We start from the raw sequence: 122514 nt of genomic DNA on the forward strand, positions 1-122514 counted from the left end.
GGAGAGACATATGGAGGTTCAATGAAGTGGAGCCCTACAATGAGTGACTGCAAGGAATGTTTGCAACATGCAGAGCTAGAAGATCTCAAATACAAGGGTATTCTCTACTCTTGGTGCAATAAAAGCTTGGGTACTGCATGTATTGCAAAAAAATTGGACAGAGCCCTTGTCAACCAAATGTGGACCAATTATTTCTCACTCTCTGAATGCACTTTCCTCACACCTGGTATCTCAAACCATAGTCCAATCTTGGTAAACATTGATTTTCAGATTCCAAAAAGACGCATCCCATTTAGGTTCTTTAATGCTTGGGCCTCTCACCACAATTTCACACCATCAGTCCATAGTGTGTGGAACACATACATCAAAGGGACTGTAATGTTTCAGGTGGTCCAAAAATTAAAGCTTCTCAAGGCAATCCTTAAAGAGAATTACAAAAAGGACTTCAGTGGAGTGGAATCAAAGCTTCAGGCAGTAAAACTAGAATTGGAGGCTTGTCAGATGGATCTTGATTGTTCCCCCAGTGATGTCTTCCTTAGATAAATGGAAAGGTCTCTTACTTCAGAATTCTTGAAACTTACAAAACACCAAGAGAACATGCTAAGACAAAAGTCTAGAATGACTTGGCTTAAGCTTGGTGACAGCAATTCAGCATACTTCCATAAGTCATTATCCTCTAGAAACAATAAGAAGAAGATTGTCTCCATCACCACAGATTCTGGACAGGTTGGGATACCCCTCGATTCAAGAGCCACTGGTGATCAAGTCCAAGTACAGAATACAAGGGATATCAAACAATTAATATTTAAAAAAGCATTTGAATACAAAAAGAATATTAAAGAAATAAATAAATAATAAGCTGAAGGGAACTAAATAATAAATCCTTATTTAAAAATTCTCAAATAAATAATAATTAAAAATCACATACTAAAATCCTCCAATCCTCTGGTACCAGTAATTAATTAAACTACAATTCGGGAATCCATACTGTGGACCCCTAATAATATCATAATTGAATTGAAATAAAACTAATAAGTAAAACATAAAGAAAAGTCCTACGTAGAGTCGGAAGAGTGAATGATTGTCTCTATTCGGCACGAACAATCTCTAAGATTGGAACTGACGAACACCTAAAAAATAATGGTGGGTCAGGCTCACAAACAAGTTCTAATCTATTACATCCCAAACAGAGACCCGATACACGTACACATCCTAATTAATTCAACAATAACTAAATAGTCCATATATAGATATACACACACTAAAGGAACCTCGCTAGACTATAGAGTTGTCTCAACCTGAATAGTAAGCAACATGTAAAACGCACATATAGTGGGCATAAATACCTAGACCTACCAGGGTACACAACTACACTATATCTAGCTACACATCCCTGACAATATACGCACCCTAACCACTGATCCTGAGACTCAAGCTCATATTATGGTGTATAATTATATATATATAATCCGTCATATCCAACCATCAAAATAAACTATCCAAATATTATTTTAATAATATGTCATCCAACTATTCTATTGACCTGACACGAATAAATAGGACTTAACACTATGGTTAATCTGTTCCTTTATTAAAAATAGGTAGGACTTAACTCTTAAGTTAATCTGTTCCTAATATGCCCTCATCCCATAATGGTGCATTAATCCATATCATAACCAAATAAAAGTTTTCATATGCATATAAAAATGCATTATTATTATTATTATTATTTTCCATCAAATAGTCCAAGTAAACATGATATCAATCATATAAACATCACTTGCATTTAATTGAATAACAAACAGAAAAAATAATAATTTTAAATATAGGCATTTAATTTACACCATAAACTAATAATTTTGATTATTATTTTTTTTCTATAACAGATGCATTCCTATCACATATAGCATATCAATTTGCAGTTTTTTTTCCCCTCCTCGTGTAGCGTGTAGGTCTTATGAAACAAATAATAAAATAAATGCAATTTCAATTACCAAATACAATCAACAAACTGATGCACTAAGTTGTGTGGCGGGCATGTCTTTTTCCCTTCCTTGTTCGGTGTGCATGAAAAACAAATTATAACTACTACTTTGTAACAAACTGATTATTCCTAAGGCAATACAATTAACCTTCTCGTTCGGCGTGCTGAAAAATAACAAGAAATTTTATTTCATGGATACATCACTGATTCTGGATTTCATGCATATCTACAATGACTAATTCTTTTGGAGCATTAATTTCATACATACACAAACTGATTCTTTTAGAGCATACCTCGTTCGGGGCGCACATTATACATTAACAAACTTGATTTAATTTAATTTAGATACAAACCTTTATGCTAAAAGCATAATATGTTACAACACATTATTGAAACACATAATATGTTATAACACATGAAAATTTAATTTATCAAAATATTAAAATTTATCACAAAACTATTATTAATTTCCAAATAAATCTATTTAATTAAATCCAATTAATTTATTTAATGAACTTAGAATTAATCTAGCATGCATAGGGCATGAATCAAATGAGAAGAGAAGAATTAAAACTTGTCTTTAGGGATTTGATAAAAACCATAACCTCCTTCTTCCTTTTTCTCTTTCTTCTGCTTCTTTCTTTTTCTCTCTAAAATATATTACGTGATTATTTTCTAGCCCCTTCTACTAACCTATAGTTATATATTTAAAGGCTAAATAAAATAACCTAATCATTTTCCCAATCCAAGTCAACTTAACAGAGAAAATAATAAATATTAAAATATGAATAAGGTAACTGAAATATATGTTACGTATAATCTATATATATTCCTTTTTATATATAATATATAAATATATATCAGATTATTACTAAAGATCTTTCGTTATATATATATATATATATATATATATATATATATATATATATATTTATTATATATACATATACAACTATCTATGAGTAATTATCCGTACCCATTAAATCCCTTATCCAAGTAGTCTATATGACCCAATTGGTTGGTCAATTACTACTATCCATATCCAATTCCTTAAAAATATAAAAATAAAAATAAAATAATTAAATTCCTAAACAAATACACATCATCACACACAATTTAATTTAAACAAAGATACTCGAAAAAACGTTTCAGCACACAATTTAATTTAAACAAATAATTCAATTAACATATAAATAATTAAATCAGTTAAACAAGTAAATAATTAGCCAAGAAATCAAATAAATAATTAAAATGCAATTAAAATAATTAAAATAATACCGAGACTATCCTTTTGAAATTAGGGGTATTACATAGGTCATTTACAGCAAAGAAGAAATAGCAACTGAAATTGTGGGACACTTTCAAAGCCTGTTAGGTACATCCCCTCCATCAACTCATTTTCCTTCTGAGCTACAGGTTTTTATCACTGTGCAGGTTCCACCACATCTACAGCATTTCTTAAATGAGATCCCTTCTCATTTGGATATTCAAACCTGTATGTTCAAGCTCAACAAGGATAAAGCTCCAGGTCTTGATAGCTACAATGCTGCTTTCTTTCAAAAAAGTTTGGGAATTATAGGCAGAACAGTAACAAGAGCAATCACTGAATTCTTCACAAATGGAAAACTACTTTCAGAAGCAAACAACACCTACATCTCATTTGTCCACAAATGCCAAAATCCATCCACTATACATGATTACAGACCAATTTCTTGCTGTAATACAGTGTATAAGTGCATTGCAAAGCTGCTTGCAACCAAGCTTCAATCCACCCTACCACACATCATTGACAACTCCCAATCAGCTTTCATCCAAAGGAGAAAGATCACTGATCCAATCCTCTTGGCTCATGAATTACTTAGGGGCTATCATAGAGACAAGGGACTTACTAAATGTGCCATTAAGGTTAACCTTATGAAAGCATTTGACTCTATCAAATGGGATTTCATTTTAAGCTGCTTTTCACTTCATCAATTCCTAAACAAATTCATATCTCTCATACAAGTCTGTATTTCCTCCCCCTATTTCACTATTGCAATTAATGGTGAATTCAAAGGTTATTTCAAAGGAAAAAGAGGGTTGAGACAAGGAGACCCTCTATCCCCCTTTTTTTTTTGTCATTGTGATGAATGCACTGTCCTCCATCATCAACAATTTTGTAAGTAGAGTTGGGACTTTCAGATACCATTGGACATGTGGAGATTTAAAAATCACCCACCTTTCATATGCAGATGACCTTCTCCTCTTTTGCCATAGAGATATTACTTCAGTGTCAGTGATCAAATCAGCATTGGATTACTTCAGCACAATGTCTGGCTTAGACATTAAAACCTCCAAAAATACAATCTTCCTCTTTGAAGTCGATCACTACACTCAAAATGCAATCACTTCTCTACTTGGAATTGAAGCAAGCTCACTTCCAGTTAAATACTTAGGAGTACCTTTGATTTCCACTAATCTCAAATCATCTCACTACAGCCTCTTGATTGAGAAGATCACCAAAAGGATATCACATTGGTCCTCTAGGGCACTCTCTTATGCAGACAGGTTACAGCTGTCATAGTCTCAACACAAATTTATTGGTCAAGCATCTTCATCCTCCCAAAAGCAGTGATCAATTAGATTAACAAGATTTTCAAATCTTTCCTTTGGTCTGGTCCAGAATTGAAATCCACAGGAGCTAAAGTGACTTGGGGCAAGGTTTGCAGACCAAAAGAAGCTGGGGGACTGGGGATTCCAAACTTGGAAGTGTCAAACAAGGCTGGGATTATGAGGTTCATTTGGGATCTACAAACAGACCCCAATTACAGACAATGGATTAAATGGTGTAACACATATCTTATCAAGTCAAGGAACTTGTGGGAGCTCAACATCCGCCACTCTTGCTCTTGGAGTTGGAGGAAGCTGCTATAACTAAGACATCCAGCAAGACTTCTATTTAAACACTATATTGGCAATAGCACAGACACATCATTTTGGCTGGATGATTAGGCTCTTGGAGGACCACTATGCACCAGATTCCTTTCATCAATTCTCATACAGGCTTGCTTCAACAATGCTACTACAGTGGACACCTTCATTGTTAACTCCTCTTGGTCATTCCCAGCAGCCATCACAAGCTCTATCCCTGAGCTTCTACAACTTCAACCTCCAGTTCCAAGTAGAAGAGATAAGAAGAGATGGACTGCATCCTCAACAGGAATATTTTCTCTTAGCCACACAGCAGCCTCCTTTCTAGAAGGACACACTACCTTCAAGCACATTGGCACAACTTGGTGTGGTGCTCTCCAATTATCCCTAGAATGAAGCTTAACCTTTGGCCGGCAGTTCAATCAAGATTGCCAACTTTGGATAGCAAATTAATGAGAAAGCATGCTAATATTTGTGCCCTCTGTCTAACCCACCCTGAATCACATGAACACCTATTCTTCAAATGCTGCTTTACCTTTCCGATTTGGCGATTTATCAAAGACAAATGCCAATTTTGCACAACTATAACAAATTGGGAGGAACTCATACAATGTATTAGACAAAGATGGAAGGCAAAATCAGTACCGAACCTGCTAAGGAAGGTTTGCTTCTCTACCATTGTGTACCACACTCGGGAAGAAAGAAACGAAATGATCTTCAAGAAGAAAAAAGCTTCTCAGAGGGTTGTGCTTGCTCGAATCTGCTCCACCATCACTGTAATCTTTAAGATTGGTTTTCTTCAAGATTGTTCCACAACAAGAAGGATTCTCTCGTAATGGAATATCTCCCCCTCATGCTGTCACCCCCCACCACGTCCACTAGATTGAAGGAATCGCCGGCTCACTTGCCGGATTGCTTGCCCTAGTTCACTGGATTGTTCGGCAGATAACCACCATTAACAGAAGTTTAATTCCACTAATTGTGGTTATTTGCTTGCTTAATGTAACAATACACTAGTCATGGGTATGGGCCTATTTTTTGGTATTCCTTTTGGGTCCTAAATGGGCTGTCTGGCCTTCTGGCCCAATCATGTAATTATCTCTTATATTTATAATATTTGCTTAAAATTCCCAAAAAAAACTATAAAGATGGGGTAGGCTTTAAAAACCAAATTCCTCTGAACAAAGTAATGGACATGGAGAATGGATCACGTGGCGAACTACTATTAGAGAGGGCGATGTCCACGTGAATTTGTTTCAACTTTTTCATATATGCCAACGAACAAAGGCTACAACTCAACTGGGTTTCAGAGATTGAGACCTTGCAATCGCGTGATAACCACGTGCCAATACTGGGTTTCAGAGAGATTCAGACCTTGCAATCACGTGATAACCACGTGCCACTTACCTTTTTGATTGCCGACAGGCCCGACACCACCACCACTTCAATCAAAATGATATATACTGTACTAGCCTTTGGTTTTTTCCTTTTTCTCTCCCCTTGTTTGGGAAATGTTAACAGAGACCATTAAAGAAGATATCAATCAGACATGACAACTTCTTCTTTTTTTTTTTTTTTTGTTAAAAACAACTTCTTCTTTTCCTAGAAAGAGTTCGATCAATATACGCTAAAACAAGTCATAATAATAATAATAATAACAATGTACAAAAATAGTTCCATATATGACTCCTACAAGTATGACTCCTGCAAATCGTGTCTCCTCTCAACTCAACTATACCATCCATCAAGACCTAGGTATATAAGAGACTCCTTACAACCTTTTTTTTTTTTTTTTTCAAAAAATAATAATAATAATAACGTAAGAATATTAAAAATCTTAAAAGGAATATAATAAAAATCCTCCCAAAAATCTTTGAAACATTAATTAAAGCCACCGTACATGATTAAGAAACACAGAAAAGACTCTGACAGCCACCCACTACAGTGATCTTGTTGGGATTTATATGCCCTGGCATAGCAAATTCCTATCTGAATTATAGTGACATATGTTCCTGACATATCTGAAATATTTATGATTTATATAATTGGTGAATTCAATGTATTATGTTTCGATTCACTATGAAATTGATAGTGTCCATGTAATTATAAGAAATATTTATATATATGTATGTGATGGCAATCAATGCATGATATATAAATAGTAATTATAAATTGTTCATAGTCGGTAATTATGGATGGACTCATAATTAATTAAGACTTGAACTGGATTCGCGTTAGGTTGAGATATATTGCGAGAGCCGTCGTATGCAATTACTCCCTATCACCGTCATGGCATTTGACTCTTAAGCATGAGAAAAGTATAGACTCTTTTATTAATTAATAATTACTTTGATTTGTTCGGCGGATTCTTCGGGATCCTTAGACCGACACTTTGGGTAGTTATGTAATTAATAGTTAGAGGGTTATATTTTCAATATTTGCATCATTGCTACTTGTATTTATTTTGTATTGATTATGGTTGATCACAAAGTAAATTCGAAGGCCTTCGTGTGTTTTTAGACAAAATGATTTATTATATATTTATTTATTTAAATTATTATTTTTGTCAAACAAATGTTTTATTGTGATCGAGTCAGAAATAATCAGAGGTACCAAAATAGATATATTAATTAAGTAGTCGGATTGATGGCTTTATTTATCCGATAACTAATTATGCATAGAGGGGTCAAAGTGCAATATTGACTTAGAGGTTATTTATTATTTAATTGGAGTTCAATTAATTTCTTTTAGTGGAGTAGAAATTAATTTATGAATTAATTGAATTGGGTCCATGGACCGGGCCAATTATTAATTCATTGCAGCCAATAAAATAATAGGCCCAATGGATTCTCACTCATAGCCCAACTTGATATTGGAATCATATTAGATTTGAGACATATGAATTAGAGATGGAGAAGGATTTGTTGTTTCCTTTTCTTTATTTTTATGTTGCCTATAAATATACATGGTCTATGTATATTTTAGGGGGTCATTTTTATGAGAAGGAAAAAGGAATAAATTTTCTCTCTCTAGAAAATTAGGGTTTTTGGTCTCATCTAATAGAGGCTCCCACAAGCCTAGTTTTCCAAGGTAATTCATGGAGGCTTATGAGTGATTCCTAAAGGCAAAATAATTACCAAGAAGATGGAGATCCAAGGAGAAGGCATCTTGCTAAGGGATCTATAATAAGTGAGAACATTCACTTTAGAGGAAAGTTTTAAAGGTTTACTCAGACCTTTGATGTAAGTATTCAATCCATTAATTGAATGATACATCATATTTTTATTTTTGCATAAAACTTGTCTCTATGTGATGAATCAAGATTTATGAATCAAAATCCCTCGAAAAGTTTTTAAAACTTGCACGTTTCCCAACAGATCTCTCATAAACAACAAAGACGAAAGAATTGTCTAGGAAAAGAATCATATATACGTTACCATGAAAAAGCTTGATCATTTAGTGGTTGATGAGATCACATCGTCAATTTTGCATAATCAAACTTTCTCTTGCACCTTTTATTATTATTTATTATTATTATTATCTTTTTCATAAGTTTTCCAAACAAAAAAATAAGTCAAATAAATAAATCAAAGAAAAGTGACTAATAAACATTGATGAAATGACATGGTGAATTCTGTAGAAGAAAACTTTCTCTATTATTGTCCATTATTAATTTGGAAAGTCAGTACTTAAAATTCTATTGGTAAACAATTTAATTTATTCCCAATGTTTATTAATTATCAGGGAGCTAGACGTTTTCTGTCATTTCCGTGAATAAATCAGTGTCTTGTCAGATAATTTCAATTTAAAATAGGTTGAGGATACACTACCGAGAAATATACGAGTATATATTTCTCCTTTTCTTTTACTATCATTTTCCAATCCTAAAATAATAATAATAATAATAATACATCTTTTATTTAACACTAAATTTGCATTACTTAACTCTAAAATCATTGTGGTAAACAATGACAGTTCTTTATAACCCATTTCTTATTCTTCCACAGTCATCTTTGTTCTATTCTCTTTTTGTGTTTTTTCTATTTTATTTTTTATTTTTTTTAGTATATATGGTAAAAACAATGATGGTGTTTTTGTGTCTGTTTTTTTTTATAACACAAGCATGCAAGCATGAACATGAACAGAAAGCAAACAAGCACCTTAGTTCTAGCTACAGTTAAGTAATGATCAATGCGCAACCAAGGGGGCAAAATAAATAAATAAATAAATAAATAATTTTTTTTTCAATAAATAGAAAATTTGAAATCATGCATCTTTTATTTTTCACCTTTTGATTGAACTTTTTTTTCTGCATCATTTGCTCAAGTAATTATTTCCAAAGCTTTCTACAGGCCGGTTTTCCTTCCCATTGGTACAGGTTTTCCTTCCCAAAAATGCTAAAGCCATAACACTTATTAAAAATATTTGATTGACATACCATATGAATTTATGTGAGATAATTAATATAATCATGATAAATTCCATGCATGGGGTCACTAACCATTGTATTAACTATTTTATTATCCTACAACTAGCTAGGGATGGATCGATTTTCTGAATTAATACCATTTTAATCTACTTAGCCTGAAGGCTTAGCACACAAGCATGAATCAATTACTACAGTATATAATTTGAATCCTCTGCAGGGGGAAAAAAAAAAAAACTACTGTATAATTTGAATGATTTCACCGTATTCATTCTTGTTTTCTTTACAAATTCAGTTTTAATTACCACAAACGAAAAATATAAATTTAAATAATTAAATACACTGTACACTATATGTAGAACTTTAAAGAGAAATATCATCAGCAGAAAGACAGTTGCCACTAAATTTTTTTAGTTTTTTTTTCTATAAATAGATGATAGAAAGTACCAACCTACCATTGGTCGTCTCTCTCTCTCTCTCTCACACACACACACACACTCACTCAGCTTTCAAACATGGAATCTGAGCCACCATTTCAAGAAACCTACAAGATCCTTCTTAGGAACTTGATGGAAGAAGAAAGTGCAGAAAGGGTTCATCATGATCATGAGAATTCGAAGAACCATTCTATTTCTGACATCGAATATGAATTACCAGTTATCGATCTTAGCTGTTTAAGTCTGGGGGATTTGTGCCAAGAAAAGTGTAAGAGAGAAATTGCTGATGCTGCAAGCAAGTGGGGGTTCTTCCAGGTTGTAAATCATGGGATTTCTGGTGAGATTACGGCGAGGATGCGACAGCAGCAAGTGATGCTTTTCCGGCAGCCATTCCACAAGAAAGCCAATATTGGGAAGAGTTTGAAGTTATCATCAACAGATTTTTGTTACCGTTGGGGGACTCCTACTGCCACTTCTCTGAAGCAGTTGTCTTGGTCAGAAGCTTTTCGCATACCTCTTTCCCACATTTCCGGATTAAAAGAATTCAACACTAATCTTAGGTATATGTGTGTGACTGTGTGTTCATATATGAAACTTTGGGCACAATTTTCATGCAGTGGTTTTCAACAGCATTTGTTTGAATATATCCTTACATAAATTTAGATATATATATATATTATGACCATATTTGTTAGGGTTTTTCCCCACTTTATCTCATTAAGTGATGATCTTTTTTTTTTTTTTTTCTTTTCTTTGTTTGAGCTTCGAAAAAACTGGCAATGGATCCGAGGTATTTATGCACATCACTCCTATGATCAAATTAATTTGTTTAAGCTACTTCTTCTAATATATACAATTGCTTAACTTTCCGAAAATAAATTTTTATTTTTTAAGTCAACCATTCACTTTTAGAGAAATTGCATATATATATATATAAGCTTTGATTTTGCATCAAGTGCTTCTGAGTTGTTCAGTACTTGTTCCCAGTGCTATGCAACGGATGGTATAAATTGGGATTCTTTTTTAAAAAAAATAGTATAATATTGTTCAATTGCAATTACTTTATTTACAATTGTTGTTTTCTTATTTTTTGAAGGTTTTATTGGATTTAGAAATTGAATTCAAATTTGATTGATTGGAATATTCCATGTTTATTCTTTTTATCATTAATTTGTTTCTTTTTGCCGTTAGGAATTTATTACGTACAACATGGTTATATATGTTCAGGTAGTAGTTAATTTCTTACAAGTCAAATGCGCGCTTTGACGATCTTATGTTAGTTTTTTTTCTTTTTCTTTTTTTCTTTTTCTCAGCACTTTGTAGGGTTTGCTTTGATAAATTTGCTTTTATACTTCTTTCTGTGAATCTAGAGGGATAATCTTGCATACCAAACTCAAAAAAAGCCATTATCCAATACTAGCTAAATAATTAAGACCAGAAAACATACCTAAATAATTTTCTGTTACATTGTTTTTGCACAAGGATTATATATAATTATTTTTATATAAATACATAAACTCATAATATCGGCATTAAACTTGAATTTCTAATTCTCTGACTCTGTTAACTTGTAAAATACTTTAGTTTTTGAAAGTTTCCACATTTGAAGAGGAGAGCTTATACTGTCTGCGCTAAAGTCAGGGGCGGAGCCATGAATGGGCTAACCTGGCCTATAGCCCAGGTCCAGTTAAAAAAAATTATTTAGTACTACTAAGTTCATGTACTAGTATTCATTTTCCTATCAGCCATTCAGCCCAGTCCAATTCATAATAAAATATTTAGCCTAGCCCAATCCAAATACATTATTACCTTGAACTCTCTTTTTCTTAATCCGTAGAAGAACCATGTGAACAATTTGAATATTAAAACTTATACACAATTAAAGCTTGCTCAAATTGTACGACAAAACTCATCTTGATATCAAGTAACTTGGACACTTAAGCTTTACTTTTTTGAACACAATTTTTAAGTGAAAAAGTAGCTTTGTATGTTTTTAATCCAAACCGTTCTTTGCTTGAAATTTTTTTTTCTTCTACTTGAAATTTTTCTTTAGCCCTCCCTACATTCAAATCCTGGCTCCGCCCCGACTAGAGTTATTGCGATACAACTCGTTTAACACAGAATCTCCACTTGTTTTTTAGAAACAGTAATTAATAGCTCTTTACATGGTTGTAGGATTTGGTTGTCATATTATGTTGACAGTCTATTGTTAGAGTTACACTGCACAATCAACCGAATTTGATTCCAGTTGTTGTAGCAGAAATGCAAAATAAACAACACTGTTCAAGGAATAAACAAGCAATTACGAAGAATGAAAAAAAAAAATCACACACAAGAACACAAGATATACATGGTTCACCCAAATCTTAGGGCTACGTCCATGGAGCACACCGAATAAATTCACTATGAAAAAAATGAAGAATTATAAGGAGAATTCTCTTTCAATCTCTCTCAATTGCTCTATCTTGTATTGGCACAAATTTATCTCTAATTTTCACCCCTATTTATTGAGTCTCAAACTTGCCCTACAAGAACTTGTCTTTTGTAGAATCCAAAATAAATAAGGAAATTAAATCAGATCAGGAAACTGAATTTTCCTTAAACCAATAAAGAAGTCAAATCAGATTAGGAAACTAAATTTTTCCTAAAATTCAGTACTCTTGAAGTTTCCATATAATTAAATCTTCCTAAAAATCTTCCACCTAATAAGACTCCACAAAACCATAACAATCTCCCACTTGGAGTCTGGAGCACTTGTAAACCCATTCCATCTTCTTCTCATGCATGTCCTATGCATGTCGGTGCGCTTCTCTCTATCTTCAAGCTAGAAGACCGAACGAAGTTGCGCACAACTTCAGTTTCTCCATGGTCACTGTCTTGGTCAACATGTTAGCCGGATTCTTGGTGCCAAGTATTTTTTCAAGTGTTAACACCCTATCTTCTAACAAAGATCTGATAAAGTGATACCGAAGTCCTATATACTTGGTCCTTGAATGAAATGTTGAATTCTTTGCCAGATGTATCGCACTCTGACTATCACTGTGCAAAACATTCTTCTCCTGTTCGAATCCAAACTCTGTCAACAAACCTTGTAACCAAATTATCTCTATACTAGCCTATGTTATTGCCACATACTCTGCCTCTGTAGTAGATAATGCTACAATCCTCTATATTTGCAAAACCCAACTAACTATAGTTGTACCCACCATGAACACATACCTGGTAGTACTTTTTCTGTGGTCTACCTCGCCAGCAAAGTCTGAATCTACATAGCCATGTAGCTTCACTTCGCCCCTTTTGAAACATAGGCATCTATCTATGGTACCCCGTAGATATCTCAATATCCACTTTACTGCTTCCCAGTGTAGCTTGCTCGGATCCTTCATGAACCTGTTTACTGCTCCCATTGCATATACAATGTCTGATCTTATGCACACCATGGCATACATCAAACTTCCAATGGCTGAGGCATATGGAATTTTAGCAATAAAGTTTTTCTCATCTTCTGTCTTCAGACACTGATCTTGAGATAATCGAAAGTGATTAGCTAAGGGAGTACTCACCGCCTTTGCATTATTCATGTTGAACCTCTTCAGAACCCATTCAACGTACTCAGTCTGAGACAACTGCAAAGTACCTTTCTGTTTGTCTCTGCTAATCCTCATCCCAATAATCTGTTTCGCTGCACCAAGATCCTTCATCTCGAATTCACTAGACAACTGCTTCTTCAATTTGCTGATTTCTTCAAAATTAGAACCTGCCACTAACATGTCATTAACATAAAGTAGAAGGATAATGAAACTTGACTTGAACCTCTTGAAGTAGTAGCAATGGTCAGCATTGCACTTGTTATAGCCATGTCGTTTCATAAAACCATCAAACTTCTTGTACCATTGCCTCGGGGCTTGCTTCAAACCATATAAACTTTTCTTTAACTTGCACACTAGTTTCTCTTTCCCTTTGACTGAGAAACCCTCCGGTTGTTGCATGTAAATCTCCCCCTCTAGGTCACCATAGAGGAAAGCAGTTTTGACATCTAACTGCTCAAGGTACAACCCCTTTGCTGCAACAATGCTAAGAATTAAGCGAATGGTACTCAGTTTCACAACCGGGGAAAAAATGTCTATGTAGTCAATGCCTTGCTTTTGCTGAAAGCCTTTGACCACCATTCTCGCCATGTATCTCTTGGAACCATCGTATTCCTCTTTTACCCTGTACACCCATTTGTTGTGAAGAGTTTTCTTCCCTATGGGCAACTTGGATAGTTCCCATGTTTTGTTGGAGATAAGGGACTTCATCTCACCTTCCATTGCAAGCTCCCACTTGCTAGCATCTTCAACTTGACATGCTTCATCATAGCATTCAGGCTCACCATCATCTGTGAGCAACATATAATCCAAATATTTCCTATTCGGTACATAAGGTCGCATAGACCTTTTGGGTGCAAGCATAGGAGTTGGAATCTGCGGTGAACTATGCTCTGTGAGTTCTGGCCAAGAACCCTCATCTGTCTGCTCCACATTAATGCTTTCTGGATCATCATCCAGCTCAACAAACTCAGGCTTACTCTGTACATGACTAGTTAACTGTGTTGCATCTCTATCCTTGTACATCACCTTCTCGTTGAAAATCACATCTCTACTTCTGATGAATTTCTTGTTCTGATTATCTCAGAATTGATAACCAAACTCATCTCCACCATACCCAACGAAGATGCATTTTAGTGATTTGGGGTCAAGCTTTCCCCTAACATGGTCACTAATATGCGCATATGTAATACAACAAAAAAACTTTCAACCATGAAAGATTTATCTCTTTGTCACTCCATACCTCTTCTGGTATTCGATGCTCCAAAGGCACAGATGGTCCACGATTTATTAGGTAGGATGTTGTATTGACCGCTTCTGCCCAAAACTGTTTGGGTAGACCCGAATGTATGCGCATGTTTCTGGCTCTTTTTGTCAATGTTCGGTTCATCCGTTCTGCCACCCTATTCTACTATGGGGTTCCTTGCACAGTTCTCTCTAATCTGATCCCATTATCAAAACAGAACTTCTTGAACCCAGTGTCTTCATACTCACCACCATTGTCTGATTTCAACCTCTTGATCTTCAAACCTGTCTCATTCTCCACCATGGCCTTCTACTTCTTGAACACATCAAATACCTCAAATTTGTGCTTCAAAAAATAAACCCATACCTTCTTCATGTGATCATCAATAAAAGTTATGATCATCAATGAAAGTTATAAAGTAGGATTTTCAGCCAATGGATGAAACAGTGGTTAGCCCCCAAACGTCTGTGTGAACTAGCTCAAGTTTCTCCTTTCTGAGATCTCTGCCACTCTTCTTAAAACTGACCCTCTTTTGCTTGCCCATCATGCAACTCTCACAGAAGTCAATATCAATTGCCCGTATGCCTGGTAGTTTCCCCTTTTAGTGCATAATCTTGAGCCCCCTTTCACTCATGTGACCTAGTCTTTGGTGCCAAAGGTTGTGATTTTCTCTGTTTTCTGCAACTACTATAGACCCACAAGCACTCGTAGTTGTGTAGAGAGTGCCAGATTTCTTACCATGTGCAATGGTCATAGCGCCTCTGGAAACTTTCCACGAGTCTCTATTGAAGGTTGTAACAAAACCTTTATCTGACAATTGTTCCACCGAAATCAGATTCTTCCTCAAGTCAAGGATGTGTCTCACATCCTTCAACTTCCAAGCTAACCCATTCAACTTGATTTGCACTTCACCCTTGCCAATGACGCTGCAAGGCTGGTCATCACCAAGATACACCTTACCAAGGTTACTCGGTTCATAGCTATGAAATAACTCTTTGTTTAAGGTGCCATGAAACGATGCGCTAGAATCTAAAACCCATGACTCCGCCCTGCTCTCCAAAGAGCATATCAATGTATCATCTGATTCTTCTAAGACAAAGTTTGCTTCAGTTTTTCTTTCGGCTCCCTTTTTTGGAAGTCTGCAATCAACACGGTAATGTCCCTTCTTTCCACAATTCCAACACTCAACGTCATTGAGATCTGTGGAATTCCTGAAATTTTGAGACCGTGTCCTTCCATTCCTTGACTTAGATCTGCCTCTGTTTCTATTATTGTTGCCCTTCTTCTTGTTTGAACCCTTGTCTCTACTTTTAACATTCAATGCAGAACCACTGGTGGAAACCCCTGTTGTTTGCCTTCTGATTTCTTCAGTCAGAATCATGCTCACAACTTCATCAAACTTCAACTTGGTCTTCCCTGCAGAGCTACTGATCGCTGTAACTGTGCCACTCCAACTCTCGGGTAACTACCCTAGAATTAGCAGTGCTCGGACCTCGTCTTTGAAGTCAATATTAACAGACTCTAATTGTTGAACGCATTTAGATGTTCGTTGAACTTACCACCTTCGACCATCTTCACGTCGAATAACTTCTTAATCAAGTGCACCTTGTTCGCTGCAGAAGGCTGTTCATACATACTAGAAAGGGCTGCCATGAGAGACTTCGTCGTTTTCTCGTTCTTGATATTGAAGGCAACTGACTTTGACAACGTCAATCTGACGGTGCCAAGAGCCTTCCTATCAAGTAATTCCCATTCTGCATCCTTTGTATCCTCTGGCTTCTCTCCCAAAGGTTGATACAGATTTTTCTGAAACAAGAGGTCTTTTATTTGCATCTTCCAGAAACCGAAGTTTGTGCCATCGAACTTCTCAATCATGGATGTGGATGTCTTATCTTCTGATGCCATTACTCCCACTCGAATGGACAGATCTGATCGAAAGACTTTCGGAATTTCGTCAAACACCTTCTGTGCCCTAGGTTCTCAACCAAAGGCTCTAATACCAGTTGTTAGAGTTGTACTGCATAATCAACCGAATTTGATTCCAGTTATTGTGGCGGAAACGCAAAATAAACAACACTGCTCAAGGAATAAACAAACAATCACGAAGAATAAAAAAAAAAATCACACACAAGAATACAAGATATACATGGTTCACCCAAATCTTAGGGCTACGTCCATGGAGCACATCGAACAAATTCACTATGAAAAAGATGAAGAATTACAAGGAGAATTCTCTCTCAATCTATCTCAATTGCTCTATCTTGTATTGGTACAAATTTATCCCTAATTTTCACCCCTATTTATAGAGTCCCAAACTTGTCCTAAAAGAACTTGCGTTTTGTAGAATCCAAAATTATAAGAAAATTAAATCAAATCAGAAAACGGAATTTTCCTTAAACCAATAAGGAAGTCAAATTAAATTAGGAAACTGAATTTTCCCTAACAGATTAGGAAACTGAATTTTTCCTACAATTCAGTACTTTTGAAATTTCCATATAATTAAATCTTCCTAAAAATCAACTCCACAAAACCACAATATCTATAATCTATATTGTCCAAATATGTCCCAATAAATTAATAGAGAGCTAGTCTAGAATGCTTCATTCAAATTAGTGCCAAAAAATTGAGGGAGTCAGGAATTGGCTCCTGCAACTTCAAGTTTACTTTATATATATTAGACTTTGAGAGGTACCATAGACATGGTTACAATATAGATAACAGGAGCAATGAGATTTGGGACACGAGTTATGCAGCATTTCAGTTGACATGATGGGCCTAACACATCCCACCCGTGGGATGCAATAAAGAGGGATCCACATGGGTCCCTCTCCATTTCATCTCAGGACGGAATTTATATTATGCTCGACCAAAGCATCATTTTCCTTCGGATAAAAAGGGATCTCTGACAATTAGAGTGCGGCCTGTATTCAAGTGAATCGATGAATGAGGTTTAGTATACGGAATGCTTATTAATTCGTACTAACAGCTGGATTATTATTTTGCAGCTCAACAGTAGAGGATTTTGTGGAAGTTGCTTCCAAGCTTGCTCAAAGAATAGCTGAAATTTTAGCAGAAAATCTGGGATTACAATCCACTTTCTTTGTGGAGAATTGCTTGCCAAGTTCATGCTATCTTCGAATGAACCGATACCCACCATGCCCAATATCATCTTCTAAGGTCCTTGGGCTAACGCCGCATACTGACAGCGACTTCCTCACGATATTAAACCAATATCAGGTTGGAGGATTGCTGCTGGTGAAAGACGGTGAATGGGTTAGAGTTAAACCTAATCCACAAGCTTTGATCATCAACATTGGTGACTTATTTCAGGTAATTAATTATTTAAATTATTGTTAATATATATATTATATATATATATATATATAGACCTATTATTAATTAATTTCTAGTGAATTGATTTTAAATTAATTTCATGCACAAGCTGGTCTAAGATTTGAGCTAATTTGTGTTCGATCTTCAAGTAATGAGTATATTATATCTAAATACAATCATAATATATATAAATCTCTTAGTACAGGCTTGGAGCAATGGAGTTTATAAGAGCATCGAACACAAGGTTGTTACCAATCAAGAAGTTGAACGGTTTTCTATTGCATATTTTTTCTGTCCTTCATATGATGCTGTAATAAAAAGTTGCATGCCACCTTCAATCTACAGAAAATTTAGCTTCAAAGAGTACAGAGACCAAGTTCAAGAGGATGTCAAGTCCACAGGCAGCAAGATAGGGCTTCTGAGGTTTCTCATATGAGCACATGTATTTTGTTCTATACTTCTATATATATATATATATATATATATATATATCTAGCTTTGCTTGGAACATCTTAGGTTACATATGGGTCATAATATATTAGTTTAATTAGCTTATATATATAGGATTGGGGTGTTTAATTGTGAGAGTGTGTCTGTACATGAATAATGATGATATAAGTGGAGTTAGGTTATTGTCCAAAGGAGGTCCTTTATATGTACAACAAACTTAGTAGTGCTAATTTGGGATAATTAAAAATACAATAATACCCTCAAAATTACTGTAATATATATGCACTGTGAAGTTTTCTACCAGAATCCCTAATGATGCATAAGATGAGATTATCATGATAGAACGTGATTCCAATTAATGTTATGATATTTGTGAATTTTGCAATATCTGTAGAACATAGATTTTTCTCATGCTTTTTCTCCCCTTCTTATATTGCACTCTTAAGAACAAAATCATTCTGTATTAAATATTAATAACTCATCAATCGTGACTTAAGAGACTAAGGAATTAAGTGAGACTTATTACACTTGGCCTTCTACCTTAAGGAAAGAAGCATTTCTACGTTTAAAAGCCATTGTTAGCTCTGTGTATGATGCTATACTATTTTTACTATGGTGACTTATGTGGGCGGTGCAAGAGGCATTGATAGGCTATCACATTGGACGAGTTATAGATATACAATCTCACCCTGGTGTAGAAAGGGGAATTGTTATATATGAAGAATTTATATACTCCAATTGGTATGAAGCCATTAGGGGTAAAATCCAAGAGTAAAATTATGTGGGTTCGGGCGCAAAGCGAACAATATCAAACGGGTATTAGAGGCTGAACTAATCGAAAGTGTGACAAATAAATAAACTACAGCGGACAATATCATGGTTGAGTAATTACATAATTTTTTTTTTTTTGGGCCTTTGTTTGTGTCCAATGTTTTTCACTTCTACTTTCAATACTAGGCCCACTATGCAACCAGTTATCGAACCATTGAAACACTTCTGCCCATTTCCAGCGATAGATTTAATATCGGGTCTAACTTTGCTTCTTAAGTTCAGGACTTTCCTCCAAGCCTATGGTTCAGACCCACAAGGCTGATAGGCTGGATGAAGAAGTCCATAACTAAATTGTTTCACCCTCTCTTTCTTACTGGCCCAATTTAGGCCTACTTGGGGAAGCCCGTGAAATTTGAGAAATTATTTGATACTTCTGGATCATAAGTCCACTTGGAGATTCAGCCCAATCAAATTCACATTCATGTTTTTTTTTTTTTTTTTTTTTTTAACTTATAATATCTTATTATACTTTTATAAAATTATTTTTTAGTCAGAGAATTTTGATTGGACTGATCACATGGTTCATGACCATCTAATAGTTCCTCAGTGAAATTTGACATAACCAAAATGTAGACATCGATAGGTTGGATTAGTTGTATGGCAAAAATTGCATTGATTCAGAAAGAAGAAATTTGACATAATGTAGCCATCGACGGTTGGATTAGTTGAGACTGAAGAGTCTGCTGAAGAGTTTGAATAAGCAAATACATAAGCCAGCATCACAAACAGGAGGCTGAGTTTGTGGGTCCTTATGACGATAAGCAAATATATATATAACACTAATTTAAGCCAACAGTAGCCCGCAGTTTACAAGTTATTTTTTCAACTAAAGGTTTGAATGTAGCCCATGACCCTGAACCAAAAGAAGCGAATTCTCTAGTAGTTGGCCCATTGACTGCATTAGTTGGCCCATGAGCTAGTACAAAATCAACTTTCAAAAGTATGCTCCACCAGCACACAACCTTTCCAACTCTTCTTCTATCACAAATGGGGCAGGCCTGTTGTTATTTGTCCCATATTGAATTCGGATGGAAATATGATTCGGTATAAATAAGTAGGTATGCAGTATTACCTAATAGTTTGAGTTTTTAGGTAAATAGATAAGCGTCCACCCGTTACAGTTGGTATTAGAGACATACTAGTCATTGATCCGGTATCACGCCAGGTGTCCGACCCGAAGGGTGTCCGGATTTATAGCTCAGGTAAACATGGTAGCCTGAGTCGCAACGAAAGTATTGCGAGTTTGCGTGGAAGAAATGTAATAAAGGTCATTTGTCCCACATCGGATCCGAATAGGAAAGTGATTGGGTATAAATGGGTGGTTATACAGCACTACCCAACAGCTTGAGTTTTTGAGTAAATGGATAAACGTTCACCCGTTACATATGTGCATTTGTTTTAGGTGGGTCTTGTCTTACCACCTATATGAATGGAAAAGAGATTCGGTATCAGGGGCGGAGCTAGGATTGTAAAGTTAGGTGGGCTAAAAATATGAAAATTTAAAGATGAAAATTTAAAGATGAACACAATAATTCTTAAACCTTAGTTCAGTAGTGCGTTTGCCGGGTGTCTTGGCGTTATACCCTGGTTGAACAGAGGAGATGATGGGTGAAGGCAAAGGCAAAGAATGACTAGTTCCTAAGGGACATGGAACAACAACTGAATCAGCTCTTTGGAACTGATCTTCCTCATCTTCATCTTCTTCAACTGAGGTTAAAAAAAAAAAGAAAAAAGATATTGTGTAAGTAAGGCGATCCGATCATAATAATGATCGTTACAAGTTTGGTGGAAGAGATGTTAGAGGGGTTCTTAAAAAGAGATTTTGTGTGATTTTTGAGTTAAAAAGCAAATGCCGAATCCATTACAACTAGCCTCTAGGTTACCCACAGGATAGCACATCTCAGGCTTTAAGCTCCTTTTAGAGCAAACATAATATTATATAACATGGTGTTAATTACACAAAATCTCCTTAATTTTTATTTATTTTTGCATATAACATTAGTACTAATTTGAACTGCTATATTTTTGCCATCAAGGATTTCATGTCAATGTTGCTTTGAAACTTTTTGAAAATATCAACAATTTTACATTTTATATATGAATTTTTTTAGGTCTAATTCGATATACAGGGATTAAATAAAATGCATATTTCAATCATTCATGAAATTAAAAATTTGAATGGCTATTCAATTAAAATGAAAAATTATTCTAACTTTTGAAAATTGATTTCATTGACCAAAGACGGTTCCAGCCTATAAATTAGAGGACATCCAAGTAAATGTGTTAGTGACCCAAAAGGTTAAACTTCAAACTTTAAGTACTACAAACCCTCAACAATGTCGTCAGAACAAAGGTTGTGTCGCCGGTGTAGGAAGAGGGGGAGAACACATCTATCACTTCAGCAGAAGATGAGGGTTGGATGGAAAAGACGAAACTCTACTATGCAAAGTCTTCCCCAACAGCCGTGAACAAAGGTTCTGTCGCCGGTTGGAAAGTGCCGAGAAATTGGGGCTTTGGATCCCAAGTCGTCTTAAATAAAGCAACTCTCTTTCGTGGGCCAACTACGTACGCGGCTTCGGCACTGTGTATGTGCGCGATGCTTCCCTTTCCCCGTGAAAAGACTAATTCAACATCTCTAACTCTAATTGGCCATCTCAAACCTTAGTTACTGAGGGAAGCATCGCGCGCTAAGAGTCGTTTGTAAATTGGCACCACTAAGAGTCGTTTGTATCACCAATGGCTAGAAGGGAATAGGAGAGGATTCGAGTGTAAGAAAAAAAAAAAAAAAAATTTATAAGTATCCCCCACAAAATGAGTGTTGCCTTACTTGTTAGGATATTTCATTACAATTTTTATCAAAATAAAGTTCTATTCCAAATTAACTATCGTCGTTGAAAAATGCGACTCACAGTTCTTAAAGAGAACACGTAATTTGGGATAGAAGGACTACGACGACATTTAATTTGTTATGAGTCACATTTTTTTCAAAGTCAGACACTTAATTTGAGATAGAGAGAGTATAACACATGATTATCAAATATAAATTTAAACTATACTTACTTCTCAAATAATTAAAATTTAATTAAGGATATTATTTGTGTGGACTCTAAATAACAATATATAAAGAGTTATTTGAACTAAATGCAAGATATAACTATATCAATAAAGTTAGTTATTTAAGTTTTAAATTTAGTTTTTTTTTTTTTTTTTTTTTTCTTCCTAATAAAAAAAAGCTTTCACAATACTCTTAAACTGTGTTAGGCTACATAGAATTGAAGCCTTATAATTGGAATATGTGGAATTAGAGAAAATTTTAGTTCAATTTTTTAAATTACTTTTCTTTAATTACACAAATTCTAATTCATTTGACATAATTTCATGCAACTTAACATAAATTTACTTTCAACTTTTTAGGAGTGAACTAATCCTAATAACCAGGGAGTAAGAAAGTACTACTAAACCATAATTTATTTTTTATTTTTATGATAAATACTTATAATCAATCAATCACGAAAACATACCCTCCCATGGACCAGGATCACCTCTAGTCCCACAATTGCCCATTTCCTCCTTTTTGTGTCCTTTTTGTGTCAATGAACAGTAGTTACTAAGGTGGGTAAAAATATTTATTTATTTAATACACAATTTCCATATATATACATGTATATACTGTTCATAAATACTCTTTTTTCTTCCCTCCCTTATTTTCAGCAACCCATTTCAGCAACCCAAATCCGGCCATTTTCTTCTTTCCCAAAATATTGATTTTGACAAAATCCCTCCATTTCAGCAACCCAGATTTTGATTTCTTTCCAAAATATTGTTTCTTTCCAGAATATTTCAGCAACCCATTGCCGTTTGCGTGGAGATTTGGAACACGAGAAGGACCATTGATTTGTTTCCAAAATATTTCAACAACCCATAAATTTCTCCATTCATTTGTTTCCATAAATTTTTACTTCCTTTTCTTCGTATACGAGGTCATTTTTTTCTAAATTAACATTGCAATATTGGAACAAAGCAACATTTGGACTGGTATGGTTTTTTTGTTTACTTATTTGTGTACTACACAACATCCCAAACAGTTTGTAATTTAAGTCAATATAAGTTGTACACAACATCTCAACATAATCCAAAATAGATTATTTGTACATAATATCCCAACGATTTGTAATTTAAGTGAGTATAAATTGTACATAATATCCCAACATAATCTTACTTAACATCACAAGCAATACGTATTTTGTATCCCAAGCAGTAATAACTATATTTTATGCTTATGTTATACATAAAATCCCAACAAAATTCTACTAAAAAGAGTGTGAACCAGTGATGTTTGTGCTCCTTAATCAGATAAGAAAAAACAAATCAAAAATCAAAATTTATATGAATAAAGCTTAGATCTATGGATGATACTATGGAATTTCTGCATAATACTCGCATAATACTCCAGTGAAATTACATGGATTTTAGGAGTGTATTCGGGTTTTGAATTGAAGTTTTGAAATTCAAAAGTTACTGTGAGTCCTTGGAGAGTCCATTAATGAAAGCTGATGAAGCTTTTGGAGAGAGAAAGGAAGAAGATGACATTTTGAAAACAAGACAAGTGTATTTTAGATACAATATTTAAATGTGTTTATATATATGGAATACAATATTTGCAGCTTATATATATAAAATACAAGGGTGGTGAAAATTTAGTTACCCAAGATTTTTAATTGATGTGGCTAATTTTCCTCTACTTATTTCAAAATGGTGAAAATGGCATACTGTGTGATTGGAGGTGATTTTCACCCCCCTCCCATTCCAAATGTACTGGGCAATAATTGAGAAAATTCCTAGTGAGTCCATGGCCAATTGAGATATGAGCCACTTAAAATCAAGGGTTAATTACAACGACACCTCCTGAGGTTTACCTTATTGACAACCATTTATAAGTTACCTCTTTTTTGGACAATGAGACCCTCCAAGTTTGCAAGCTTAAACAATGACACCCCAAACAGGATGAAAATACATGCTTACCTTTTGACCACGTAAAATGACCAAAATAACCTCAGCCAATATACACACTCACCAATAACCACCACTGTAACCTCGACAACCACCGTCTTCTTCGTTGTTCCACCACCACCACACAAACCTAACAATTCAAAATTATACACATATATCTATATATACATACATACAAAACAATAGGGTAATTACACACATATATCTATATATACATACATACAAAACATATGGTAGAGGTCGTCATTGAACTCGGCTGTATTACCGCCACCGCCGCCACCAATACTACCAACCCCTTCTTTCTCTCTCCACCCACCACTGCAACCTCTACCACCACAACCAAAACCCATCAATTGATCCCATGAAAAACCAACAAAAAATCCAGCCAATTGAACCCATTAAAAACCAAAACCCAGCCAATTGAACCCGAGCTGTCTGCCGTCCCCATCTCTCTACCTTCCGAGCACAGCCATTGAATCCGACCGAGTCCAATTTGGACGAGTCAAAGCCTGTCACCGCCGTTGTCAGTCAGCCGCACCCGTCACTGCCGTTCTGAAGTCAACTAAGCCAACTGTTGCCGATTCCGTCTAGCCAAGCTATCCACCGGCGTTCAGTGCTATCAGCCCGTCACCCACTGCCGAGGCCGTCTTCCCGTTGCCCACAGCCGAGGCCGAGCTCTCCAAAACAGAGGCCGAATTCATCCTCGCAGAACTCACCGCCAACCCGTCCTCGCCGGATCCATCACAACCGCTATTCTCAGCTGTCGATTCATCCCACCAAGTCTCCCTCTTGCTAAAAATAGATGACGGTGAGGGTTCGTGCAGAGGCCATTGCCGAAAAGTATTCGAAGTTTTTGTTGGCCAGAGGCCGTTGCCAGGCAAATCAGAATTCGAGCCGGCAATGAGGAATCAGTCACGATTCCGGCGACGATTTTCTGGTTCGCAGTTCCTGTAACGGCTCGATGGCATCCTCGTCAGTCCTCAATGCAGAGCTCGGAACTCCAGCGGTGGTGGCGCGCCATGGCGCGAAGGTCAGAACTGCAACGGCAGCGGCGGCGACGACACGACACTGGTCATCGAGTTTGGATTTTTTCGGAGTGGAGGGTAGAGAGAAATATGATTTAAGAAGGGTAATTCTGTCATATATATATATTATTATATTTTAGATTAATAATTGATATTTTACTGAAAAGTAATCTCATCTTTTTACAATTTTTAAGGGCTTGTTTGGATTAAATTTTAGGCAGGAAATATGAGTGTTAAAAAAATGACTAATTTATATATGCCTGTCAATATTTCAAATCTCAAAGAGTGTCGTTGTAATTAACCCTAAAAGCAAAGCCAAATTATGTGGTGAAAGCGAATCAAAGCCAAATTATGTGGTGAAAGCGTGTCAAGGCCTAGTCAACCAAGCGTCCACTATGTTAATCCCATTTCTGAATTCACCAGGAAAGTACACTAGCTTCTCTCTCTCTCCATATACAGTTTATAAATGCCAATCGGACATGTCAAATATAACCCCCAATCATACCCCAAAAGCAAAAGACCCAACACCCAACATAAACTATCCTCTTTCTCAAAAGTCACGACGGAGTAAAATAATTCTCTCTCCTCTCTCTAGACATATACTATTAATATTTCTCCTGGGTGGCCGGAAAATTGTTATTTACCATCAGACATGACGGACAGCCGCAACGCCGGGTGTTGCCGGTGCTGTTGCAGCTTCGTATTGACTTCGGGGCTGACTGCTCTGTTCATGTGGCTGAGTCTGCGTACCACACACCCCACCTGCTCTATCCAAGACTTTTACCTTCCTGCCCTCCAAAACACAACACCAAATTACAACAGTACCAACAGCACCAACACCACCATCTACTTCGATCTCAAGCTGGACAACAAGAACAAGGACAAGGGAATTCACTATGATGCCCTCAACCTCACCATCTATTACGGCGAAAACCAGTCCCACCCAGTTGCCAACAAAACTATTCCTGGGTTTTACCAGGGCCACAAGAAGAAAGCTCACCGGAAAGAGTCGGTGAATACTTATGGGGTGCCGTGGGCGGCCATTTCTTCCAACGGCACGGCGTTTTTCAGGGTGGATTTGAGCACCAAGGTCAGGTTCAAGATCATGTTTTGGAATACCAAGAGGGACAAGATCATCGTTTGGGCTCCAGTCGAGGTCAACGCCACCGGTCACAAAGTCTACAAGAAGGGCATTAAACTCAAGTCCGGCGCACCAGATCTTGACTGCTATCGTGCGCGGGTTGTGCTACTGTTGGCTGTTGTTAGTGTCTTATTTTTGACAATTTAATTTCATTTTCTAAATCTATGAATGTGCAATTAATTTTTTTTTGTTTGTTTGTTCTTCCATTTATCATTGAGAATTCTAATTTCCTTTTTAATGATGTTACATATGAAACTTGTAATTTGTATTTTTTTTTTTCCCCTTCTTATGAAGGAATGTAAAAGTAGTAGTATTCTCATTTGATCTGAATTTTATGTTGGAGTGACAATTCTAAATATAATTTGTAAAGTGAAACCAATTGGTTTAAAATGCGAGAACAAATGCAATGCCACAAAATGGTAAGTGATCCAAGAAATTCATTAGTAGTGTTTTGCATCCCAAATTTTTTGATAACATGTGTTGAAACATTATACAATAAACTCAAATTACCCATCCCTGAATTTTTTTAATTAAAAACTATAGTCTAATTTTTTTTTCAATTTTGTATAATTACTCTAACAACCCCAACATTAATCAACTTAAACTAGTAAGTTGATTAATTCACAAGTACCAAAAAATCCACATACATAAAAGCAAAGTGATTTAAATGTCCAAATTAACAAAACGAAATACTCCACCATTTGACCCAATTTGATTGGAAAAATTTAACGAACTTCTAGTTCTTATATTCTATCTATACAATCTAATTAATATATTTATTTTGTAACATTAATATAGTTTTTTTTTTTTTTTTTCAAACAAGTATTTAATCTAATTAATATTTCTAATACTTCTACTATCCAAATTCTACAGTACAATTTACTCTCATATTGCAAAAAAAAAAACATACCAAATGAGCCCGCTTCAGACTTCATCTACTTATACCATCTCCATCTATATTCTTGTGAGAGCAGAAAACCAAAAGAGTTCCCATATCCATATTGTTCAGACAAATCGAAGGTATGCTTATGAATAATATATTCTGTGTATGCAATTAGCCATATACCGTTATGTAAGAGAGAATCCCATAAGTCACATCAGTACTATAATATATATTGATTTTGTATCTAACCATGCATTTTATATTGTCATACCAGAGCTTGATTCAAGGTGTCTTTTGAATTTTACTTCAGCAGATCAAACTCAAGGTCTCTTTTGGGTTTTGTACATAATCGCAAGGAGGCTTCGATTAGGTTCAAGGAGTTCAACAATGGCAGAAGGGAATTTTAGTGGAGGAAGGGGGCTTTCGGGACGGAGCCAATTGGACAGTAAGTTTCATACCCAAGCTTGAGGTACTCTGCTTCTTCAACAAGTTCTTTCATTTTTTTCATTTAGGCTTTACTCGTAAAATAAAAAAATTTATTTTTATGTATGCCAGAAGTTTCGGTCGAAGTTTTGTCGAAAATGGATGAGTAAGTTATTTTTATTAGGTTTAAAATTTTTTTTTTCTTCTTAAAAACCAAACACCCTAAAATAAAAATAATAAATTTTAAAAAATATATTAGATCCAAATTATTATTTGTTTAGATAACCAATGCTATGTAAATTTCAATAAAGGGAAGCACTACAAATCAATTGCTATATAACTGCATAAGTAGTTAAATTTTGGGCTGTTCTTGAATGATAATGTTGTATATCCCATCCAGAATGATACGTCAGTGACAGTTCTAAAATTACAAAGCACTTATGATTAGTAGTTTGTTTTGATTATTTAGAGCTGGTTAAAATGCTGCATATTTAGAAAGAATAATGTTATACTAACTAACTCAGCTTGTGAATCATTTTTTCATTCAGATTCTTAATACATAATTCTTTTTTCTTTTTTGCGTCGCATAATTATAACTGAATAATGAGTTTCACTTCCTCCCAAAATTTGTACATTCTTATATTAAGAGTGATCTCAGCGGTCCAAGCAGAAGCCTTGGCACACAGAACACTTCCTGCCCTGTCATTTGATCCATTATTTCTTGGTAAAAAGATGGCCATTATATTAATAGCTTCTGGCATATACTAATTCATGAATCAGGAGTTATATATAACTTGGGAAATACACAGAGAACCTCGGTGAAATAACACCGCATTTTAACACATCCGCACATATACACAGACTTGCCAACTAAACTGCCAAAGTTTAAATACAAAAACCCATGTCACGGGTTAAACAACTTATACAAAATTATCACCAGGCAGATGAAATTCTTTATATCAAATCCATACAATAATCTATTTACTAGGAAAGACAAGCACACTATATATGATGTAAAGAAAAACATATTATATGTAGTAAGAGACAACATACAATTACTTCTGCTTGCTGCATTTTATCGGTAAGGAGAACCGTTTCCCTGCAGTTTTACAAGAGAATGGTATGCTCCATTGCGTCCCAACGAAAGTAGCTCAGAATGTGACCCCTGCTCCACAACTTTTCCATCCTTGATCACTGCAATGGAATTCGATTTCTGAATTGTGGATAGTCGGTGAGCTACAACAATGCATGTCCGACCATTCATCATCTTCTCAAGTGCTTCTTGAACTAAGTTCTCTGATACACTATCAAGAGCACTCGTTGCCTCGTCCAATAGAAGTATCGATGGGTTCTTCAGTATTGCACGAGCTAGTGCTATTCTCTGTTTCTGACCTCCTGACAGCTGAACCCCTCTTTCTCCGCAGTAAGTACCATAGCCGTCTTTCATTCCACTGAAAATAAAGAAGAAGCAAGTGGTTAGCATAAAGTAGGTACAGTTTATGCTTCAATGCTAAGTCATTTCCTACCACCAAATTTTTGTTTCAGAATTATATCTCATACCTTATAAATTCGTGGGCATTTGCAAGCATTGCAGCATTCCTTATCTCAGATTCCTTGGCATTCTTTTTCCCGTAGGCGATGTTTTCGTGGATGGTTCCTGCAAAGAGGGTTGGCTCCTGACTAACTAATGCAATATGTGTCCTCAGGCTTCTCAAATTATAATCCTTTATGTCCCGTTCATCTATATATACAGATCCCTTCAATGGGTCATAAAATCTCTCAATAAGCCCAATAATGGTAGATTTGCCAGAACCACTCTGCCCTACTAATGCTACTGAACTTCCTGCTGCAATTTTAAGGCTCAGGCCCTTAAAGATTAACTGATTAGGTCTTGATGGATATGCAAAGACAACATTTTTCAGCTCCACGCGGCCTTTAACTGAGCTTTTCTTCGTATCAAACCCCCTTGAGCTATCCGGATTGATTTCAGTATTCCTATCTAGGATTGAAAACACTGACCTGACAGCATTGCTTCCTCTAGATAAATCTTTGGTCATGCTTCCTGCCTCAGCAATGGTATAAGCAGTAAAGAGCAAAACCAAGAATGCTTGAAAGAGGTGCCTAGGAGTTATTTGCCCTTGTGCCAATAATCTCCCTCCATACCAGTATGCTAAAGCTGTAGAAGCTGCTCCCAAGAATTGGGAGCTAAACAGGCCAATTCCCGAAAACCAAGATTGTTTAATACTCTCCTTCCTAGGGCCTTCCAAGGTGCCTCGGAAAAGCCCCAATATTCTCTTCTGAGATGAGAAGGCAGTTATAGTTCTGTGGTTAATGACAGCTTCACTTGCAAGTTGGCTTCCTTCCTTCTGTGCTTTTCGGGTTTTTTCAGACATACTTTTCAACAAGACACTCCTGGCATAAAAACTTCCAATGAGTAAAGGTTGTGCCGCAATCATTACAAGGGCTAGCTTCCATGTGAGTACAAGACCTAGTGCATAAGCAAATGTAGCCCCAAAGAATGCTTGAGCCAGCAATGACATACGGTCCCCAACAAGGGATCGAACCATGTTAGCTTCAGTCGATAACCTTGCACAAATGGCAGCACTTGTGTTCTCATCTTCATCAAACCATCCAACCTCGAAAGTCATTAATTTTTCAAGAAGTTTCTCCCTTACCCTTCTGGTTAACTTTTCTCCCATGATTGAAAAATTGTAATGTTGGAGGAGACTGGTAAAGAAGTTGAAAAGTCCAAGGCCTAAGAAAATGAAAGAATAGGTTCTGGCATCAGATGTAACGGAGGTTTTTTTATCTTTGAAGTAAACTGATATAAGGGCTCCCACACAGTAGGCGTTTATGGGTTGGACAGCTCCAGATCCTATGGCGCCTATACATCCAAGCAAGGCATTACCCAACTCAGGTTTATTCATTTTTAGCAAACGAAACTGCGAAGGAGGAGAATAAAATGGTTGCTTCAGATTATCATCATCACTTTCATAAGAGGCTTCAAATTGGACAGAGTAAGGCGTGCTCATGGAGAAAGCCGGGCTAAATGGATGCATCCTTGGGGTGCTTGGTGCACTTGATCTCACACTTATTGGACTTGGTGGAACACCCATCCTATAATGAATTCTTCCATCAGCTGATCTCCCACTCATTGGGCTCATTGGAATATCCATGCCGTAGTGGCTTCTACTCATTGGACTTGATGGAACACCTATGTTGTGGCTGCTTCTACTCGTTGGACTTGATGGTTCCATGTTGTGGCTTCTACTAATTGGACTTGGAACACCCATGTTGTAGTGGCTTCTACTCATTGGGCTTAGTGGCACACCATTGTTGTAGTGGCTTCTTGCATCTACTTGGTAATCGTAATCAACTGAGACTTCATTTTGCATTGTTGATTGCTGCAACTGCACCATTTGAAAGTACTCTCCACCCAGTCCACCATTCATTTGCATAAGCTCATCATGTGAACCTGATTCAATTACTTTCCCTGATTGAAGAACTACAATCAGATTAGCCATTCTTATTGTGCTGAGGCGGTGGGCAATGACGATTGTTGTTCTTCCCACTGATGCCTGATCAATGGCCTCTTGTACAGTTCTTTCAGATACTGCGTCCAGAGCACTTGTAGCTTCATCAAGCAGCAAGATTTTAGGATCTCTTATTAAAGCCCTCGCTATGGCTATTCTTTGCTTTTGCCCTCCAGACAATTGAACTCCAAATTGCCCAACCTAGAATCCAATTGAAACTCTTATTAGATCTATCATAGGAAGAATTGCTTGATATCGAAAAATCATATTTTACTAAAATTCACATAATTCTAAAATACATTCCAACTTCTTTATCCCATTTTTCTTTTTTTTCACTGAAGTTACTTCTAAAATTTAGCCAACCATAGGAAACAAAAACAAATCTACCGAGTTTAAGAGCAAAGGATAACTTACTTGAGTTTCATATCCATCTGGTAATTTAGAAATGAAGTCATGTGCATTTGCAGCCTTTGCTGCTCCTTCTAAATCTTCCTCTGATGCTCCTTCCTTCCCAAATAGTATATTCTCCTTAATCGATGTTGCAAAGAGGATTGGTTCTTGATTAACCAGTCCCATTTGTGATCTCAACCACTTAAGATGAAGTTTCTTTATCTTGTACCCATCCAACAAAATTTCACCTTCAATAGGATCATAAAATCTTTGAAGCAATGAAATAATGGTGGACTTGCCAGAGCCACTGCCACCGACAAGACCTACAGTTTTGGCAGCCGGAATTCTAAGATTTAAGGCTTGTAGGATTGGTGTATCAGGCCTTGATGGGTAACTAAAATATATGCCTTTGAATTCAAGTTCTCCTCTCACATATGATAGAGCCTTCCCCTTCTTGTCTTCAGAGTCTATGGCTGGAAGCCGATCAATCATCTCTGTAATCCTAGTAGCAGCCACCTTTGCCTCTGTGATGAAGGTGAGATTTGGCAGTGCAGTCAAAATATTCCTGCAAAAATAGTGAAACAGTGAGTTTCAAATTGAAATATGATTATGAAACTTATCAAAATCTTCTTCTGCTGTTTATAATGCATGAAAATTATGAAGATGTAACTCACAATCCTCCCATGAGGACATTGAATCCAGCTACAAAAATGTCACCACCCTTTTCCCCCTTTTTAGTAACCAGAACAGACCCTATCCAAGCTTGAAAGGCCCAACTAACATAGATAACTCCCATGCTTCCCATCATCAATCCCCTTGCTAAACCTTGCTTTATTCCCAAATCCATGGTTTTTTGAAGCGCCTGGCTGAACCTATCGAGTGTTTGACGCTCTCCAACATATGAATATACAGTTCTTATTGAAGAAATTGCTTGTTCTACGATCCCACCAGCAACCCCATAAGATTCAATCATTTTCATCCCCACATTCATCATAAGCGTCCCAAATCCAAGTCCTGGGACAATGAACATGATGGTGAAAGGAATAGCTGCCAACGTAAGCCTCCATGACAGTGTAAAGGAAAATATCATGCAGAAGAAGAAGGACGACATGTAAGCAAGACAATCGGGTATCTGCACACAAGAAACAAGTTACAAAAGGACTAGAGAAGGTAGAAAATAATAAGGAAGAAACTGTTGGTGATCATGATTATGAAATATGTCTGGTAAAGTTTATTGTGTTCACCTGACCACTATTACCAAATTATTCCGCATTCAGCCTCATACATAATGTCATTACTTATCTACAAGGCCAATTCTATCCTTTCCTCTACAACACCATACTAAATACAGGCTAACGGAGAAACAAGGTGAAAACTGGATCGGGAACAACTAAAAACATTTATAATATCTGAGCTGGTTAATTGTTGTTAGGATACATCACCTGTTTATCTTTCTTGACATTCTATACTAGTTAAGTCCATGATAATAAGCTTGTTAGGCAAAGGTCTTCCAACTTCTTACTCTACACATAAAGCTCTCTGTAATCTTTCATTAATTTATACGGTCTTTGAAGTGAAGAGCCAAGCAAAATTTTGTTTTGTATGTGTACCCTTTTTGTGCATGTGATATATATATGATATTGTTTTAATTGTGCTTTCAGATCAGAACTTGGGTTGTTTTATGAAACAGAAATTAAGAAGAGGGTGCCAGCTGAATTAAGACCTTCTCTCCTATGGCGATATGGATTGAATTGGAATCAGAGGAGATGGTTGAAACAACTTGGTAAGTTGTTGAAGATTCAGCTGCTTGGGTGTCGAAGAAACCAACTTCTTGTCTAAGGACCGATTTCAGGTATTCCATTCTCATCCGAGAAGCCTGTCTTTCAGCAGTTCTTGCCCAACAAAGTCCTTCTGCATAAATAAATACCACCAAAATTGCAACATTGAGAATAGCGAAGTTCTAGTATTGAAGGTGTAATCCTTATTTCTTATTGAGTATTGGAAGCTCTAAAGTGGAGGGTTAGGAGACGAACCAACAAAAGCAGATAATCCAACTAGAATTGCAACATAGAGCAGTCTGAGTGAATACTGAAATATCACAAATTCACAGTAGCATATATGTTAATGAAGTGCATGTATTGAAGTCCTTTTTTTTCGATGATACATATATGCTTTTAGATAAGCAGGAAGTGATTATTCACTGTTTAAAATTTTGCCTTGTAAATGCATTTCTTAGTTAAAGTAGAACTTAATTTAACTAGAATTAATCATGAAATGAATTCAAATTCGAAAGAAAAAAAAAAAAAAAAAAAAAAAAATCTTAAATGTTTTTAAAGATGAGCTTTAACAATGAAGTAGGCTGTTTCCATAATGATCATTAGAAATATGCCTACCTTGTTTACAGTATCTGTAGTGACTTTGATATTGATGTCGCCATAGTCATTGATCACGTTGCTAAGAACGAACATCATGAGAGGGGTCTGCAACCCATCTCCAATACTACCCAAAGTCCCCAACAACATCAACAACTTGTCCACCCCATCAGCATATCTGAACATTCCATCTTTTCCACCCATTATCTTATGCTCCCTTCAGGAGGTTTGAACAATGTTCAAAGACAATCAATATCACTGTTTTTATATATGCGTTTGATCAAATTTAGTAGATACCTTACAAGGAGGTTGGTATCATTTAATATTGTCGTCTTCTTCGCATACTTCTAATGCCAAAGCCAAATTGAATTGTTCACCACATTTTAGAATCAGCCGCCCGCATTTTATGTTTGTGTTGGTCAGGCCATGGATTGTTGGTTTCCAAAATTCCAATTAGTCTTGCCAAGTGTTTGTGTTGGTCGGGCCATGGATTGTTGGTTTCCAAAATTCCAATTAGTCTTGCCGAGTCTCTTAGCTGGTACCGTCTAGAATTGATTCCGTTCTGTTCTCTGCTAAACCTAACAAACCATAGATGATGTTGACTCTGCCAACGATCTTAGGATCTTACGCCCATTCCGTTCTCTAATTGATCAAATTTTAAAATTAAAAAACAAGTTTGTAATAATAAGTATTGACATGAAAGCTGTGAATGAAGAAAAATGTGACTAAGAATTGAAATCTTAGAGAAGTGACGAAGTGCCGGACTCGATTGGGAAGCTTGGTGTTAACTGTTAAGGGTTAAAATTCTTTTAACTTCTTAAGTCCACATTTGTGTAAGATCCAAAAAGAGTTAAAAATGAAAAAGAATTTTATGTTCCCATTCAAACAGCTCTTGATCAAGTGTCTTTATTCTTCCTTTTACTTGGTTTTGGGACAAAACACACATAAATTGAGCGAAAAGCTAACTACGGAGACCAAGTTGGTGCTGTGTCTTAAGTAGCACAAAGTGGGAGGAGCCGGGGGAAAGAGCGTGAGAGTAGTACCCGTTTAGAAGAATTGTGCGACTTAGGGCTTAACTAATAGCAAAGCCACTATTGACAGTTGGTGAAGGAAATAACTCCATCCAATTAGATTCCGACAACTTGTGGTGTTGTCAGAGAAATAACAACAATGGGATGCATAGTTTAAACATAAAAGACAACGAGGAATTTTGTTGATGAAATATGATATTCATATTTGAAGCCGGCCTCAACATATGCTCCAAAGCGAATAGTATTAGTTTTGTTTGTGAAATTGTTTAATATATGAACCATTCTTCACCAATTTCCTTTAGTGGCGAAGAAAATGAGGCCTTGTTGCGTATAAATCAGTAAGTTAGTATATACTCAAAGAACATTTGATTATGCCGATAACAGCGATCAGTCCAACTAGATCCAAACAATTATAGAATTATCTGTTCACAAGGCTATGATACTAGATGGAATTGCACAGGAAAGGCCATTCACTTGTCTGTTGTTATTCAGAAAAGCATATGAAGACAAGAGAAAATAAATTGTGTTCTAATGCAATTGGGCTTAGCACTGCCCTGCTAACCTTAACCTATTAGACTGCATGTTTTGCATGTGAAGTTACAGCCCTTTGCAACATCTAACTTGCTCATGTTCATCTTGTTCTTGTTATACATATATGGTGGTACTCACACACACATATACCTCTACCGAGGTTTGAATCTGTGACTTCCCTGGAGCCTGACACTAGCCTGTTGGTATGAGGATGTTTATATTAGTTATACCCATACAAAGTTCTTTTATGTTACCTTTCAAAAAAAAAAAATTGTTCTTTTTATGTTCTTCTCTAACCTGAGTTCTTTCTTGCTCATGGGTGAAGTGATATCTTGATATATAATTAATTTGGTCACATGTTAAGTCTGGTATGGGAAAACTTTTTCAAAGTTATTTATTCAATACACTTCAATTTCACTCTGCTATTATTCTGAATTGAGAGTAGGTGATTCTTTAACATTATGTGGTTCATTAAGATATTCAATGGAGTAGATATTTTGGCTAATTGAGGATACAGAAGCTGCAGATTTTCTTAAAGAGGTCAAGAAAGAGCTATCAGTACAACAGACTTTAGTAGTAGCCATTTAAATTAGGCTTTCACTAGACACAACTTGGGCTGGCAATAACTTTTTTTATAATTTTTTATATTAAGGAGTAATTTAATTTGAAACTAACTCAAGATTATATCAAATTTTTAGTGGGGGTATTAACCATATGAGTAATCCAAATTATCTGACTTTTTAATCCGAAATCTCAATTGAAATTGTAAATCGGAGTTTAAAAATAAAAAAATAGGTTATGCTCAAATTGAGTAGTTAGGGTTGAAGGTCAAGTTAGGATTAAATATTTTATATGTCGAGTTAGACTCGTATTATACCTCTAACCGTCCAAGTTGTGATCCTAGCTTTCACTATGATATGTAAATCTATGATGCGATCGCCATATTTTGCTCGGTTTAATTGAAATATTTCAAATGAATGCTTTAGCATAAATTATTTAAGAAGTATAATTTCAATTTTTTTTTTCCCATAAATAATTATAATTTCAATTTATACTTAAGCTTATATGCGGATCTAACATTGTTGGAGACTAACGAAATTAATTTTAATAGTAAACTCGCTTAATTTCAAATTCATCATTTATTCAATGAATTGTAAAAGTAATTTCTGATTTCCTTCAAAGTTACATACATATAAACAATTAAAATGAATTGGTCACAAGTTATCCACCATAATAAAATGACGAAGGAATTTGCTTTCAGCATATTTTTGTGGTATCACCTCATCAATTTAGATTTTTTAAATTGTATTTTAAAAGTAGTTATCTTTTTGCTAAAAAAAATAAAAAATAAAAAATAAAAATAAAAAACTTTTTCTCTTTTTGCAAAACTTTTTTGGGCCCTCTTTTATAATGTAGTCCATAATGTCCATCAAGATTTTTTTTAACACGTTCGTCAAGATTGATCTTTAAGACACATGGGAAGAAAAAAAAAATACTAACATTTATTTAAAATATGGACAGTACTTGGTCCTCTTTTATCACGACCAACTTCGTCATGATACCGCGGCCAACAACATATTGACACTTTATCCAAAAAAAAAAAAAAAAAAAAAACAACATTTTGACACTATTTTATTAAAAAGAAAAAGTTAAAAAATAAATTATTTCTCTCTCTAACAAACCGCACCGCTTCTTCCCACTACCACCACCGCCGTCCGCCACTCATCACCCTTTCTCATTCTCTCTGTTTCTCTTTCTTTGCCCCTTCACAAAAAAACAATGTCAATCATCAATTCGACCTCAATCCATATAAAGCAAAAAAAAATCCACAATACAAAATAAGAATCTCCACTGAAACCATCAATTTCATCATCCCACTTTGCTTATTCTCTTCTTTATTACACATATTGCTCAAAGACAATGATGAAAAAAAATGCGTGAAAGGACCACATTGGCTTTGCAGATCAAAGCTTTAATTGTGAGTACTTTCTGAATTCTCTTCCACAAACACCATTGTTTCTGCGATGCCAACACGGTGGCAACAACTCTAACTACAAGAACACCACCATGATTCGCAAAGAGATCTTCGTCACCCCGCCGTCAGGTCATTTCTCTCTCTCTCTCTCTCTCTCTCTCTCTCTCTAGGGATCATTCTAGGATTTCTGTATATTTATGTTTCTTTTTGGTGTTTGATCGAAATTTAAGGCCTTTTTTTTAATACGAAATATGGAGATTCAGAAGATAGAGATGGATGGGGGTTGGGTAGAAGAAGAGGGATGAATTTTTGAAGCATTTTCCCAACACACCATACCTATAAAGTTTAGGCATTCATTTCAAATATATATATATAGAACTGCTTCGTTCATTTCTTTAAAAAAATTAGGTGATAATCTTATTTCCAAAACAAATTACATTCATTATGAAACAACAGCAATTAATTCTACTTTAGGTTTTGCCTTATAGTTTTACAAGAGAATAGTATACTTCATTTTGACGTAAAGAAAGTAGATCAGAATGTGAGCCCTGCTCCACAATTTTTCCATCCTTGATCACCACAATGGAATTGGAATTCTGAATTGTTGATAGTCGGTGAGCTACAACAATACATGTCCGACCAGTCATCATCTTCTTGAGTGCTTGTTGAACTAAGTTCTCTTATACACTATCAAGGGCACTTGTTGCCTCATCCAATAGAAGGATTGATGGGTTCTTCAGTATTGCACGAGCTATTGCTATCCTCTGTTTCTGACCTCCTGATAACTGAACCCCTCTTTCTCCGCAGTAAGCATCATATCCATCTTTCATTCCACTGTAAATACAGAAGAAGAAAATGGTTAACATAAAAGTGGCATAGTTTATGCTTCAATGCAAAGTCATTCCTACCACCAAACTTTTATTTCAGTTAGCTACATGATCAGACAAATTAATCCTAAGCTAAGTTAAACAACAACATAAAGTTTGTTCCTTTTCCTTCACAACTTTAAAGGGTTTTACTTTCCAATACGGGCTAGTCCAGTGCACGAGACTCTCGTCATTGCAGGGTCTGGGAAGGGGTTTGATTTACGTAGTTTTACTTCTGCATGCGGAGATGTTTTTTTTGTTTCAGACCCGTGACCTTCTTGTTACAATGGAGCAACCTTAGCGTTGCACCAAAGCTCGTCCTCCTTTGTTTTTCAATAGGATTTTCTTTTAGAAGGAAGGATTTAAAACTAAAAAAAATAAAGTTAAAAGTTGTTTTCAATGCACTAGGAAATTAATTTTTACGAAACAAAATAAGATAAAAAGATTAAAGTTTCACAACATATTTCATACCTTATAAATTCATGCGCATTGGCAAGCATTGCAGCTTCCCTAATCTCAGATTCATTGGCATCATTTTTCCCATAAGCAATGTTTTCGTGGATAGTTCCTGCAAAAAGGGTTGGCTCCTGACTGACTAATGCAATTTGTGTCCTCAGGGATCTCAAATGATAGTCCTTTATGTCCTGTTCATCTATATATACAGATCCCTTCACTGGGTCATAAAATCTCTCAATAAGTCCAATAATGGTAGATTTGCCAGAACCACTCTGCCCCACTAGTGCTACTGAACTTCCTGCTGCAATCTTAAGGCTCAGGCCCTTAAAGACCAACTGATTGGGTCTTGATGGATATGCAAAGACAACATTTTTCAGCTCCACACTGCCTTTAATCTAGATTTTATTAGCATCAAACCCCCTTTACTTTTCTGGATCGATTTCACTGTTCCTATCTAGGATTGAAAATATTGACTTGACAGCATTACTTCCTCTATATAAATCTTTGGTCATGCTTCCTGCTTCGGCAATGGTATAAGCAGTAAATAGCAGTAAAAAGAATGTTTGAAAGAGGTGCTCTGGAGTTATTAATCCTTTTGTCAATAGCCTTCCTCCATACCAGTATGCTAAAGCGGTTGAAGCTGCAGCCAAAAATTGGGAGCTAAATAGGCCAATACCTGAAAACCAGGATTGTTTCACACTTTCCTTCCTAGGGCCCTCCAAGGTGGCTTGGAAGAGCCTTAATATTCTGTTCTGCGAAGAAAAAGCAGTTATAGTTCTGTGGTTAATGACAGTTTCACTTGCTAGTTGGCTTCCTTCCTTTTGTGCTTTTCGGATTTTTTCAGACATACTCTTGAACAAGAAAGTCTTGGAGTAAAAACTCCCAATGAGTAATGGCTGCGTCGTGATCAGTACAATGGCTAGCCTCCACGTGAGTGCAAGCCCTAGTGCGTAAGCAAAGGTAGCCCCGAAGAATGCTTGAGCCAGTAGTGAGATGTGGTCCCCAACAAGGGATCGAACCATGTTAGCTTCAGTTGATAACCTTGCACAAATGGCTGCACTCGTGTTCTCATCTTGATCAAACCTTCCAATCTCAAAAGTCATTAGCTTTTCAAGAAGTTTCTCCCTTACCCTTCTGGTTAACTTTTCTCCCATGATTGCAAAATTGCAGTGTTGGAGGAGACTGGTAATGAAGTTGAAAACTCCAAGGCCTAGGAAAATTAGAGAATAGAATGTGGCCTCAGATTTAATGGAGGATTTTTCATTTTTGAAGTAAACTGATATAGGTGCCCCCACACAGTCGGAATTTTTGGGTTGAACAGCTCCGTATCCTATCGCGCCTATGCATCCAAGCAAGGCTCTTCCCCACTCAGGTGCATTTATTATTATCAAGCGCCACCACAATGGAGGAGAAGTTAGTTGCTCCAAATTTTCATCATCAATTTCGTAATAGGCTTCAAATTCGACAGACTGAGGGGGGCTCATGGGATAAACCCGGCTAAATGGACGTATCACCAGGTTGCTTGGTGCACTTGATCTCACAGTCATTGGGCTTGGGGGAACACTCGTCTTATAGTGAATTCTTCCATCAGTTGATCTCACACTCATTGGGCTCTGTGGATTACCCATGTTGTAGTGGCTTCTGCTATTTAGGCTCAGTGCAGCACCCATGTTGTAGTGGCTAATTCCATCTGCTTGATAATCAGAATCATTTGAGGCTTCATTTAGCATTGTTGATTGCTGCAACTGCACCATTCGAAAGTATTCTCCGCCCTGTTCACTATTCCTTTGCATCAGTTCATCATGTGAATCCGATTCAATTGCTTTCCCCGATTGAAGAACCACAATTAGATTAGCCATTCTTATTGTGCAGAGGCGGTGGGCAATGGCGATTGTTGTCTTTCCCACTGACGCCCGATCAATGGCCTCCCGTACAGCTCTTTCAGATGCTGCATCCAGGGCACTTGTAGCTTCATCAAGCAGCAAGATTTTAGGATCTCTTATTAAAGCCCTTGCTATGGCTATTCGTTGTTTTTGCCCTGCAGACAATTGAATCCCAAATTGCCCAACCTGGGGAATCCAATAAAACATCATATTAGATCTACAATAAAAAGAAATTCTAGATGTCTAAAGATCATATCTTACTTCTAAAAGTACATTAGCCCAGCCCAGCCCAGCCCAGCCCAGCCCAGCCATAGGAAACTAAAACAAATTTATTGTTTTCAAAGAGTAAACATTAACTTACTTGAGTTTCATACCCATCTGGTAACTTAGATATGAAGTCATGAGCATTTGCAGCCTTTGCTGCTCCTTCTAAATCTTCCAATGATGCTCCTTCCTTCCCAAATAGTATATTATCTTTAATGGATGTTGCAAAGAGGATTGGTTCTTGATTAACCAGTCCCATTTGTGATCTCAGCCGCTTAAGATGAAGTTTATTTATCTTGTAACCATCGAAGAGAATTTCACCTTCAATAGGATCATAAAATCTTTGAAGTAATGAAATAATGGTGGACTTGCCACAGCCACTGGCCCCGACAAGACCTACTGTTTCACCAGCTGGAACTCTTAAGATTTAAGCCTTGTAGAATTGGTGTATCAGGCGTTGATGGGTAACTAAAATTTATTTCATTGAATTCAATTTCTCCTCTCACATGTGATAGAGCCTTCCCTTTCTTCTCTTCAATGTCTATGGCCGGAAGCCGATCAGTGATCTCCGTAATCCTAGTAGCAACCACCTTTGCCTCTGTGATGAAGGTGAGATTGGGCAGTGCAGTCAAAATATTTCTGCAAGGCTAGTGAAACAGTGAGTCTCAAATTAAAATAAAGTTATGAAAATTTTTAATATCTTCTTTTGCAGTTTAAATAGAAATAAAGGTAAAGTTCAAAAAACCCTCCTGAACTATTGCCTTTTTGCAAATAGCCCCCCTGAACTAATGATTTGTCGCAACCCATCTCAAAAGACTATTTTACCCTTTTTCATTAAATTTGCCATGTCTCATTAAAGTATTTTGTCTTTTCTCTTATCTAAATATTAATTATACCATTTACCTTAATTTATCATTAATGTCAATAATTTATCACAAAAATGGGAAAAAAGTAAATAGAGTTGTAATTACCATTTTTTAAAATGATTAACTTATCATTAATTCTTTACTATTTATAATAAAACTTATTATACTCGGTTTAAACTTTTTTACCATAAAAAAACACCTTCTTTTTCATATAATCTATTCATAAAAAATTAATAAAATAAAAAATACCTTGTTTTTTGTACAATATATTCATGAAAATTTAAGAATTACTTAACGTATTTAAAATTTTCTACTTTAGATTTTTATTTAAACAATTAATTTCAAGAATTAAAGGTAAATTTATGCAAATTTAATGGAGAAATGTCATCAAATGAATATTTTTTTCAGAATTTTTTAAAATAAGAAACATGGATTAAGTGTAATTGAATAAGGGCATTATGGTCATTTAATCAAAAAATAGCCCAGGCCTAGGGGCATTTTGCAACAAAATGTGATAGTTCTGGGTATTATGCACAAAATATACTTCAGACATGGTTTAGAGGTTTTTTGCACTTTAACCTGGAAATAATGCACAAGATTTATAAAGAAATAACTCACAATCCTGCCATGAAGACATTGAATCCAGCTACAAAAACATCGCCGCCCTTTTCTCCCTTTTCAGTAACCATAACAGACCCAAACCAAGCCTGAAAAGCCCCTCTAACATAGATAACTCCCATGCTTCCCATCATCAATCCTCTTGCAAAACCTTGCTTTATTCCCAATTCCATTGATTTTTGAAGCGTGTGGCTGAACCTATCTAGTGTTTGTTGCTCTCCAACGGAGGAATATACAATTCTTATTTAAGAAATTGCTTGTTCTGCAATCCCACCAGCAACCCCGTAAGATTCAATCATCTTTGACCCGACATCCATCATTAGCTTCCCAAATCCAAGTCCTGGGGCGATGAACACAATGGTGAACGGAATAGATGCCAATGTAATATAACAAAGGCAAATATCATGCAAAAGGAGGAGGACGACAGCAAAGCAAGACAGTTGGGAATCTGCACATAAGAAACAATTTCAATTTCATAAGACGAGAGGGGAGAAAATAAGAAGAAGAAATTGTTTGATGTAAGACCGGAATGTTGTAATACCAACTGATGTAGGACGGAAAGTGTGCTCTGATAGTTGATTGTTGTTTGGCTACATCAATCCTGTTTATTGCTAGTTAAATCCATTATAATAAGCTCCATGTTATCTTTCACCCATATATGTGGTCTTTGAAGTGAAGAGACAAGCATAAATTACTCTGTACAAGAGTATGTGTTCCTTTTCTTTACTTTTTTTTTTTTTTTGCGCGCACACTCACACATGTATATATACTATTTTCGTTGTGCTCTTAACCAAGATCTTGGGTTTTATGCAACAGTAATTAAGAAGAACATGGTGGGTGCAGCCAAATTAAGACTTTCTCTCCTATGGCGATTTGTATTGAATTGGAATGGTTGAAACTACTTGGTAAGTTGTCGAAGATTCAGCTGCTTGTGTGTCGAAGAAACCAACTTCTTGTCTAAGGATAGCTTTCAGGTATTCCATTCTCATTCGAGAAGTCTGTCTTTCAGCGGTTCTTGCCCAACTAAGTCCTGCATAAATAAATGCCACAAAAATTGCAACATAGAATATGGTGAAGTTATAGTATTGAAGGTGTAATCAGTATTTGTTATGGAGTATCGGATGCAATAAGTTAAGGATTAGGAATTTAGGAGACTTACCAACAAAAGCAGATAATCCTTCTCCAATTGCAACATATAGCAGTCTGAGTGCATACTGAAACATAACAAATTTACAATTGCATGTTGATAAAGTGCATGTATCGAACTTCATAATCCATATATAAATTGATGCTTGATAGACTATATATATCACACTTTGTTGGAGCACTACCTTGTTTACAACATGAATAGACACTTTGCTGTTGATTGTTGCCATAGTCATTGATCACGTCCCTAAGAACAAACATCATGAGAGGGATCTGCAACCCATCTCCAATGCAACCCTAAGTCCCCAACAACATCAACTTCTTGTCCACACCATCACCATATCTGAACATTCCATCTTTGCTACCCATTATATCTAACGCTTCCTTCAGGTGCGTTGAACAATCTCTTCACTACTGCTTATTCATCAATACACATTTCAACTTCAATATATGCATGTGATCAATTTTAGTAGATGCCTTACTTGGGGACTGCCGTCATTATTTATATTATCTTCTTCGCTAGCAAACTTCTATTAAGCAACTAGCAAAAACCGTACAAAACAAAAGAAACATGGTTTCGAGAACCAGCAATTAAAAACAGAATAGAAAGAAACAAAGCAGTACAACACAAAGAAAACCAACTAAACCACCAGCCATGAAGACTCATAGTCAAACTGAATTGTTCAACGCATTTTAGAATTAGCCGGCATTGTTTGTTTGTGTTGGTCACAGGAATACGGATTGTTGGTTTACCCAATTTCAGTTAGTCTTGCCTCCTATTTTGTTTCCTGTTTCAGCAACATGGGGGATTTAAGAACTGTTTTCTTAGACCTAAGAACGCTCATAACCTTTATGATGCCTATGATGTTCAATTTTGACATTGTCAAATGGTGATACTCAATCCAGAACTATATACGTGAATGATTTAGTTGCATGATTATTATATAAAGTACGGATAGATATTTAACATGAAATTCACACTTAAAGCTTATAAAATTCGAATGATATAGTTTGATGAAGTATTTATCAATGGTACTCGATAATTTATTCTCCTATATTAGTTGAATATATATGTATATATGATCAAAATGTTTAGTTAAACATTATGCTAGTCCAATTATCTTAGACTTATTCATATGTCTTGAATGGTTTGTGATAATATTTTGTTTTTAAAACAGGATAAGATTCAACTGTACATGAATCTGGAATTGTTGAAATTGGTCCAGGAAGAAAGAAAATTTTGGTCCAGGATGCACTGAGGGGACCACTCACTGAATCAAGGAGTAGGCGAGTTCTAATACCACTCATCTATCCAAAAATTAAAACTATTAAGCAGTATTACATACCACTTATTGAAGAGAGAATTAAAAGAGTTGTGAGAAAGAAGAAGACGAATGGTGAGAACTGAGATGGACTGGGTAGCCCAGCTCAAGTGGTCTAGGCCTAAAGTTAAATGCCCAACGGTCAAAAACCAACTACTAAAGTGGTCTAGGCCTAAGGGTTGTACAGTACATATGCGATGCTGGACCCGTTTATTAAGCCCAACAACTTGCACTTTATTTCATTCTATGGGGACCTAACAACATAATCCAACTCATATACATTTATTTCTTAGAAAATTTTAAGCATTTTTCCAAAATACCAAACCTATAAAGCTTTATATATATATATATATTTAATTGACAAGAAACATATTTACATATCTATTTTTGTCTTTTTAAAAACTTGAAACTGCTTTGTTCATTTCTTCAAAAAATAAAAATAAAAAAATAGGTAACGACAATCTTACTTTCAAAACAAATTACATGTATTATGAAATAACATTTTTTCTCAATTCCTATTTATCAATCCTCAAACTACTGACTTAGTTGAACATAGAAGCCAACTCCTAAGTCAAAGAGCTCGAAGTCCTGACCTAAAGGTTGACCACACAAGTCAACTGATTAGCCAAAAAGCCCATATGGAAAGAAGGAAACAAAGCAGTAAAACACCAAGAAAACTAACAAAACTACCAGTCTACCAGCAATTAAGATTGAATGATAGTCAAATAAAATTGTTCATCGAACTTTATAAATTTAGCCGGCATTGTTTGTTTTGTGTTGCTCACAGGATTTGGTTTGTTGGTTTCCACAATTTCAATTAGTTGTATTTTTGTTTCCCGTTTCAGCAACATGGGATTTAAGAACTATCTTCTCACACCTAAGAAGGTTCATAACCTTTGACCTTCCGAAAAAAAAAAAAAAGGTTCATAACCTTTATGGTGCGTGTCATGTTTAATTTTGACACTGTCAAATTTTACTTTATTTTATTTTCTTTTTTTTTAATTAATTATTAAGTAAAATATATTCTATAATTTTCAAGTTTTTGAAATAAGTACGAGATAAATTAATTAAAGATAATATTAAGGAAGAGATTATTAATACAGTAACATTTATTTAAAAAAACAACAATACTTGGATTTTGATCCCAATCTTTAAAATTATATAAAGTAAAACAAAAATAAAAGTTAAAAAAAATAAATTGGCTCCGGAGAGATTAACCGGATATTTTTCTTGCCTGAAAATATATATATATTACCGCCACTCCTCCACCGCCGCCACTCGCCACCCTTTCTCCTTCTTTCTTTGCTCCTTCGTAAAACCCTAATAAAGCAAAAAAAAAAAAAAACCAATTTCATCATCACTTCAACCTCCAAAAACAAATACACATTACCAAACAAAAATATCCGGTCCGAAACAATCAATTTCATCATCCCATTTTGCTTATTCTCTTCTTTACAACACAAATTGCTCAACATTAACAAGATGAAAAAAATGCATGAAAGGGCCATTGGCGTGGCAGATCAAGTCTATGTGAGTACTGAAATCTCTTCCAGAACGACCCTTGTTTCTGCGATGCAAACAACTCCAACTACAAGAACAACACCATGATTCGCAAAGAGAACTTCGTCACCCTTGTCGTCAGGTCATCTCTCTCTCTCTTACTTCGTCTATCTAGGGTTTCTGTATTTTTTATGCTTCTTTTTGGCGTTTGATCCAAATTCAAGGCATTTGTACTAAGAAAGATGGAGATTGATGGAGCTTGGGTGGAAGAATAGGGATTATGAAACAACGGCAATTTTTTTCCTAAGATTATACTAGGTGATCAATAATCTTACTTCCAAACAATTACATAAATTACGAAACAACACCAATTAATTCTACTTGTTACTACACTTCAGCGATAAGGATAGTTGTTGCCTTATAGTTTTACAAGAGAATAGTAAATGCCATTTTGTCCAAAGGAAACTAAATCAGAATGTGAACCCTGCTCCACAACTTTTCCATCCTTGATCACTGCAATGGAATTGGAATTCTGAATCGTTGATAGTCGATGAGCTACAACAATACATGTCCGACCATTCGTCATCTTCTCAAGTGCTTGTTGAACTAAGTTCTCTGATACACTATCAAGGGCACTGGTTGCCTCATCCAATAGAAGGATTGATGGGTTCTTTAGTATTGCACGAGCTATTGCTATTCTCTGTTTCTGACCTCCAGATAACTGAACCCCTCTTTCTCCGCAGTAAGTATTGTAGCCATCTTCCATTCCACTGAATATAAAGAAGAAGTGAGTGGTTAATATAAAGGAGGTACGGTTTATGCTTCAATGCAAAGTCATTTTCTATCATCAAATTTGTCTTTCAGTTTGCTACAACATCAGACAAGTTAATCTTGAGCTAAGTTAAACAATAACATAAAGTGTGTTCAACTTTAAAGGGTTTTGTTTTCCAATATTGTTTTCAACTATTTCTACCCACTAGAGAAGTCCATGCATCATTTGTTCTTTTCACAAAACAAAATAAGATAAAAGATTACCTATTGGCAATAGATTTCGTACCTTATAAATTCGTGCGCATTGGCAAGCATTGCAGCCTCTCTAATCTCAGATTCCTTGGCATCATTTTTCCCATAGGCAATGTTTTCGTGGATAGTTCCTGCAAAAAGGGTTGGCTCCTGGCTGACTAATGCAATTTGTGTCCTCAGGGATCTCAAATGATACTCCTTTATGTCCCTTTCATCTATATATACAGCTCCCTGCACTGGGTCATAAAATCTCTGAATAAGTCCAATAATGGTAGATTTTCCGGAACCACTCTGTCCCACTAGTGCTACTGAACTTCCTGCTGCAATCTTAAGCCACAGGCCCTTAATGATCAACTGATTAGGTCTTGATGGATATGCAAAGACAACATTTTTCAGCTCCACACTGCCTTTAATCGAGATTTTATTAGCATCAAATCCCCTCGAGTTATCTGGATCGATTTCACTCTTCCTATCTAGTATTGAAAATATTGACTTGACAGCATTGCTTCCTCTAGATAAATCCTTGGTCATGCTTCCTGCCTCGGCAATTGTGTAAGCAGTAAATAGTAGTAAAAAGAATGTTTGAAAGAGCTGCTCTGGAGTTATTAACCCTTTTGTCAATAGCCTTCCTCCATACCAGTATGCTAAAGCTGTTGAAGCTGCAGCCAAAAATTGGGAGCTAAACAAGCCAATACCCGAAAACCAGGATTGTTTAATGCTTTCCTTCCTAGGGCCCTCCAAGGTGGCTCGGAAGATCTTCAATATTCTCTTTTGAGAAGAGAAAGCAGTTATTGTTCTATGGTTAATGACAGTTTCACTTGCTAGTTGACTTCCTTCCTTCTGTGCTTTTTGGATTTTTTCAGACATACTCTTGAACAAGAAACTCTTGGCGTAAAAACTCCCGATGAGTAATGGTTGTGCCGTGATTAATACAATGGATAGCCTCCACGTGAGTGCAAGACCTAGTGCGTAAGCAAAGGTAGCCCCGAAGAATGCTTGAGCCAGTAATGAGATACGGTCCCCAACAAGGGATCGTACCATGTTAGCTTCAGTTGATAGCCTTGCACAAATGGCTGCACTTGTGTTCTCATCTTGATCAAACCAACCAATCTCAAAGGTCATCAGCTGTTCTAGCAGCTGCTCTCTTACCCTTCTGGTCAACTTTTCTCCCATGATTGCAAAATTGTAGTGTTGGAGGAGACTGGTAATGAAGTTGAAAACTCCAAGGCCTAAGAAAATTAGAGAATAGAATCTGGCATCAGATTTGATGGAGGATTTTTCATTTTTGAAGTAAACTGATATAAGTGCCCCCACACAGTAGGAATTTATGGGTTGAACAGCTCCGGATCCTATTGCGCCTATGCATCCAAGCAATGCTCTTCCCCACTCAGGTGCATTCATTTTTAGCAAACGCCACTGCAAAGGGGGACAAGAAGTTAGTTGCTTCAGATTCTCCTCATCACTTTCATTAGAAGCTTCAAATTCAACAGAGTGAGGTGGGCTGATGAAAAAATCCGGGCTATATGGATGTATCCCTGGGGTGCTTGGTGCACTTGATCTCACACTCATTGGGCTCGGTGGACAACCCGTATTGTAGTGGCTACTTCCATCTACTTGACAATCAGCATCAATTGAGGCTTCATTGAGCATTGTTGATTGCTGCAACTGCACCATTCGAAAGTATTCTCCACCCTGTCCACAATTCATTTGCATAAGCTCATCATGTGAACCTGATTCAACTACTTTTCCTGATTGAAGAACCACAATCAGATTAGCCATTCTTATTGTGCTGAGGCGGTGGGCAATGACAATTGCTGTCCTTCCCACTGACACCTGATCAATGGCCTCCTGTACAGTTCTTTCAGATGCTGCATCCAGGGCACTCGTAGCTTCATCAAGCAGCAAGATTTTAGGTTCTCTTATTAAAGCCCTTGCGATGGCTATTCGTTGTTTTTGCCCTCCAGACAATTGAATCCCAAATTGCCCAACCTGGGGAATCCAATAAAACATCTTATTAGATCTACAATAAAAAGAAATTCTAGTTGTTTAAAGATCATATCTTACTCAAATTCACATAACTCCAAAATATATTCTACCTTTCTTTATCCCATTTTCCTTATTTTCTTTCTTTTGTTTTTTTTTCTCCCCCACTGAAGCTGCTTCTTAAAGTAATTTAACCCAACCATAGGAAACTAAAACAAATTTATTGTGTTCAAAGAGTAAATGTTAACTTACTTGAGTTTCATACCCATCCGGTAACTTAGAAATGAAGTCATGTGCATTTGCAGCCTTTGCTGCTCGTTTTAAATCTTCCACTGATGCTCCTTCCTTCCCAAATAGTATATTCTCTTTAATGGATGTTGCAAAAAGGACTGGTTCTTGATTAACCAGTCCCATTTGTGATCTCAACCACTTAAGATGAAGCTTGTTTATCTTGTACCCATCCAAGAGAATTTCACCTTCAATAGGATTATAAAATCTTTGAAGCAATGAAATAATGGTAGACTTGCCAGAGCCACTGCCCCCGACGAGACCTACAGTTTTGCAAGCTGGAACTCTAAGATTTAAGCCTTGTAGAATTGGTGTATCAGGCCTTGATGGGTAACTAAAAGATATTTCTTTGAATTCAAGTTCTCCTCTCACATATGACAGAGCCTTCCCCTTCTTCTCTTCAGTGTCTATGGCTGGAAGCCGATCAATCATTTCCGTTATCCTAGAAGCGACCACCCTTGCCTCTATGATGAATGTGAGATTTGGCAGTGCAGTCAAAATATTCCTGCAAAACTAGTGAAACAGTGAGTCTCAAATTAAAGTGAAGATTTGAAATTTATCAATATCTTCTTTTGTAGTTTAAATAGAAATAATGCACAACATTTATAAAGAAAAAACTCACAATCCTCCCATGAAGACATTGAATCCAGCTACAAAAACGTCGCCACCCCTTTCACCCTTTTCAGTAACCATAATAGACCCAAACCAAGCCTGAAATGCCCCTCTAACATAGATAACTCCCATGCTTCCCATCAGCAACCCCCTTGCAAAACCTTGCTTTATTCCCAATTCCATGGTTTTTTGAAGCGCGTGTCTGAACCTGTCAAGCGTTTGATGCTCTCCAACATATGAATATACAGTTCTTATTGAAGAAATTGCTTGTTCTACAATCCCACCAGCAACCCCATAAGATTCAATCATCTTCGTCCCCACATCCATCATGATTTTCCCGAATCCAAGTCCTGTGGCAATGAACACAATAGTGAACAGAATAGATGCCAATGTAATCCTCCATGATAGAACAAAGGCAAATATCATGCAAAAGAAGGAGGATGACAGCAAAGCAAGACAGTTGGGCATCTGCACATAAGAAACAATCTGATTTCAATTACATGAGACGAGGGGGGAGAAAATAATAAGAAGAAATTGTTTGATGGATGATCGGAATGTTTTGATACCAACTGGTGTAGGACGGATAGTGTGCTCTGGTAGTGAATTGTTGTTAGGCTACGTCATCCTATTTATTACTGGTAAAATTCAAGTGTTTCTAAACTTCAATTTACATATAGAATTTCCAAGCATAATTTACTTTGCATGTGTTTCCTTTTTACTATTGTCATTGTGCTTTCAACCTTGGGTTGTTATGCAACAGAAATTAAGAACTTGGTGCCAGCGGAATTAAGACCTTCTCTCCTATAGCGATTTGGATTGAATTGGAATTGGAGGAGATGGTTGAAACAACTTGGTAAGTTCTTGAAGATTCAGCTGCTTGGGTGTCGAAGAAACCAACTTCTTGTCTAAGGATAGCTTTCAGGTATTCCATTCTCATTCGAGAAGTTTGTCTTTCGGCAGTTCTTGCCCAACAAAGTCCTTCTGCATAAATAAATGCCAGCAAAATTTCAACATAGAATATAGTGAACTTCTAGTAATGAAGGTATAGTCTTTATTTCTCATCGAGTATTGGAAACGATAAATTAGAGGGTTAAGTGCGGAAACCCCCATCTGCTATGCTTACTGTGTGTATCACACCCCTCATGTGCACAAAACACCCCTGAAGTATGCAATAGTGCAAATAAACTCTACCTGACACATTTAAGGTAGATTTTACCCAAATTACTGAGACATTTTACATACTATCTAAAAATACATAATTTTGTGAAATGACGAAAAGTGACACAAGTTAAATTGACATTGTTTGGACTCAAATGCACAGATCATTCAACCCTAACTTCTTATTGTCTAAGGTGCAGGAACATCATCAACAAATGAGTCATAAGCTTTAAGGTCGGTCATTTGTAAAATTTCCTCCACAAAGAATGAAATGACCAACCTCTGTCTTTTTGTTATCATCTGATTTGTCCCTCTTTACTCTTATGATTCCTTTCAAAGTCTAATGCACGGTATTCATGTATGTGGATCAATTGATCTTGAAACAGTGTCGTGAGGAGTAGGAAGATGCATGGAGAGATTTGGGGGAGTTCTTGATTAGGAAAGAGAATTGGATTTTGGAGGGGAGAGAGGAGGTGACAAAGGACTAGCGCATGAAGGGGCGAACAGGGTTTTGCGGCAGCAGGAGAACCAGCCGATGAGGGGCGGTCGGTTGGAGGAGACGAGGCGTCAGAGAGAGAAATAAATGACGTTGAGTTGGCCAGTGGAGTCATAGAAGGTGGAGTTGGATGTCAAGCAGGAGGAAGAGGTGATTGGGGTGACAAGGGTGGTGGAGTCGGAGGATGTGGTGGTGGCGCCTGCATCGGCTGTGGGGTCATCGGAGAGGGATGATGGTGTGATGTAGGTAACGTGGCGGAAGAGGACGCCTTCCACGTCACCTAGAGAGGAAGAGAACCATTGGATGTTGGAGGCTAATGTGGGGCCCGATATTTGTGTTAACCATTGTTGACATTATTATACTGTTTACAGACCAAATCACATAATTTGTAGTTTTTACTTGTATGAATTATACTTCCTGCTCAACTAGGCTCAAGGATTATAGTAATTATAATTAACCAAAGTTTTATCGTCGAACTTGTGTGGTTTGATGAGGAGCTAAAATCAGTTTTGATGACTTCAGTTCGTTGACTTCGGAAGCTGACAGCTGGCCTGATTAATGCTGCTACTTTGATAGATTTTCTAGTCCCAAACCACCACCATCACCGTCCTGCTCAATTTATACCAGAGGATGTAAATACATTAACATTTTTGTAATGTTACATCTATAAATATGAATGATCTGCATTAACAATGAAGTTTGTAGGGACTGTTGAAGGAAGATGGGGATCTCAGCAACCTAACCTAACTTTTGCTTGTGAGTCACTTGCATGACTTGACATGTTGTGAACAATAGTTTAATTCTGGTTGTAAGCAATGGTTTGTTATTTGGTGAAATTTGTACCTTTTAGTTATGAAGTGAAAGGCAAGAGTAATACAATTATTATTTGTTATTTGCTAGAGGAACTGTATAGAAAGAGAAAACACTAAAACCGTAGAGAAATATATATAGAGAGAGAATCCTCAAAAGTGGGTTGATGTTCACATAACACCCCTCTATAAGAATATATATATATATATATCCACACACAATACACACCCCTTGGGCATTTGCCAAAGGTTAAAAGGACAAAACAGACATTAAAGCATTAGTTTATGGGGGTGTTTTTGCACATTTTTAAAAGAATAAGGGAGATGATACTACACTTTTTAAAATAGAGTGAGAGTGATATCCCAAGTATACTTTATGAAAATGGGTGTTTTCCGCCCTTAACACTAAATTAGAGAATTTGAAGACTTACCAACAAAACCAGATAATCCTACTCCAGTTGCAATATATAGCAGTCTGAGTGCATACTATAACAAATTTACGGTAGCATGTTAATAAAGTGCATGTATTCAAGACCATATATATAAAATGATGCATTGTAGACTATATATACATACATATGATACTTTCTTATAAATCACACTTTCTTGGACTACCTTGTTTACAACATGAATAGACACTTTGGTACCAATGTTGCCATAGTCATTGATCACGTAACTAAGAGCGTACATCATGAGAGGGATTTGCAACCCATCTCCAATGCAACCCACAGTTCCCAAAAACATCAACAACTTGTCCACCCCATCACCATATCTGAACATTCTATTTTTGCTACTGCTACCCATTACCTCTAATCAGTATCGAACACTGCATGTTCATCAACACGCATTTCTGCTTTTATATATGCATTTCATCAATTTTAGTAGATGCCTTATATCATTATATATATTATCTTCTTCGCCTACTTCTAATGCTAAAACCAAATTGATGAATAATGCCAAACCCGACTTGAATTTTTTTTCAAACAACTAGCATAAAACAATACAAAAAAAAGCCTATAGAAAACACGCAAGCAAAAAATACGATTTTGAGAATGCGACGAATAAAAACAGAACAGAAAGAAACAAATGGGGATATTCAATTGAGAATTATATATGGAACAATTAAGTCGCGTGATTATTAAATAAAGTACCCGTATGGATCTAGAGGAAATTCACACTTCTTGTTATGAATAAAGCTTATTAAATTCGGATGATATAGTTAGATCAACTATTTGTCAATTGTACTCGATTATTTATATATTAGTTGAATCTATATATGATCAAAATGATTGGTTAAATATTATACATGTCCAATTACCATTTAGACTTATGTACATGTCTTCAATGTTTTGTGAAAATGTTTCATTTTCAAAACCAGATAGGATTCAACTGTACATGAATTTGGGATCGTTCAAATTGGCCCCTAGTGCCACCCACCGATAGATGTAGGTTGAACTCTATGTGCATAATTAACAGTACTAGTACTAGTCTAGTTGTGCGGCCGTCCCTCTCACCATCGTCGTATTCTGTATATTTATTTATTTTTTATTACTCGTCATGTCACTTTTAACTTCTAAAGTCTCTCTCTCTCTCTCTCTCTCTCTCTCTCTCTCTCTCTCTCTCTCTCAAGTCTCAATTATTTGCTTCTCATTATCGGAAGTTTGTTGGAGGCGGCTACGAAGTAATCGGAAAATCATCAAAATCTCGCTTGATTTTGGCTGAAACTTTGCCGGAAAGTAGCCAGACGGTGCCACCAGAGATGACATTGAAGAGAGTGGAGGAAAGAGTTGTGGAGAAAGAAGATGAATGGTGGGAACCCAGATGGATTGGCTTGGAAGAAAGCCCCACTCTTTACAAGTGGTCTAGGCCTAAACTCATTTCCCAACGGTCAAAAACCAACTACTACAATCCCAACGGTCATAAGCCCAACAGTCATGAGGGTGCACAATAAATATGCGCAGCAGGACCCATTTATTAAGCCCAACAACTTACAGAGTACTTTTTTTTTTCACTCTAAATGTATGGGCCGAGTAATTTTTTAACCATTTTCCCAACACAACAAAGTAAAAAGTTTAGTCATTAATTTCTAATGTAACTATAACTATAACGGCTTCGTTCATTTCTTTCGAGACAAATTACATGTATTATGTAACAACAACAACAATTTTTCTCAATTTTCTATTTACCAATCCTCGAACTCCGGACTAGCGGTTGACCACGCAAGCCAACTCCTAAGCCCAAGAGCCCAGATGAGGACCAATCAATTAATTCTACTTTCTACACTTGACAGATAAGGAGAGTTTGTTGGCTTATGGGTTTACAAGAGAATAGTATACTCCATTTCGGCCTAAGGAAAGTAGATCAGAATGTGAGCCCTGTTCCACAACTTTTCCATCCTTGATCACCACAATAGAGTTGGAATTCTGAATTGTGGATAGTCTGTGAGCTACAACAATACATGTCCGACCATTCATCATCTTCTCAAGTGCTTCTTGAACCAGGTTCTCTGATGCACTATCAAGTGCACTGGTTGCCTCATCCAATAGAAGGATTGATGGGTTCTTCAGTATCGCACGAGCTAGTGCTATTCTCTGTTTCTGACCTCCTGATAACTGAACCCCTCTTTCTCCGCAGTAAGTATCATACCCATCTTTCATTCCACTGAAATAAAGAAGAAGCAAGTGGTTAATATAAAGGAGGTACAGTTTATTCTTCAATGCAAAGTCATTCCTACCACAATTTTTTCTGTAAGTTTATTCTTCAATGCAAAGTCATTTTCTCCACCAAATTTGCCTTTCGGTTAGCTACTGACAAGTTTATCTTGTACTAAGTTAAACAACAGTATAAAGTTTGTTCCTTTCCATTCACCACTTTAAAGGGTTTTGTTTTCTGCTCCCGTCATTGCGGGTATGGTTAGAGCTTGATGTACGCAGTCTTACCTCCATACGTGGAGAGGTTGCTTCATGTTTTTAACCTGTTACCTCTAGGTTACGATGGAGCAACCTTATCATTGACAAGGCTGCCACTTTTTTATTTTGAGTAAGATTTTCTTTTAAAAGGAAGGATAATATATATATATATATATATATATAAAAATAAATAATAAATAAAAATAAATAAATAAGTTGTTTTCAACTATTTCTACCCACTACGGAGAGATGTCCTTGCATCAGCTGTTCTTGTTTTCCCTGGAAAATTGATTTTTACAAAACGAAATAAGATAAAAAAATATTAAAGTTTCACAGCAGATTTCATACCTTATAAATTCGTGTGCATTGGCAAGCATTGCAGCCTCTGTTATCTCAGATTCCTTGGCATCATTTTTCCCATAGGCAATGTTTTCGTGGATAGTTCCTGCGAAGAGGGTTGGCTCCTGACTGACTAATGCAATTTGTGTCCTCAGGGATCTCAAATGATACTCCTTTATGTCCCTTTCATCTATATGTACAGATCCCTTCAATGGGTCATAAAATCTTTCTATAAGACCAATAACTGTAGATTTGCCAGAACCACTCTGCCCCACTAGTGCTACAGAACTTCCTGCTGCAATCTTAAGGCTCAGACCCCTAAAGATCAACTGATTAGGTCTTGATGGATATGCAAAGACGACATTTTTCAGCTCCACTCTGCCTTTAATCGAGATTTTAGTAGCATCAAACCCCCTTGAGTTATCTGGATCGATTTCAGTATTCCTATCTAGTATAGAAAATATTGAACTGACGGCATTTCTTCCTCTAGATAAATCTTTGGTCATGCTTCCAGCGTCGGCAATGGTATAAGCTGTAAAGAGCAGTAAAAAGAATGTTTGAAAGAGGTGTTCTGGAGTTGTTAACCCTTTTGTCAATAGCCTTCCTCCATACCAGTATGCCAAAGCTGTTGAAGCTGCAGCCAAAAATTGGGAGCTAAACATGCCAATACCTGAATACCAGGACTGTTTAATACTTTCCTTCCTAGGCATTTCCAAAGTGGCTCGAAAGAGCTTTAATATTCTCTTCTGAGAAGAGAAGGCAGTTATAGTTCTGTGGTTAATGACAGTTTCACTTGCTAGTTGGCTTCCTTCCTTTTGTGCTTTTTGGATTTTTTCAGACATGCCCTTGAACAAGAAACTCTTGGAGTAAAAACTCCCAATGAGTAATGGTTGGGCCGCGATCAGTACAATGGCTAGCCTCCACGTGAGTGCAAGACCTAGTGCGTAAGCAAAGGTAGCACTGAAGAATGCTTGAGCCAATAGTGAGATACGGTCCCCAACAAGGGATTGAACCATGTTAGCTTCAGTTGATAACCTTGCACAAATGGCTGCACTCATGTTCTCATCTTGATCAAACCATCCAATCTCAAAAGTCATTAGCTTTTCAAGAAGTTTCTCCCTTACTCTTTTGGTTAATTTTTCTCCCATGATTGCAAAATTGTAGTGTTGGAGGAGACTGGTAATGAAGTTGAATACTCCAACACCTAAGAAAACTAGAGAATAGAATCTGGCATCGGATTTAATGGAGGATTTGTCATTTTTGAAGTAAACTGATATAAGTGCTCCCACACAGTAGGAATTTATGGGCTGAACAGCTCCGGATCCCATCGCGCCTATGCATCCAAGCAAGGCTCTTCCCCACTCAGGTGCATTCATTTTTAGCAAACGCCACTGCGAAGGAGTAGTAGAAGTTAGTTGCTTCAAATTCTCATCATCACTTTCATAAGAGGCTTCAAAATCGACAGAGTGAGGCGGGCTCATGGTATAAACCAGGCTAAATGGATGCATCCTTGGGGTGCTTGGTGCATTTGATCTCACACTCATTGGGCTTGGTGGGAAACTCGTATGGTGATTTCTTCCATCAGTTGATCTCACACTCATTGGGCTCAGTGGACTACCCATGTTGTGGTGGCTTCTAATATTTTGGCTCTGCGGAACATCTACTGGATAATCAGAATCAATAGAGGCTTCATTTAGCATTGTTGATTGCTGCAACTGCACCATTTGAAAGTATTCTCCACCCTGTCCACTATTCATTTGCATCAGCTCATCGTGTGAACCCGATTCGAGTACTTTCCCTGATTGAAGAACCACAATTAGATTAGCCATTCTTATTGTGCTGAGGCGGTGGGCAATGACAATTGTTGTCCTTCCCACGGATGCCTGATCAATGGCCTCCTGTATAGTTCTTTCAGATGTTGCATCCAGGGCACTTGTAGCTTCATCAAGCAGCAAGATTTTAGGATCTCTTATTAAAGCCCTCGCAATGGCTATTCGTTGTTTTTGTCCTCCAGACAATTGAATCCCAAATTGCCCAACCTAGGGATTCCAATAAAACATCCTATTAGATATACAATAAAAAATAATTCTAGACGTTTAGAGATCATATCTTACTCAAGTTCTTTATCCCTTTTTTTTTTTTTTTTCCCCCACTAAAGTTTATTCTGAAAGCACTTTAGGCCAACAATAGGAAACTAAAACAAAGTTATTGTGTTCAAAAAGTAAATGTTAACTTACTTGAGTTTCATACCCATCCGGTAACTTAGAAATGAAGTCATGAGCATTTGCAGCCTTTGCTGCTTCTTCTAAATCTTCCATTGGTGCTCCTTCCTTCCCAAATAGTATATTCTCTTTAATGGATGTTGCAAAGAGGACTGGTTCTTGATTAACCAGTCCCATTTGTGATCTCAACCACTTGAGATGAAGTTTATTTATCTTGTACCCATCCAAGACAATTTCACCTTCAGTAGGATCATAAAATCTTTGAAGCAATGAAACAATAGTGGACTTGCCAGAGCCACTGCCTCCGACAAGACCTACAGTTTCGCCAGCTGGGACTCTTAGATTAAAGCCTTGTAGAATTGGTGTATCAGGCCTTGATGGGTAACTAAAATATACTTCATTGAATTCAATTTCTCCTCTCACATATGATAGAGCCTTCCCCTTCTTCTCTTCAATGTCTATGGCTGGAAGCCGATCAATGATCTCCGTAATCCTAGTAGCAACCACCTTTGCCTCTGTGATGAAGGTGAGATTGGGCAGTGCAGTCAAAATATTCCTGCAAGACTAGTGCAACAGTGAGTCTCAAATTTTAATAAAGTAATGAAATTTATCAATATCTTCTTTTTCAGTTTAAATAGAAAGAATGCACAAGATTTATAAAGAAATAACTCACACTCCTCCCATGAAGACATTGAATCCAGCTACAAAAACGTCGCCGCCCCTTTCCCCCTGTTCAGTAACCAGAATAGACCCAAACCAAGCCTGAAAAGCCCCTCTAACATAGATAATTCCCATGCTTCCCATCATCAATCCCCTTGCCAAACCTTGCTTTATTCCCAATTCCATGGTTTTTTGAAGTGCGTGGCTGAACCTATTGAGCGTCTGATGCTCTCCAACAAATGAATATACAGTTCTTATTGAAGAAATTGCTTGTTCTACAATCCCACCAGCAACCCCGTAAGATTCAACCATCTTCGACCCCACATCCATCATGAGCTTCCCAAATCCAAGTACTGGGGCAATGAACACGATGGTGAACGGTATAGATGTCAATGTAATCTTCCATGACAGAACAAAGGCAAATATCATGCAAAAGAAGAAGGATGACAGCATAGTCAAACAGTTGGGTATCTGCACATAAAAACAATAAGATTTCAATTACATAAAACAAGAGTGGGGAGAAAATTAAAAGAAGAAATTGTTTGATGCTGGAATGTTTTGATACCAACTGATGTAGGACAGATAGTTTGTTCTGATAGTTAATTGCTATTAGGCTACGTAATCCTGTTTATTGCTAGGCAAATTTGACAGTGTTTCCAAACCTCTTAATCTACATACAGAAGCTCCATGTTATTATTCACCCATATATATATGTGTGTGTGAGTGTGTGTGGTCTTTGAAGTGAAGATCCAGGCATACTGTTCTTTGTATGTGTTTCCTATTTACTATTGTCATTGGCTTTCAACCGTGGGTTGTTGTGCAACAGAAATTAAGAAGAACATGGCCACCGAATAAAGACCTTCTCTCCTATGGCGATTTGGATTGAATTGGAATCGGAGGAGATGGTTGAAACAACTTGGTAAGTTATTGAAGATTCAGCTGCTTGTGTGTCGAAGAAACCAACTTCTTGTCTAAGGATTGCTTTCAGGTATTCCATTCTCATTCGAGAAGTCTGTCTTTCAGAAGTTCTTGCCCAACAAAGTCCTTCTGCATAAATAAATGCCACCAAAATTGAAGTTCTGGTAGTAAAAGTGTAATCTTTATTTCTCATCGAGTATTATTGGAAGCAAAAAACTAGAGAGGATTAGGAGATGTACCAACAAAAGCAGATAATCCAACTCCAATCGCAACATAGAGCAGTTTGAGTGCATACTGAAATATAACAGATTTACAGTAGCATGTTAATAAGTGCATGTATCAAAGTCCATAAACGATAGACTGTATATCACACTTTCTTGGACTAATATCTTTTTCTTTCTTTTTTTTCTTTTGGTGATAGACTATATATGCTTAAAATTTGACATGCTATTGCATTTGCAAGTTAAAGTAGAACTTAACTAGAATTAGTGACAAAATTAGTTCTTATTAGAATTTTTTTTTCTTAAATGTATTTAAAGATCAAGTTTTAATAACGTCAACCAAACTACATTTTGGTAGGCTGTTTCCGAAATGATAATTAGAAATATGCTAATTACCTTGTTTACAACATGAATAGGCACCTTGGTACCGATGCTGCCATAATCATTGATCACATAACTAAGGGCGTACATCGTGAGGGGGACCTGCAACCCATCTCCAATGCAACCCAAAGTCCCGAAAAACATCAACAACTTGTCCACCCCATCAGCATATCTGAACATTCCATCCTTTCTACCCATATGATCCAATGTCTCCTTCACTAGGAGGGTTGAACAATTAACCTTCAAAGTCACAATCGGTATCAGTAGTGCTTAATTATTCATCTATACAAGCTCGTACGTTTCAACACGTATATATGTGTGTGTGTGTGTGTGTGCATTTGGTCAATTGTAGTTGATATTTTATTTGGATTAGATTCGTGTTTTAAGGTTAGTCCAAATGGTGAAAGCCAAAAAGAATGTTCAGTGCATCTTAGAATCAGCCGTCATTGTTTGTTTGTGTTAGTCAGGATATGGAGGGGAATGTTGGTTTCCACGATTTTTCAATTGGCCTCGCCAAGTACGCCTTTCATGTTTTTTTCCTCTTACTGCAACATTTGGATTCGAGAATATTAATATTTGTATTTGTACTTGTCGTTGTAGTTTTGATTAATAAGCCATGAACAAAACAAAATCACCAAGGTAATTGCGTTGTATTTGTAAGCGGTTCATATATTATAAGTCTAGCAATTCAATGATTTGAATTGTTTTCATTTCATGCAATAAGTGTCTTGGCTAGGACCGCCTAAAATTCACTCCCCCTCCTCTACTTTGCGTAGAAATCATAGATTGGTTTTGAGTCCATTGGTTCTAAATGGTATGATATGATGTTGACGACTCTGCAGCCCAAATTTGTGTCCCATCGTTTCCATCCCTTTCTTTAAATTGATCGATTCTATTTATTTATTTATTTATTTTTAAAAAGTTTGTATTAATTAGTATAGTATATATTGACATGAAATCTATGAAAGAAAAAAATGAGTGAAGGGTGGAAATCTTGGAGATCGAAGTGATTTAAGTGCTGGCGGTCTGTGAAGTGGAGTTTATCTCTTAAAGACTGAACTCTTTCGAGTCCTAAAAATAAACAATTTAACAAAACATCATATGTAGATCATTTGTAGTCGCGTTTCATACTAGGTGAAATTATATTGGTTTCTCCATTAGAGTAGCTCTGGACAACTCTTTCCTTTTCCCTTTTCTTGATTTACAAAATAAAAATAAAAAAAACAGGTTACGATGCAAAATCGATAGTAAGACTGGTACATCTGATATTTCCACAAACCTTGCAATGGTGTGGGAGTTTTGTGCACTGCCAAAGCTTTTTTTTTTTTGTTTTTCAAAAACAAAAAAAAAAAACAGAACTTTTTTAGGCAGCCACTAAGCAGCTTGGTTTGGTGATCTACGAGGAATCACAAACCTGAGGCACTCGAAGAACCATGACATGTATTGTTGTTATACAGAACAAAGGCTGCTTCTCCTCTCCTACCGAGTGCTGATGAAGAACATGAAGGAGGGTGGTGTTTTTAAAGGAGGTTTGTCGCCTGAAATGGCATTAATCAACATCTTTTTTGGATTGCCCGCGAAAACATTGGTGTCAAATTTGGCATTTATTTGGGATCATAATCATTATTATACGTTTGCAGCTTCTTTGAACAACCAACAGGAGTATATATGTGATGTTAACACGTTGGATTGTTCACGATTTGGTTACATTAGTGTCGGACTATAATAGTGACATTTTTATTTACAATTCACTTCTTTGAAATTGTAATCACTTGCCCATATATATGTTACTCCTCTCTGCTATTTTTCTATTTTAATAGTTCTTTTTTTTTTTATTAAACTAATTTTTTAATATTTTTTTATTATATTAGTAGTGAATGAATTACCAAATTTACTTTCATATGTCAACAAGTCTAGTAATGGACTAACCTGGCTATAGCCCAGGTCCAATTAAAAAAAAAAAATTAGTACTATTGTTCCTATAAATCCATGTACTACTCTTCCTATCAGCCTAGCCCAGCCCAAACTATAATATTTCTATAAATAAAAAGAGTTATAAAGTTTACAAAGATCAAACCTTAAATATGAACAAGTCCTCCACGAACCATGGACAACCCAATCACAAAAGAAAACATAATAAAACATAATAAGTCCCAGCCCAACAAACCAAACACATTGTTAGTCTATGAAAGAGGACCTAGACTCTTCGTGTGTAAGGCACTAAGACATAAGTGGATGGATATGGTGGATAAAAATTAATAATAAAAAATAAAAAAAAAAAGACTTTGTTGATGACTTGATGATTTCTTGTTAAATTGGGTAATTTACTATATTATGGATTAATAACTAGTCAGGGGTAGAATACATAGGTTTTACTTTCAAATGTGAATATATTGATACAGAACACATAGGTAATTTGCATTTTTGCAAATGTTTGTTTTAATACTTGTATAAAACATACTTCAATGAATTATTAACTATGAAAACACGTCAGAGTTTGGAAGTGTAACTCTGTTAGAAGGTTATAAATTACTAGGTTTAATTGAATGATTAATGCATAAGAATTCTGTATTTAGAGCATGAATGACATACTAAGTAATCATAAATTTAATTATTTTTAACTATCCTATTTAGCAATCATAGCTCCGCCATCGGTCTTACATTTAATTGTTCCATGCAATTTTTCCATTGACAAAAGAAAATGCAGTCGTTGCATATTGGTCTCTATATATATAAGTTCAGTCATTCAAACTCCCAAGAACTTGTGATTAAAGTGATTATGGCAATGTGCAACTAGATCCAAACACTTGTATTATTCTGTGTTCACAAAGAATACAAACTCAAGTGCCTTCCATTGCCAGTGCCCTCTGAACCTTAACTCTATTATATATTATTTTGGTTCCAAAATTCTATACCAAAATGCTTGTCCCATTCAAAAAATGCATGTACTATTTTTGTAAAATTTTTTAATTATCTTTTTGACTAAACAAATGTATTAATTTTGAAAGATAAATTTGCTTTTTAATAAAGATAAAGATAAATTTGTAAATTTAGGCTTATCAATATAATAAAAAATTATTAAAACTCCATTATAATAAGAAGTTGAATTTCCCAAGAATAACAAAACTTTTTCAAATTCATTTATGTTTTATTTTTATTTTATTATTTTAGTACACTCTGCTCTTCACTATGCTATTCTTCTGAATAGAGAGTAGACGATTCTTTCACATAATATGGTTTCATTATGATATTCATGGAGTAGATTGATTCGTGATAACAATGTGTCTCAAACATGAATTTAATTTTAATAGTCAACTCTCATGATTTCGAATCCATTTATTTATCCTAATGAATCTTAAAAAAGTGATTTCTCATTTCCTATTTAAGATTACATTGTGTATAAATATAATCAAAACGAATTAGCGACAAGAATAGCTTGCCTGCACCGAGCCTTGGCTTGTTCAAGCCTCTCACTCAGTGTCTCTTCTTTCACTGCAGCTTTAACCATAGCCAAGTCCATCTCCATCAGCTTCAATACCCTACACAGCTCAGTTACCATCCTATCCTCCACCTTTCCTTCCTCTCTCAGCACTTCTGCTTCTTCTCTCGCTCTCTCCGCCACAATCTCTCCGGTTTTCGCCAGCAACGCCGTGGACCCAAACTCTCTCCCCATCAGTTCCTGCAACTTCTCCAAGAAATCCATGATCACATACCCTGTTGGCTTCTCCAGTGGAATCTCTTTGGTTCTCTTCCACCCTATTTCAAAGCTCGGTGGCTCGGGTTTTACAAGCCCGGTTCTGGACTTCCTGTCTCTTATTATTTCGGATTTTCTTCGTTTTTCAATCGGAAAACTTTCTGGGTTGATGGTGGTTTCGGAGTTGGGACTTGGGGATGGAAAGTCAGGTTGTTCAGGGACTGAGTTTGAAGTGCATTTGATGGTAAAATGTCTTTGGCGTGGGAGGTTATTTTGGTTGCGGTAAGGGTGATTTAGATGAAGAGGATGTGCATGAGAGAGGAGTTGAAGGGCAATGGAAGCCATGATGGTTTGAAACCAAACTTGGAGTGGAAGAAGAAGATAAGCCTATTTGTCTCTATTATTATTGGTGATAGATATTTAAACCATTAGGCGTATAAAAGTCATGTAAAATATCTTTATTGGGGAACATGGTTCAAGCCAACCAAAGCAAGGGTAGGGTCTAGTCTAGTCTGAGTATCTAAATAGCAAACTGGTGCACGAGGCTTTCGTCGTGTGATAATTGCAAGGTATGTAAATCTATGATTAGGGAAATATTTATAAAACAAAATTAAAATTGGATGAACTTACGTCATCTGAACGCACCAAAATACCTCCAAGCCAGGCGTTTGGCTTTAGTATCCTAAAAAATTTAAACTATAAGGTGAGACTAACATCCAATGCACTTATTTTAATTTAAACTATTAGGTGATACTAACATCCAACTCGTGTACTCATTTTAATTTAAATTATTAAGTGAAACTAACACCCAACCCGTATGCACTCATTTTAAATATGATGAGATAAGGCTCCCCCGTTTACAATCACCACTACACATTATGAAAATCCTTGAGAAACAAATATACTTTACACTTGGACAACATTTAAAGTTTTGAATAGGTCGGTAAAAAGGAAAAGGATTTGAAGTTCTGAAGAATAACAAATTAAATATCAAACTATATGGATTATTCTCGAATGAAGTAAAGCTGTCTTTGAAAAATTGTTGAATTCAATCACAAGATATATTTCTTTAAACTTAACAGCAACCCATATAGAAGTGTCATCACTCTGATACAAAATTTCCAGTTGGATCTATGATCCTCTCTTAAATATACCTGATTAGTGTACACTCAGATCTGTATTGCATGTGTAGTAGTATGTATATACAAAAGTAAAAATAAAAATAAAAGAGCAAAAAAATTGGCAGAACTATATGATTGGGATTTTTTATCCCAAATATTGTACAGCAACAAAGACGATAAGAGAACTAAATTTTAGTCCGCAATTGTGCCAATAAACTCTGCATGCTCTCAAGCTTCTGACTCAGTTGTTTAACGTTGGTGAGATGCTGTAGAGAAGATTCTGAACCACATAATTCAGTGGTAAGAGCCGCACATTTGGCCTTTGAATCCAGGACCACCTCTTCAAGTGAAGCCACTGTTGATTCCAAAGTCGGAGTCAGGCTTCCACTGGTCACATTCAAAGACGTATTGATCCCGATACTGCCAGCACTACCACCATTTCTAAGCTTTTCCGGAGTGAAAATCTTGTCAAGTCCCTCACTTCCTGCAGTCATCAATTCTTAAAAACTATCAATAACCCAGTAAGGAGTACAACTCCATCAGAATCTAAGCCATTCCAGAAATTCAACCGATAGGCCATGAGAAGTGGGGAAAAGACAGTAAAGCTCAAGAAAGTGAGGAAAGAATTATGCAGTTCAAGGTGGAACCCAAACTCCAGGAGCTTCAATTGTCAAGAGCTTGTATCACAGTTTCAAATATAGAACAATAAAGTTAACAAAAATCTGAACCGTAAGGTTCTTTGAATCCTATTACCAAACAGAATTTTTACAGTGCTCAATCTTACACACGGCAATTCGATGCAGTATTTTGATTAAGTTAAAAGAATCCAGATATTGGATATCCAAATTCCAACAAGCAGGTAATTTTGTGTTCTACAACACTACTCAAATGACTAATAGACCCACATCCCATGTTAACACTCTTTTACTATTCGATTAAACCCCATGTAAGATCCACCCTTCTGAGTACCCACTAAGACGCTATATTTAAGATGCTATATTTCATTGACAGTATCATAAAGCTACTCGATTGACACTGTGACATTCAAACAACTTAGTGAAAGGGGGGGAAAACAAAAAACAAAATACTAAAATGGAGAGGTTTTTTTCTCAAAATTTTCATGCCACACCTCACAAAAATACATGGAGACTTTTAAGTTTTCCAGTAAAAACTGATCTTCCAAACAAAACACTAAAATGGAGAGGTTTTTTTAAATAAATTCATGCCACACCTCACAAAGATACATGGGGAAACTTTCAGTTTTCCAGTAAAAACTATCTACAGTTTTTAATTTTAAATTTTTTTTTTTTTTTGGGTAAATAAACTGAGCCACAGTTTCTATTTCAGGATTGGCAAAGTGAGCCAGTATTAGTAGTAAGCTAATTTATGAACAGAGATAACGTTTTAAGGTCTTAGAAAGACTTGAATCCAGGACTGGTGAATGATCCAAGACACAACAATAGATATTCACAATTGTTGATTTATTTGTGCTTGGTGTTCTTAGGCAAGGTATCTTCTACTTTTTCCTTATGCTTAGAGATTTCCTCAATTTCTTTTATCAATTTTTGTCAATCAAATCTAGAAACTAATAATGTTAATACTTGTCTCAATTTAATATACAGTTCCACTTATGAAATATCTAGATATCTCAATCTTAACCCTTTGGGTATTTATAAAGTGACTTCCTAATTCAAATTAGACTTCAAGGTTTCAAGGCTGGTAGAGAGCAGAAAGAAATAAATAAAGAAATAAAGATATTGAAAATACCAAGGTTGCTTAGTTGATTAATGGCTGCCTGGCCAACGGACCCTTCCAGCTTGAGTACCCGCAGGACTCCAGCAGCTATTCGACCCATTGAGTCGACCTCAGACTTGCACAAAAAAGCAAGGTGTTGCAGTTCGTCCTTTGTCACAATCGCCTCGATCTACCAAGTAAAGATCATTGTAACATGGCAATTCTTTCATAAGACAAATTAATTACTTAACAAATTAAATCTTATTACCGGCTGCTTCACAGAAAATCTCAAGTTTTCCACCACCCACTTGGCCATTTCATCGTCACCATCATCTTCAGAGACAACTATGTCAGCATCAAGATTTATACCACATGTCTCAACAGTTTGTTTGAACCCTTTTGCAGGTATACCATCTTGAACCATTTCCTTCCGTGCCTGGGGCTTTAAGGTCTGCAAGCCTTCCACACCTATCTGCATGCATCCATAAACTGTATGATATCTTGTAAGGAAAAAGAAATTATTGATTTAAAATCAATGCAAAAATGGGAAAGTAATGGTTATCAGCAAATCCACTTAGGAGACAATAACTGGTCACTAGGAACTGATGGTCCTCCGTTCAGGCTGATATTATTTCACAGCAAAACCAAACCAGATCTAGGTTTAAAGAACTAGCACAACCCATGCCCAAAAGCAATATAGTCAATCCAGACCCAACCAAACTCCAAAACTCTAAAAGCACAACACTAAACCCATACCAAAGCCAACATTATACTTCTCAACCATGGGGTGAAGATCAAATAAAACCAGACTTTCCAACTTCAGCTTGGGTTTGCTGACTGCTGGGAATGACCCGTTTGGCATAATGACAAGTGACAAGGTTGGAATTACGTCAATTGCAGCGTGGTCCAATCACGCAGAATCTCAACACCCACCAATGTGATAGTTGTTTCCAATTGCCAACCCAGAACCGTAACGACATTGATAAACCAAAACCCAGCTTTGTGAAAGACGAATTCGGCAGGACATTACCACTTCACTTTTCATGAAAGAACAGAAGTCCCAACAACCCACTTATAACGAAATAACCGCCCACTACGAACAAACTTGAAAACAAACAGATTAACCAAACATAGCAAAGGACAGAAGTCTCAACAACCCACTTATAACGAAATAACCACCCAGTACGAGAAAACAAACAAACCAACCAAACATAGCAACCTTTAGTATCTTATCTAGGCAGTACACTAACCTTGTCAGATGGACACCAGCAAAATGTTGTAGAGACATCTAGATTTATTCAACTCATGTAGACTAAATATTAAACAAAACTAATGCACCAAAAAAAAAAAAAAAAAATCCTTGAAATTTAATTAAATTCAATTTGGATTTAAGTTGTACTATTAAAACCTTAAATCATTATTTGTATCTCAAAAACCAACTTAGCTTTGAGAAAATGAAATAGATTCTTACCGTGACCAATTCAATGGGAAATTGCAGTCTTCCAGGAAAAAAAAATTCCTTGAAATTTATTAAAATTCAAAGTGGATTTATCTTGTATTATTAAAACCTTAAATCATTATCTGTATCTCAAAAACTAACTTAGCTTTGAGAAAATGAAACAGATTCTTACCGTGACCAATTCAATGGGAAATTGCAGTCTTCCAGGAGATTTCCCCTTGCCATTTACCAAATGTTTTGGACTACTTTTTGCTCTCACTTGCAAACGCTGGAAAGTCGTGTGCCAGCACCTCTTTTCTCTGCCAAAATCAGGATTGCAGAACCACCAACTTTCTGCCATCTCTTGTGCACCTTCGAGAGCAAATAACCAATCTTTCAATTCTATGCATACATCCACATCATCCGGTGTACCCAAGTGCAAGAACCCATTGTCTCTCCCATCTCCTGAATTTCCATCTGGAGAGGAGAAGAAAGAAAAGGTGGAGGAGGATTTAAGATAACTACACTCAGGAAAAAGGTATTACCGAAGATAACACGCAAAAAATATAGCATATAAGATGAGAAAATTTTCAGTCCATACTCTCTTTGAGTTCATCCACAGTCAGAGGAGATGCCTCAAAAAGTTTTGACAAAGGCCCTGCAGATAATCTCTCTAGTCCTTTGGAGAGCCCCTCCCCAGGACCACCATCAGGCCCAAATATTCCAAATCGATGCAGCAGGGCTTCAGCATAATTCATTCCACCCCCAAGGCGAACACCAGCAATACTAGCTGACATACTCAAACTATGGCACTCCATATCCCGTGCATCATATGGAATGACTTGCACCATGCTTATATCTAAAAATGGAACAGAAAAGGCATTGCCATTTGAATTACGATTCCTTCTGTTTTGCACCCAAAAGACAGCTCTCAGTTGGGGATGTCCATTCCCAGATATCGTCAGACCATTTTCATTAGAAGTAAACACACTGCCATTCTCATGTGCAAAATTTCCGTCAGTGTCTGCACATTTCACCTCAATACTCTCCCAAACTAATTTGGAAGAAATAGCTACTGCACCACCCAGGGTTCTATGAGTAACTTTGATAAATAAATCTTCTCCAACAAACTGAACCAGAGGCATTCCTTGTATAGCAATAGGAGAAGATTCCAGAAATCTTAGCTGGAGGTCCTTCACAACTAAGCTTACAGCAGTATCACCAGGAACCTTCTCAATCAATCTTCCACCCAAAGATTCATATTCATTTCCTTTTTTCTTCGGTCGGTTACTTTTTCCAACTGCAGCTATATTTTCAGCAACCCTACCAAAGTAGGTATAGAGATCCAGCACAAAAAACAACTGCTCAACCGAAGTGTTGGACACATATTGTTGACAAGCAACTCCTACTCTGACAATACCTCCTGGAGGAGGAACATTTATTAATGGGCACCCATCTGCAGTTGCCATTGCTACCTCAATACAAGAATCTTTCAGCTCAACACATCTCCATGAACCTAAAGACGAGATATGGGAACTTTGAACTCCTGTTGATCCATCAAACATCTCTAGAGACAAACTAAGGAGAGAAGCTCCAGTTGTCCATTTCTTCTGGCTAGCATCAACAGGTTGATTTTCCCAGAAACAGAAGCAAGCAGCGTCCTTTTCCAGATTCAGTAGCTTGAGTTTTAAGGAAGGTGACTCCGAAAAGAATAAATTCTCGATATGAAGATTCGCTCCGGTGAAGGAGCTCTGAAAAGTAATGTTGCCATTGCCAGCAGGGTATTGTGGTTTTGCCATCTCCAGAGGAATGGTGATATCTATTTCTTTGAGATTGAATATGAGGGAGTTAACTGAAAATTCCGGTAAAACAGCGCCAGGGTTGACAACAATTCCATCAGCTAAGAAGGAAGATATTCTCAGACAGGATTCTTCATGAAGATAAATCTGGGTAAAGAATGGGGAGAATGATATTAGAAAGTAAAACAATCAGAACAAACAAATGGTATGAGGTTTTTTATTAAAATAATAGATAAATACCATAAGAGGTTGACAGTTGATAACTGTTTGTGAAGCAAAAGATGGCGGGACTGGGGATGGCTTGACCTGAAGAGAATGGAGGCATATTAGAGGAACACCCTCATTTAAATGCCACCACTGGTCTCCTAATGGATATATTGGAGGACAAAAGTTCTCACCTGCCCATAAAAAACAGAAGAAAGATATCAACTTTAAATGAGACATCCAAGTGTACCAGATTAAGAGCCAACCATTGGGTATCTCCCTTGGGAATAGATGGACAAATTAAAGAATACCAAAATCCGGAATGCCCAAAGGATCTATTGTAGCTTCCTGCACCGACGGTTGCACTAAGGTGTGTGGAGGGCGAGAAAACACATCCCTGCATTTAAACCAATTAACCCAAATCAACTAAAAGAAGAAAGCAACATCCAATTATATGGGGTGTTCCATATAACTCATACTTGACATATTCTCTGCTCGGTCACAGTATAATTATGCGCCTTTTGCTTTCCAGTGAACCACCCACCAATAGAAGAAAAAAAATGCTTTTTAAACTTTACCAACAAAGATTGGCCAAGAATTATGAAAATAGACTGCAATTTTTCACATATACAGAACATAACCATTTCATGATAACTGCCGAAAGCTAAATAATATATTAATAAATAAATCAGCACTAATAAATACCTGAACCATGTTTAGCATTTACAAACATATAATATTATTCCAAATAAAAACTGCTAAACCTTCAAGCAGCACCACCAGACAACAAAATCAAATTTATGTATGTGCTTACTAAAATCTCAAAACCTGATTGGAACTGTGCGAGAAAATTAACAGGCAACAGATGTATGGTAAAGTGGACATGCAATGCAGTATACCTTAAAATTAATCCAGCTAACATAACTTGAGTCAAGCATTTCGCATTTTCTCCATCAGAAACACTTGCCTGCAATAAAAGTGCAACATTATATGTAAACTTGAACTGCATAAAAGCCCAGAAATCATACAAATAATAATATAGAACTGCACAAGAACCCAAGGGAATGCATAGCCACCCACAGCAAAGGTGTCAATCTTATTGAAGTGTCACAGAAAGATACCCGGGAAAGGTAAAGTGACTGCATTAAAAGTTCAAGCTGGAAATCTGCAAGTAAGACTGATTGTTAGCAGAAGATATGGCGAAACAACTCGTAGAGAACTTAAGATATAAAATAAAATATAACAAAACAAGAAAGAATCTAGACACATTTGAAAGGGAATCAAAGACAAACCAGCATCCTTGATGCGGAGAAATATGTGATCCACGATAATAGAGACTATAGAACGTCCTGCAGCTTCCGTGGAACGCTACGAGAGAGGGAGACAGAGAAGGAACTAAGTTGATATATGTATATAGCTAGCTTATGCAATAATGCTAAGTTTCAAATTTGGACAAAGGATACACAATAACATTGACTTGAACCTGTTGATCATTTGGATTCACATCTCCTCTATTTAGACAAACATATAATCCCGTCAAGAAGCGGAGTAGAGCACGTAACCCTGCTCACATTATGGTGCCTAGTCAGCATGCCATTCATGTAACTTACAAAAGATGCACTAAGAATGCAAGAAAAAAATATAGAACATTTAACTTTCCTGGTTCACTTAAAGCAGGGCAAACAGCTTCTGTAATATGCAACTTAACCTCAAGACCCAGTGGACTATTTAGTTCTGTCCTCTGTATTGTGATCTGATCATATAAAAAAGTTAAAAATTACTGATAAATAGCATTCACATTAATACTGATAGTAATTATTAGCTTAACATTGCTCTCTAGTGAAAAGCAAAGTTCACTAAAAATCAAGTTAAGTGTTAAATTATTTTTAATTACATTAGCCTGTCCCGATATTCCTTCAATGAATCGCTCCCCGCCAAAAAAAACTCGTTTTGCACCATCATCGTCTTTCCTGTTAGGTCCCTCTTCGGAGTATGCAGAATGAGCTTCCATGAGCATATCAGGATGAGGAAGGAGATCAATCGATAAATGTTCCCATTCAAGTTTCTGGTGGGGAAAAAATAGCACATTACGAACTGATATATATAAATGTGGATATTACAAAAATCTTCATTATTAGAAAAAGACAAAAACTAAAATTATAATTATAAAACAGACACGTTCAGGAGTAAGCACACATGATACAACAGCTGTGCTGAATGTGATTAATAACCAAAGGATGTTGTTAAACAAATAGAGTAGAGACCACCCTACCCTGCAACCCATAAATATATATAAATAAATATAATGTATACATACATATATTTATAAACGAAAACAAATGGCTAGAATAATTACTTTAAACACATAAATGAACTTTTTGTCATTGGAGAAATCCCTTGCTTCCTTAAGATTTACAACCTGTTACAAGTAATTGTTTCCGTAAGCAATTGTCCACTAGAAACCAGCTAAAAAAACAATTGTACAAGAATTCTACTGATATAACCTGCCAACTTTCATTTGTAGTATAGAGCAAGAGATTGCGTATAGTGATAGACGCCATAGGTGATGCCCTGATGAAAGAGGAGAAAATGAAAAGAGAGTGTCAATGAAGGGTAAGCACTGAAACTTGCATAATAAACAAACTTAGCCCAAGTACGGTTTTATGTGGATAATGCTTAGATCCTTCTGACAAAATTAAGCAAAATAAAATATAATCTTCAAGTGTAAAGAGCATCAGTTCCTATTTATGTGATGAATCAATATGTACCCCAGCGAATTAAGATAGACAACAAGCACATGAATTAGAATTAAATATTTAATTTAGATCAACACAGCAACATCTCCATTTAAAGATGATGGCAAGAGAAAGCAAAACTGGAGCGGCCCTCAAGTTACAATGTCAAGAATAATCGAAAGAAATTCTAAATTCTCGAGTTAAGAAAGGTTATCGGTGGTGTTCACCTTACAACTGAACAGATACATGATGGAAGGAAAAAATCAAGCAACCAGTAGAAGTAGCACCTATGCGAGGGGCTTTCGGCAGTGATGTAACCTAGAAGCTTTTCATCCAAAACAAAGTTTTTGAGTTGTTATGATTCAGTACCAACTTTATTCACACGTTTTTATTTTTTTATTTTATTTTTTTTGTTGTTTATGACTTCTGAAAAGTTTACAGTTTTTCACGATTTAGTTAATACCATATTTTTCCAAGGATTTCTTCTTCTTCTTTTATTTGGTTAATTGGCCTCCTTGAACGTGTTTACTGGTCCTTTAGAAGTTTAAAAGTACATATGTGTTTATAAGGAAGAAAGCGATAGAGGTGGCAAAGGAGGGGAGACCAGCACATGAACACAGAGTTTCATGTTAAAGGGAAAAAAAAACTTAAAACAAATATTGATTAAACATTCCATAAGAGACACACAAAAGCCAATATCAATTTTCTGAAATTAAAATTATATCAAGCTAATTAGATCTCAAATCTAAAACATGTCAGACCTAAAAATCAGAATTGGAATAACATCTTTAAAGTCAAGTATGAATAAGAGGTTTCTCTATGGAAATTTCATTTACCTCAGCACATATAGAACATAGACAATCAAAAATCAGAGGATGAGCAATGCAACAAAATGATGAAGTCAAAAGAAGAGATCCAAAAATTCAGGAAGCCCAAGAGTCAAGCTGATAAGTAAAAATAGAAGAAAGGTCCCACAGTTATTAATGTTACAAATTACAACAGGACCTTGAAGTTATCTACCCTTTATGTCATGATTGTAGCTTACAGTTCCTTTTTCATTTTCTCTTTTCTTTTCCTCTTCTCCTTGTACTGGAAGTGGTCATATTCATTTCTAGTCTCCTTGTACTGTGAAGGTATGCCTTCACTATCTCATGTACCTTTTTAGTTCTCTCCTTTTATAAAATATCCCCATTCAGAGAAAACAAAAAACAAAAAACCAAAAAACAAAAACAAAACAAAACAAAAAAACAGCTTACAACACGTTAACCAAACAAGCATTTGCAGGGAAAAGAACACACAATATGAAGTGCATGCTGCATAAAAAGGAGGTGACAGTTATTATCAAATGAAGCTGTAGAATATATGAACTTTCCAGATGAACACAAGACTTCACACAATACATCTATATGGGTTTGTCCAACAGTGCAAAAAATCCTGTCAAGTCAGCATAATGTTCCTTTAGCTGAATACCAGTAAATGCAGAAGCAAGGTAATATGAACACAAGCAGTGCAGCAACAATTGTAGACAGTCATCATTAACTTAATTTGTCAACTGATTCAAAAATAAAAAGTTTTGAAAAGAGTTCCATAAATTAGGTGAGCAGAACAGGTCAGAGAACATCGTTGAGGAGAGAGAGAGAGAGAAACAGAGAGAGATGCCTGCTTAGAACTAGATAACAGTTTTCATCACCACAACATCAATGACTTGAGAGTTGCTTTAGAATTGATCGCAAGATACTCATATGTTGAATGAAGATACCAAAAAATAGATTATAAGATATCGTTCGAATTCGAAAAGAAAATCGTCCTTCTTCTTGATCAAGAGGCCACTAATTGCAGCTGAGACGTTCTTAGGATGTATAACAAATTTCAGTTGAAGATAAAATTTATATAAAATTATAAATATAGATACATAGCTAATGCATTATTGCGGCAATGATGATGAATTCTTTAAAGTATTCTCACCACACATGTCAGCATGTATTTCTGAACCAACAAGCATTTATAGAATTAACCAAGTAAGTCACACCGGGGGAATCACTAGCTTGCCCCAACAGGATACAACAAAAAGCCAACAGGTTACAAGATTGTCATCAGACGTGCATGACCTATTGGAATGCTTTTAGCATGTAGTTGACCAGATAAAGGTTGATATGGTTCTTGGCAAAGTTCCACCAGAGCAGTGCCTTTCCCAGTTCCCATTCAACATTCATTCCCCTTGCATACTTCTACTGCCCTACCTAGATGATCAAGATTCTTATACACAAAGACTCAAAGTTCAGTAGCTAGTTACAAATAGTTGGCAGGGCAGCCAAGCAAATAATCTCCTCTTTCAGCATAAGGGTGCTTGGATTTGTTTAATAACAATTAGGAAACAATTAAAACGGAAATTTTTCATGGACTGGACATTGATGAGTTCTCTCTCCTTGTCCAGGTAGGTCATGAATTGTGTCAAACTATATCCAAACAACATAGACAACCAAACACAGATGTATAAGATGGTTGAGGCTACGAGGAATTACCAGGTTGCTCCTCCCCGTTGTCGAGCGCCTCCATGAGTTTCAAGTAGAAGATTGACAGTGTGCACTTCCACAGTCATTCCATCCGCAATCTGATAATTTAAAAAGTCAAACAGTATATTTCAAATCCAAGTGTCAGCACAATGGTGGTCCCAAGTCCATATAGGCCTGGTGTTACAAGGGCATTTGTCCCACATCGGATCCGGATGGGAAAGTGATTGGGTATAAATGGGTGGGTATGCAGCACTACCCAACAGTTTGAGTTTTTGGGTAAATAGGCAAGCGCCCACCCGTTACACCTAGCTTGTGGCCAGCAAGCCCAGAATAAAACCATATCCAGCCCAAGTGAAGATGAATCTTGCAAAAACTTTTTGTGCTTACGCATCAAAAATAAGAGTATAATCTGGTACAAGTATTCTGTACAGAGATACAATCTAAAGTTTTTTTTCTCACTGTGAAAGATATGATCTAAAGTTGTCAAGAAAACTGTCCAATCTGCAAGAAAACTAGTGCATAGCAAACTAGGCAGCATCCTTGCTTTTCAGGCCTCTTTGTCCTCCTATAAAGCTTATGTAAACAATAAGATGCTACTGAGTATGTGTTATCTAGAAAACAATAATAATCAAGCAAATAGGGGCATTTTTCATAGTTGACCAAGACAGCTAATAAACTAATGGAAGGGTTTGGAATGTGATAATATAAACAAATTGCCAGAGTGAAGAAGGCATGCAAACTCAAGGGAATGAGGTAGGCTTGCACAAGAAGAAAATTCGGAAGAGAAAAGTATTCATAATCCAAGCAGTTGCTTAGAAGGTCCTCTTTAATTAAAGTATAGCATCAATCCAAAGTTTTTGGATCACCGGAACAGTTTCAATAAAACATTTTTTTTAAAGGCTAGTACTTTGTGCCTTACACTATGCCAGAATATGTATACGGACTCACATTCTAAATGAACTGGCATAAATAATCCAATTGAATCTTGTCTACCAGACTGTAACTTACACAATATTCCCGTCCCTCCAACTCAAAACAGTTTCTTGCAAAAGATTATTCCAAGGATCAAAAATCATGCAGGCAGCAAATTGTTATAAAAACATATGTTAAATTTTATACTAATTAAGTGATAAATCATACCTCTATAGTTTTAAGTTTTCACGAAACACTAACCAATACAGCAAAAGAGAGAAAAACTTCACCAACGAGATACTCTTATTGATGCAATTTTCAAGTATTTCCCTCCGCAACATTGCATGACACCTCATCAAGAAAATAACAGCAAATGATTTTTAACACCATTGCCCTATTTGGATGTTGGAAAGAGCAAGAAAAGGAATAAGAAAGTTAAAATTAACTTCCTTCTATAGCATTATTGAACATTTTGCTTTTCTTTCACCATTTCTTTGCAAGTCCTAGATGGTACTGGTACATAAGAGAATTCCGTAAGTGATTACATGCTAGAGGTCCTACCAGTGAACAAAGTGCTATTATATGCTCCCTTGATTTAAAATAAAAACTAAGATAAAAGAAAAAAGAAAAGAAAGGAAGAAAGTGAGGTTGGAAGGCAGTGGGTGTTTTAACTGGGGTAGAATGAGTGGAGTAAGCAATTGCAAATTTTTGCTCCTCATTAAGAGAGAGATCCTAGAAGAATAAGGAACGCATAAGATATTGATTTTACATGTTATCAATTACTTCAATCCTCGCCCTTTAGCATTCCAAAGTTCTAACTAACAACTTTAAATATCTGTACTCAAGTCTTCTTAGAATAGAAATCCTTTCCAAATTTCAAAATGATCATGGTATCCACATCATGGAATGTAACTAGACATCTTTTTCCTTAAATATCTACTGTTTAAAATCCAAGGTAATACTATGAGCTCTACTGAAAAACATGCTGTCATTTACATCCCTTTCTCAATCACCCTTCTTTTGTTAAGCCATTAATCTTTGTATATGCCTTTTTTCCATTCTAGAAATTTCTTGCAACCAATAACAACAATTCGGGAACGGAAAAAGTTACAAAAATTTTGAAAAATGAAAAACACTTATATACTGTAGGTTTGGAAAAGAAAATTACCATATATTCAAGTTTTTGCTTCCTAGGTTTTCATAATACAAACTACATACCTGAATGCCAAATAGTGAAATTCAACTTCCCAAAATAAGACTAACCTTGTCAGCAAATCCATAACCTCCTCTTCCAGAGCTGGTGGACGATTGTGCACTGCAAGCGAGGTGAAAAGAGTAATACATTAAACCCTCCCAACAAACGACAAACTCTTAAATCCAGTCTTAAACATAACATGAGGCTGAAATGGAATTGTATTACCTGCTTGTGGTCCGACATTCCAGGTCATCATTCTCCTCCAGCACCACATCAAGCCTATCAATTTGGACAACAATCGGCTCTATTTGAACATTACTCACAGAGGGAAGCTTCAAAATCAAACCAATCAAACTCAATTAGGAAAATTACAAGAATACCCTACTGCAAGCAGCAATGACATATTAAATAAGGAACACGATAGTTAGAGCAGAAAGAATGTATTGAGGCCCTGTTTGGTTGGTGAGAAAATTATATTTTGGAATTTCATTTTCTGGGAACCCAATAATGACAACCTCCGATAAAAAGAGTGTAAAACAATACTTGGACAAAGTTAATGCTATAAAGACTCAAAATTTAACATTCTTATATTCCGATTTTTTTTTTTTTTTTTTTTTTTTTCTCAGCAACAAACAGAACACAAAAATCATAACAACAAAGTGTCAAAGAATGATCAATAATCCGAGAGTTCGATTAAATTAAGAAGTTACCAACCATAATCTCCAACTTTCCGACCTTCGCCGTGGTGACATTCAACGCCGGTGGCAACCCGAGACTCGCATGCAAAACATCCCCATTTAAATCTACCCAATTCCAACAAAAAATTAAAATAAGAAAAAAATCACATAAAATACGAAACGCTATGTTTGGGAGCACAGAATTGGTGCTTTAGAACTGGATTACGAGGGAAAATAGTCCAAACTCTAGGCTAATGTTCTCAAATTCCAATTCCAAGCATTGATTCCTTTCTTCCAAACACAACCTAAATAAAATTCCACTTTGATCTCTAGTTTAACAATAGAATTCCCCAAATTTCGACTAATTAGCAGAAAGAATAAGAACAACGTTTTACCTAAATTGGAAAGTTGTGCAGTGTGCCCCTGCAATTTGAACTGATCTCTGGTGAATGATTTGAGCCAGTACTTCAGCGTGTACTCTAAAGCTCGTGCTAGTATCGACTCCATTTCGAGATTATCACGTCGACTCAGGTGTTCTATAATTTTCCAGATCTAGGAGGCGCTTGGAAATGGAGGTGGCGGTGCCGGGAAATCAAAATGTTCGGGGCATACGGTGGCTGCGTCGTCGATGGGAGACCGGAAACCACCAGATCGTGGTTGGGGGTGGTGGCTTTGGGTCGGTTCGCGTGGTGTCAGAGAGAACTTTTAAGGTGGCAATATCAGGCGCATTGGGCTGTGTAATTCGCACGTGAGAAGATGGGTGCTGCGGTTCATGTGGTACGTGAGAAAGGGGATGATTGATGAGGGTGAACAGTGGGACCTAGGTTATTAAACATTCCGGTGCCTTTTCAATAATTGGCCGTTGATCACAGAAAGTGTGAAGTGACGGTAAATGATTAAGTTGCAAGAAAGGGAAAGGTTAATGAATGTTGAGAGGATTGTAGCCGATGCATCGGATCTTGGGTTCTGTGTCAGGAACAGGTCACAATGGGCGGATGACTGTCAGGAGAGGATTAATTTGTCGGTGTCGTTTGTAATGCTTCTGGGAAAACAACTTTTTATATTGTAGTACTGCACCAGTTGTTTTTTGGGACCTGTTTATCTTGATGTATATAACATTACAAAAAATTAAAATTTTAATATTTTTTCATTTTATAAAAATAAAATGAAAATTATACCCTTATTTATCTCTAGATCACTGACAATTTACTAACATAAAGGAATGATATTATTTCTTCCAAGTCACCTCGACTTTACTCAGTCCAAATGTTATACTTTGTCCAATTGTTATGCATAACAATATATGTGTATGTATATATATGAGGTGCTTTTTGACCTTGCCTTGATTTGGAAGAGAGATCCACATGTTTCCATTGACAACTATAGAATAAAAGCAAAATAAATAAATGAGAAGAAAAAAGCAAGCATGAAAATGAAGGGCATAGCTACACTCTCGATTGGTTCTCTGAAAATTTGAAAATGTTAGAAAAATAAAAATAAATAAATAAATGAATACTTGTTTGATTGGACCGCCCACAGTCTACTGCGTGATCCTTAGCTAACAGTTTTTGTTGTGGGACAGGAGCCAAGAAATTAACCTTTTATTTTTTGCATTATACTTTAACTTAAAATAAAATAAGTGTTTTCAATAATAATTGAAAGTATATTTAATAAAATCTATTTCTTATAAAAATTTTAAAAACAAAACATAAAAATATATTTAATATAAAAGCGTTTTAATTTTTAAAAATATAATGGTTAATTTAAAAATATCAGAGTTTTTCAAAAAAATTACTATTCAATTCATCAATACAGTACCAAATACAGTTCAGAATTATATATAAAAAATCAAATTGATGTTTCGATTTTTTGTCACTATTCACAAAATGTTTTGGCATTGTATATAAAAATAAATAAATAAATAATTAAAAAAAAATTACCAAAAGCGTTTTCAAAGGTATAAAAGTAGAAAGGAAAACTAAACCCCTTGATTTGTGAAGTATTTTCAATAGTAATCGGAAATATGTTTTCAATTTTTTTTATACCCTCTAAAATTATTATTTTATAAATTATTATTATTTTTTCCAAAAGAATTATTTATTGACCTCAATTATAATGAGTTTGGAAATAACTACAAGTCTACAACTTATATTCTTTTGAATTTCATAAATTTTAATTAAACCTTTTTAGCTTCACTTCTGAGTTATGAAGTCCAAATCATCTGAAAAAAAGTGTAAATCCATTATTTTGGTGGTTTTTGTAATATATTATTACCACATTTACATTTGTATATATGTACATATGTATAAAAAATAAATTACATATATAATAGCGATTATGTGATTTTTAATATAGATACGTGATCCTTTAGGGTTAGTTTGGTGTGGTGGAATGGAATAAAAGAAGGTAGAATGGAATGATTTTTTTTTCCAATTTCGTGTTTGGTATCAATTTTAAAGTTAGAATCACCATTCCCCACTATTGTTGAAAAATGTCCATTTCATCAAAATCATTCCACTTTTAAACAAAATGAATGAACATTCTCATTCCCGCCTCCATTCTCATTCCATTTCAATTCATTCTACCACGCTAAATTAGCCTTATTGATATACATTTTTGTTAGTGTTAATAAGAAAAATATCTAAATCGACAGGTCTTTGGATAATAGAATAATGAAAATTAAAGTTTTGTGATACTAAGATAGCAAAATTACCAATGATATCTTATATACTAATATTTATAGTTGTTACTTGTTAAATGACAAATTCATTAGTATTTCTCCATTTTGTTCCTAATAATCGTTTTCACTAAAGCTTGTGAAATTTTGTTTATTTAAAATTGATATGTACAAATTTTTTTACTAATGTTTCATCAAGATAATAATGATATATCTTTTTCTAAGGGAGAATCAATGTACTCAAATTATTATTATTTTAAAGTAATTGAAACAATCGCTAGAGATTTTTGTTTTTTCTTTTTTTTTACCACTCCTCATTTTATATGTACCTTACCTTTTCTCTATATCTTATTCTTCCTCCTATCAAATTTTCATCTTGTTTCATCTTTCCATATTTTTTTATTATACTTTCCTCAATATATATACTGAGACTTAAATTTTTACAAATATAAAATTTAAGTACTTTGACTGGGTAGAAAATTCCTCTATCCCACAATCTGTTGCCGTTATAGATTTTATAAAATATTTCATTTAAAATGATGATAATTACGTATACTAAATATTACAAAATAAAGTAAATATACATATTACAATGACCAAAGGCTGGTGATGTCAAATTTTTATTTTTTAAATGATGTTAGGGGTTCAAATCTTATTGAAGGCATGATTATTAATGTGTGTAAATATCAACTAAAAAAATAAGTTGTATATATATTCCCTCCGATTTCAAAATAAATATCTACTTTAAGAATTGTGAATCACAGTTTTTAAAGCATACATAATTATAAATTATAATTTTTGAAGTAGACATTTATTTATAATTTTTGAAGTAGACATTTATTTTAGAACGGAAACTAATCCCACGAGATGAACACTCTTTTGAACAAAATTAATATTACTAGTCATGATGATGATCAATAAACATCTGCTAATAAGTTATTTGGATCATGTGTTCATATCATGATGTGAAATATCAAGTTATTAAGATATGATTTATTAATTTAATTTAATTTTTTTATATATAAAGGCACATAAACTAAGATTGTCATGTACAGTGGAAAGTGAAAAAGTAAAGTTGTCGACACATCAAGATTTTATGAACACATAAGAGTCGGACACGTTAGAATTTCTTTGCCTTTCCCTGACCCACCCATGTTGTAATACCTCACTCAGCTTTAGTCCTTTTCTGGTTTCCATCTGTTTTCTGATTGATGATGATGTACAGATACAGCTAAATATGGTCTTGAACATTACCTTCCAAAAATAAAAATAAATAAATAAATAAATGGTCTTGAACATTCCATAATTAAAACTAAAAAGAAAATACAAGGATGATAATTAAAACTAAAAAGGGGTATCTTTGTTTGACAAATTAGTAATGGCTTTCAGAAGAAGAAAAATGTAAAACTATTTGAAACACTGTTGATAATTTGATATGTAATTATCATTAACAGATTTTTTTTTTTTCCTCTCTTCAAAATACTGACGAGTCCTAAGTCCTAACAACTCTCTATAAGGAAATTAAACAAAGTCCTAATTTTCGGGAAATATTTTCACGTATGCTTTAAAATCTCACAAATGTTTAATTCATAGGAAATATTTTACTATTTTTATTTATTTATAGTTCATTAGTAGTTACTGTTTAAAAATGAAATTTCTTGTTTCTATATTCTTCTTAAGTTTCAATAAATTAATTTCTTGCGTAATATAGTTAGTAAAATTTCAGCATTATAATAGAAAATTTACACTTTCACCATACAAAATGAAAATAGAGCTGGAGCTTTACAATTAGGCCATTAAATAATGTTTAATTTAAAATAAATACAGTATTAAATACAATATAGTGTACGCAGAGAGTATAGAGGAATTTGATTCTAAGTTCCGCAACCAATCAATGTGAATATTAAAAGTTACCAGTTTTATTTATTTTATTTTATTTTTCCCTTAAAAGTTACCAGTTGGCATTTACCAATCTAAATACAGGAAGGTTTAGGTAGATGAGAAAAATAGAAAGTGACGTGTACCAATCTAAAAAAGAGGTTACACCTTAAATAACTCGTACAATTTTCTTGTTTACTCTGTAATTCATTTCCATACTCTCATGAATTCTACCGACAAGCAACTTAAATAATGGTAATGCCCTAATATGTTCCAGAGAATATTAACCTCTCTTTAACAAATTGTCTCGTGACAGCAAGAATAACAATAGCTTAGCGATATCCTTTTGTCTCTCAAATGAAAGACATGAATTCGAATTTTAATTGTTTTATTTATTTTAAAGGTCACAATTTTATAGTTCTCGCAAGAACAAATGGTAATGTGAGTTTTTTGTCTAAAAAAAAAAAATGTATTAATATTTTCGGACACCATCCTTTCTATGGGACATCTCTTTCCTACTCTCTTCAAAATTAATCTAAAGGCTAGTATTAAGACACATCATTTGTCAAATCTCCCTTTCCCTCTTTCTCACTCCTCTTAACCTCTCTTGTTCTAAATCTTAGATACTAAAACCAAAATTTTCTCTTCTCTTTTCATTAACTTTTATATCCAATTTTTTTTCTCTTCTCTTCTTCATTAACTTTTATATCCAAATTTTGCTTCCCCGAATTTTGATCTGCCGGCTTCTTCAACTTGTGCTAAATGTAATATATATACACATAAATAAAAGAAAAAAAAATTGATTGATTCTGGAAATAAATAATGAATGGTGTTAAATCTAAAACCTTAATTAATTTTCAGAGAGACCCAATGGATTCCTTGATTGATATATTTGTTTATTAATTTGTTCTGATTTTTTTTTTTTTCTAAAACTCAACGTATATTTATGATTATTCAATGGTGAACTGAGCAAAACCTAAAACCTCAATTGTTGGTTTTGAAGATGATACAAAATCAGGAGCAATATCCAAAGAAGAATCACGATTTGAGAAAAAAGAGTAGGTTGTGGATAGGTTAGTTTTAGAAGGAGCAGGAGAGAGATGTTTCAAGGAGAGGATCCGTATCAATATTTTCATTGGCAAATGAAATTTTTTTTATGTTAGGATGTATATAATCTCTTGATTTTGGATTAGGCATGGTTATGTGTTGGCAATACTCTTAAATAAGCATGATATGCAAAAGTAAAACAAAAAAAAAAAAAAAAAAAATGAAAAAAAAAAAAATTTTGATTCTTAGTTCCTACTACTATAATTTAGCAAAGAATATTGGCGTATTCAATTGAAAATGTTGGGATTGCTTGTAGCGTGGTTTTACATATTGAATTGGTTTCTACTTTGAAGCGTACACCAACATGACTTTTTGAAAATCTCCAAACGTATCTTTGACAATCAAAACATGCTTGTGCAGAAAGAAAGCTAGCCGTACGGTTCTCATCGGATTCCATCACCGTCGTTCTCCTTCCCTTGCGGTTTTTCCATGCCGCATCAAACACCAAACTTTCGTATTCCCACGCTATCTCCACCGTTCGTTCAACAACTTTAGTGGGCTTCTCGAGGAGTCAAGCTACATGAGCCGTTGATTCTTAGTGTAACCGCGTAACCCATTCTACACTCGCTCTCAATCCCTATACCCCCCGTCTACAATAATTACTATGAATAAATTAGTGTAATTATACAGCTCATGCTCATCTTGTTGAAAAAGTATATTAGTTTACACATAATTGTTTGATAGACCTAAAATTAAGGACCAAATTTTTTTATAAGTTGAAACTTTATTTGTTAATTATAAATTCAATTTTTTAATTGTTTTTTCAGTGTTCTTGTGATATATGTAATCTTATTTTTATTTAAAATTTTAATCCATCCATGAATGCACACAATTTGGCCGCCACTACATACAATTAAGGTCTCGCCTTTGGCGAGTAACAAACTAGAGACATAAAATGAGTACTATCAAAGCCCTTACTAGTTGTGTACTTGTGTGAGCTATTCAGAACTTACAATTATTTTATTTTTTTAAAAATGTTACAGTAATTTATCCTCTTACACGTAATTGTTTGATTAACTAAAATTAAGCATCAAAAATTTATATAGGTTGAAACTTTAATTGTTAATTGTAAATCAAGAATTTTTTAAAATCATTTGAATTTAAAGTGTTCATTGAAATATGAAATCTCATTCACTTAAAATTTTATTTTATTTTATATTAATATTTAAATTGGGTTATTAATTACACCTAATTAAGTTATTACTTTTTTAATTTGAAATTAAATTATTAGTTGAGTTATTTGAAATTAAGCCTCAAATGGAGTTACCAATAACACTATAATAAGCCAAAAGTTTATTGTCAACGATAATACCTATTTATAATGGTTTATTATTAAGTCAACAATTTTAAAATACCAATTTCCTCTTATAGACTTGCGTTTTTAAATATAAAAAAAAATGCATACTGATCTGTGAGTAAAAAATTGGAAATTCTGATGGAATTGGATAAGATTGTTTCATACCCAAAAAAAAAAAAAAGGATAGGAAATTTTTTTTTTTTTGCTAATTCAAAAATTGGATAGAATTGCCCTATTAAAAAATTGATATAAATATTAAAACAAAAGAATGACTGGCACCATTACGATAAACTTGAAGAATTTATCCAAAAGTTTTACCTTTATTACTGTGACGAGACAGAAGAGACGGGGTGAAAAAAGGTTTATAAGGAAGGATTGCATTGGGACGGGCAAAGACGTGTCGAGAGAGGTACTGTTGGTGGACTATGAGAAGCCAAAGCAAGCAGGAGAGAAGGCCAATTTGTTGAGAGAGACGTAAACGGAGAGTCTTATTTCTTCCCCCTCGTTATCCCATCCCATCTTCTCTACTTTCTCTCTCTATATTCCCCTACATATCAATTGCTCCCGTTTTACGATAAACATCAAAAAAAATTTCTTTCAATTGCGCTTCGGTTCTATTTCAGAAACCCTAACAAATCGATTCGATTCGATTCGATTCGATTTTAAATCTTCACCGTTTTTTAATTAGGAAAAATTCGTCTTTTGTGCAGTGTTTTGAAGATTCATTTGATTTGTAAATCGATATATTCAGAAGTTGCTAGTTTTTGATTCTGGTTTGCTTCGATTTGGTATATATTATACAAAAAGAAAAGAGGAAAATTGATTTATTTCCTTTGTACGTTTTTTCACTTGATCTTTTGTTGTAAAGCTGAAGACAGAACGAATTGAGGCGTTTTTGTTTCGATTCGGGGACAGTTCGGTTGTTTTTGGGGTTTTTCGAAGTTAGTAGATGTTTTTGGTGTTGGAAGCTGATGGAGACACCTGTGAGTTAAGTTTGTGAAATTTGGGCTGTTTCTTTGTTTTGTGTGAGAGGCGGTTAAAGAAACAGCCTGAGGTTATGATCAGTGAAGTTGGCTTGGAGAATCAGAGCCTATTCATTTCTGTGTTCTCTTCTTCTCGGCAGTTCTTTGGGGGTTCTGGGGATGAGGAATGATGGCCAGAGACCGCAGGGAGGTGTGCCACGGCCGGGGCGGACTAATGGGTTTATACCGTCTTCGTTCCGAGCTCTGTCTAGTTACTTGAGGATCGTGTCATCTGGTGCTTCCACTGTTGCTCGGTCGGCTGCATCTGCTGCATCGGCCATTTTGGAGAGGGATAGTGATGCCAGCCACGATCAGGTGTGACTTGGATATATTTCATTCAAAATAAATGTAAAATTTCTGTATGTGTCTTAATTTTGAGAGAACTATTCAAACTCTCTACTTGCCCATTTGGAATTATTGTTTTATATAGGTTTTACTGCTTTGAATTGAATTGTTCGAGTTCTATCAAGTTTATGCACGTAATTATGTGATATATGCTTGCTAAAAATTGAGTTTTTATGGAAGATTGGAATTTAAGTTAAAACTTTATAGCAAGTACTGGACTATGGTCTATTATGTGAATGATATCCAATACTGTTGAACTGTGGGTAAGAGGATATACTGAGATTGACAGTGGGAGTTATGAGGATTATATTGTGGTCTAATTTATGGTAGCTTTTATTTAATGTGTGGAAGTTGTTCAGCATAGTTCATATTGGTTTAAAATTTCAAGAAAATTGATCATCTCATTTGATCATGATTGATATTATTTTGATTGATATTATTTAGTACGTATTTTATGATTGAATTTTTACTACTATATGGGACAATTCTAAAAGTGTAGGTCATTGACACGGAGATGCTACCACCATATATAAACATTTAGTATAATATGTACACATCTGATAAATATATAACTTTGATCAAATTTCTCAACTAAATTCTAAAAATTGCATAACTTAACTTCCCATAAGTTTCCTATAAGATGTGCTTCAGCTACGTTGTCATCTAGTAGGAAATGTTTGATGCATCAGCCTTCAAAATATTGAAACTTATTTTGAATTAAAGACACATCTACAAGGTGTTGGATAACTGTTTAGGAGTGTCTATAAAATGTCAGTGCAGTTGGCTATCTAGACTTAACTAGGAGGGGGAGGCTAGCTGCACCTTCTACCTCTAAGCTATATTGGAGTTATGGGTTTGAATGGTCATTAATTAGGAAAACCATGTGATGATGTAAGATCACTAGCCAAATTAAAGATTACATCAAATGTAAGAGATCTCTGTTGGAATGCTTTGAAGTCTAAAATGTTGTTTCAAATATTTTCCTTCCCAAAGTTGGTGGGTTATAGAAATTTAGGATTAAATGATGAAATCCCATAAATAGAACATGCTTAGAAGCATGCCTCAAGCCCATCTGCATGCAGAATGACACTTTTTCTTACACACTTGTTTACAAATGAAGAGATGTCCTTTTGTAGCTCTTAACTCTAGTATGAAAGTTCTGCTGGGTTTAGAAGTTTGGGATAAATTAAATAAAAAAAAATTCTCATACATATAGCATGCTAATACATATATCTTGAGTCAACATGCCTGCAGAATCACTTGCGTACATGCTGTATAGGCATAAATAAGTGTCAGGAATAGTGTAGTCAGTATGTAACTATCCAGTCTCAAGCACATTGATTTGAGTATGGACATCTGATAGACTTTTTTGAAATATGAAATAAAATAATTTTTTGCTTTTAGCGGTATTTCAGATATATGGCTCTAGGTAGATTAGAACATGAAGAAGTATTTCTATAGCTGACAGTAAGTAGTTTGGATGATGCTACGGTAACAATACATGTGTACCTATGAAGATGTTCTGATGGTACTAGGCTAAACACTTACTTCGAGTTGGATTTTGTTGTCATTTGAGTGTGTGAGATAATTACAGTATATCAACTATAAGGAAATAAGATCATTAGTTTAACATTGATGGGCATATCAATGGATGTGAGTAAGGCTGTGAATGAAGTGCGTTGACAAATAAAGACTTTTAGTTTTCCATAAATCACTAGGGATTATGGGCATTTGTTCCTTTCACTGTTTCTTTTTAGAGAAAACCATCTTGGAAGGTCTGGTGTTTGGCCTTTGCCATGAATCTTTTTAGTTTATTATGTTTGGTTAGAAGTGTTGCAAAATGGAGGGTAGCATAAATTCTTGCTTACTGAGAAAAGATAAGAATGCCCGAGCGGGTTGCAAGAAGGAGGGTGAGAAGATTACCATATAAAAGGCAATTAGGGGCCAATTTATGACTGTAGGTCACAAGATCTTCTCATCGGGAAGCATTTGCTTAATAAGCTGCTTTAGTATTTTTATTTTTTCTCTTGATTCTTCAGCTATTGTCCACAATCCTTTTGCCTTCTAAGAAAGTTATTTTATATGCTGCTTTATTGTTATAGGAATCTGTTATTCTTTAAAGTCCACCAAATTATATTGTTTGCTACTTTATTGTATGCCTTCTCTAAGTCTATGAAAACCTCTCGTAAGTTCTTTTGTTTGTTTCTACAATCTTCTACTAATTGCCTTAGTAAGTAAACAACATTATTTTTTTTCCCAGTTAAGCAAAAACCTTATTAGTATATCTCCTTGGCTTAAATCCAAGCTGATTATCGGACACTCTACATTATTTCTTAATCCTTATTCCTGAACAAAATTGTCGAGGCCAACACTTTTGATGCCTATATCTAGTTTAGGACATTATCAGTTTTGGTCCCGCTACAGCAGGGTCATGTGGAGGGAGGACTCGAGACAGTCCTAACCTTTGATATTCTACAAAGTGGCTTTTTGCAGCAATGACAGCACCAATGAGTCAATGACAGTGATGTTCAAGTGTTAAACTGTTAAACTACTGTTAAGTCAATGAATCAAACACTGAGGCCTGAAGAATTCTTCAAATCAATTAATGCTCACATTATTTTTTATTGATGGATATATGTAGCGACATGGACCCAAAAAAAAAGGGAATAATTCTTAAACTAACAGTTTTATTTTGAGCTACATTGAGATTGAAAGTTATAATTATTTTGACTTTTACTTTATTAAAAAAATATTTAGTTGGATTGTCAACATTTTTCTGAATGCTGGGTTCGATTGTTTTCAAGGTATTCCCAACGACATGTTGTCATCTTAAATTCATTTTGCACATTGATGTGTGCTATTATACTATGAATGTATATCACTCTGGTTGTTATAGTTTTGTGATTATGACCCTCTATTTATACTCGAGTTTGTTACTTGCATCCATGTTATCCCTATTTTTATATTTCCTTTGAAAATTGTATTACTTGTTTCCTGCATTTTATTGTAATATACATTTGAATCTTTTTCATTCATATTAGCTGTAGCAGTAGAAATGACTTCTCATATACCATTTCACAAAATAAAGGTTTGCTGGGCTGGTTTTGACAAGATAGAATTCGAGGGAGACGTCACTCGGCAAGTTCTATTGCTTGGCTATCGGTATGGATTCCAGGTTTGGGATGTTGAAGAAGCAGATAATGTTCGCAACCTAGTTTTCAGGCATGATGGTCCGGTTTCATTTATGCAAATACTACCAAAACCAGTAGCATCAAAGAGTTATGGGGATAAGTTCGCAGACAGTCGCCCATTGCTGGTAATTTGTGCAGATGGATCCTTTTCTGGAGGTGGTGTAGATAAGGATGGGCTAGCCACTCCTTTTAACGGGAACACCCAAAGTTGCCACGATTCAGTGAATGGTGGTTTTGTGCCTACTGTAGTTTGGTTTTATTCCTTGAGATCTCAATCTTACAAACATTATCTTGAGTTCAGATCAGTTGTTTATTCAGTAAGGTGCAGCTCTCGAGTTGTTGCCGTTTTACAAGCAGCTCAGGTACATTTATTCCATATACTTCTCAACTTTCCATATCTTTTGTCTTAACGAGAGAGTGAGCATGAAGTTCTATTTATTACAGATACACTGTTTTGATGCTGCAACATTAGAGAGGGAGTATACCATTCTTACGAATCCTATAGTTACGGGTTGTCCTGGATCTGGAGGTATAGGATATGGACCTCTTGCAGTGGGTCCCAGGTGGATAGCTTATAGTGGAAGTGCTGTCTCTGTCTCAAATTCTGGTCGTGTCAGTCCACAACATCTAACCCCTTCTGTGAGTTTTCCTGCTTCTGCTTCAAATGGCAGCCTGGTTGCACACTATGCAAAAGAATCAAGTAAGCAACTTGCTGCTGGGATTGTGACCCTAGGGGACAAGGGGTATAAAAAATTGTCGAGGTACTACTCTGAGCTCATACCTGATAGCAACAATTCTCCGCAAACAGGGAGTCCTCGCTGGAAAGTCAATGGAACCATTAATGGCCATTTGCCTGATGCAGACAATGTCGGAATGGTATATCTTCGTTTATGGTGTGTTTTTTTTTTTTTGGCGTTGATTGCCCTCTCTCTATTATATTTTACTACTACTACAACTACTGTTACTATTATTTCAATATTGTTATTATTGTTCATCAACAACAACAACAACAACATCAACATCAACATTATCATTATTGTTACCTTTCTTTTGCAAGTTCGGTTACATTATATGTCTGTGTCATTAACTCGGTTTTTCCTTGATTTCCTTAGTGGGTACACAATTTTATGTAATAGAGAATTAAGTGCCTGATTAAGCATTTTTTGCAATTCTTGACCAGCGCCTTGTTCTCTGTGTTATATTTTATATCACACATTTTTTCCACTCTTTTTATCTTTACTTTCTTCCATGATTTATCAGGTCATTGTCAGAGATATTGTCAGTAAATCTGTTATTTCCCAGTTTAGAGCACATAAAAGTCCTATTTCATCATTATGCTTTGATCCCAGTGGGACACTTTTGGTGACGGCTTCAGTTCAGGGGCATAACATAAATGTTTTCCGAATAATGCCTCGACCATATGGAAATTCTTCGGGAGCTGATTCTGGTGCATCTTGTGTACATCTTTATAGGCTGCAACGTGGTTTTACTAATGCAGTAAGATCTGTTTTTTCATCACATTTTTTTTCTTGAAATTTTCATTGTTGGCCTTTAGAAGATCTCTTATTCTTTTTTCTTTTGGTAATACTCTTTCAGGTTATACAGGACATCAGTTTCAGTGATGATAGCTGCTGGATTATGATAAGTTCCTCAAGAGGGACCAGTCATCTGTTTGCTATATCGCCTTCAGGGGGATCAGTTACTTTTCAGTCTTATGATGCTTGTTCTATAGGCAAGAATAGTGGATCTTGTGCTATGACCAAGCCAGGTTCACAGATGCTTATCCAACAGAACCTTTGTGTTTCTGGCCCTCCAATTACACTGTCTGTTGTTAGCAGAATAAGGAGTGGAAATAATGGTTGGAGAAGCACTGTAAGTGGTGCTGCAGCAGCTGCAACAGGCAGGATGAGTTCTCTTTCTGGGACTATTGCTTCAGCTTTTCACAACTGCAAAGGTAAAGATCTTTATATGGACTCCGGCTCTTTGAAGGCCAAGTATCACCTTTTGGTTTTCTCTCCCTCTGGTTCTGTGATACAATATGCATTGCGGATATCTCCTGCATTAGATTCTGCAACAGTTGTGTCTGGATTAAGTGCTGCTTATGAGTCAGCTACAGAGTGTGATTCTAGATTAGTGATTGAGGCAATCCAGAAGTGGAATATTTGTCAGAAACATAATCGAAGAGAGCGAGATGATAATACAGATATATATGGTGATAATGGAAATTCAGATAGCAGCAAAGTATTTCCTGAAGGAATAGAAAAGGAAATTAGTGTCTATCCTGAAGTTAGGGGCTCAATTGCAAAAGCAAAGATCAGTGCTGAGGAAAAACATCACATGTATATTTCAGAAGCGGAACTGCAGATGCATCAAGCCCGGATACCATTGTGGGCAAAACCTGAGGTATTCTTCATGTTTTGCAGGAAACTCAAAATGGTTCTCTGTTGATGCAAAATATACACTTAAGCTGGTGTGATGAGTGACATAGCCTCTTTTTCTTGCATTATTGCTTGGCAGATATCCTTTCAGTCCATGATGGTGGATGGCCTAAAAATAGATGGTGAAGATGTTTTGGGAGGGGAAATTGAGATTGAAAGCATTCCTACTTGCATGATTGAAGCAAGGCCAAGAGACTTAGTTCCTGTCTTTGATCATTTTCAAGCTCCCAATTCCCAACAGGCATGGTGAGCCGAGGTTATATAATACCATTTTTTAGCTTCTGATTCTCAGGATTGAGGCATTACTTACATTGCAAATCATTTTTGTTCATTAATTCGAATACTGGTTTGTACTTAGAGTCTAGCCTTTTTAGGAGCACAGTTAATTATCGCATTTAAAGTTGTGGAAAAAAGTGAATTGTTAAGAGAAAGCAGGAGAAGAAGTTCATAATTCCATAATTGATGGGATTTCATCTGTAATTTACTCCTTATCGTTCATCATCAATTACCTTTTGGCCTTGTTTCACTTTATTTATTCCTGCTGAACACACTTCCTATTGCAAGATTCATAGTGATGGCTCGTATAGGTTTTTCTGAAGTATTTGTTCATTCTCATTCAGGGTTCTTGCTTTGGATAGCAATAATCATGGGCAACTGCTGCATCAGAGGTCTGAAAATGGCGGGCTTTTGTGCAAGAACGGCTCTGACTATCTTGACTACATTAGTAATGGTGGTCGTACGGTAGCTGAACATCACAATGGCATTATAGGAACTGGGTGGGATGGTCTTCAGATGCCTACAGACACAACCAAGGGCTTTGTATATAATAGTAACTGCCCTAAATCAAACATTAGACCTGAGCTTGTAAATAATAGAGAGAACTCAACGGAGGCCCAGTTTAAGTATGTAAATAATAACAGAGAAGGCCTGAAAATGGAGAATCAATTTGAAGATCAAGGTGATGAATTTGATTAGAGGTGAGTTTAGCTTCCTGGCCTGCAATTTGTATGCTGGTTATAATTATTTTGTGGATATTCTTTATAAGTTTTCGTCAATTTTGGGGAACTAGTGGTATCATTGTGCTGAATCAAGCAAACAGAACATCATTGTACCAAGAGATGCTTGAAGGCATTGATAATTAATTGTTTGGCCCTAGGAAGAAAGATTACCTCTTGTATGTTTGACGTGATGACACTTTACGTAAATATGATACGATTTGTCACAAGTTGATCGTAGACTAGGTGTCATGATATATCACTTTTCAGATTGTTTATTTTGATTGCCTTGCGCTGCCCTTTCTCTTTGAGTTTGTGAGAATATGTCGTGCTTCCTTAATTTAAAGGACCCTTAGGTGATGCGAGCTTGAGTTGTTCACATGTTTTATATTTCTCAGGTGTGCAGATATTCTTTTATTCTCCCGGGAGTTTCCTTAACAGTGAATATTGTTGGTTGAAATGTAGAGCAGGAAGAGGACGGTGGGCTCCAACCTTTGATGGGGAATTGTGGATAACATCATGTTGGGTTTCATCTTCTATTGACTTTGTAAATAAAAGACCCAGAATATGTGTGTGTGTGTACATATATATATATATATATATATATATATATATCTTGATTATTCAGTTGTAATATGTAAATAATAGCATCACCTTTCATAGTTGCCATGTCGTCTAAATTTTAAAGTTATTTCATTTGTTACCTGTGGATTTTTGTGGAAGAAGAATTACAGTGCAGTAGTCTCATTTGGGTGCATGCTTCGTGATCAACAGTTGCGGGTCATGTGGATTCAACCAAGCTGCTCTAAGGTAATATATTATCTCAGCTAGTGTTTATTGTATAAGATTTGTGTTGAGGAGGCGTCCATCTGATAATCACTTTCTCGGGGCATGTGAAATCCAATCAATCCTGAAACTGTGAACTTCATAAGTGTTTATAATGATTGGAGTAGGATCCTCACAAGCGCATGGGCTTCTGTTAATGGTTTAATTTACTACCGCTTTATAACAGAGAGGGACAAGAAGGCATTGAATGTGAAATTTTGTGAATATTTTGTGCTGAAGGTTTATTGTTCGGTTACTTCTGGAATGAATCGTAGATGCTGAGTTGTATTGGTATTATGGCCCAAGGTCCTCCACCTCAGAATTAATGTAATGTAATGGGATTATGGGAATAGCTCTACTTTGTACCGACTATCAATGCATTTTTGAAGTATAAATTACCCTTCACAAGAATAGTTAATAATGTTTTGTACTTTTGACTCACACAAAATGAAAAAGTTATCGTCTATGCGTTTAAAATAAAAGATGTTGTAAGATCATCCTTTGCTAATTTGGTCGGGGTGTTAGCTCTGCCCAAAATTGCTGTTGCGGGGGCCGGTACGTACTTTTTTTCTTTTTTTTTTTTTTTTGGGGGGGGGGGTGGGGGTGGGGGTAGGTGGCCGTACCTTTGCAGCAACTTTAAACGAGTTAATTAGGGCTTCCGGTGTTCATATCTGTCGCGTAATGATTTGGCACAAAAAATTATGCTTGTCACATTGAAATCATAATATATCTATATTAAGGCCGTAATCTAGTGCTTTTGGAGTATAAACATGAAAGGTCATGTAAATAATTATTTTTTCGACTTTCAAAATAGAAGGTTTTAAGACAATGGATGTATAGTGTGTTTCTTAAAGGTTAAAAAAGAAATCATAATATATATATTGGGATTAAATTGTCTTCAAAATTTTGGCGCTCTATCGCATTGGTTACGCATCACCATTTCTCTCTTATCTCATTAGGAAACATCCTCATATCTCTCTTATCAGTGATTATCCATAACCATATGTCTCTCAACGTGATTATCCATCACCATATCTGTCTCTCATGTCTCCCTAAAATCACTTTATACCCCAATTCCATAATTTTTCTCTTTTTACTAGTAGTTAAAATATCTGCCCTTCACACTGTTATCTATATATATTTACTCACACACACAGAAATTGTTTTAATTCTCCTGGGGTGGGAAATAACGAGTGGAGTACCAGATTCGTCCTGAAATTCACTATTGTCTCATGTTCGCCATTCGGCTTTAATAGAGGATAACTTTCCATTACTTTTTATGGAAAAAGATGTACACTATAAAACAAAAAAATATCTAAAAAGTCGCACATAGTAAGGATTGGTATTTATAGAAATATATTTGTTATATATAGAATGAAGAAGTATATTCACTCCAACAGACCAACAACCAAGCGCCAACCCCACCTTTCTAGTCGCCCTTACACAGAGAGAGAGAGAGAGAGTCAGTCATTTTCCATTTAGAAACTCTGTTCTGTCAAACCCCAAACCCACATTTTATTCAAACCTTACTATTCTAAATTAAAAAACTTCATGTGGAGGCAAAGCAAAACAACATCAGATAACGCCCTCTCATCTGTATTTTTCTGTTACTTCCTCTCTCTCTCTCTTTCTCTCAACATCCCTTCTTCAAAACAAAGCCAAAACCACAGACGTGCTCTTCTCATTCCCAAGTCTCTTTCTCCCAAACAACCCCTTCTTCGCCTTCAAAAACACATTCCCAGTAAACTTTGATATATATATATATATATATATAACCTCAATGTTAAGCAAGGTTAGGTGATTGATAGCAACCCCTCAAATCCTCCAATGCTAACCTTTAACAACATCATTTCCCTTACATGGGATTTTGCATTTCAACTCTCGTAACTAAACACCAAATAGAAGAAGAACATTCCGAGAATTCAGTTTCATTCTGGCGGCCTGTTTTCTTTGTTTGTTTCTTCTTCTTCTTCTTATTTCTCAAAATGCAGCTTCATATCTCGCCCAGTCTACGCCTCGTAACCGTTTTGCCGGCCAAAGGGGTTAAAGAATTCATCAAGGTGAAGGTTGGCTCCAGAAGAGTTTCGTATCGGATGGTTCTTTATTCCCTTTTATTCGTCACCTTTCTTCTCCGCTTCTTGTTCGTCATCACCGCCGTCGAAACCATTGATGGTGAAACCAAGTGCTCTACATTAGGTACATTCATGCTTTTTAATCCATCATTTTCTTCTTCCATATCTCTTACGGAGTATTAATTAGCATGAAAATTTTAATTAAAATTAGAGACATTCATGTGAAAGTTTAATTTTCACAACACACAAGGAAAAAAAAAAAAAAGGTTAGATGAGTCGGACTGGACTTTACAACCCACCTCATCGTTTGACCTGTTCTTGTTTGTTTGTTTGTGTCTGGCTCAAGTCTGATATGTGATTGGGTTGCCAAATAAAGGACAAAAACAGTGGCTCCCATAAAAAAGTTATATTTAATGTTTGAAAACAGTAATGTGTTTACTCTGCCAATTGGCAGAGATAGTACTAAATTTGACAATAAATACATCGAACACGTATGTGTACAAAACTTAATAAAAAATGAAAATAGAAAGAAAAAATGCCTATTAAGTATCTACAATCCAACACAAAAGCTAAAACTCCTCATTCAAATAACCATTGTAAAAACAATAAAAAATTATCTATTTTGTCTGGAAAAAGCCATTCCCATTTTGAATTCACCTATATCTGTATTCTAATTGATGATTCAATATAGTGAGTATTGACACCATTAATTTATCGACAGTGTTGAGAGGGATAAAATAGTTTATTAATTCGTACTAATATACATGTTCTTCTTGAACTCAATTCTGTTTCTTAAGCGTGCCAACCTTTTATTACAAATTCTGATGATTGAACAAGAATAATGCATGTTCAGGAGGGTTAGTCAACATTCAAATAGGCTCGAATATCGTTAACATTTGATTGAGAATATACACAGTAAATCTATGTGCAAACTGTAATAATGGAAGGCTATGGACAAAAAAGAAACAACAAAAATTCTTCACAATATCATTGTCTGCTAGATATGTATGTACCTACCTAACTACCTACCTCTCAGCTTAATTAGAATGTGGAAACTTTTATTTTTAATCAAAGTAGGATCATCAGATCATTGCTTGACATATATGCCACTGCTTTAATTCGTCGTTACATCACATCTGATCCCATCACCTTAACTACCTCAAACATAAAATCCAAAAAATAATGTAGTTACTTATTTCATTCGAATTAATTAGAAATACATGTACTAATATATTGATGGCTGTTGAATATTTTTACTTAAATTACAAGTTACAAAACATGCTCTTGCTGTTGTGTGGACCTTGTTGTTCATTTGTGATAATTTCTGATATCAGAATATTTGATCAACTGATCTTGATGGTGGGTGATAGGTTGCTTGGGGAAAAGATTAGGACCGGGGATTTTGAGAAGGCGGCTCGAATCATCTGTAAATCTCTTCGTCCCAACCTTCAAATTAATAATTTTATTTTAGAACTTGTCATAATCGTCTAATTAATCACATATTTGGAACAAAATAGTGAAAATTTGTTTTGGCTTTTGAAAGGTACCAGAAGTGATATATCAAGTTCTCGAAGAACCTGTTAAACAAGATGGAATACAAGGAGGGGTTGAGGTCCCTCAGTCACTAGAAGAGTTTGTTAGTGAAATGAAGGACAGTGGATCAGATGCTGAGACCTTTGCTATCAAGCTTAAAGCCATGGTCACATTCCTTGAACAGAGGACTAGAACAGCCAAAATCCAAGAGTACCTTTATCGTCACGTGGCATCAAATAGCATACCTAAACAGCTTCATTGCCTTGCCTTAAGGCTAGCCAATGAGCACTCCACCAATGCCAACGCGCGCCTCCAGCTCCCCACGCCAGAGCTCATTCCATCCCTTGTCGACAACTCACTCTTCCACTTTGCCCTCGCCTCTGACAACATCCTTGCCGCCTCTGTGGTGGCATCATCACTTGTTCGCAACTCGTTGTACCCCAGAAAGGTTGTCCTTCACATAATCACGGATAGGAAGACCTATTCACCAATGCAGGCTTGGTTCTCATTGCACCCTCTAACACCAGCCATCATTGAGGTCAAAGGGCTGCATCATTTTGATTGGTTCACGAAGGGGAAGGTCCCAGTGTTGGAAGCCATGGAGAAAGACCAGAGAGTGAGGTCACAGTTCAGAGGAGGCTCTTCTGCCATTGTTGCAAATGATACCGAAAAGCCTCATGTCATTGCATCAAAGTTGCAAGCGCTTAGTCCAAAGTACAATTCACTGATGAATCACATTCGAATTCATCTACCTGAGGTGAGTACTTAAGATCCAATAGATCACTAATATTGTGTTTGGCAGCATCGAATCCATTCTTTGGATTGGAATCATGGACCATGTTATTTCAAAATTGAACTAATTTTTCTTCAATTCCATGCTGTCAAACGCAACATTACATTATTTTTTGCTTCTTGTGCTTTGTATATATGTATACATGTTTAGTCTTAAGGCAGGCATGCATTTTTTTTGCAGTTGTTTCCTAGCCTGAACAAGGTAGTGTTTCTCGACGATGACATTGTGATCCAAACCGACCTTTCGCCTCTGTGGGACATTGACATGAATGGGAAGGTCAATGGAGCAGTAGAAACATGTCTAGGAGAGGACAAGTTTGTGATGTCAAAGCGGCTCAAGAGCTACTTGAACTTCTCCCATCCATTGATATCGAAGAATTTCAATCCTGACGAATGTGCATGGGCATATGGCATGAACATCTTTGATCTAGAGGCTTGGAGGAAGACCAATATAAGCCACACATACCATTACTGGATTGAAGAGGTAAACAGTATTGCCTGAAACAATGTTTCTAATATAGCTTATGGTTCAATTTGAAGTTACATATATGTTGTTATATTATTACTGCAAAATTAAAGGCAATTTGATCGATTTATTTGCAGAACTTGAAATCGGAGTTGAGCTTGTGGCAGCTAGGGACATTACCACCGGGGCTAATAGCATTCCATGGTCATGTTCACATTATTGATCCATTCTGGCACATGCTTGGCCTAGGGTACCAGGAGAACACGAGCATGGCAGATGCTAAAACAGCGGGTGTCATCCATTATAATGGGCGAGCAAAGCCGTGGTTAGATATAGCATTTCCACAGCTTCGGAAGCTGTGGACGAAGTATGTGGACTTCTCAGATAAACTCATCAAAAGTTGTCATATTAGGGCATCTTAGAATGGATGGATGTTGAGAGGAATGTTTGGATGACAAAAGATGAGCAGCTTGTATAGTTGTAAATGGGAACCACAAAAGTTGAGATGGAGAGAGTTGTTCACAATTCCAGATCCTTGATTCCAAATGTAAGATGGAAGCAGCATCAGGCTTCAATCTTTTTTTCCTTGATGAAAATTTTCTTTTCTGGAGTTCTTTGTTGTTTATATGTTATGCCTTTTCAGTTTTATAGCTCTTAAACCATCATGGTTTTATGCAAACTATTTAATAAACTTTGTAAAATAAACTTGGTCTCAAAGATGCAAAGTAGGAATGTAATTCGTTTGCTCAACTGGTCTGGCTAGATATATATTTTAGGGTTAATTACAACAACACTCTCTGAGGTTTGTCATATTGACAGTCATATACAACTTAGCCGCTTTTTAGACAAAGACACCCCTGTAAGAATTTTGATCCAAACAAGCCCTTAAAACGTTAAAAAAGACGAGATTGCCCTTCAATAGTCATTTTTATAGTAAAATATCAGAATTCATGAAAAGTCAAATTTGCCCTTATATCTACACACTATCAGAGTCTTGATCCGCTATTGCCGTCTCCCCCAACCACATCCATCGCCGCCATCTCCCCAACCACATTCGCCGCCGCCGCCATCATCTCCCTCCTTATACCGTCACCACTTCTCAACCATCGCCATCACCACAGCCGTCGTCGCCATCATCTCCCTCCTTGTACCGCCACCATTTCTCAACCACAGCCGCCGCCGCCACTTCCCCTCAACCACAACCGCCGCCGCCACTTCCCCTCAACCACAACCGCCACCACCATCTCTCTCCACCACGAAGTAAATTACATTATAGATGGGTTGGGTTTTGAATTGGGGAGAGGGAAATTATGATCTGGGGTTGTGCAAATCCAAAACTGATTCGAGAACAACTTCGTAATCTGTGATACCCCCGGATTCCCGAATGCGGGTTGGCCAGGCCCACGTCTGAATACCTGAGGATATCAAAAACAAAATCGGCAATAAACGAACACAGAGTACAAAAGAATAAAGAAGAATAAATAAAATGCTGACAAGAAACTAAAATGATAATCTAATAGTAAACCTCAGAATATATTTCCATTAATTAATAAACTCTTCTGATATAACTGATCCTCCAAAATATAACTTGGGAATCTATACTGTGTGGACCCCTAGAAAATCCAAACTAAACAAATGACATCAATAACTGTCTAAATCAGGAAACTGAATCATAAAAGAACTCCTATGTAGCATCGGAAGAATGGAGTAGACTGATCCCCGCTCAGCATGAATAACCTCTACTCTTGACGAACACCTGAAAAATAATGGTAGGTCAAGCCCACAAACAAGTTCTACTCTACTACAGTCCAAGCAGAGATCCGATACACGTATACATCCTAGTCAATCTAACAGTAACTAGTAGTTCGTATATATATATACACACACTAAAGGAACCTTACTAGACTATAGGGTTATCTCAACCTAAATAGTACGCAACATGCAAAACGCACATATAGTGGGCATGAGTACCTAGACCTACCAGGGTACACAAGTACACTATATCTAGTTACACATCCCTGACAATATACGCTCCCTAACCACTGATCCTGAGACTCAAGCTCATATCATGGCACAAAACTTATATATATAAAATCTAGTAACCATCATATCTAGTATAAATCAATTCTCCATAAGTCATTCAACTTGTTCAGCTGACCTGACTTGAATATAAGTAGGACTTAATATTTTAGTTAATCAATTCCCTTATATAATAAATTAATTCTCCATAAGTCATTCAACTTGTTCAGCTGACCTAACTTGAATATAAGTAGGACTTAACATTTTAGTTAATCTATTCCCTTATATAAAATAGGTAGGACTTAACTGATAAGTTAATCCGTCTCTAAAATGCCACCGTCCCATACCGGTGCATTAAACCACACAATCCAACAATTGATATAACGATTAAGGAAATACATCAAACAATCTAGAAATAACTATGATAATATGATATCAAGTTATCACAAAATAGGAATGACTTATTATTTATTTAAGCTTCCTATATCATATGTCCTGCACAAACTGAATCTTATACATGATGATATTTTATTATACCGTCAAATAAGCATTCTCCATATCCAATTCATTCTACACCTTTAATCTCAATTGCTAAAACATTTTAAAAGATTAAATCCATTCGTTTGTTTAAAATATTCAAATAGCAAACATCATTATGATTGAGTCTATTTAAATTTATTTAAACCCAAACCTAGTTCCTATTTAATGTTTAGGAATCTTAGGCATGTTTCTACGTTCCATCATTCCACAGATATGAAAAATACATAATTTAAACATGTAAAAATTCACACCGAAAATCAAATCAAAATCATGCATTTATTAATTCATAACACAAGAACAGATATGAACCAAATTCATAAAACCTATGTTCTAATCCAATTAAACATGCATAATTATTTAATTTTATGTGTTTAATAAATTTTAGAATTTCCAAGGCATGTACAGAAACACGAATCAAAGGGAAAGAGATAGAAGAAAAACTTGCCTTAAACTTTCGGATCTTCTTTGATCTTCTCTCTACTGGGTTTTTCTCCTCCTTCTTTCCTTCCTTCATTCTCTAACTCTCTCTCTCTCTAGAATATATCACTTGAATATTTCTAACCCCCTTTTACAACCTATAGCTATATATTTATAGGTTAAATAAAATAACCCTAACCCTTTTCCCAATCTAAGTCAACTTAAAAAATATATATATTAAAATATTAAAAAGGTAACTAAAATATGTTACGTATATAATTTATGTATATCTTTATTAAATAAATAAATTATACACATTCCATTATTTATTAATGGATTATCCAATAATACATAAGTTACCATAATATTATAAAGTAACTTAAAATATAACACATATCAAATCTATATTTATTTTTATTATTTAAATATAAAACATATACATCGGATTAAATATTACTACCCAAATTACCATAAAAGTAATTAATAAATTACCCATTATTTATTAATGCATTATCCAATAATACTTAAGTTATCATAATATTATAAAGTAACTTAAAACATAACACGTATCAAATCTATGTATATTTTTATTATTTAAATGTAAAACATATACATTAGATTAAAAATTACTACCCAAGTTACCATAAAAGTAATTAATAAATTACCCATTATTTATTAATGGATTATCCAATAATACTTAAACTATCATAATATTATAGAGTAACTTAAAACATAACATGTATCAAATCTATGTATATTTTTATTATTTAAATATAAAACATATACATCAAATTAAATATTATTACCTAAGTTACCATAAAAGTAATTAATAAATTACTTTCCCTTTTATATATGTATATAATAAATATCTGTATATATATACACACAACTATCCATCGGTAATAATCCGTACCCATCCAACCTCCTATCCAAGTAGTCCATGGGACCCAATTGGTTGGCCCATTACTACTAACCATAACTATAAAAGAAAAATAAAAGAAAATAATAAAATAAAAGAAAACATTTAATTTACAATTAATTGAAACACCATTTAAGTACATAATCTAATTAATTAAACAATTAACACATAGACAAATAAAAATAACACATAGACACATAATCAAATACTTAAGTAACACTTAGTTCAATTAAACCCATAAGCAATTAGTCAAATAATCAATTAAATAATTAAAAATACAATTAAAACAAACAAATAAATACCGAGACTATCTTTTTAAATTAGGGGTATTACATAATCTTCCCAACCACCACTTCATCCACCACCATCCCCTCTGTGTACACTTCACTGGAAATGTAACGACTCGAACCCGTAGGTCCGAACCGTTAATCGGGTTCTTACCCGAACTCGAGGTTAGCTGAACCAATACCATCAAGTCCGGTGCTAATACATCATTAACACATCTTATATAAGATTCATGAAGACCCCAATCAACCTCCCAAAGACTCATAGTTAACAATATTAGAAAGAGGAAGCAAAGTGAGCAAACAACAACAAACCGGTCGACCGAAATGGAGCTTCGGTCGACCGAAATAGCTCCTGTACAAGTCGTCCGAAGTGACCATTTCGGTCGACTAAAATGGCTTTGCGATCTGAGAAATGCTATTGGACTGCTACGAACCTGAAATTATGCATAAAACTTGCTATGTAACTTTTAAAACTGAATAGTTCTTACCATACACATGTAAGATCATTGAGTACAACCTCACAACACCTAACATCCACATAATACATGATCCCTTACATAAACTAATAGCCACGAGTCAAAGTGTTTAAAGTAATATCCAAATTACAGGCCATCGAGCAAAAAGAACAAAATTTTCAAAGGTTCCATGATTACAACTTCGACAGGTGATGCTTCAACTTTACAATAAGAGCTTAGTTCATATTTACATACAAAAGGTACGAAACAAAAATTCCAATCCCTTCTAGAATTGTAGTGGGTTATCGTCCGCCACTTCTTTTTGCAAACTTGAAAAATGTTAAGATGAGGGGTGAGCATAAGCTCAGTAGGAAGTGTTTAAGACATTCTTCTTATAACCCCGTAAATCCGCATAAGGAATAGGCAAAAAGTAAACGGGATCATACCTATAATGATCCTGATTTTCCCCATTTTTCAATTTTTAGGATTTTTCGATTTTATGAATTTTTTTTAATCATTGTCTCGTTTTACGTGCCAAACACTGTGGGGTGTGTCAGGAGAGTTCCTAGAGTTGATTGGAGCATTTCCTTGAGTTCAGGACTTTTAGAATTGTATCGTTTGCATTTTCGGCATTTTTCAGTTTTTCGGGCCGAAAGATCCCAGATGGGACCTGTTACTGGAGTTGTTGAGTACGGGGACTGTGTTTTGAGTTTGTGGCATTTAGTGCATCATTATTTGTTGAATAATTACTTGGTTATATATATATTTAAAGTTGTGGTTGGGATATGTTTTATATATATGTGTGTGTGTGTGTATATATATATATTTATAATGTTAAAATGTTATTTTAAAAGTAGCGGGACCCACCACTATTGATTTACCATTATAATGACCTTTTATGGTCATTACCAGGCCATCTGCTGTCTCTCTCTCTCGCGCAGTATCTTTCTCTCTCTGTTTTTTTTTTTTTTTTTTTTTCTTTGAGCTTCAATTTTACTCCTCCATCTTCCGGCCAATCGGTTGGGTTTCCGGTCTTGGTTCCTTGACAAAAAACGTTCCTCTTATCATTCTCTATCACATAATCAAAGGATTTTATTTTCTAAAGGGTGGTGATTATTTTACAAATTTTTTCAAATTTTCTGATCTAAGGCTTCGGAGGGGGTTTTGGACCACTTAGAGTCGGATTCCGAAGCTGAGCCTTTGGAACAGTAGAATCTCCTTATTGACGGTTACGTTCCCACAAAAAAAATTTCTGTTCCACAGCCGTTGACCGGCGTTCACTTTTGTTGACCGGCATTGACCGTGTTGACTGGCGTTGACTTTTCCGGCCGGCGATGTATTTTGGTTACTTTTGAGGTAGGGATGCTCTAATTCACAATTTCTTAGGTTCTATGTGAATTTTCCTTCTTAAATTAACTATAAGCATGTTTAATTTTAATTATTTTGACTATGTGATTGTGGTTGATTATATGTAAAGTAGTGGATGTATGCTTTGTGATAAATGAGTTTGTAAATTTAGTTACATCCTTATAGTGAAGAAGCATGCTTAGAAATGACAAGTTGTTTACTTTATGTATTTCAATTGCCATGAAAATTTGATGTCATAATCGTAGAAATAAATGTTTAGAATATTCTTTTACAAGTTGTGATTATGATATGAGTAAAATGTATGGAATATAGTTGTTGAATTTGGTATTTGGAATCATGAAGCATTTATGCATCCATTGGAAAAGAAAAAGGGGAAAAATATTTTTTTAAAAAAAAAACCAATGAAATTGTTTTGGGGAAAAGTTTTTGAAAAGTGTTTGTGAAAACCCGGACGCCTAGGAGACGCCTAGTGGTTCATGGTGTTAGTGTGGTCTAGAGAGAGGACTAAGGAGAGACCCTAGTGTGGTAGAGCTAACCAGGCTAGATGCGACGCCTTGGAGGTGCCATGTGGTCGTGGATGGTTAGCCAATCCCCCTTTCGTGACGTCTTGGAGGTGCCTTGGGTCGGATTACACTAACGGTTTGAAAGTTGAAAAGGTATGGTTTCAGAAATGGGGAGTGACATTGCATGGCATGGCACATCATTGGCATACGTGGTGCATTTGGTAATTGGTTGAGATATGTATGTTTATTGATGATACAGTAGTTTTACTTGACTCCCGAGATATGATCCCGTTCTCTTACTTTCTATTCTCTATGTGGATTCACGGGGTCATAAGAGGTGCGTCTTAGTCACTTCTTACTAAGCGTTTAGCTCACCCCATCATTTTAACATTTTTCAGGTCACGGGAAGGAAGTGGCGGACGACGTTCCTCCACAGGTTTTGATGGGTTAGTGGACTGTTTGACATATTTTGTAGCTATGATCTCATTTTATTATTATTATTATTATTTATAAACCCTGGGATGTCACGTATATGATACATTGATATAGGAAAAAACGGTAACGTTTTTAGTTGACCTCGGGTTCGGGTAAGAACCCGGTTAGCGATTCAGACCATCGGGTTTGGGTCGTTACAATACCATAGGGAATACATATCAACAACCACTACGACAAGTATATATAACAAATGTTATCAAACCACAAATACACCATATATACTAATGAAGTGCAATGTCATGCAAATGTCGCTCCCCATTTCTGAAACATTTCTGTTTCAACTTCCAAACCGTTAGTGTAATTCAAACCAAGGCACCTCCAAGCCGTCACGAAAGGAGGATTGACTAACTATTCACGACCACAAGGCACCTCCAAGGCGTCGCATCTGGCCTAGTTAGCTCATTTTATAGTCCTCTCTAGACTACACTAACACCACGGACCACTAGGCGCCTCCTAGGCTTCTGGTTTTCGCAAACACTTTTCGAAAGTATTTTTCCCAAAACAACTTCATTTGTTTTAAAGCACTTTTCCCCCCTTTTCTTTTTCAATGAATGCATGAGTGCTTCATGCTTCTAATCATCAATGTAACCATAGAGTTTTCATACATACTAATCAAGATAAATTGCTAAAATATACAACTCATGCTTTCAATCATCATTAATTCAACATTGTAAGCATATAAAACGAGAATTTAATCTCACGTAAGCATGCTTATTCACAACACATCAATTATCACATATTTACACATTCCATATACATCATTTACATCATTTTAAAGATAATTAACACAAAATAAGCATGCTTGACAACAAAAAAAGAAGAATCGACTTATAAAAGCATAAAAACTTGTGGATTAGAGACCCCTACCTCTTAATTGAAGAAAAACCTCAAAATCCCCAATTTCAAACCCTAATTTCAAAATCCAAGGGTTGGCCAAAAGTATGATTTGGTCCTATCAAAATGACAGCCTCGACGAGTTCTCTGATTTGCCGCAAACGGCACCAATAAATTCCAAAAGATGAGAGAGTAATTGAAACTTGAAATTGTGAAGAAAAGAAAAAAAAAAAAAAAAAGGAAAGTGAAGAGGGAGAGGGAGCACTAGCTGGGGAGAGATAAAAAATGAGACCTGAGGATACCAAAAGCGGCATGGGCCGGATCTGGCTCACATGATATAGAATAGGCTTGGTAATTGACCTGGGCCCGGATCAAGCTTCCATAGGGCAGGCCTAAAGCTGAAGAGTGAAGCGGAAAGCCCTTGAAGATGATCAGGCCCATCATTACGAAAGCCTCGAGGATGAGCCCAATGGAAGAAGTTAGTTAGGAATCCTCTAGGAAACTGTAACTGGTCTATAAATAAAAAGGGAGAAGAGAAGAAAAGGGGGAGTTTATTATTGAAGTGTAATGAAACTCTGTTGAAATGAGAATAGAAATTTCTTGCATCTTCAATTGGCGCCGTCTGTGGGAACGATGAAGACTGATTGAAGTTTGATTCAGACTTGATTCGATCCAGTGTAGCTCATGAAAACGAAGCTTGATCGTTGAAGACAGAGTTAAGATTGGTGAAATCGTGATCTATGTGGCCGAATTTTAAATCCAGTTGATTTTTAGAGGTTCGCGTTCGATCTACGCACCTCTAATTCATTGAGCTGTACAGTCGAGATTCGTTGAGATTGTTGAATTAGGCAGGTTTATCGCTAGATTAATTCAGATCCGGCCAATCACGATCGAAATTCAGTGAAGCTAGAATCTAGATCTAGAGTGCTCGTATTGGCGAAGTTTAGATCTGATCAGAAATCCGCGGTTAATGACTTTGTTATGATCCGGTATGATGATCGAAGGCAAGAGTTCAAATCCAGTGGAGAATGGCCAGCAGATGAAGCTCAATGAACTGATGAACATGATCGAAGCCCTGAGAAAAGAAAATGCATAGTTGAGAGCTGGAATGGAACACCGAGAGGTTCCGGTCACGCCGCGACCGCCTTCGGTGGGCAAGAGAGACGTGCGGCCTGACAAAGCACATCAAGGTGAGTAAGAGGGAGATAACCACGTCGATCTCCATCGCGATGAGGTCAAGATGGAGAATTTACCGCCGAATGCTCGTCGCGTTAAGGATTGAGAAAGATCTATACACCTCGATCCGCATCGTGAGCAGATCAGGCGGGAAGAGGCTACAGCTTTCCATCTGCATCATGAAAGGCATAATTGCGGACAAGAGATGGAGTTTGGTTGTCAAAAGACTAGCACGCCATGGCAAAAAGAGTTCACTGAGGAAAGGTCGTACGATCCACTTTACCGGCCTTCAATGGCGACGTATGATTATAGGAGCTCAGAGGGAAGGTCTGCAGATCCAAAGATTCTATCACGGTACTCAAGGGAGAATGAAGCACTCCGTTCCTCTGCAAGAATGGTTACATCACCATTCACAAGCGAAATCCTGAATGCTCCGAATCCGAGGAAGTTTTCCATGCTAGTATTCATTCTGTTCGATGGAACGACTGACCCGATCGATCACAATTACCACATTCAGTTGAAAATGGCTTTAAACACGAACAATGACCTTCTGATGTGCAAATGCTTCCCTACAAGCTTGTCAGGGCCAACCCTCAGCTGGTTCAAGAATCTTATTCAAGGCTCAATTGCTAGTTTCCAAGATTTGTGTGACAAGTTTATCAGCCAATACTATGGAAATAAACGCCTGGCTAAAGATGTCTCAAGCTTGTTTACAATGAACCAGCATGATGAACGACTCCAAGCTTTTCTCACTAGGTTTAACCTTGTCAAGAGTATGGTTATGGAATGTCATCCGTCAACAGCCGTTCAAGTTGGCAATGAACCGAGGAACACCGTTCCACACAAGTCTGGTGGTAAATACGCCGAAGACCATAGACAAGCTGAATGAAAGAGCCCTATGGCTTCGTGCGTCTGGAAGAAGAAGAAACAGCTAATGCAAGGAAGACATCTGTTATCTCCATGGAGGAGAAGTCTAAAGCCAAGATTCTTCAGAAGCAAGTTCCACTGCCGCGTGAGACCTCCTGGAGGACAGAGAAGAGGCCCCGAGAGGAAGAGTTGATTACTCCACTCAAAGTCACACTGGCGAGGCTGTACCAAAAAAATAAAGATAAGTTTCATCTTTCATTACCCATCAGACAACCTCTCGAACAGAGGGATCAATTTAAACGTTGTGCTTTTCATAATGATTTTGGTCATCAGACTAATGAATGCAGGAACTTACGGAGGCAGGTGGAGACGCTGATCGCAACGAGAGAGTTTGCCGGGTATGTTCAAGGGCCAGCATAGGAACAGAATCGACTAGCTGAGTAAGTAATGAGAAATCAAAAATCGAATCCCCATCACGCTCGGCCAGTTCGAATAATAAATGCAATTCATGGCCAACCTGAGCAGGCAACAGAATCTAAAGAATTGCTCCGAACGCGTCTCTGCCAAGCGTAGATGAAGCGGCGAATAAGCAGTGTCAATACTCTGCATCATTAGAACGCATCGATGCAGATAAGGTTTGATAAAACAGACCTGCTGCAAGTTCAGATTCCTCATGAAGATCCTTTGGTTGTTAGTTTGACAATGGCGGAGTGTTTGGTACGAAAGGTGCTAATTGATCCTTGGAGCAATGCGAATGTCATGCCTCTGGTCACCTTTGATCGGCTAGAAATTAAGCCAGAGGTGCTTAAATGTACTGGGAATCCATTGTTGGGATTCGATGGAAAACGCGTCGAACCGATCGGCACAGTTGAATTGCTTGTCCGAGCTTCCAAAAGGGAACTTATCGAGAGCTTTGTGGTAGTAGAGATCTATCCATCCTACAATCTGCTGATGGGAAGAGGGTGGATTCACAGGTCCAGGGAGTTCCATCGACCCTGCACCAAGTGATGCGATGTTTGAGTCCGGATGGCAATAAGGTGATTGATATCCATGGGGACCAGGTTGCAGCGAAGGAGAGTTACTCGGTAACTCTGAAAGCTGCAGGGAAGGGAAAAACTCCCATCCAATCTGGTAGCCCATAATAACAACTAAAGAAGCCTCCCCCAGCACGAACGGGGAGGAAGAACCTTCGGTTTTGACCAAATAACCTCTAGTTGATGTTCAAATTGATCATTTGAAGTCTGACCGAACCACAAAAGTAGGTTCCGGGCTTGACGAGGAAGAAAGACGCCAATTGGTTGATTTCTTTTCCCAGAATGCAGATGTGTTCGCTTGGAGCCATTCGGACATGCCAGGGATCAACCCCTCTGTCTCTTGTCATTCCCTTCGAGTGGATCCGAATGCCAAACCTGTACGGCAGAAGCAACGAAGATTCGCCCCGGAGCGCAATCAGATCATTGCGGATAAAGTTGACAGACTGTTAGAGGTTGGGTTCATCCGGGAGGTTCATTATCCGTTCTGGCTGTCGAATGTAGTCGTACTACAAAAGAAGAACGGAAAGTGGAGGGTTTGCATAGACTTCACTAATCTGAATAAAGCCTGCCCGAAGGATAGTTTTCTTCTTCTGAAGATCGATTAAATGGTGGATAGTTTTCTTCTTTTGAAGATCGATTAAATGGTGGACGCTACGACTGGATATGAATGACTAACTTTCTTAGATGCTTATTCTGGCTACAATCAAATCCCAATGGATCCGAACGATGAAGAAAAGACCTCTTTTGTCACTGAACGAGGGACCTACTGTTATAAGGTCATGCCATTCAGACTGAAGAATGCAGGCGCTACGTACCAAAGGTTGGTCAACTAGATTTTCAAGAATCAAATGGGTAAGACTGTTGAAGCTTACATTGATGACATGGTAGTAAAGAGCAAACAGAGGGATCATCATTTACAACATCTGCAGGAGGTGTTCGACGTACTCAGGCGGTATGGAATGAGGTTAAACCAACCAAATGTTCGTTCGGAGTGGGGTCTGGGCAATTCCTTGGCCATGTGGTCAACAACAGAGGGATCGAAGTCAACCTTGCCCAAGCGGCAGCTTTACTCAAAAATGCAGAACCAAACACTGTTAAGGAAGTCCAAGTTCTCACCGGACGCATAGCGACCCTAAGTCGATTCATCTCCAGGTTATCAGACCGATGCAGGCCATTCTTTGATACTATAAGAAGTCACGGAAAACAATCCTGGGGGGATGAGTAGAGGCAAACACTGTCAAAATTAAAGGAGTACATGTTAAACCCACCAATCCTGACCGCCCCAAAACCGGGGGAGAAGCTTTTCCTGTACCTAGGAGTATCCAACATTGCAACTAGTGGTGTTCTAATACGATGCGAGAACGACAAGTAATCCCCAGTCATCTATGTCAGCAAAACAATGACCGAGCCAGAGAGAAGGTATTCGAAGGCCGAACAAGTAATCTTGTCTTTGCTAAATGCGAAGAGGAAATTCAGGCATTACTTTGAGTCCCATCCTATAATCGTCCTGACCACATTTCCTATAAGGGTGATCCTGCATAAGCCCGATTTGTCCAGACGAATGACGAATTGGGCAATAGAGCTAAGTTCTTTTGACATAACATATGAACCCCGAATGGCCATCAAGGGGCAGGCTGTGGCTTATTTCCTTTTAGAGTGTGATGTGGATGAGCCAGGGGACGATACTGAAGACTCTTCGTGGTAACTTTTCGTTGATGGTTCTTCCAATTAGTTAGGGGCAGGAATCAGGGTCAAGTTACAGACACCAGAAGGCACCACGCTGAGCTAGGCGATCAGACTTGAGTTCAGAGCTACTAATAATGAAGCAGAATATGAAGCATTGCTGGCTGGACTAAAGTTAGCCAAAGAGCTAAAGGTCAAGAGTTTGGTCGCTTTTAGTGATTCGCAATTGGTCGTTCAGTAAGTGAATGGGGAGTATGAAACTAAGGATGAAACGATGGAGGCATATGGTTCAGCCGTGATGCGGGAGGCTGAGAGTTTTGACCAGATCAAATTCATCCAGTTGCCGAGGGAGTATAACGAGGATGCCGATCGGCTGGCATGTAGTGCGTCGAGTTATGGGGAAACACTGACAAGAGTGATTCCGGTTGGTGTGTTATGATGGCCATCTATCTTTGGAGAGTCATCAAGCTCGGAGCCTTGGTAAGTGAATGTCATACCATATGAGCTAAGCTAGATAGATCCAATTCTTACATATATTCGGGATGGTGTTTTGCCCGAGCAGAGGGATGAAGTAAGGAAGATCAGATCAAATGTTGCGAAGTATGCCATAGTGCACAACCAGTTGTACAGGAGGTTTTACTTAGGGCCTTACTTAAAATGTGTAACCCCCACAGAAGCTCGGCAGATTCTACGAACTATCCACGAAGGTGTGTGTAGTAATCATTCAGGGGGGAGGTCTTTAGCGCACAAAGCCATGACATAAGGGTATTTTTGGCCAAACATGTCAAGAGATGCGGAGGAATTCTCAAGAAGGTGCGAAAAGTGCCAAAGATTCGGACCAATGATCCACTAACCACCAGAAGACTTGCACGTAATGGCCAAGCCATGGCCTTTCGCGCAATGGGGGATGGATGTGGTTGGCCCGTTACCGACCGCTAGATCACAAAATAAATATGTTCTGTTTGCAACAGACTACTTTACCAAATGGGTGGAGGCCGAATCGTATCCTACTGTAACTCAGACCCATATGAGACGCTTCATTTAGAGCAATATCATCTGTCGATTTGGTGTGCCGAGGTCGATCATTATGGACAATGGAACTAATCTTGATAGCAAGCAAGTGAATGAGTTGATGGAAGAGTACGGAATCAATCAAAAGTTAGCAGCAGTCAGCCATCCATAGGCAAATGGTCAAGCTGAGATCACGAACAGAACGATATTTGCTTGTATAATAAAGAAGCTTGAGGAAGAAAAAGGAAAATGGTTGGATGAGCTCCCGACCGTTTTGTGGGCCTACAGAACGACTCCGAGACGGCCGATTGGAGAGAGCCCGTTCGTCATGACATATGGTACCGAGGCAGTAATACCGATCGAGCACCTTGTTCCTACCGTTCGAAGCCTAGCATGGAATCAAGGGCAGAATGATCACATGCTGAAAGTCAACCTCGATCTGCTTGAAGAGAAGAGAGATGTGGCAGCAATAAGATTGGCATCATATCAGCAGACGCTTATGAACAGTCACAACAAAAAGGTAAGGCATAGGGACTTTGCACTAGGTGATTTGGTTCTAAAGAGAAAGGTTAGAATTGTCAAGAAAATGGTGTCACCATGGGAGGGACCGTATAGAATTGCCGAAGTCATAGGAAAGGGGGCATATGTACTAGAGACCATGGCTGGAAGCTGATAAATAAGCCATGAAACGCCACGTCTTTGAAAAAGTATTACCAATAGAAAATTTAGTGTTGAGTTCCGATTTGGTCAGTGTTTATTTCCAATTGTGTGCTTATGAGTATATAAAACTTTAAAAGATCAATAGAAAAATATTATTTTCCCTTCATTAAAGTGACCAAACGCCAGACACTTAGCAAAGTAAGTGGCAGTTGGCATTATGAGCCGAACGCCAAGCACTTGCTAAAAAATTGAAAGCCAAGTGGCAAGTGGCATTCTAGCCGAGCGCCAGGCACTTAGCAAAGTAAGTGACAGCTGGCACTATGAGCCGAACGCCAAGCATTTGCTAAAAAATTGAAAGCCAAGTGGCAAGTGGCATTCTAGCCGAGCGCCAGACACTTAGCAAAGTAAGTGACAGCTGGCACTATGAGCCGAACACCATGCACTTGCTAAAAAATTGAAAGCCAAGTGGCAAGTGGCATTCTAGCCGAGCGCCAGACACTTAGCAAAATAAGTGGCAGCTGGCACTATGAGCCGAACGCCAAGCACTTGCTAAAAAATTGAAAGCCAAGTGGCAAGTGGCATTCTTAGCCGAGCGCCAAACACTTAGCAAAGTAAGTGGCAGCTGGAACTATGAGCCGAACGCCAAGCATTTGCTAAAAAATTGAAAGCCAAGTGGCAAGTGGCATTCTAGCCGAGCGCCAGGCACTTCGTAAAGTAAGTGGCAGCTGACACTATGAGCCGAACGCCAAACACTTGCTAAAAAATGAAATCGATCACCATTGCTGATGCACAAAGAAAGGCAATAAGAATTTATTTAAAATTACAGGGCAAGAGTTTAGTAAACAATCCTTCATTTCATTCATAACGAATTTTAAAATTACATAAATGAAGTGTACAGAGGGAATGAGAACAGATAAGAAGATAGAGGCATCAGAAGGCCCCTAGCTGGTTGCATTTGCCCCATTGGCCTCTTGACTGTGTTGAGTAGTTTCCTCACTGTTATGGGGTGTCACACCGTTACGAATGGGGGAGTCGAGCTGAATAACCAACTCATTCACCTGAGCCCTATCTTCAATAATAGTTACAGAGGGAGCACCCTCAGATACAATTGCAGAGGGAACATCTTCAGTAACAGCTGCAGAAGGAACATCCTCGGTAACAGTTATCAAAAGGAACCACGATAGATAAGGGGGAGCGTCCAGAGGCTGAGCAGAGGAGGAAGAAGGGATGACCCCGGAAGATACAATCTTCTGGCATTCATTAAAGATATGTTCGGCAGGAGAGGAGTCTGGGTTAGTATAGATTTCTGGTGGATCGATCTTGAGTTCATTGTCAATGTCATTTGGAATGGAACCAGTCTGACCCTCAGCAGGAAGACGATCATTGTAACCCTCTCTGAACCCTTCAGCATATCTGAGGGCTCCGACTCTGGAGAAGCGACCATGCAGAGCTGTCACCCCACTATTAACCTTGCCAATAATGCCAAGCAAGGCATTGCGCTCATCTAGAGCCCTCTTCTTAAAGGCCATGCCCTCCGCTTGTTTGTCATGAAGCAAGCGCTGAAGGTTATCCCTTTCAGCCTTAAACGACTCACGTTCGGTTTGCCAGATATTCTTCTCAATCTAAAGGGCGTTCTTCTCATCCTGAAGGGAGTCTGTTTCCTTCTTCAGACTATCCCTTTCATTCTCAACCTTGTTCAGTTGCACCATGAGTTCAACATTTTTGGTGCTAATGATCTGGTTCTCTTTGTGACCTACTTCAACGTCTTTGGCGAACTTTCGTGCCTTAGCGTTGGCAGCCTCAACATGCTTTTGCATAGCCATCATGCCAAACAGAGTCTGCAAAACAATACATGAATACTAATTAAGCCGAACGTATGTTCAGAGAAATTGTGAAATGAAGATACTTCTGAAGTGACTAAGACCTGGGTAGGGAATTACCTCCATAACAGCTAGAGGAAAACGGCTGAACACTTCTTTCTGAGTAAGAGCTTTGGCAACCTCAACATCTTTGGGGGACCACATGTTCTTGTAATAGGCCATGGCGGTTAGGCCATTTTTGAACATGGTGTCACTCAGTTTAACAACCGATCCATCCGTTCGGACGAATCTAGGAGTCCATGAAGCCTCTCCAGAGGCAGAAGCAGTGGCCGTGCTAGATCCAGAAGGAGCAACCGGTCTGATTTGGGGGGGTATAGGCACGTTCGGCCCAGAAGTCCGAACCCTCCTCGTCAGAGGAATGTCATCAGGACTGCCCTCACTGTCAGGTTGGAGCCTTTTTCCACGCTCCTTGTCTTGGGTGGATGCAGCGGGGGTAGAGGGGCCTCGAATCTGAAGAGCGGTGCTTGAATTGACAGAAGAAACATTGACGATTGGGCTAGCATTCATTATATTTGGAGTAGTGCTGGAGGTGGTAGCAGAAGACGATGTTGAGGCTGGAGAAGAAGAAGTTGCAGGAGTCGTAACAGCCCTAGGAGGAGCCTTCTTCCTACTGAAGGAAGGGATCTAGAGTTGACTCATTGTGGTACCGAGGACTGAAATGTCACTAAGGTTTTCGGATGTGAGAAGCTCCGAACAAGAGAGGACGTTGCTCAGCACGTGTTCCTTCAGGTATGTGATCCTATCACTGCAAATGCCGTAACTGAGTTCATTATCCAAAGTGATACCCAGAGAATGGCAAAGAAAAGAACAAAAACGGGGAATGCAAATTTCACAAGGGCTGTCAGCTTTATGAGTCTTGAATTTCTTATAAAAAGAGACGGAACATTCACCAAAAGCGTTCGGGATAGGATATTCATTGGCTGCTGGAGCAAACCAAGCTCCCCGAACCCCAACAATGCCTCTTTTCCACCCTTTTTTAGATTTAAGTTTGTCCGTACAGATGGACATTTTCTTGAACGGATAGAAATGGTAGTAAGCCTCTTCCAACCCGATCTTGCTAACTTTGTAACAAAGGAGAAGATCAATTAAATCAAGATCCAAACCTCTGTCACGATTCAGAAGCAACAGAACGGATAGAACCCTAAAAAAGTTGGGGTTAACTTGAAGAGGAGAAATTTCAACCTATTGAATATATAACAAAAGAAAGGATGCAAAAGGAATCTAATAATGTTTAAATGATAACGGTAAAACAAGGTTTCACCAGGAAGAAGGCCTTTACCAGTTCTAATATTTACATTTGTGAGGCACTCCCTAACATGAATATTATTAGGAAGATGGAGTTTCATGCGAAGAACATCTAGATCGATGGGCATAAAGAAAGCGATTATAAGCCTTGACAAAGAATGCAGAGATTTTAGGAAGAGAGGGGCAACAAGACTAACCTCAAAGGATGTTGCAAGGAAACTGAAGATGAAGAATCTTTCACAGGATTCGCCGAGAAGATTTGGCTTACCAAAAAAGATTCGAATTGCCTGCAGATAATAGATTGTGAAGGGATTGACAGCGAGATATGATAGATACGACAAGAAAGACTGTAAGTGTGAAGGAACGATGTATATAGAGAAAGTGGTCCCATCAACTGAGGCATCAGTAAGTTAAAGAAATTTAAATTTCAAAGACTCTGATTCCGAGGCTGACCGTTCAATGCTCTATGTGATTGCCTAGAGCCGTCGATTCATCATCAGTTGTCAAGTCATCATTAGCTCAGTAAATAAGCGCACCCTAATTAATGAGGGAGCAATTATGGGGTAGTTGAGGATACCAAAAGCGGTATGGGCCGGATCTGGCTCACATGATATAAAATGGGCTTGGTAATTGACCTGGGCTCGGATCAAGCTTCCATAGGGTAGGCCTAAAGCTGAAGAGTGAAGCGGAAAGCCCCTGAAGATGATCAGGCCCATCATTACGAAAGCCTCGAGGATGAGCCTAATGGAAGAAGTTAGTTAGGAATCCTCTAGGAAACTGTAACAGGTCTATAAATAGAAAGGGAGAAGAGAAGAAAAGGGGGAGTTTATTGTTGAAGTGTAATGAAACTCTGTTGAAATGAGAATAGAAATTTCTTGCATCTTCAAGACCAAATTTGGTCTCATAACTACAAAATGCTTAGTGGTGGGTCCCACCACTAAGAAAATATCTTTTTAACCTATTTTTCCACCACAAAGTTATGTATGTGCTCTAATATAATACAACCACACAATTAAATTTACACAATAAAATTATGCACAAATAAGTATGCATGGTATGTAATGGACTCGTGACGCAACTCCCGTGCACACAATTTTGGTAGCGGGTCCCACCTGGGACTTTTTGGAGCGAAAAACGGAAAAATGCTGAAATGGCAACCGATGCATTTTTAAGAGTCTTGAACTCAAGGAAATGTCTCGCCCAACTCTTAGACACATCATGCACACCCCATGGTGTCCGGTATACAAAACGAGAAAAGACGAAAATGCCCTTGCAGAAACGAAAAATTCCAAAAAATGGAAAAAAAGGCGAAAAACAAAAACATTACAAGAAGTGTTTTAAAAGATTCAATTATCAACGGCGTGGTATGTGAGATCAGAAATTGGTGACCTCGATCATGATTGTAGATCACCCACGAGCGTTGTTGAATCGATAATGGAGAAAATCATGGAGACTTTTCAGGCCACCTTTACAAACAAGTCTCCACCTCAAATTCCTGAAAATAACAAAGCCAATACCATACATTTTCTCTCTCATCCACCAAACTTGTCCCTCGTGAGAAACCACCTCCGAACTCATTGGTAGCGGCTATGGTAGGGCTGTGAAAGGGTGGTGGTGGGTGTGAACTGGTCGTGGTGACTGGTGGGTGTGAACTGGTATGACTATGGTTACTAGGGTATTTTGGTCAATAAAAAATAATTGAATTGGATAAATTGATAATTGAATGTGTCAAAGGACAATAATGTCAATTCACGACCACTGGGGTGTCTTTGCTAACTTTATCAAACTTAAGGAGGTGTCTTTATTCAAAAAATGCTTAAGTTGTATATGACTGCCAATATGGCAAATTTCGAGAGGTGTCGTTGTAATTAACCTTATATTTTAATTTTGGTATATATTAATTTGTTTTTAAGAGAGAAAGAGGAAAGACAGAGGAGAAAGCGTGGGGCCTACTGTTGGTCACAGACCTATTTAAATTTTTTTGTGTGGGCTGTCATGTGACGACTTGTAGTTTTCTTGTTTTTCTTTCGTCACAAATTAGAGCACAATCGGGATCACGGATGCTCTTAATCTAACTCGAATAAAATTAGAACATAACATTTGCATCATCACGACTACACGAGCCTAACACAGCCAATCTTAAGCATGAATTCACAATCCATTTTAGAAATTCAGAAACAATTTACTTCTTCATCCTTCCTTTATGTACATATAAGGTGTCCTCTTAGTTGGGTCCGAGGGTTAGTTCTTAATCCAATTATTTATTTCAAACCTCATCAGTCATCACATGGTAAATAATTAACCTTCAAAAATAGGATAATTATAATGAAACCTCAAAATTTGTTAAATTACTGTAAATAATTCCCTCAATGTGTGGCATAATTGGCTTTGAGGCATATAATTTTACGTGAAGTTATCAGAGCTCGAAATATGTGCTGGGCTTTTAACATATTTTATTTACATTTTACACATCTTTAGTACACAATAAAATGTATTGAATTAACATGTCAGTGGCTTAACGATACCAAACCTCTATTTCTCAAAGGAAGATCAGGAGTTTGAACCTCAGTAAAGACATATTTTTATTGTGTTAAGTTAAAAATAAAAATTTAGATAAAAAAATCTTTGACCTAGTCAGCTTGTGTAAAATTGTGTGTATTTTACTTTACCAGTTAAAAATAAGGGACTTTTACAGTAAAGTGGTCTTAGTGTAGGTATATTACCCATAGCCAAACGTAGTTTGCATATTTACAAATACATGGACCAAGTTCTATTTTAGCTCTTTATTAAGCTGAATTTATATTTTCACCCCTCGAAGTTTAATTTATGCATAATTTACCCAAAGAACAACTTATTCAAGTATTAGAATTTTGTCAAACAACACTTAGGAATTGCTACATAGCGCTCGAATTAGGAGACACAACACGTAGTCTATAAAGAAGAATTGAAGAACTTAGATCTAGAATTATATTAATATAAAATATTTTAGAAGCTAGACGGCAACGATTTTAGTTTATGAATAGATTTGACTTTAATAATTTAGATACTTCTATAAAACGATTAGGAAAAAATTTAGATTATATTAAAGAACAAGTAGTACAGAATTCTAGTCCAAATAATTTAGATAATAAGATAATATTAGTTGCAATTAAAGAAATCGATATTAAGAATATTGCTGAAAACCAGAACATAATCCTAGACTCTTTAAAATCCCTTAAAACCGATATTCAAAAATTATTACAATAGTTTTATGAGCACCAGTAGTCCTGAATATTTTACCGCGTTAGCTGAACTTTACAAAATTGATAAAGAACCTATAGGATTTACTAGCTTTAAAACAGACGTACAGTAAACTAATATACATATTAGACAAAATAACTTTTTTATTCAATTATTACTTCAGTTATCCGATAAAGTTAATAAACTTGAAGAGAAATTAGAAGTAATACAAGAAAGTAGTCCCAAAGAATCTTCAAAAGAATTATCTGAATTATCAGATAAAATAAAAGAAATAAAATTGTCAGTCAATAACCAATCCTCTCCTACAACAGCCAAGCGTGTAAATTTATTACAACTTCAACCTCATAAGCAAATACCACAATGGCCATTATCCTTAGAAAAGACAAAGAAATAATGAGAAAAGAAGGTTTATATGACAATGAACATGATGCAAAAAAATATATAGAACAAGGAATGAAAAAGGTAAAAAATAAAATCAATCTTTATTCTAATAATTTATTAGATTTTCAGAGCAAGATATATAATCATTTTAGCCAAAGAAAAATAAGTGCAGTTAATAATCAAGTTATTTTAGACCTTATAACACCCGAAGCATGCCAAGAACTACATGATAATAATTTAGAACTTATGCAATTAGGCGTCATAATGATAGGATTAGTATGATTAAATAGAGAAGAAACCGGAACTAGAGCACTTGCTTATATTTATGATGATCGATGGAATAACCATCAACAAGCACAAATAGCCAGTGCCGAAATAGACTTAGCCGATAATGCCGTAATAGTAGGATGTATTCCCAATTGTACGATGACTACTAGAGAATTTAGTAAACATATTAAAATAGCTATATCTACAAAAGGATATAATATGACAGGACAATTTGAAAATCTATTAGTTAATACTTTATTCATGGGAAAGGCAGTTAACCAGTATAATTTAAAATTTAAAGCCCAATTTAGTGAAATAGTTAAACCTTTTAGTAGCAAATATGTCCAGATGATGGAAGCCAGAAAAGTAAGCAGTATTACTCATGAAGGAACCGAATGGAAATTACCTAAACTTACTACTACACCTAAAAAGATTCTCGAAAATAATATGATCAATGTTGCAAATAGCGGAGATGCTAGCATAAGGTTTAGTAATTATAAAAGGCAAGACAATTTAGTTGATGATACTCAAGAAGATTTTTTAACTACACTAATAGAAATTGAATCTCCAGAAGAGATAAATGTCCTTTATGATAGATTAGAAGATGAAATTCTAGATAAAATAATATACGATTTTGATAATTTAGAATTTGAAGAGTTGTAAGACAAGTATCCAGAACCTAAATACTAACTTATCGAAAGTATTTATTTAGGACAAGGAAATAATGATGATATTAAGAAAAATATTCTAAGTGTCGGATTTGAATCCTTCTATACAACATTAAAATTAAATACAGTAAAAGAAGAATTAAATGTAATAGAGCATTGAGAAGGGAAAGCACCAGAAGGATCAGATTCTCATTCAATAAACCAGGAAATGAGTGACCAAAGAAAGAATAACACCTCAGGTAGTAATACCCTAAGTGATGATTTTACTACTGGACAAAGATTAAATCCCTCACGAGAAACTTATGTAGAAAATAAAAATATACCAGATATGTACACCTTAACACAATATCGTAGATAATATGAAAATATACCAACGCAAGCATCAGGAACAATATTAGACATAGCATAACATGATCCCCAAGACTGGGCAAAGATAATCGAAGCTTGGGAACAAGATTGTATTAGGCAATCTATTTTGACCAATTTTGACAATCGCACTCAAGCCTTAACCTATTGTGAAACCTTATTAAGAGGAACCATTCATGACTGGTGGCAAGCTTATAAAGTAATTTATCCAAATGATTATGCCATCTTACGTGATAATTTTACCATTCAAGGCTTTACAAGCCTCATTAAAAAGATATTAATTGGTGAAGACAGATTATTGGATGACACCTTAATAAAACAAAACGAAGCCTTATGTAATTTAGAGTTACTATAGATTTGTGACTTTAGATACATAAAACCCTATACCAATAAGTTTTTTGAGTATTTTGCAGCCACTAGTAAAACAGGTGATAAAACATTACTTGATCGATATTTTCAGAAGTTACCCGGAAGCGTAAGAACTAAAATATGGGGAAAATGGTTAGAAAATCCTAGATGTGATACGTTAATCATATGAGATAGAGTTAATCATGTGTATAACATGTTAAAAGTAGAATGTCGACAACGTAAAGAGTCTAAATAAATCAAGAAACAATTTTATTATACGTGTAGACAAATAGATTTTCCACCCCAGTACGGATGTATGCCTCAGAAAAATCACAATTATAAGCATAATAAACCTAAAAAATATAATCTGCGTAAAAGCAAAACCTACAAGAACTTTCGTAATAAAAAACCTTATGTCAGAACTAACCCCAGGCAATTCAGACAAAGGCCTTGGTATAAGAAGCAAAAGATAAATAAAGATAAAAAAGACAACAACGACAAGGATAATAAGGTAAACACGTTACCCACGAAAGAAAGACATTGCAAATATTTTATTTGTGGAGATCTAGGACACCTTAGACCAAATTGCCCTCATCGATACAAACAAAACCCTATTAAAAAGGATACAAGAAAAGATTAACATACTCGAAGATATTGAAGAACAGATAGAGGAATTATATGAATTAGAAAGTATTTATGACTCTGACGATGATAATAAAAGTATATATAGTAT

General features: G+C 36.4%; 9 protein-coding genes, 1 long non-coding RNA gene and 1 pseudogene across 14 annotated transcripts; 5 read left to right on the plus strand and 6 right to left on the minus strand.

Annotated features, from left to right (window-relative positions):
* Positions 1-9817: 9817 nt before the first annotated feature.
* On the plus strand, positions 9818-18383 carry LOC132310471 (gibberellin 2-beta-dioxygenase 8-like). The gene is made up of 3 exons (XM_059808643.1): positions 9818-10317; positions 17596-17920; positions 18129-18383. Exons 1-3 carry the CDS (start codon positions 9836-9838, stop codon positions 18357-18359), a joined length of 1038 nt encoding a protein of 345 aa, XP_059664626.1. The 5' UTR covers positions 9818-9835; the 3' UTR covers positions 18360-18383.
* A 7297-nt stretch (positions 18384-25680) lies between these two features.
* On the plus strand, positions 25681-26741 carry LOC132308458 (protein NDR1-like). The gene has a single exon (XM_059806541.1). It carries the CDS (start codon positions 25892-25894, stop codon positions 26525-26527), a length of 636 nt encoding a protein of 211 aa, XP_059662524.1. The 5' UTR covers positions 25681-25891; the 3' UTR covers positions 26528-26741.
* Positions 26742-28761: 2020 nt separating this feature from the next.
* On the minus strand, positions 28762-34189 carry LOC132308459 (putative multidrug resistance protein). The gene is made up of 8 exons (XM_059806543.1): positions 34003-34189; positions 33643-33697; positions 33333-33520; positions 32284-32741; positions 31634-32174; positions 31018-31420; positions 29247-30825; positions 28762-29137 (listed from the first exon to the last, which is right to left on the minus strand). The coding sequence occupies exons 1-8, from the start codon at positions 34183-34185 to the stop codon at positions 28762-28764; spliced, it is 3783 nt and encodes a 1260-aa protein (XP_059662526.1). The 5' UTR covers positions 34186-34189.
* A 3661-nt stretch (positions 34190-37850) lies between these two features.
* Positions 37851-43986, minus strand: LOC132310472 (ABC transporter B family member 15-like; annotated as a pseudogene).
* A 1947-nt stretch (positions 43987-45933) lies between these two features.
* Positions 45934-52862, plus strand: LOC132308461 (uncharacterized). Of its 2 annotated transcripts, none has more exons than XR_009482438.1 (3): positions 45934-46581; positions 51106-51737; positions 51890-52862. It is a non-coding gene; the product is annotated as an uncharacterized LOC132308461 (long non-coding RNA). The 2 variants fall into 2 exon arrangements; XR_009482437.1 differs by having other exon boundaries at positions 45944-46581; positions 51106-51267.
* Positions 46819-53612, minus strand: LOC132308460 (ABC transporter B family member 15-like). Its single transcript, XM_059806544.1, has 7 exons — positions 53424-53612; positions 53244-53294; positions 51139-51372; positions 50356-50813; positions 49698-50238; positions 47497-49451; positions 46819-47209 (listed from the first exon to the last, which is right to left on the minus strand). Exons 1-7 carry the CDS (start codon positions 53610-53612, stop codon positions 46858-46860), a joined length of 3780 nt encoding a protein of 1259 aa, XP_059662527.1. The 3' UTR covers positions 46819-46857.
* Positions 53613-54869: 1257 nt separating this feature from the next.
* Positions 54870-60752, minus strand: LOC132308462 (ABC transporter B family member 15-like). The gene is made up of 7 exons (XM_059806545.1): positions 60474-60752; positions 60096-60150; positions 59798-59985; positions 58952-59409; positions 58294-58834; positions 56066-58095; positions 54870-55469 (listed from the first exon to the last, which is right to left on the minus strand). Exons 1-7 carry the CDS (start codon positions 60654-60656, stop codon positions 55118-55120), a joined length of 3807 nt encoding a protein of 1268 aa, XP_059662528.1. The 5' UTR covers positions 60657-60752; the 3' UTR covers positions 54870-55117.
* A 2977-nt stretch (positions 60753-63729) lies between these two features.
* On the minus strand, positions 63730-64564 carry LOC132308463 (protein CHLORORESPIRATORY REDUCTION 41, chloroplastic). The gene has a single exon (XM_059806546.1). The coding sequence runs from the start codon at positions 64495-64497 to the stop codon at positions 63868-63870; it is 630 nt and encodes a 209-aa protein (XP_059662529.1). The 5' UTR covers positions 64498-64564; the 3' UTR covers positions 63730-63867.
* Positions 64565-65135: 571 nt separating this feature from the next.
* LOC132308464 (uncharacterized) lies at positions 65136-79391 on the minus strand. 2 transcript variants are annotated; one of them, XM_059806547.1, is made up of 20 exons: positions 78876-79356; positions 78518-78606; positions 78029-78135; positions 77872-77923; positions 75706-75794; positions 72953-73019; positions 72805-72867; positions 72343-72513; positions 72107-72201; positions 71932-72010; positions 71741-71816; positions 71570-71613; positions 71348-71415; positions 70760-70845; positions 70485-70642; positions 69047-70391; positions 68639-68922; positions 67276-67479; positions 67041-67197; positions 65136-65757 (listed from the first exon to the last, which is right to left on the minus strand). In XM_059806547.1, exons 1-20 carry the CDS (start codon positions 78985-78987, stop codon positions 65459-65461), a joined length of 3645 nt encoding a protein of 1214 aa, XP_059662530.1. In that variant the 5' UTR covers positions 78988-79356; the 3' UTR covers positions 65136-65458. The 2 variants fall into 2 exon arrangements, with proteins under 2 accessions (XP_059662530.1, XP_059662531.1); XM_059806548.1 differs by lacking the exons at positions 65136-65757; positions 67041-67197 and having other exon boundaries at positions 67391-67496; positions 78876-79391.
* Positions 79392-85843: 6452 nt separating this feature from the next.
* LOC132308466 (autophagy-related protein 18f) lies at positions 85844-94676 on the plus strand. Of its 3 annotated transcripts, XR_009482439.1 has the most exons (9): positions 85844-86776; positions 89895-90359; positions 90442-90873; positions 91258-91494; positions 91594-92400; positions 92515-92681; positions 93056-93412; positions 93829-94240; positions 94363-94676. XR_009482439.1 is itself a non-coding variant. In XM_059806549.1 (8 exons), the coding sequence occupies exons 1-7, from the start codon at positions 86582-86584 to the stop codon at positions 93408-93410; spliced, it is 2658 nt and encodes an 885-aa protein (XP_059662532.1). In that variant the 5' UTR covers positions 85844-86581; the 3' UTR covers positions 93411-93412; positions 93829-94676. The 3 variants fall into 3 exon arrangements, 2 of the variants coding, with proteins under 2 accessions (XP_059662532.1, XP_059662533.1); XM_059806549.1 differs by having other exon boundaries at positions 93829-94676; XM_059806550.1 differs by having other exon boundaries at positions 86638-86776; positions 89848-90359; positions 93829-94676.
* Positions 94677-96102: 1426 nt separating this feature from the next.
* LOC132308467 (probable galacturonosyltransferase 12) lies at positions 96103-99730 on the plus strand. The gene is made up of 5 exons (XM_059806551.1): positions 96103-96451; positions 97698-97753; positions 97871-98617; positions 98834-99136; positions 99256-99730. The coding sequence occupies exons 1-5, from the start codon at positions 96115-96117 to the stop codon at positions 99538-99540; spliced, it is 1728 nt and encodes a 575-aa protein (XP_059662534.1). The 5' UTR covers positions 96103-96114; the 3' UTR covers positions 99541-99730.
* The last annotated feature ends 22784 nt before the right edge of the window (positions 99731-122514 follow it).

The sequence above is a fragment of the Cornus florida genome, unplaced genomic scaffold (genome assembly GCF_030987335.1).
Source record: "Cornus florida cultivar Cherokee Brave unplaced genomic scaffold, ASM3098733v1 CherokeeBrave_3.0.0_Hap2_Chr05, whole genome shotgun sequence".
NCBI classification, from domain to species: Eukaryota; Viridiplantae; Streptophyta; class Magnoliopsida; order Cornales; family Cornaceae; genus Cornus; species Cornus florida.

What these genes read in the sequence shown, in the direction of transcription:
- LOC132310471 (XM_059808643.1), top strand. Translation starts at nt 9,836, where the DNA reads ATGGAATCTGAGCCACCATTTCAAGAAACCTACAAGATCCTTCTTAGG. An exon ending in GAATTCAACACTAATCTTAG is followed by an intron (nt 10,318 to 17,595) that starts GTATATGTGTGT and finishes ATTATTTTGCAG; the next exon opens with CTCAACAGTAGAGGATTTTG. An exon ending in ACATTGGTGACTTATTTCAG is followed by an intron (nt 17,921 to 18,128) that starts GTAATTAATTAT and finishes CTCTTAGTACAG; the next exon opens with GCTTGGAGCAATGGAGTTTA.
- LOC132308458 (XM_059806541.1), top strand. Translation starts at nt 25,892, where the DNA reads ATGACGGACAGCCGCAACGCCGGGTGTTGCCGGTGCTGTTGCAGCTTC.
- LOC132308459 (XM_059806543.1), bottom strand. Translation starts at nt 34,185, where the DNA reads ATGGGTGGAAAAGATGGAATGTTCAGATATGCTGATGGGGTGGACAAG. An exon ending in CTACAGATACTGTAAACAAG is followed by an intron (nt 33,698 to 34,002) that starts GTAGGCATATTT and finishes GTGATATTTCAG; the next exon opens with TATTCACTCAGACTGCTCTA. An exon ending in AAGAAGCCACTACAACAATG is followed by an intron (nt 30,826 to 31,017) that starts GTGTGCCACTAA and finishes GTGGGAGATCAG; the next exon opens with CTGATGGAAGAATTCATTAT.
- LOC132308460 (XM_059806544.1), bottom strand. Translation starts at nt 53,612, where the DNA reads ATGGGTAGCAGTAGCAAAAATAGAATGTTCAGATATGGTGATGGGGTG. An exon ending in CTATTCATGTTGTAAACAAG is followed by an intron (nt 53,295 to 53,423) that starts GTAGTCCAAGAA and finishes AATTTGTTATAG; the next exon opens with TATGCACTCAGACTGCTATA. An exon ending in AATGCGCACGAATTTATAAG is followed by an intron (nt 47,210 to 47,496) that starts GTACGAAATCTA and finishes CTTTATATTCAG; the next exon opens with TGGAATGGAAGATGGCTACA.
- LOC132308462 (XM_059806545.1), bottom strand. Translation starts at nt 60,656, where the DNA reads ATGGGTAGAAAGGATGGAATGTTCAGATATGCTGATGGGGTGGACAAG. An exon ending in CTATTCATGTTGTAAACAAG is followed by an intron (nt 60,151 to 60,473) that starts GTAATTAGCATA and finishes GTTATATTTCAG; the next exon opens with TATGCACTCAAACTGCTCTA. An exon ending in CGGATGGGTATGAAACTCAA is followed by an intron (nt 58,096 to 58,293) that starts GTAAGTTAACAT and finishes TGGAATCCCTAG; the next exon opens with GTTGGGCAATTTGGGATTCA.
- LOC132308463 (XM_059806546.1), bottom strand. Translation starts at nt 64,497, where the DNA reads ATGGCTTCCATTGCCCTTCAACTCCTCTCTCATGCACATCCTCTTCAT.
- LOC132308464 (XM_059806547.1), bottom strand. Translation starts at nt 78,987, where the DNA reads ATGGAGTCGATACTAGCACGAGCTTTAGAGTACACGCTGAAGTACTGG. An exon ending in GAATGTCGGACCACAAGCAG is followed by an intron (nt 77,924 to 78,028) that starts GTAATACAATTC and finishes CCTCGCTTGCAG; the next exon opens with TGCACAATCGTCCACCAGCT. An exon ending in TGTGGATGAACTCAAAGAGA is followed by an intron (nt 68,923 to 69,046) that starts GTATGGACTGAA and finishes TCTCCTCTCCAG; the next exon opens with ATGGAAATTCAGGAGATGGG.
- LOC132308466 (XM_059806549.1), top strand. Translation starts at nt 86,582, where the DNA reads ATGAGGAATGATGGCCAGAGACCGCAGGGAGGTGTGCCACGGCCGGGG. An exon ending in GTGATGCCAGCCACGATCAG is followed by an intron (nt 86,777 to 89,894) that starts GTGTGACTTGGA and finishes CACAAAATAAAG; the next exon opens with GTTTGCTGGGCTGGTTTTGA. An exon ending in AACGTGGTTTTACTAATGCA is followed by an intron (nt 91,495 to 91,593) that starts GTAAGATCTGTT and finishes ATACTCTTTCAG; the next exon opens with GTTATACAGGACATCAGTTT.
- LOC132308467 (XM_059806551.1), top strand. Translation starts at nt 96,115, where the DNA reads ATGGGATTTTGCATTTCAACTCTCGTAACTAAACACCAAATAGAAGAA. An exon ending in AACCAAGTGCTCTACATTAG is followed by an intron (nt 96,452 to 97,697) that starts GTACATTCATGC and finishes GGTGGGTGATAG; the next exon opens with GTTGCTTGGGGAAAAGATTA. An exon ending in GAAGGCGGCTCGAATCATCT is followed by an intron (nt 97,754 to 97,870) that starts GTAAATCTCTTC and finishes GGCTTTTGAAAG; the next exon opens with GTACCAGAAGTGATATATCA.